General features: G+C 39.2%; 2 protein-coding genes across 3 annotated transcripts; both read right to left on the reverse strand.

Moving 5' to 3' along the window:
• Positions 1-7532: 7532 nt before the first annotated feature.
• Positions 7533-13917, reverse strand: LOC119265253 (coiled-coil domain-containing protein 106-like). The gene is made up of 7 exons (XM_037545435.1): positions 13559-13917; positions 13219-13388; positions 10595-10682; positions 10340-10408; positions 8488-8536; positions 7847-7962; positions 7533-7765 (listed from the first exon to the last, which is right to left on the reverse strand). The coding sequence occupies exons 1-7, from the start codon at positions 13827-13829 to the stop codon at positions 7596-7598; spliced, it is 933 nt and encodes a 310-aa protein (XP_037401332.1). The 5' UTR covers positions 13830-13917; the 3' UTR covers positions 7533-7595.
• Positions 13918-29392: 15475 nt separating this feature from the next.
• armh3 (armadillo like helical domain containing 3) lies at positions 29393-109752 on the reverse strand. Of its 2 annotated transcripts, none has more exons than XM_017725687.2 (26): positions 109657-109752; positions 106968-107077; positions 102307-102363; positions 101677-101823; positions 78951-79058; positions 77288-77380; positions 74011-74085; positions 71028-71114; positions 70838-70894; positions 70695-70738; positions 70552-70612; positions 70381-70427; positions 70207-70282; positions 69926-70019; positions 64179-64280; positions 63993-64051; positions 63820-63885; positions 62675-62744; positions 62247-62307; positions 61443-61531; positions 46694-46776; positions 42217-42343; positions 41788-41863; positions 39110-39188; positions 35079-35195; positions 29393-30698 (listed from the first exon to the last, which is right to left on the reverse strand). In XM_017725687.2, the coding sequence occupies exons 2-26, from the start codon at positions 107064-107066 to the stop codon at positions 30606-30608; spliced, it is 2067 nt and encodes a 688-aa protein (XP_017581176.1). In that variant the 5' UTR covers positions 107067-107077; positions 109657-109752; the 3' UTR covers positions 29393-30605. The 2 variants fall into 2 exon arrangements, with proteins under 2 accessions (XP_017581176.1, XP_017581178.1); XM_017725689.2 differs by lacking the exon at positions 109657-109752 and adding an exon at positions 103097-103176.
• Between the last annotated feature and the right edge of the window lie 28403 nt (positions 109753-138155).

The raw sequence follows: 138155 nt of genomic DNA on the forward strand, positions 1-138155 counted from the left end.
GCGTTGGGTCAAAAACACCAGTGGCAGCTGATGACAGGAAGGATCAGGACCACACTAAGAAGAAGTCAGATACAGTACAGATGCATTTTGCATAGATATCATGTTGTCTGTTTGACAGTGGCTGTTTGTTTTCAGCAGATCTACCCTCATTGATTGATATCAATAAGACTATTGATAGAATATACTGATAGAATATACCACATACTCTGTACTGAACCAAATCTCTCAGTGTTGGCTACATGAACCTGTACCATCTTGACCCTGATTTTGAATTTGCCCATAATGAAACTCACTTTACTCAGCACACACTTGCCAGATCCAAAGAGCTCTCAGTGGCCTTCAGACAGAAGGGTGTAGATGCAGGTGGGTCTGGGTAGGGATTTAAAAATATCTCAGAACAATTACAACTCAGCGATTACATCCATTATTCTTCTTGGAGAACACACAAACTCCTCACAGACATTGACCTGCAGCATGCCTTTCACCCAATGACAGCTGGGATAGGCTCCAGCACTCCCAGAAGGAGACGTGGCTTAGAAGATGTGTGAAGAAGATATGTTTGTGTACCTGCAGCATCACTGTGCCAACCTCAGCCACTCCACAGTCCTAAAAATAATTTACAAGTAAAGAACATTTAAAACAACCATCAACATGGCCAAGTCAGGCCATTGTAGCAAGTTCAGCCCACAGACCAGTAGCTTTTATCATAGTTGAGGTCAAAGTATAGCATCTACCATCAGAAACAGACCAAACACATTAGATCTTCATGGGAGGTTTTCAAAGATGAAACCACTGCTGTAAAAACAGAAAACATTCACACATTCAGCGGTCTAGGAACTTGCCAGAATGTCCTGACTTGGTTTAATTCATAAATTATTTTGCATACTGTGAAACAGCTGATTTTTCATTTCTTCTGAGATCTTTTGAAACCTTTTCCCAGACTCATCTGAATCTGCAGCTGATGTCCTGCACCTGATTTTAACTGTAGATATTTTATATAGTAAGGAATGTGGAGGTGTCCTAACTTTTTGCTTGCAAGAAAATTGCAGTTTCATTAATTACATTTTACAAATTATTTAAAAGACATTTCTTTAGTTTATTTCTTTAGTGTTTAGTCATATAAAATTCAAAACTCGCAATATTGTTAAAAAAGACCATACAATCTTTATATGTTTATAAACTCATTGTTAAAAAAGTAGCTGTACACAGAAGGAAGTTTGGGATTACAATGCTATTTGGAAGGACAATAAAGGTTACCAGGAACAATAAATGATTCATTTATTTAGTTGTAGAGGCTCCTAATGGTGTCAAAGTGCCTTTAATAAGGACACACTACTTCTGTATGTGTAGCCCAATAAATATTGCCCATATCAGTCAAAATTTTGAATCATGGTAATCATGGTAACTTTTATGTGCCTTCCCAATAGCACTGCAGTCCCACACTCCCTTTTGGGTACAGCTAGTTTTTTGACAATGAGTGTATGATCAAAAACACAAAGGTTTATATTGGGTGTTGTGGTGGAAAATCATGACAAAAAAAATGAATTTGAGCCTCTGAGTCTATATCAAAGTGAGTAACAAGTTTATTAAAAAGCAAACATGACAAAAAATGTATTCTCTCTCCCTTTCCTATATCTTTCCTAGCTGTGTGTTGTGCTTCTTATACCCTTCTGTCATTCCCCCGCCCTTACGTTCCTTTCATGGCAGTAAGCATTAGTCAGCATTATTCTCAATTGTACACCATTCTCTTACATGTTTATCTTATACGACCTGTTTACAGCGAGCAGCCAAGCAAAACATCCAGATTCGACCCGTAGCCTTGTGGCTAGGCACCACTGCCTTGCTGCATCTATCTTTAACCTCTGCTTCTGTTCTCATAGCGAGGTCACTTCCACTTATCTCCTGAGACACAAAACAATCCCGCTACCTCTCGGCCACTGTGACATTTAGAATCATCCTTAAGCATAATAGCTCAAAAGGCATATTTCAACACTATTAAATACATTTCCACAACAGTGTCATAATGTTTTCACGTGTAAGTAAATGGAAGAAAGAACTAATAAGTCAAGCTATACATTTATTAATATTACCTGATGATATGTGACTATCTAATCTATATATTCTATATAATATATATCCAGTGACATTCATGACGTCTGCACCATCCATATCTTATGAACCACCCACCTCTAAATGGATTCTGAGAGAGAAAACAAATACAAATAAAAGAAAGCTCCCAGTTCTTGTTCAGGTATTTATGTGATATTCTCATTAACTAATAATTACATGAGTGATTCTAATAATGATATTTAATAAATGATGCTGGCCTAATCAGTAAGTAACAGAAAATAATGTTAAGTATTATACTGAATATTTTGAACAAGAATACACCTTATATGCATCACTATTTTTTTTCTTTATTTAAGGTTTATCAAGTAAGATATACATCACCAAAAAAGGGAAATAAAAATAAATAAATAAAATTAAGAAACCCTTTTAAAACAAACAAATAAACAAACAAAGCTGTCAATCAGATAAATATATAAATGTAGATATATTGGAAAAAGAATGGTGAATGTGAAGTCAGGATATGACATCAACCTAAAATTATTTACAAAGGGTCCCCGGGTGTTCCACAAACATTTTTGTGATTTTAACACACTGCAGTGTAGTACATTTGTATAATAAAAAGCATATAGTTCAACCAAGCATAGAGCAGTAGGAGACTTCCATGTCAAAAGTATTTTCTTGGCTGTAACCATGCCAGCCATCAGGGCCTGCTGCTGTGTGGCAGGCAGAGAGAGGATTCTAGCAGAATGTCCACAGATAGCCAAATTATGACCTGGGGGGCAATATTTACCTTAAAAGCATCTGAGAAACAATTAAAGATACTAACCCAGAAATGATGTACCATGGGGCAAAACCATATTAAATGTGACAAAGATCCCCCATAAACCTGGAATCTATTGCAAAAAGAGGTGAAACTGAACTACATATTTTACTCAGTTTAGTTTAGTAGAAATAAAACCTGTGTAATATCTTAAACTGAATAAGCCTTTATCTGGATTTTATGGAGCATTGATGAATTCAGGAAAAGCTCTCCTCACACTTTTCATCAGACAGTGTTTCATCAAGCTCTGTAGCCCATTTTTCCTTCAGATTGTTGGTGCTAACGAGTAGCGTGAAATCAGAAACAAAGCGAGAAGCTAAATGTCTGGAGTCAGGATTAGATAGGAATAGCTCATTTATAGTACGTTGCATTGGCTTAGTTAGAAATGATGGTATATATTTGGACATCGTTTCTACATTGCAAATACTTTTGTTTTAAGCTATCATTTATAAAACTATCATTTATATAAATGACCATAATGCACTTTAGTCAAATCTCTACATATATATATATATATATATATATATATATATATGTATACATACACCCACCAGCCACTTTATTAGGTACACTCAATGCATTTAGGCATGTAGACATGGTCAGAGGAGAATAAATAGGCAGACTGGTTCAAGATGATAGAAAGGCAACAATAACTCAAATACCCAACCGAAATCTCTGAGGAATATTTCCAACACCTTGTTGAAAGTATTCCACGAATATATATATATTAGCTATTGGGGTGTAAACTGGTAGTAGAAAATGAATTCTTAATTTGATTTTAAATCAAATTAATTTAAATTGATTTTAATAAATTGTTGACAATTTTTTAAAATATAGGTCACGTATTGCCATTTGATAAGAATTCTAGCATCAGCAGCCCAGTAGTAGTGCTTAAACACAGGTAAGCCCAAGCCACCAGTTGCATTAGATTTTATAGGTCAAAATGGATGATAAAATGATTGCATTAATTTGAATAAAATGTAGCATGAAGATAGATATATTCTGAAAAAGATATAGAAAACATGAGCAGATGCAGCATACCACTCCAGTCTGCCAGTCCAAGGGTACTGTTCCCAAGGTCCATGCAATATTGCAGATGTATGTTATCCACGATAGCCCCACAATATCCAGAGCCTTAAGCATCTTTGGACAAATCTCATCCACCTGCCTTGCCACTGAGGAGTTTACCAACTACCTCAGTGACCTCCACCAGGGAAATGAAACTTGACACGTCAGGATCCTCTGGCCCTGACCTCTGGTTCTTAAGGAACTCCTCAAAGTGCTCCTTCCACTGCACGACAATATCCTATATTTGAAGTCAGAGTTTCTCCACTCTTGCCGAATACAGCTTGGGCACAGCCACCTGACCACTCCTGAGTCACCGGACAGTTGTCCAGAACCTCTTTGAGGCCGAACGAAAGTCTTTTTCCATAGCCTCACAAAACTCCTCCCACGTCCTGGATTTTGCTTCTGCCACCATTGCAGTTGCCACCTTTTTAGCCTGTCGGTAGCTATCTGCTGAATTGGGAGTCCTTCGGGCCAACCAGTACCTAAAGGCCTCTTTCTTCAGCTTGACAGCCTCCCTCACTGGTGTCCACCAGGAGGTTCTTGGGTTACCACCCCGACAGGCACCCACAAGCTTTTGGCCACAGCTATGCCTGGCAGCTTCCACAATGGAGGTTTTGAACAGGGTCCATTCAGACTCCATGTCCCCTACCTACTCCTGGACATGAGAAAAGCTCTCCCGGAGGTCGGAGTTGAAAACATTCCAAACAGGGGCCTCTGACAGTCGTTCCCAGCACACCCTCACTATTCACTTGGGCCTACCGGGTCTGACCAACATTCTTCCCTGCCATCTGATCCAACTCACCACCAGATTGGTATCAGTTGACAGATCAGCACCTCTCTTCACCCTAGTGTTCAGAACATATGGTCCCAAGTCAGATGAAATGACAAAAAAGTCGATCATTGACCTTTGACCCAAGGAGCTCTGGTACCACGTACACTTATGAACATCCTTGTGTTCGAACTTGGTGTTTGTTATGGACAATCCATGCCTGGCACAGAAGTCCAATAACAATTCACCATTCGGGTTTATATTGGGTAGGCCATTCTTCCCAATCATGCCTCTCCAGGTCTCCCAGTCATTACCAACGTGAGCATTGAAGCCTCCCAGTAAGACTATGGAGTCTATGGGTGGGACCCTTTCCAGAACCACTTGCTCCAAGAAGGCTGAATACTCTGACCTGTTGTTTGATGCATAAGCACAGACAACAGTCAAAGTTTTCCTCTCTGCAATTTTAATTTGCTTTGAGGAGACCCTCTCATCCACCAGGAGAAACTCCAACTGCATGGTCACCAGCTGGGGACTCGTGAGTATCCCCACACCTGCCCGGTGCCTCTCACCCTGTGCAACCCCTGAGTAGAAGAGAGACCAACCCCTATCCAGGACTTTGGTTCCAGAGCCGACACTGTGGGTGGAGGTGAGCTGAACTATATCTAGTTGGTACCTCTCAACCTCCTGCACATGTTCTGGCTCCTTCCCCTCTAGTGAGGTTACATTCCATGTACCAAGAGCCAGTTTCTGCTGCAGGGGCCTAGGCTACCAAGGGCCTCCCTGCAATCTCCCACTGCCAATATGGCACTGCACCGCTCCCCCATGCTGGACCTTGCAGCTGGTGGGCGCACATGGCCTCCCCACGTTGCCTCTTTGGGCTGATCCCGGTCAGGTTATGTGGGCTGCCCGTCCACCAGCCGCTCGCCGTGGAACACTAGCCCCAGGCCTGGCTCCAGGGGTAGGTCCCAGTGACCCTTTCCCAGGCACGATACATGATTTTTTGTGTATATCGTGCATGGTGTGGTTTGGATTGCGTTTATATCATTTCTATGATATATCAAGTGTGTTTTATGTCAGAAATGCCTGTTTATATTCATTGTAATGTGTTCACGTTAAGAGAAGAATGCATAGCGTTTCTAGCCTTTCTAAAGCATTTAGGCATTTCTGCAGTGCTGGAAACGCCTTTTCAGTGTTTTTGAGAGTATAGAACAAAGGTTTCATTATTGGACAGGTTTGTTCACCCAAATTAATGATTTAGTTCTCTGTGTCACAAAATGTGATTTTAATTCAGTTCTAAGACATGTCAAGTGTGTTCTATGTCAGAAATGTTTGTTCATAATCATCGAAATGTGATCACGTTAAGAGAAGGAATTGACTAGGAAGGAACTGAAGAAAGTGACATTTTTACGAGAGAGATCACTAAAGCATTTATTTGTGAGACTCGATCTGTGCAATCATTCAATATTGGTTTAAGAGGTTGGTTTTCTCTGAAAACACATTTACTGCACTCCAAGCCAAGCTCTCAAACGCTTTTTAATGGCTACAAACTATATAGGTTTCTCTTCATGCGAAAATATCACAGTAATTACAAACAGACATTTCTTCCACAAATACCACTTGTCGCTCAAAAAAACCTGACCTAAAGTCACATTTTAATGAGAAAGAGCAGTAAAACATTTACTTTGATGACTACAACTGCATCATCATAAGATTGTGAATTTACATGGTTGTTTTCTCTGAAAAGGTGTTTACTGCACTCCACATGCACTCAAATGTTTTCAGAAAGGCTAGAAACGCTCTACAGGTTACTCCTAAATCAGAAACACCACATGGATTACAAACAAACATTTTTGCGATAAAATGCAATTTTTCTTTCAAGAAACTGACCGTGTCACATTTTAATCAGAAAGAACAGTAAAGCCTTAACTTTGCTGACTACAACGGCCTGTTGTTGGGATTCTGATTTCAGGGTGTTGTTTTCTCATGACCCGCAGAAGCTTTAGCCCAAAATTTCTCAGAGTTTTCCTCCTCTGATTATCACACTTACCAAGGCGTGGTCTGCATTCGCAAACGCGTTTTATATATATAAAGGAAAGGCTAGAAATGCTATACAGGTTTCTCTTAACGAAAAATATCACAATTATTACAAACAGACATTTCTTCCACAAAATACCACTTGTCTCTCAAGAACCGAAAGTCACATTTTGACGAGCGAGAACACTAAAGCATTTACGGTAACACTTTCTATGAATCCGGTGTCTATAATGCATTGTAAGTGCATTTATAAACATCTATAAAGCATTCATAAGGCTTTATAATGTTTGACACAAGCATTTGTAACTGTACATAAGTGTTCATAATTACACACATATCATGCTATAAGAGCACATTATAAGACTTTATAGCACTATAATGCTATAAAGTGCTATAATGCTCTATAATATATACATGTTCCTGTTCTCTGGAATATTGGTGAGACCAGCATCATAAAGTTTTATAACAACTGCTTTGTTTATTCTCATAATGCTTTATAAAGATTCACAGTGAGAACCCCATTCTCACTGGCGTACTCTAATGCTCATCAGTATCTTTAAAATAAAAATGACTTTATAAGTGCACATAACAATTAATGAACATTTATAAGCGCTCCTTACAGATTGTAGGTAAAGTGATGTTACTGATCAGCTCTATATGAACGTATTACAACTTATAACTCACTATAAGCGCTCCTTACAGACTTTAAGTAAAGTAGGATTGCCATATGTAAGAATGCCTAAACAGAAGAGTAAAAAAATCACATGTTTGTACGGTGAACAGGTCATCATTTATTGATGATTTACATTAAAAATGATTTACATCAAACAGGCACTAAAGGGCCTGAAAGACACCAGGTGCTGCTATCGCAAGCTCAGGAATTGGTGATGTCCTGGAGATGGTATTGCGATGCACCCCCACTTTTTGGAAAGCCTTCTTCATCGAGCCACCTTGGTTAAAGGCATGTACAGCACGCTTGTAATGTATTATTGCAACAGTTTTTGCTAAAAAAAAAAACAAAACAATATCTTTATTCAGATATGCCACAGAACCACTGCAAAAGTATAATCACTATTAGTTATTACCTCGAGTTCGATCCAGGTCATCTTGCTTTGTTGATCTTGCTTTTTTTCCGTTTGAAGGAGGTTTCATCTCCTCATCATCTGAGTCATCAATAGTTGATGATTCTGTGGAGAGAACAAAACAAGACGTTTGGATTTACTAGTCGTCTTTAATTAGGTTATTCCAAATTCAATTTAATCCATACTCAAACTGAAATTAAATAAGACAATAATAATAATGTTAGTAAGCTGTATAATTGTTTTTGATAGTTAGAAATGTAATGGTAAAAAAAAGCAATAACACTATTTAACTGACCAAAATAATCAATTGTTATTATACTGTTAAAATCTACTGAAAATGTTTAAAAAGTACAACCAGACATACTGAAATCATTTATCCAAGTTGAACCACAGTTGAATGATCATACCAAGCATGTGTATGTCATTAGTAGAGCATAATTACTTTTTGAGAGTTTTAAAGGGTACATTTTTTTCATTCATCTCATCTGATTGACTATTTATGATAAAATTGGGACATTTCTCGGCTATTGTTTTATTACACATGAGCGCTTAAATCATTTTTCACAGAAAAAGAAAAACATTTATTGGTACTTGTGATATATTCTACATGTATTATTGAGTGAGTAATAGTTTTCATCTTACCTGCTATCTCATCCCTTGACTCTTCCTCCTCTGTTTCAATAGCCTTCTTTCCTGGGTAGAACAAATCACATTTAAGTATTATAATTAGATCAATGACACTAAAAATTGTTGCATTCAATGTACTCAATGTCAAATGTGCACATTGGTAATAGATTAATAAAGTATATACCACCAGCAAAAAAACTGTTAATCGATGACTTTTTTTTGCAATAACATTATATGGAACTTTTTCATGCTGAACCAATATATAGTGTCAGATCTGTGGCAAAACTGAATATCACATTCAAACTGATAAGTACATTTGTGTGTCTTTGTTCTGCAGTACAATGACAAACTTAAAGTCACAGGACTGCAGTGGTGTTACCTCAGGGGGACAGCTTGGGAAGACAAGTTCGATATTGTGCTGGACTCATGACATCATGTTACATACAAGTACTTTTTTTTGGTTTTATGTTTAGCTATTGTGCTTTATTATGATCATGTATACTGGGATTGTGAAGTTGCTAACTGGACCTTAGAAGAGGACTAGCAACATTTAACGATGAGACACAATACCAATTGTTTTGTGTTGACAGTATAGTGTACCAATAACCATGGACCCTAGTTGTCAACATGCCATTGTGCAAGCTGCTGGTGGTTAAATACTGGTATGCGATGTGCATTGCCTTGCCATGCATACACTGCCCAGTGTTTAGCCTCACTCACAGAATAAAACCCTATAAAGATGTGTAGTTTTCCAAACTACACCCTGAGAAAATGCTATTTCATATTCAATTTACATACTGCTATGCCATGATTTTCAGTATGTGAATGTATTATAGCTTGAACTGTACACTGCAATACATATTTGTAAATAGACATGTGATTCTTCATTACAGTTAGCATCTGTGCAGATTGTAACTGTATATTGCAATCTATCAGTTGTTGTTACAGTGGCTCTAATTACAGGGATATGCCTAGTTTTTACAGGATATCCTGTTTTGAAAATTACAACATGCTCATTTTGATAGAGCTTTAAACTCTTTCAGGGAAAGTGATTGTCCTGAAACAAATATCACTGCTATTTAGCTTTACTGTGAAGGAGGATTTAGTTTAACTTGGAAAAAATACATGATAGTGGTGCTTATAGCCAATTTTCAAAATGTTGACTGATTTTGAAATGTTTTTTTCTCTCCTTTACACATTTTTAGGATTTATAAAACAAAAACAGCAACAATTTGTAACTGGGTCTAATGCTATTACTTTAGATCTTATAAGATTAAGAAATTATTGCACACTTAATCATTTTCATTATTTTAATACAACTTTATGTGAACAAGCCATGCATTAAGCATCACTTCATCAAAGTGGTTTTACATCTGTAGCCCACATAGGTGTATTTTCATTAAGGGTGAGTTAGTTGGTAGATAAAATAAATGTATTAATAATTAATAATTAATTCTCCTACATATAGTAATGCTATAAGTCAGCAAAGCTGACTTAACACACAGATCCACCTGGCAATATGGGAAGATCTGTAAGAACTGTGTAAAAGAACTGTGTAATTTTAAGTTTTGTAAGAACAGAATATGTACCTGTAGTGACAGATCCATTAACAACATCTGATGGACTGCAGTTTGGTGTACCATCATATCGTAGATGCTAACTGTACTGCAGACACACAATTGTTTTCTGTGCACAACAAACCAATGATATCTTGTAATTAAAGTAATATCAATGCCCTCCAAATGTAATTAAGGCAAACAACTAAAGTTTTATGACTGTCACTCAAGTGACATTTGTTCAGTGTATTATACACACGTGTGAATGAAGGCAAAAGGTAAAGATTTTGGAGGAAGTGGGTTAGCTTCTTACCTTTTCCTTTTGGAGTACCTGTAGATGATCCTGAAATGCTTGATGACCTAGAATGGCTAGAAGATGAGGCTATAAATGAACAGAAATAATACATGTTTAAACAGTAAACACACATTTTATGGCAAGCAGTTAAGCATATTCAATTATGGGAACATCATGATTAAGGAAACTGATTTTGATCAAATTACAACTTTATGATCAAATGTTAAAATATTTGAAAGACCCTTAACTTGTTTAGCTAAACCTTCAATTTACCTGTCATTCGGGAAAGTTGATCTTTCAGGAATTCCTTGTCTGGCTGAAGATGTTTTATTGTTTCCTGAAGACTGACTGAATACCAGATCTTTTGCATGAAGTCACGTCAGAAGTACATGTCTTTGCATGGGATGTTTTTGGAGATAGGCTTCTTTGACTTCCGTCCACGAGTATCCATCTAGGAGAATAAAGTTAAATCATAAGCTAACACTAAACTCTGCCATTAGTAGCTAATAAAGCAGCTGTTTCTACTGTTCCATGTTTAAATACATTTCGACGAATGTTGTATTGGTCTATTTCATGGACAGCCACATTTCCATGTGTTCAACTGACCAAAGTTACGCTGTCCATTGCGATCTGCCCAGGAAAGGAGCAGGGCGTTCTGGCTAAGCAAGCTATGCTAATCGTTGACTAGCAGCGCAACGGGGTATGCTAATGATGATGTTGTTGATATGTTGGCTCAGCTACAGTTACGATTAAAGAACAAGAGTTTTTACGTTTACATAGTTTACATGGCACAATAAAATGCCAAACACCGTCGTATTCTTGACTTACCTCTTTGTAGCAGCGAAAAGGTCTCCTTCGGTCTTCGCGCCTGAAATGACGTTGTACAGTGCGTTGCTGTATCACGTGGCTGCAGGTCCTCCGTTCATGTCAAACGCGGGAACGGAGTGATTTCCGGACAGACGCAGGAAAGAAACTGAACGGAGCGATTTCAGAACAGCTCACAGCAGGCTTGGAAGATGTCGTTAATCCAAAGAAAAATTCTTGGGTTTTACAAGGTAAGGATAGTCTTCGAAATAGATGCAAAATTGTGCGATGGATGCAGAAAAAAGAGATTTTGCGCAGAGCAATGAGATGCAACTCTTGCAACAAAAAAATGAAAAACACAAACGGGTCCAGGGAGACGGATATCATTGGTGAGATTTTGATGGTTGTTTTTAAAACCTGACAGTAGAAATGTGTTGCAAAGTGTTAGATGCATTCAGTGTAAACTACTTCACTTAAGCTTTGTTGCTTTGGTTGTCCAAACAAATATTGCCAGGTGCTGTATCATATGTTACAGCTTCTGTCTGGAAGGGGTCTATGTTTTTTCGTTCCCGGTTATCTCTTCGACAGCACTTAGAGTTCATCTACAGGTAAGCAATTGTGCTTCCTTTGTATAAAATATAGAAAATATATTTTGTAATTTAAGGGTCACCAATAAATGAATTGACTATTAATACATTTTTTTTTTATTAATTTTATTGATTTCCCAAATGAAATTAAGTAAACACATTCTCTACAGAGAATATACCCACCAGCCACCTCTTGTGTACACCTCCTTGTTTCTACGCTCAATGTCTATTTTATTAGCTCTACTTATCATATAGGTGTACTTTTTATTTGTACAATTACAGACTGTAGTACATCTGATTTTCTGTATACTTTACTGTATGACCTTGTTGGACCCCCACAGGACCTAATGGAGCAGACGTATCAGTGCTGCTGGAATATTTAAAAACTGTATCCACTCACGCTGCCCACAGAATGCTGCTTGGCTGGACATTTTGGCTGGGCGATTCTCAGCAAAGGTGTCAGAAGTATTCACATTCATTACTCAGGTAGAAGTATAGATACTAGGGTTTAAAAATACTTCTGTAGAAGTTGAAGTATCAACTCAAGCTTTTTACTCAAGTAAAAGTGTAAAAGTACTGCTTTCAAAACTACTTAAAGTATAAAAGTAATGTAAGGAAAAAAAAAAAAAAGAAAAAAAAAAAAAAAAGCCATTAAGGACAAAAGCTTAGGTCGCACCACAGGGGTCTATAGTGCACTAGCCCACCTCCCCAAAAACCCCATTCTTCTAAAAGCCATAACAACTATAATGTTATATTAAAATGTTAATGTTGAAAAATGGGCACATATGCCCATTGAAAATGAATGTACTTTAGTACAATGCAAATATTAAAGAACCATATACAGTATGTATACTACTGATCATTAACATGTGTTCATGGAGCAGAACATATGATGACTAGTTGCCTATAAGTATTGCAATGATGCAGTCAAACTTCAAAGGCATGTTATCAATAACCTTTATTGGAATGTAAATGTACATCCAAGCTTCGTTGCAGGAATCTGTGAGGGCAACTGATAACAAAACTAAGACAAGAAAATTGGTGTACCCAGGGCAGGTTTAGTAAAAATTACACTTATATGGTTGTCTATATACAGTAGACGTTAGTGCTGTCAAGATGAACGATTAATCTTAGTGATTAATTAAAAAAAAAAAAAAAATATATATATATATATATATATATATATATATATATAAACCTCAATCCTGATTGATGCCTTCCTCATATGTATTATGCTCAATTCTATAGCTAATGGCAACAAGGTCCAACTTTCAACATCAGAATCTACATCAGTCAAGCACAGAATGTGCAACAAAAAGTTACCAATAGGCTTTGTTCAGCCGCAAAAGCAGCTGGTTCTCAAAAGTTCTTTGAGCCAGTGTGTGCTCTTTTTGGCCTGAAGATCAGCCCTGCAACAGTAAACAGTCTTTCACAGGCTGCTGAAGCAGGGAGTGCCGTATTAAGCTTAAGTGATAACTGGCACACAGCTGGGAAGGACTTCAGTACCTCTGCTGTGTCTCTTGGGCACCCCAGGTACGCATCCAACTGCTGGGTCGTTTCAAGAGGGCTTGTCTTCTTCAAGGAGGAAAAGAAGTCCTCTTCCTCAGATGATTGGGAGCCCTCACTGATGTGATTCTCGGCCTGACAGTCCAAGTGGCTTCTGATATAGTCAAGGCCTGTGGAATAAAAACAATCAGTACAACTTACATTATATGACAATATAATTATGTATGTAATTATGTATTGGATAGTGGGGTGTGTGAGATTAAATGACATTTCAAACTCATTTCACTGTCTCCATAGAAATTATACATATTAAGGGGAAGTCGAGAAGTGAGACACTTACCAAGTTTGAGGATATTCTCGTCACTTGTCCAGCAGGTCTTAAATTTGGGAACTAAAATGGCTGCGGCTATCAGCTCTGGATCTGTAAGCATCTCTCCGAAGCGTTTTTCTAGGCCTGAAAGAAGTGCAGCAATCAAAGGCTCACAGAACTTGGAGGCAATGTTAAGTTGCTGGAGCTTGGTCCTTAGTAGAGTTATGGTGGGGACCAACCATCCCATCTGCACACTGGTTTCACCTTGAAGTACATCAAGTGCCTTTGCAACTGGGCTCATTGTCTTCGCATATTCTGCAAGAAATGCAAGTTCCACTGGAGTAAACCTGTACAAAGAAGAAGACAAACAACATGGAATACTTAGCCTACATGACATAGCATCTTCAACTGAGGAACTCATAATTAAAAGGAAAAATATGTCATCCTGAGACATTAGAAATGTAGTTGTGTTTCTACAAATCACATCATAGTAAATAGGGGACTGCATACGTGTTCTACAGCATTCAAAGTATAAAACTGTGACTTCATCTACGTTAATCACTTCATTAACTGAAGGCAAAAAAAAAAAAAAAAAAACACACCACACTCTTACTTGGGTGTATCTAGTTCACTGCAGACAGCTGCAAGGGCTCCTTCGCCTTGTTCTCTCGTTATTCTCACTATTCTTTCTACGGCTGAGAAGAGTGGAATCCACCTTGTAGCAACAGGCCTTAAGAATTGGAGTTTGCAGGTGTCTTCAATTACTTCAGATGCAGTGGTTGATCTTGACTTTTGTTCCACAGGCTAGAGCATTTGGCAATGTGGACCTTGACACACGCTTGTACAATGGGTTGACCTCTGCTTTCAAAGCATCAACTGTGGACACTAAATTGAGAAGGTGGCAGGCGCAGCGATGGTGCTTAGGTAGCTGGTATTCCAAGTAGTCATCCTCATCCAACAGGGCTCCGGCATCAACAAATTCAACACCCTCAACGCTTTCCTCTTCATCGTCATCGTCATTTTGGCCACCATCATCCTCTTCTCCATCACTCTCTCCTACAGGTTCAGGATTGTTGTTCTCATCAGTCTGCCCATAAATTCTGAAGGCTTTCAGGAAGTTTGATCCATTGTCAGTTGTGCGAACGATCTTCTCTCTGATATTGAATTCTGTGTGAATATCATTAAGGGCACCAGCCAGGGCAGAAAAGGTATGTGATCCTTTAAGTTGCTTGCATGCCAGGGCAGCACAAGATCTCTGCAAGGTCTGGGGGTTAAACCAGTGTGCAGTGACACCAATGAAACTGCGACGGTGTGCCGTCCAGCAGTCTGTTGTTGTTGCTATGAACTCAATTTCACTAAGGGCAGCTTTCAGTTTTCTTCTCATTTCAATAGAGGCCTTTGTGACTTTGTTTACAACAGTATTGCATGTCATGACATTTGTATTTGGCCGAAGATGTTGCACAAGATCAATGAAGCCCTGTTGCTGGACAACGTGTGGCGGGTGCAAGCCTTGGACAATGAACTTGAGGACAACTTTATCCACACTTGCCTGGGACACTCTTTGAGTCTCCCACAGCTTGGTTTGTTTGGAGGGTGGGGCCAAAGAACCTTCAGTGGATGACTTCCTTTTGAGGGATGCTGAAGTAAGTTGCGTGTATCTCTCTAGACGAGTGGGGTGTTTCTTCTGCGGAGAAAACGAATGCACAGACACAGATTGAGATTCGTATTTTTTATCTCAAACTACAAGCTCAGACTATCTAGGACTTCCTCTGTATTAAATGTCATGCTTGAAGATCATGAATGAAGATCAGACTACCAAGTTAGGGAGCAGTTTCACTGGTCTATGCAATTATGTTGAGCAGACCATAATATTGCCACTAAAAGCTGTTTTAGGACTACAAGCAACTGCTGGCATGGCTGAAAAGTAGCATTATTGATTACATAGTCCAAATTTAATTCATTTTAAACTGCATTTGACTGATAGTTGGTAGTTGGGCCTATTACCTGTTTACAAGAAGCCATGGGGCCTGCCCCAAACAGGCGCACGCGCTCTCATACACAGACAGGATCATGCCTATCCTTAGTACATGCTTTATCAACCAGCTGTAGACTATAGCTTTGCACAATTAACTTACAAATATTGCAAATAGCAATAATATAAGCTCAGATAACATTTGGCTGAAGTCGAATTTCAAATCTCACAAAGAGCCCAACAAACGAACTTGCAATGTTGAATTATAGCCTACTGCTAGCAAGCAACTATAGCATGTGTTGGCATGAATCTAGCTATAGCAAAAATAGCAAACTTACCATTAGTACATCACTAGGTTACTACAATATTTTGTCAATAATCGACTGATAAACTTTCAACTTACCTCAATATGCTTTTTCAAATTAGACGGCGAGTTTTTGAAAGCCATTAGCTCGTGGTACTTGGGTGCGCAGAGCTTGCAGCGCATTCGAAAGGAGTTGTTTTTGCATCCAACCATTTCGAAAAATTCTTCCAGGTATGGCCAGGGATGTACAAGGGTTGGTTGGTCTTCCTGGCTACCAACCTCCTCGCTGGTGCTTAGTTGGGACACTTCGCTCGAATTCTCTTGAGTCTCTGCCACGGACATCTTTATACTAAGCTACGTACGTCTGTTACGTCCTCGCTGGGGTGTGACGTGACCTGTGCAGGTGCGATGGATCACGTACAAACCAATAGGATGTCGGAATATTATATGTTTATACTTCTCATCCAACCACAATCAAATTCACTCTATCCGGATGGCGCGATTAGTCAGGATAGAGTTTTTTTAAACGATGACACGCCGGAATGAAAACAAGTCCAAATGAAATGGCAGTAACGAGGCTATTTTTAAAATGTAAGGAGTAGAAAGTACAGATAATGGAGTGAAAATGTAAGGAGTAGAAGTAAAAAGTCATCTAAAAAATAATTACTCCAGTAAAGTAAAAATAACCAAAATTTCTACTTAAGTAAGGTAACAAAGTATTTGTACTTCGTTACTTGACACCTCTGATTCTCAGTCTAGCAGTGACACAGAGGACACAGAGGTGTTTAAACACTCCACCAGCACTGCTGTGTCTGATCCACTTACACACCCCACCATCATGTCAGCATCACTGCAGTGCTGAGAATGATCCACCCACATAATACTGGTCTGTGATGGTCCTGACCAATGATGAACAGGGTAATAAAGTATACAGAGAAACAGATCTACTACAGTCTGTAACTGTACAACTACAAAGGGCTCCCATATGGTACATGAAGGTGATTCCAGGACAGTGAGTGTAGAAACAAGGAGGTGGACATGAAGTGACTAGAGGGTGTAAATCTTATTTTAGTGCGCAAGTACTATTTATTTGTTGAGTCTAACATATTTGAAAAAATTCATAAACATAAAATGTGTTTTAACTTTAGGTGCTTAGAGCCCATTTTCATTTGCTTTCTAATGAAGTTACTTCAGTAACTAAATAATAATTCATTAAATTAGCACAAGTTTAACAGGATGTTTAAATAATAGTTATTATTGATAATTGAATGTGACATAAGTGTCTGCCAACTGCAAAAAAATATATATAGAAAAGCCTATTTATATTAAAATGTTTTTGTGCCACTGCCATGTGCCTATATTCTCTACATGGTCTGCATGAGACACGTCAAGTCAAATTTATTTGTATAGTGCTTTTTACAAAGCAGTTGTATATACATTAATAATAAGCAAAATCTAAATCAGAACGAAGATACATAGAGTACATAGAAATGCATAAAATACATGAAATCCTCAGTGAGCAAGCAGTAGCGACAGTGGCAAGGAAAAACCCATATTATCAGCTCCATTTATCATACTGTAGCACATTGTAGTTTTACAATTACAGAATACATGTAAATAATAGGTGTTCCTCAAAAGTTTAAGTATAAGGTAGGTGCATAATAAATAGTTAACTCAATGTATATTTATTAGGGCTGTCAACGTTAACACACACAATTAATCTGGAAACCAAATTAATCACGTCAGAACATCTCTAATACAAAGGATACCCACTTGAGATCTCTTCCGGGTTATTTTTTCAATTTATTGACACCGCTAATATTTATTTTTTGTTCAAAGTGTTGTCTTGCGTAATGCAGAATAACAATTCATAGCAGTGCATATTAAACATTTTTACAATTTATTTTCATACTTTTTATAGTATAACCGGGGACGTGTAGGCGCTGCCAGGCGACGGAGCAAGAAGTGGGTACTGGGAATTCTGGAAGTGAGTGCTACCACCCGGAAGCCCATACTGAAAATTGTCTCCAGCAGGTCAAGTGAGCAGCTGCTACCTATTGTGAGGCGCTATGTGAGAAGAGGAACCAGTATTATAACTGATGAGTGGCGAGCGTATAGAGGTCTGTCAGATTTCAGCTATGATCACCATATAGTTTGCCACGAGACATTTTGTCGTATGCTTACCAGGGCCCACACCCAGCACCTGGAGCGGGCATGGCAAAAATTCAAGGTTGATGGTTGGAGACACCGAGTAAACCGAAACACGAAACTTCTGAAAGAATACCTAAAGATTATAGAGTGGGAACACTGGTTGGCCAAAAAGCACAAATGGGGCATACTTGGAAGACTGCTCCATGATATTAGAAAACTGTATAAAAGTCAATGTTAATTAAGTAGTTTTGATCAGCATTCTGAATTTTGCGGCCCTGAACAACTGATGTCTGTCTAGCTTTTTTACCGATAAAATACAATGTAGAGAAACTGTCTATTCAGATGTATTGATATTGGCATGTAGTATGTTTTTTTAAGTTGTTTTAGAGGCTCAGTCTAACTTCATTAGATTTTTTACATTCAAAATGTATTTAAATTTGTCAAAATGTTTGTTATATCAACTGTATCTTAGAATAACTATTGAAAATATAGCTTACATGTTTATGCATACATGTTGTTTTTATTAACTATGTACATTTGACAATAAATAAACCCATGTTTAAACATACAAACTTGTGCTTCTTGTACTCTTCTTTATATCTTGTTATAAGTTCATATAGAGCTGATCAGTAACATCACTTTACCTACAGACTGTAAGGAGCGCTTATAGTGCTTTATAAGTTGTTATAAGTTCATATAGAGCTGTTTAATAACATCACTTTACCTACAATCTGTAAGGAGCGCTTATAAATGTTTATTAATTATTATGTGCACTTATAAAGTCATTTTTATTTTAAAGATACTGATGAGCATTAGAGTACCCCAGTGATAATGGGGTTCTCACTGTGAATCTTTATAAAGCATTATGAGAATAAACAAAGCTGTTGTTATAAAACTTTATGATGCTGGTCTCACCAATATTCCAGAGAACAGGAACATGTATATATTATAGGGCATTATAGCACTTTATAGCATTATAGTGCTATAAAGCCTTATAATGTGCTCTTATAGCATGTTATGTGTGTAATTATGAACACTATGTACAGTTACAAATGCTTATGTCAAACATTATAAACCTTATGAATGCTTATGAAATTTATAAATGCACTTATAATGCATTATAGATACTGGATTCATAGAAAGTGTTACCGCATGTACTTGTGTGACTCGATCTTTGCAATTATTCAGTCTTGGATAATTTAGTCACTGTTCTTAAGGCTTTTGTGATAGAGACTGAGTCTATGACCTTTGGCTCAAAGCTATGATTAAATATGTGCTCACTGCCCCTTAGTGTGTGTGTGCTCACTAGTGTGTAAGTGGTGTTTCACTTCACGGATGGGTTAAATGCGGAGTTGAAATTTCCCCATTGTGGGACTAATAAGGGTCACTTAATCTTAATCTTAATCTTTAAGCTCCTATTCTAAGAGGTTGGTCTTGGCCTTATTTAAAGGGATTTTGTGTGACTATACATGTACAATCATTAAATTGTGGTTTAGGCATTTGTTTACATTGAAACTGATCTGCACGAGTGCTCAAACACTTTAGAAAGGCTTGAATTGCTATGCAGTTTTCTCTTCACATGAAGACATCATAATGAGTATAAACACATATTTCTATCATAAAATACCCTTTGTGTCCAAATGAATAGACCTTAAATCATGCAATGATGGCATTGTAGTTTTAGGTGTTTGTTTTCACTGAGAAGGTGTTTACAGCACCTAAAGCACTCATACACTTTACATTGTCATGATTACAGATATTTCTCCCATAAAATGCCCAGATTATGTAAGCCAGCAGACTGTATATCACATTTTTATGAGAATTAACTCAAAAGCTTTAACATGGGTTACTACAATGCTGATTTTTTTGTTCTATACGCTACCTTTCACTGAAAAGGCATTCACTGCACTGCACTTACTCAAATGCTTTAGAAAGGCCCGAAACGCTAAGCAGTATTCTCTTAAGGTGATGACATTAAAATTATTATGTAAAATGATTATAAAAACACTTCTGCCATAAAATACTATTGTCTCCAAAGAAATTTATCTAAAATCGCATTTTCATGAGAAAGAGCATCTCCACATTGAGATAATATAGCATAAAATTTGTAGCCTTTATTTAAAGGCTTAAATGATCCATTACTTACATGAAGCTCACTATTTACATCTATAATAATCATGAAGAACAAAATAATTACTATTGTTATTAGGGTTCAAGCACGCAGTGCGTAGAACCCTATTGTTTTTGCTTGAGTTTTTTTCTTCTTATTATTATTCTTTTTCTCCTGAAAAAGTGGTTGTGGAGAAGAGACCGTAAGCCATCCAGACACCAAACTTGGTGGCTAGGTGTAGTTTGTGTGCATCTTGCCCCACAGCAAAAATGAGCCCGATTTGCCTGGAGGGGGGCGCTATAGAGCACCAAAACATGTTTTGCTTCGGAACTCCTAAATCCAAGATGTGCACAGACAAAATTATTTTTGTGGCTCATTCCTTGGGTTAAGACAAACAATTTTGCCACTGATACTCTTTAGATCCCCCCACAATAAATTTTAGCTAATTTGCATAATATGCAAAAGCTACTTTTAGTAGTCCTACAATTTTCACTCCTCAATTTTCTGGTATCAGAAAACTCAGGAGAGTCTCATTATCAGGATTTATCAAAAAAAATTGATATTTGCAAACATTTTGGCTGCCATATGCTAATTAGCCCTTCTGACAAAACTCAAAATTCACTTAAGACTCTATAACTCAAGAATGCTTTAGCCAAAAACATTTCAACTTTATATGCTTATTCGAGACAAGATTTTGTGGATGGCTTTCAATTTTGGTGGGCTTATGTCATTAGGGGGCGGGGCAATTGCCAATTAACTGTTTCTCAGCATCTGTGCATCCGATCAAGCTGAAACTTGGTAGGCATCATCTGCTGCACAGCAGGCCTTTGACAGGCTTACCATTGACCGATGATCATGAAACTTGACAAGTATCGATATGTAACCATTTTCTAACAATCTACCAAGTTTCAAAATATTTGGCCACTGGGTGGCGCTATTCACGAAATTCTCATGTTATTAAAATATAATTACAATTTTCACCTATAGGCACATTAAGCACATCATGGCAAACAATTTGGCCTATACATGTTTATTAAAAAAGTGCATAGTTTTTTAGTAGTCGATACCTGTTTGAAAATGCTCGTTTTCTAACTAGTCTCTGGATTTTGATCCAAACTTTTCAAATTTGGTCTAGAATGATTCTGGGGCCTCTCTAGGTAAATAATTATCAAAAAATGTTTGACTTTTCGACTCAGGGTCATGTGGATCAGTCAACTAATTACTGCGGTCATGGCATTTCTAACTTGATTTACTGTAACTCAAAAAACATTGGCCAGATCACCTCCAAACCATCATTGCACACTGAGACTGTAAGGGTGTATGCACCTTTTTGTCCAGATAGGCCTTTAGGGGGCACATCAGCACTCAAAAACACTTCAAAATCAAATAAATTGCTATTACAAGGTTGATCAACAAAGAATTGGTGCCATATGACTCAGTTCACTCACCTAAACAACATTCTAATTGCATGTCATGTCAAAAATTGTACGGCTTGTCTGGTATTCTGTCTTATTTGTTCAAAGATTTCACTATACAAAGGCTTATTATACAAAGGTCAAAAGGTAATTCTGACCAAAACCTGGTAAACGTCTATGGTTTTAGTCCTTGATCAATAATTGGTCAATAACAAATAATAAAATTGGGGGCAGTCGTGGGCTGGAGGTTAGGGATCTGGCCCTGTGACCGGAAGGTTGCCGGTTCAATCCCCAGGGACGACAGTCCATGACTGAGGTGTCCTTGAGCAAGACACCTAACCCCCAACTGCTCCCTGGGTGCCGTGGATAGGGCTGCCCACCGCTCCGGGCAAGTGTGCTCACTGCCCCCTAGTGTGTGTATTCACTAGTGTGTATGTGGTGTTTCACTTCACGGATGGGTTAAATGCGGAAGTGGAATTTCCCCGTTTGTGGGATCAAAAAAGTATCACTTGTCACTTAATGATATCATATTGAGGCTGAGCTGCTCTACACCTAAAGGGCTCCTTGTGACTGATTTAGGCCTCACTATGGCCTACATCTAGTCAACGGGTTAAATACTGAACCAGTCCACTGTGCAAGTGGTACTGTGTGAGAAATGCTGCCATTAGTCATGTAGTTCTGACATCTATGTTGAAAACCTCTTGGATGTTCAACAAACCAGTGTAGCTCAGTACATATGAATGGAAACTTATAATGTGGGTAAAGACCTCTGCTTGTTGTTTATGCAAACTAAAGGCCTTTTGATGAATTGACATCATTTTGGTTCTATTCGCTCAGCCTCTGAACAAGATTCAAACAGCTTGAGGCCTTTTTATGCCTGATGGGCTAAACTGCTGGTACAAGGGCTGGTACTGCTTGTACGTTCTTGAACCCGCTCATCGCCGCTTGCGGCTATATTTTGTCATTATTATTTATAACAATAAATGAATAAAATAAAAATGTAATTTATAATTACAATTTTGAAGTAAATAAAATTAGACAAGAATTGTCAAGACACAAATTAACATTTCTAAACTGTAAAAAATACAATCATATTAAAAACTATCAAATGACTGGCAGCAGCTGCCATACAAAAAATGCTAAATTAAAGTAAAATATCCTAATTCAAAAAAGTACAAAAACAATCATTTTACAGACATTTTATTTTACATATTTTTACTAAAATATTATGATAAAAAATGTTCAATTATATGTCAGCACAAAAGGTTCTGCAGGTAAAAACTGTTACTTTACAGGTTTTTACTAAAATATTATGATCAAACTCCTTCAATAAAAAGATTGCACAAAAATGAATGCTATGTTTGCCGTTTTGTAAAGTCTGACTGGACAGAGATAGAATATGTAATGTCTACAAAATTCCTTCATTCTATTTATTTATAGACACAAGTGAGAAAATCTGCTCCCTGTACATTTATTGGCATCAACAATAACATTCAAGCAACATTCAATTAAAAAATGTCCAACTTTGTGCCCCCACAAATAAAGCACTTTAGAAGTCAAGAACATACAGTGCAAAAACCAATTCCTTTAATATACAAATTCAAATATCAGCATGAAGACAACTAAAATTTCAAAAAACAACATAAGCATAAAGACTTAATGCAGTTTTTTAGTAAATATTTATACTGAGCTGTAAAGCCAGACCATCCAAAGAAACATATTTTCACCAACAACAAGCATCTTAATCTTGAATATTTCTGCTTAACTTGTGTCCAACCAAATTCATCAAGATATTCTGGACAAACCCCAATGTGTACAACCCCAATTCCAATGAAGTTGGGACATTGTGTTAAACATAAATAAAAACAGAATATGATGATTTGCAAATCCTTTTCAACCTGTATTCTATTGAGTACCCTACAAAGACAAGATATTTAATGTTCAAATGTTTAAACTTTATTGTTTTTTGCAAATATTCACTCATTTTGAATTTGATGCCCGCAACATGTTCCAAAGAAGTTGGGACAGGGGCATGTTTACCACTGTCACCCTACCTTTTAACAACACTCAATAAGGGTTTGGGAACTGAGGACATTAATTGTTGAAGCTTTGTAGGTGGAATTCTTTCCCATTCTTGCTTGATGTACAACTTCAGTTGTTCAACAGTCTTTGTTGTCGTATTTTGTGCTTCATAATGCACCACACATTTTCAATGGGAGACAGGTCTGGACTGCAGGCAGGCCAGTCTAGTACCCGCACTCTTTTACTACAAAGCCACGCTATTGTAACACTTGCTGAATGTGGCTTGGCATTGTCTTGCTGAAATAAGCAGGGACGTACCTGAAAAAGACGTTGCTTGGATGGCAGCATATGCTGCTCCAAAACCTGTATGTACCTTTCAGCATTAATGGTGCCTTCACAGATGTGCAAGTTACCCATGCCATGGGCACTAACACATTCCCATACCATCAGAGATGCTGGCTTTTGAACTTTGTGCTGATAACAATCCGGACAGTCCTTTTCCTCTTTGGCCTGGAGGACACGACGTCCATAAATTCTAAAAACAATTTGAAATGTGGACTTTGTGTCAGTCCATCTCAGATGAGCTCGGGCCCAGAGAAGCCGGCGGCGTTTCTGGGTGTTCTTGATATATGGCTTTTGCTTTGCATGGCAGAGTTTTAACTTGCACTTGTAGATGGAGTGATGAACTGTGTTCACTGAAAATGGTTTTCTGAAGTGTGCCGCCTGAGGGATCAAAGGTCATGGGCTTTCAATTTTGGTTTTCTACTGTTGGACTACTTGCTCACGTAGTTAGAAACCGAAACTTCACAAAGTGGTGGACCTCGCGCCATCCTTGCTTGTGAATGACTGGGCCTTTCATGCTCCCTTTATACCCAGTCATTCAAGTTTTCAATTCACGTTCAATTCAGTGACAAATGTTGTCACAAAGCAGCTATACAGAAGTTTGAAAACATACAGTTATAACATATCCTCCAGTGAGCAAGCCAGAGGCGACGGTGGCAAGGAAAAACTCCCTCAGTCTGGAGAAAGAAACCTTGGGAGGAACCAAGACTCACAAGGGGAGACCCATCCTCGTTTGGTCAAACAGTATTTACAATTTAATAAGCTAAATACCAAATAAAAGCTGAGAGGATCTCTGTTTGAACACTGGATGGTAAAGCTTTAGAAACTGCACTGGTAGAGGCAGTTTCTTATTGAGTCTTTATGAAAAGTGGGAGTGAGCTGAAACAGTCCTATCCTATCTCAATGCTGATACATCTGAATTGCACAGTGATGTAATCGAGGGTGTTGCAGTTGGCACAAATGAACAGGAGAGCGGGTTGGTGATGGTGAGGAGGAGGCCCTGATGATCAGTCTTCAGCAGGGTGGGAGGGCAGTCATTATCTCAGGAAGAGTAAAGAGACAAAATTAGTTCTGCTCAGGAGTATGACTGTAATAAATATGATTTTCCCCCAGAGAGTGGCTAGTGACTCCATCTGATCTAACTATAACAGCATAAACTAAAAGGAGAGAACCAGAAGGTAACATAAATATGAGAGTACCCTGAGACACTGGGATCTCCCCACTCCACCGTCAACAAACCTGTGTGATCGCGTGAAGTGGTGGGTCAACAGCACCAACATCTCAGTTTACCATAAGCCTCTGATGTAAATTAAAGATTCCCAAAACTAAAATGTCTTGTATTATGTAGATAAATCATAAATAAAGCACAATATGGCATAGCATATTGGAGCAAGTGCCCTAAAACAAGCTTCCTCAGTAGAGCGTAAGAGAGAAGACAGGCACTTTGTGAGTGAGTGAACTTGTGAACTGCTCAAGGCCAAACGACCAGAATGGAAAAGTACTAGTATGTGTTAGGAGGTACCTGGCACGATGGTTTAAAAAAAAAAAAAAAATCAGACTAGGCTTGGAAATAATGGTCTCCACAAAAACCCCATATGATGGACATGTGAAGGTCAATTTGGATATAATGGTGGTGTCATGACAATAGGAGACAACAAAAAAGAGGTGGGGCGAGATCACTCCACCTTCACTGAGAGTATAAAATATGTGTACATTCCCTGTATAAGTGTGAGTGTGAGTGTGTCCGAAGGCTTTTGGAAGAACATTCTTCAAAGAAGGAATAAAGGACCTGCACTTCTGAATCTTGAAGAGTCTTCTTGTATTTATATAGTTTGTTCAATTCATTTTCTTTCAACAAACTATTGAATTTGTTTTATTTTACAAACCATAAATAATACTTAGGCTTGGTGGCTAGACAAGTGTCGAGGAACGACACCTCTATGCCCATGAACCCCTGGATCTCCTGCCTTTATCTAAAGGTAAGCTAAACTAAACAAAGATGTTTTCAGTCTAGACTTAAAGGTTGAAACTGTGTCAGAGTCCTGAACATTAACTGGGAGATTATTCCACAATTTTGGGGCTTTGTAAGAAAAAGCTCTTCAGAAGACTTCAATGGGTATTGAAGTATTCTGAATTTTAGGAACCAGTAGAAAACCAGCATCCTGAGATCTGAGTAAGTGAGGTGGTTCATAATGGGAAATAAGATCTTGCAGGTACTCCGGTGAGAGACCATGCAGGGCTTTATATGTCAATAAGAGAATTTTATAATCAATAAGGAATTTGATAGGAAGCCAGTGTAATGCTGATAAAACTGGGCTGATGTGATCAAATTTTCTGGTTTTAGTGAGTACTCTAGCTGCAGCATTGATCTAATTGAAGTTTATATAGGTTCCTGTTGGAGCATCCTGATAACAATGCATTACAGTAGTCTAGCCTTGAAGTTATAAGGGCATGTACCAATTTTTCAGCGTCATCTAGGGATAATGCATTTCTTAACTTTCAAATGTTTCGGAGGTGAAAAAACACTGTCCTTGTAATATTACCTATGTGTTGATTAAACGTTAGATCTGAATCAATCATCACACCAAGATTTTTAGCTATTGAACCAGGTATTACAGAGTTGTCAGCAAGATTTAACTGCTCAGATCTGAGCGTTTATTCTGAGCAGCCTCTGAACCAAGAAGGAGAACTTCTGTTTTAGTTGGGTTTAAAAGAAGGAAATTCTGCAGCATCCAGTTTCTTATATCTTTTACACAATCTTCTATTTTATTTAATCTAGATTTATCATCTGGTTTGGCTGATATGTACAGCTGTGTATCATCAGCATAGCAGTGAAAACTAATTCCATGTCTATTTATAACTAATGGTAACATGTATAATGGGAATAACAGAGGACCTAAAACAGAACCTTGTGGAACTCCAAGTGTGTATGTTGAAGAATTTGAGGAAGATATTATTTTTTCTAGTTCTGACTGCTGAAGCGGACAAAACGTTTCCAATCTCTCTTCTATAACCACATTTTGTGTTGTTTCAGCCAAACAAGATGATGAGTAGCAGTGTTTGCTGTAGGATTGCTGTAGGTTACTTGTATCAGTTGAACTTTTTGTCTAATATTCTCGATTTTGTTATTTAAAAAGTCCATGAAATCATTGCTGAAATCATGACACTCACCTGTTTCCAATTAACCTGTTCACCTGTGGAATGTTCCAAACAGGTGTTTTTTGAGCATTCCTCAACTTTACCAGTCTTTTGTTGCCCCTGTCCCAACTTCTTTGGAACCTGTTGCAGGCATCAAATTCAGAATGAGTGAATATTTGCAAAAAACAATAACGTTTATCCATTTGAACAGTAAATATCTTGTGTTTGTAATGTATTCAATTGAATAGGTTGAAAATATAAATATGTTTATATATATATATATATATATATATATATATATATATATATATAAACATTGTTATTTTGTTTAGTCATGTATTAAAACAGAAAACAATCTCACGCAAAAAAGTGTTATTTAACTTTTCAGTGTAGGTCTACCAGTCTATCGGTCCATCTGTCTCTTAGTTTCAGTAGTGGTAGATTATTATTATTATTATTTCCTGAGCCTCAACACAAGCACAGATAAGTATAGACCCTATCTTTAGAAGTGGTCTGATAGCAAGCCTACAATCCTACAGCAAACACTGCTACAAACCACCTACAGAGCAAAAAGACATACTGTATGGCTAATGTCTGGTTTGATATTATGGAGACATTACAGTTTTAACAAATTCTTGAACTTTCCTTTAGAATCACTCATGCCAAAATGTCAACTATGCACTAGTGTTAGACAGTCGTTTAGTTTTTAATTTAAGTACATGGCTGAGTAGGTCCGTTGTGATACCATTTACTTGTCTTTATTGTACTGTATGGCTCTGCTGGCCAGATCCAAGGGGTCAACAGCAGTGGTCATGCCATTGGCCACCCTTCTCACTTAATGACTGTCTTAAGATATTGATGGAAGCAGTGTTTAGATAGTGTTTAAATATTGAACAGAATACAGTGAACGGGCGGGCCAGTCCATAGCTTCGATGCCTTCATCTTGCAGGAACTGCTGACACACTCCAGCCACATGAGGTCTAGCATTGTCCTGCATTACGAGGAACCCAGGACCAACCGCACCAGCATATGGTCTCACAAGGGGTCTGAGGATCTCATCTTGGTACCTAATGGCAGTCAGGCTACCTCTGACGAGTGCATGGAGGGCTGTGCGCCCCTCCAAAGAAATGCCACCCCACACCATTACAGACCCACTGCCAAATCGGTCATGCTGAAGGATGTTGCAGGCAGCAGATCGCTCTCCACGACGTCTCGTCATGTCATGTCATGTCTGTCACATGTGCTCAGTGTGAACCTGCTTTCATCTGTGAAGAGCACAGGGCACCAGTGGAGAATTTGCCAATCCTGTTGTTCTCTGGCAAATGCCAAGCGTCCTGCACAGTGTTGGGCTGTGAGCACAACCCCCATCTGTGGATGTCGGGCCCTCATACCATCCTCATGGAGTCGGTTTCTAACCGTTTGTGCAGACACATGTACATTTGTGGCCTGCTGGAGGTCATTTTGCAGTGCTCTGGCAGTGCTCCTCCTGTTCCTCCTTGCACAAAGGCGGAGTTAGCGGTCCTGCTGCTGGGTTGTTGCCCTCCTACAGCCTCCTCCACGATGAAGATGCACTGAAGATGCCAGATGAAGGCACTGAAGCTATGGACTGGCCCGCCCGTTCCCCAGACCTGAATCCGATTGAACACATCTGGGACATCATGTCTCGCTCCATCCACCAATGTCACGTTGCACGACAGACTGTCCAGGAGTTGGCGGATGCTTTAGTCCAGGTCTGGGAGGAGATCCCTCAGGAGACCATCCGCCACCTCGTCAGGAGCACGCCCAGGCGTAGTAGGGAGGTCATATAGGCACGTGGAGGCCACACACAATACTGAGCCTCATTTTGACTTGTTTTAAGGACATTACATCAAAGTTGGATCAGCCTGTAGTGTGTTTTTCCACTTTAATTTTGTGTGTGACTCCAAATCCAGGCCTCCATTGGTTAATAAATTTGATTTCCATTGATGATTTTTGTGTGATTTTGTTGTCAGCACATTCAACTTTGTACAGAACAGAGAAGTATTCAATGAGAATATTTCATTCATTCAGATCTAGGATGTGTTATTTGAGTGTTCCCTTTATTTTCTTGAGCAGTATATATATATATATATATATATATATATATATATATATATATATATATATACACATACATACACACACACACACACACACACACACACACACATATATATTAATTACACACTTATACCTTCAATCTTAAGTAGTATAAACAAGGATTGTACATAAATGTTGTAATGATGTGTTATGATTTCATTAGCATGTGTTGGATGAATTCTGTTGGAAGTTTTTAGTTCCTTAGGTCTGGAAATATAAATACAGTGACAGTATTGTCACTCTCATGGCCTTTCTTTTCAGAGTTTGAAACCTAATAATCAGACAAGACTGATTTCCCAGCAAAAATGAACACATTTTATGTTACTACATATGTTAATACACTCAGAACATTCACTTAAGACATTTTACTTAGTTTTTCCATATCTACAGAATGCAAAAACAGTACAGCAGTACACATTAAACTTATGGGTGTATTATATTACATAAACTTTGTATAACATTTTTTTTATAGTCCCTTAGGTTCTAGGTATTAACCAAGCCAAGGGTGAGGTATAAACTCCAAAGTACCAAGTAATTGTAACATGATGTTGAGCTCCAAGGGAGTCTCACTAATTACAGTGGTACACAAAGAGTTGAGAGCAATGACTATGGTTTTATTGGTCTTTTGCCATTTCCTTCAGTCATAACGACATATTGCTTGGAAGTGTTTCTGATTTGGTGTCCTTTTAAATTCATAACGTAACTGAAATTAAGTGCAAGTTTGTACTTACTACCTTGTTACTCAAACTATTTATGTAGTAGTTTATTATATTCTTCATGGGTTTAATAGCTAGAACCTGTTTTATTTATTTCATTTTGGTGTAATTTAGCAAGACTGTCTTGAACTTCAAGACAGCCAGGAGAACAGGGCATAGCAATTATGACTTGACTGAAGAGCATTCTGTTAACAAAAGCCATTCTAACCAGCAGCTCTGTCATGTATGACTAAGTGTTATTGTGAGTTGCTATTGATTACATCATTCTTGTAATTGCTTAGTAACTCTTAGGTTTTATCAGGTTGCCTCACCTGCAACAAATAAAACAAGAAAAAAAGCGCAGTTATTATTACCTAACATTATTTTACCCATTATTTGTACTCAGTGCTTACCCAGGTCATATCTGAAACCTGTTTGGCATTTAAGGGTAATTTAAACTGTCTTGGAATTTACCATCATGTCACCCAAAATAATGATCTAGTACTTTGGAGTTTGCATCTCACACTTACCTAGTTACTACCTAGGAACGTGGAGAAATGTAAAATAAACCATTACCTAGTTTATTTGTGGCAATTATATAATACATTGACAGAAAAACAGATGCATTAAATGCTGAATAAAAAAAATATACTGGTGAACAATAAATCAGTATGATTGAATCTGCAAACATACATAGATTGTTGGGGTCAAATCAAGTGTGATTCTGAGCAATAACGGGCAGACAATGACATTAGTACAAAAAGCAAAATAGATAATTGTTTGGTTTTATCTTAATGTGGATAAACATTCTCAAGATATAGATGAAAACTCCTTCAACAGAACATCCTGACTCAGAGTGTTCAGAGACACATTCTTCCTCACATTCAGACTGATTGAGCGTACCTGCAAAGGGAGAAAGAGAATGATAATTGATGAAAGAAGAAGGAGGCAGTGTTTCTGGACACAAATATGACATTTCATGAAGTACATGTTTCTGATCGTTAACTACTTAACCAATTTGACGAGGACTGTTGTGAGATTTCTACATATATGTAGTAATTAAATTAATAAACAAAATTTAACAGAAATTTGTGTTGTCCTATAGTTTTTTTTTAATAAAAATTAATTGCTTGGATTAACTCTTCAGCTGGCATATTCAACCAAAAAAATAAAAATAATAATATTTTGATGACCTAAACCATTATATTGCAGCTGTCCAACCACCATTTTAAATCTGAAAGCTACCCTGTGAATATGAAAAGTTCCATTTTCTGTTTAAAGGTTTTGCCATGGGGGAAAAAATGACTATGACTGGTTCAAAATACAATGGAAAGGACTGATGTTTTAGTCAAATACTAAATTTTTCCTAAAAACTATGAAACTAGATTTTATCATGAGTTATCATCATTTTTAGTTCAGTTCAAACTTCTTAGCTAAATGTGTAACAGTTTTAAACGCAGACATTGAGATAAATAATAATAAATGCTATAAAGTCCTCTCAAGTTTCAAGTGCTGCAGGCTATAACTCATTGAAGTATTTAGAGATGAATTTGGGAGAATGAAAAGCAGTCAATAAAAACAAATCAAACGGGACATCAAGCCAGATCGTCTTCTTTTGGCTGCTCCCTTTAGGGGTTGCCACAGCGGATCATCTGCCTCCATCTTGCCCTATCCATTGCCTCCTCTACTTTTACACCAACCATCTCCATGTCCACATGTTTACATCCATAAACCTTCTCTGAGTTCTACCCTTCTCCTTCTGCCCGACAGCTCCATCTCCAACATTCTCTGACCAATATATCCACTATTCCTCCTCAACACATGTCCAAACCATCTCAACCTGGCCTCTCTGGCTTTATCTCCAAACTGCTCACCTTCACTGTCCCTCTGATCTGCTCATTTCTAATCTTGTCCAGCCTTGTCTATCCCAACGAAAATCTCAGCATCTTTATCTCTGCCACCTCAGCCTCCTGTCTTTACATTTACGGCTTTTGGCTGACGCTCTTACCCAGAGAGTGACTTACAATTTGATTATTGTTACACAGGTAGGTGAAGGTGATGTTAGGAGTCCCAAGGAATAGTGTAGGGTGTTTGCCCAGGTGGGGATTGAACCCCAGTCAACAGCGTAGAAGGCAGAGATGTTACCCACTACACCAACCAACCACCTGTCTTAGACAGAGCCACAGTCTCCAAACCATAGATCATAGCAGGACGCACTACTGTCTTGTAAACCTTCCCTTTCACTCTTTGCTATCCTTTTTTGTCACATATCAGCCCTGACACCCGTCTCCACCCACTCCATCCTGCCTGCACCCTCTTCTTCACCTCTTTTCTACACTGTCCATTGCTCTGGATGGTTGACTCAAGATACTTGAAGTCATCCACCTTTACGACCTCTACTCCTTGCATCTTCACCTTTCCACCTGCCTCCCTCTCATTCACACACATGTATTCTGTCTTGTCTCTACAGACCTTCATTCCTCTCCTCTCCAGTGCAAACCTCCACCTCTCCAGATTCTCTTCCACTTGCTCTCTACTCTCACCACAGATTACAATGTCATCTGCAAACATCATGGTCCATGGAGCCTCCTGCCTGACCTCATCTATCAACCTTTCCATCACCATTGCAAACAAGAAGGGGCTCAAAGCTGATCCCTGATGTAACCCTATCTTCACCTTGAAACCATTTGTCACTCCAACTGCATACCTCACCACTGTCTCACTATCCTCATACATGTCCTGCACCACCCTAACATACTTTTCAGCTACACCTGACTTACATACATAACATACACAGTTCCTCTCTTGGCACCCTATCATATGCCTTCTCTAGATCCACAAAAACACAATGTGGCTCTTTCTGACCTTCTCTGTACTTCTCTACCAACACTCTCAATGCAAAAATTGCATCTGTGGTACTCTTTCTGGGCATTAAACCAAACTGCTGCTCACTGACCTGAACCTCTCGCCTTAGCCTTGCTTCAACAACTCTTTCCCATACCTTCATGGTGTGGCTCATCAACTTTGTAGTTACTGCAGCTCTGCACATCACCCTTGTTCTTAAAAATGGGGACCAGTACACTACTTCTCCACTCATCAGGCATCCTCTCACTCTACAGGATTTTGTTAAACAACCTGGTTAAAAAGTCCACTGCCTTCTCTCCTAAACATCTCCATACCTCCACAGGTATGTCATCTGGACCAACTGCCTTTCCATTCTTCATCCTTTTTAAAGCTGCCCTCACTTCCACCTTACTAATTCTCTGCACTTCCTGATCCACTATCCTCCTCCTTCAGCTTCCACCATCTTATCTTTGGCTCTGTCTTCACTCTCTTCCTCTTCTTTGTTTCTAATCTCATTCTACAGACAACCACCCTATGCTGCCTTGCTACACTTTCCTCTGGTACCACTTTACAATCTCCAATCTCCTTTAGGTGGCATCTCCTGCTAAGGATATAATCCACCTGTGTGTACCTCCCTGCACTCTTGTATGTCACCCTGTGTTCTTCCCTCTTCTGAAAATACGTGTTCACCACAGCCATTTCCATTCTCTTTGCAAAATCTACAACCATCTGACCTTCCACATTTCTGTCTTTCACACCATACATACCCAGCACCTCTTCATCCCCTCTGTTCCCTTCACCAACATGTCTATTGAATGCATGTGACTTTATTATGTACTCTGATTTCTATCTAATTTCTCAGTCAGCGTATGCTCAAGAATGAGGCGGTACCAGAAATAAGAAATTGAAGCAGTGCTGCCACAAGATGGCAACAAAACACTTTTGGAGCAGGACTGAAACCAAACACAAAATAAAGGAATGAAATATTCTTCATCTTCTAGATGACGCATGTTCATATTTTTTGGCAATGTTTAAAAAAAAAAAGACGCAGCATGAAGCGCGAGTTCAACATAACATTTACGTCACGTCTTGTGAGTTTATTGGCTGGTTGCAAAGCTGAAATTCAATTACTGCCTGACTGATCCACAGTCTCCCATTACCTGATTACTCTGGAGCATGTAAACCTGTTGATTGGATCACTGACAAAATCTGATTCTGACTATTAAGTGCATGTATGGTTAACAGCTGCCATGACATGTGAAACAGATAATAAACAATGTAATATAATAAACATAAAATACATTCCCAAACTGCCTTTTTTAGTGATTTATGTCAGATGGCAGATTGCTTTTGATATCATATACACCAAACGGGCATAACATTATGAGCACCTCCTTATTTCCACGCTCATTGTCAATTTTATCAGCTCCACTTACTATATAGGTGTACTTTTTAGTTTTACAGTTACAGACTGTTTCTCTGTATACTCTGCATCTCTTGTTAGCCCCCTTTTACCCTGTTCTTCAGTGGTCAAGACCCTCATGGACCCTCACACAGCATGTTAAGTGTGTGGGGCAGGGTTAAGCTAATACAAAAAAGTGTTAGTCTTAAGAGGAACATAGTGTCAGATGCACAACAAGTTTTTTCTTGCGCTGGGCCACAGTGTTCAATGCCCAAAACATGCATCCCTGCTTTGGGCTTGAACCCTGCTCACTCACAGTAAGCCACTTGTAAAAGTATGATTTTATTAAATGGCTAGTTTCAAAGCAGAGCATGCTGAACTACTGGCCTGTAAAAATGCTAAAAATGTAATGACTATTCTCACTCTCAGTGTTGTGTGTAAAATGTACAGACTGGTAAAACTAGTAGTAGTAATGGTTACTGTCACCACAAATCTGCATCATAAGGAGCTTTTTAGGGAATTAAATATAAACTTGCTTGGTATATACTAAAACTAAAAACATTTAAATCAATTAATTTTTTTTTATTTATTCTATATAATGTTCAATGACCCAGTGAACTTAGTTCCCTAAAGTAAGGACTGTGTGAGAAAGTGCCAGAAATTTTCATTTTTTTTATTACTATAGCAGTTTACATTATTATTGTAGTCTTTCACACACATACATAACCCTAACCTGAAAAAAAATGTACGGGAACACCAAATCTGCATTCTATGAATTACATCATTAAATGCAAGGAAACAGTGTGAACACCAAAGGTCACAATAATAATTTAAAAAAACACTCAAATCTTGAGGTTTATTGACTCTGTAATCTCATTCGTAGGTTGTGCGACCATATGGTTACAATCAGTTTCTTCATTCAGTTTTTTTTTCCAGAATATGAGAATACTGAATTATGAACCTAGTATCAAGTATCAAATGGTATTGTGAGCTCACTGTCTCATTACACTTCTTTTTGCTTTGCCAGGCACCCTTACCAGTTCCTTGAAGAAGGCTGTCTCTTTAGGCTGCTCTGAATATCGTTCAAACTGGTCCAACCCATCCTGTAGCTTCAAGGTAAGTGTGTCATAGTTGGAGCGCACCACTTCTAGAACCTACAGACATCACGTAGGAGAGACTGTTACTGATCTTAATTAGTGGGTAACCAAATGTAAAGCATGCTGCCAGTTGGCTTTGGTGAAACATTTAATAAATAGTCTCAAACTGTATTATTTTTCCAGTGATTCATGCCAGAGTTCCTTTACTGCTTTTGATATCATATATACAAACTGATCTGAGCACAAGAGAGGTGCTGGCCCATCATCCTTTTAAGATTATGTCTGTTTTATATACCATATGAGTTGATATGAGGGATAATTTAAGATATAAACAATGAACAACTGGTGAGGGGAGTCAGAATTGGGGTAGTTTAAGTGTTTCAGCATCAGTATTTCTGAATAAGGCATGCAAGGCATGGAATGCAAGGCATGGAATGTTATGGAGAAGAAAAAAACAATAGAGTTCAGGTGTGATCTATGGGTCTCCAATTTCAGTAAAAAAATTATATAAAAAACAAATTGTTCTAAAAAGAGTACTTTTACAGACATCCTATTCTGAAACATATTTCAATACACTCTAGCAAGGAAGCAACCAATCAGATGTTTGGACCCATCTACAGAAGAGTTTTCATTATTTTTTCCCCTTTTTTCCACAATTTAATGTAATAGTGAATGCATTTAAACTGTGAAAAAACACATAAGGAACTATACAAATACAAAAAGTGTTTAACAAATCAAACTGCTTTTGAATGATCAAGTGACACAGAGATGTCAGATACATACATGTTAAGTGTGTGGGGCAGGATAAGCTGACAGCAAAAGATGTTAACCTTAAGAGGATCTTAGACTGAAAATCTCTACTAGTGAAGCTAGTGTACATACTGTAAGACTCCCAAAGGGATGTTACTTGGCAAAAAAATTTAAGATCCACTTCATCAGCCACGTCACTTCAGGCAAGAAGATATTTTTTATCAACGTAATCAGTATAATCTACAAACTTTTGTTAGCTAGCTGTGTATGTTGACAACTGTCAAGTATTCAACCAAAAACTTAATATTTTGTTCAACTGGTTGGTATTAAAAAAAGTTAACAATAAACAGTATATGTCTGGAATAAGTAGCCAATGCATTGTCTAAACTCACTATTACACTATCACAAAGGTCAATGTTTCATTCCAATTTTGGCACAAACAGCTGCTTGTATAGTTTTACAAAAGAATGTCTACTGTCCTTAATAAAGGTACCAACAGTCACTTATACATCTCACAACAGAATGCATGTTGTTGCGCAATAATCCTTAACAGATTAACCGATAGCTTCAGGGTAAATACACAGCGTAAAGTCCTGCATGGAGGCTTTTCGATCAGGCTGGGTTGTTGCAGATGGACAGCAAGCTCTTTGAACAACGCCAACCTGCCTATCCTGAACTCTCCTCCTTGGCACAAAAAAGACAATAAAAAGGGTAGTTGGCTATGCCCGCAAGACAACAGATTTTACAATGAACTTTCGTTAACCAATCAAAACTTACAAACTGAATCAACAAAAGCTAAAAAGTTTAAACTTATATATTATAAACTTTTTCAGGTTACTGCCTCAGCAAACAACTAAATGAAAACAAAACTAAACTAGAAAAGTGCCCTTCCTGAAGGAAACGCAGGATAGTTGCGCAGCAGACTAAATCTACATATGGAAGAATAAGGCAATGGATTAGATCTTGCGGACCTGCCCTGAACATGTACTTTGTTGGTTGTCAGGCAAAGAAGAAAAAGGGTTTGAGTGGTGGCAATAATGAATGGGACTCAAAGGAAGGAACAAGAGATGGAAAAATGACAAATAGAAGAGTGTGAGTCAGTATGGCTGTGGCTTAGAGCTTGGGGACCTGTCCTGACGGATTACATGCATTTTAGTGTCTGTCGGCAAAGAAGTAATAGAGTTTGAGTGGTGGCAAAAACGAATGGGACTCAATGGGAGGAACGAAGGATGGAAAAATGACAAATAGAAGAGGGTAAGAACAGTGAATTTGTGCTTGCAGGCTGCCCTGAGATAGTGAATATGAAACTGTGTCGTTCGGGCAAGCAGAAGTACTGTAGATTATCATGCAATTTTTCATCCCATTCATTCTCAGTGTGAACTCAATGCTACCTTAAAAGAAGTTCCACCTTTAAAAAATCCATTATGTGTGGTGGTAATGCAGAGAGACAGGTTGGGAGCCAGGGAGACATTGAGCTCCGTGCGTGAGTTTGTATGTGTTGTGTAACATGCCATTGTGACATGTCTGCCAGTCTGCCAACAGTCTCCCCATTCATTTTCAAAGGGGCAAAAATTTCCACATTTTGGGCTACTGTTCGTAATCCGTGCATCCGATCAAAAAGCTTTATACAAGCACGCATCACACAACCGGGCCGGACAATCTGGAGTTGGAATGGTGTCGATATCACAAAAATAAACAAAAGAAGAAGAAGAAGAGGAAGAAGAAGAACTAGAAATGTGCCTTTCCTGAAGGAAACGCAAGATAGGATATATATATATATATATATATATATATATATATATATATATATATATATATATATGACACTATGGAAGTAGATACAAGGAACAAGGGATGAAAAAAAATCTACATTTGGAAGAGGTCAGTAACAAGGTGTATTTGATCTTGTGGACCTGCGCTGAATAAACACATGTACATTGCTCTGCCTCCTCTAATTTTGTGCTATGTCAACTGAAGTTCGGTCTTAAATTTGCATTTACATTTAGGGCATTTGGCTGAAGCTCTTATCCAGAGCGACTTACAATTTGATCATTTTACACAGGTAGGCGCCAAGGTGGTGTTAGGAGTCTTGCCCAAGGACTCTTATTGGTATAGTGTAGGGTGTTTGCCCAGGTGAGGAGTCTACATCATTGTCACTACCATATTTACCATACAACAGGAGTGGCCTTCAGTTTTCCAATATGCAGTGGTCATAAAGCATGCCATAAATATAAATCTGAATACTGGTGAAGGAAGCAAATACAGATACAGCAGTGCTGTAGTGAAGTTCACTTGGTCCACAGAATCTAATACACTAAATGTGTACAAGCACATTTAGAAAAACTGAAGTAAGCAAAAAGGAATTGTTAATTTAAGTTAAATCCTAAGGTCAATATCAGTGGTGCACAACCCTGGTTCTCGAGCACAGTTTTGTACTTTCCAACAGACTTGCATCAGATGGGTTTGAGCAGGGAAATCACCAAACTGTGCCAAACACCAGCCCTCCAAACAGTTTCTTCATTGTAAAATCATTTGTTTTTGTGAGAGTGGTACTGCCAGTCATTTACTGTGCTACTGTATCACACATCCTCAAAGATAACCTATTTTGATTTAATTTAACATTTATTTTTTAAGTATCCATACTTTCCTTTAAGAATAATTTCTCTTGACTTTTTCCAAACCTGGAAATCGCCAAACTGTGCTAAACACCAGCCCTCCAGGACTGGAGCTGGGCACTTCTTGTCTGTGTGTTCTGCACAGAGTTAACATAAAACAAACAGTGCACAGCAAACGTTAATAAAAATGAGCCTTCATGTGGTATACCAATTTATTGTGCTCAAGTTGAAGGCAAAATACAATATTGGTTTCCTTTAAATGCATTCTGCCAGCATCATGTATGTGTATAGGTGTGGGGGAAAAAAATTGAGAGAAATCATGCTTAAAGTATGGATACTTAAGCAAAGAATACATGTAAAAGTATTAAAAAAAGTTAAAATTTTTAACAAACACATTTAAAAACAATTTTACAATGAAAAAACTTTGGATGTTCCTTATCTCATGGCCTTTGAGATTTGTAAGTACTTTGGCAAGTCTCAGTGAAAAGGTAAGAAGTAAAGAGTATGTTTTTTTTTTCTCTTTCATAAACAATACTTAAGTAAAATAAAGTGCAATTACTAAAGTATTTTCCATCCCTGGATGTTTCACATTGTAAAGTAATTTACCTGATCTTCTGAAAGTTGGGAAATGTGGTTCACAGCAGCATAGGACTCAATCTTGGGGTTGAAATGGTTAATGATGGCTCTGAAAATACAACACAGTAGGTCCAAAACTATCATATGGCACATTTTCTCCAGCATAAGGTAACTCTGAAAGATGCAGTGGTCACAAAAGTACTTGCGCCGTACTTTTGATGAATTCCGTTAATTGTGATAGAAATCAAAGTCGAAACAAGTGGCACTTATAAATAAATACATTTCACTGGTTACATAGATATTGTCTTACACACAAAATTTTAGTTTAGTCAATCAGCTAAATTTTCCTTCTTTACATGAATGAATAAATTCAGAATAATTAAACTACTGGCTGGAGGAAGAAATAAAAATGTAAATAAGACATTTAATTATTATTATTATCATTATCATCATATTGAACATCCGATCATCGCTCCAGACGCAACCCTAACACAAACACACACGGACACAAAAGGCTGCCCCTTTGTGGCTTCTCAGCTTCTCTACCTCTTTGTTTACCAACATGCGCTGACTGGTGAAACAGGAAGAAGCTTCTTAAGACACTGAACTCATAACAGTCAAAGTTCAACCTTTTTTTCTTCTGCCCAGAGACTTCAGCTCAGTCAGCCTCACTGTGGTCTACATATCATCTCAGATACATTGCATACATTTGAAGTTATGTATGAAACCATCAGTGAGAACTTCAGGCATGGGAACACTCACCCAGAGGCTGTTTTTATTGTAGTTGGGTATTTTAACAGGGCAAACTTCAAACTGCCTGAATACTATCAGCATATTAAATTTACCACCTGAGGAGAACAGATTGACCACTGCTACACTCCACTCAGCCCCTCCCCCATCCTGCCTTTGGTAAAGCAGATCACACTTCCATTCTTTTCCTGCCCACATACAAAGATTTAAACAGGCTAAACCAGTTCTCAGATCAGTCTGTCAATGGACTCAGGACACTTCAGGACTACTTTGAATCTACATACTGGAAGATTTTTTTGTGTGTGTAATGAACACACTCCATCAAAAGCTATATCAATAAATGCACTGATGACATTGTACCAAGACCAAACGGACAATTTCTAAACAGGTATCTGAGGTGAGACTTGTTTTCAAGATCTGTAAAAGCAAAAAGTAGCCCTGGGTCTCCTGAAAATAACGACATATGGCATGTGTGACTATCTCATGTAAATACTTTATAATTGACTAAAATACCATAACAATTACGCTAAATCATTCAAGTTAAGAGTTAAGCCAGTATCATATTTGATTCATCTAAAAGCTTCTGGTTTGTTTTGAGATCTTTAACCATGTTGTGTTGTTCATGTACCTATAAGAATTTTTTACAAATTACTGTTATTAATGCCATGTTAGCATAGCTGATGGTTGTTACAGCGGAATTTTTTTTACTAAAACATCTTAAATCATTCGATTTTGGTACTAAATCAAAGTAATTTTGCAGTTGGGCCATTACTTGTGTTAAATATTATTTTTCTTTATTTTATTTGCTTTTATTAACTTTGTAACTTGCCATTTGGGGCATCTCATTTTGTATGTCTTTTCTTGGGTGATGTGTGGGGGCTGTGGAGAGTGGTCCTTGTCATCTATTCTTGTTATCTTGTTATCTAGACCTCCACATCTAGCAACGGGGGAGACCGTACATTCCTGGATGGACCTCAACACCTCTATTTTAATTACAAAGGTAGAGGCAGCTGGCCATCAAGTAGGGGGCCTTTTGGGGTCGTTAGGCAAAGAGACAACTAGTGGGTGTGTTTTAGCGGAGTGACTAAGTTTGATGGTTGTCTAAGCCAAGTAGACTTGCTTGGTGCGAAGATGCGCATTATTAAACTTCTTTTTCCTCAAGTCTCCACTCCTGTTTTTCTTCAAGAAAAAAACACTTGCCAGCAGAAATCAATACTTGCCAACTCATTTAGGGCCTAGAAGATCACTAACCAAGTCATGTATTCCCATAAAAAATGAAAGCAAAAACCTTTGCTTGATTCTTGAATCCAAGATTTAGTTACTGATTTTGTTGTCTTAGCCTTTTTTTTTAGTTTGCCCTATTATATACACAATGACATTTTAAATATTTTTAAGTCTGAATTACAGAATAATAACAGTGCTGACTGATTAATTAAAAATTAAATACAGCATAACTTGGGAGATACAAATGTTACTTTATCATTGGAGTATGACACCTGTGTGTGTACTTACATGTTGACACAAATTTGATATCTATGATATTAAATCGCTGTCTAATAGTTATACAATTGTTCAATTATCATAATTATTAAAATACATTGCATTTTGAAATGAGATTTGTATATTAACATGCTCTCAGAGTTTATTTTAAGTGTGTCTATTTCTGCTTTGTATAGATACTTGTCACATTAGTACTTTATCATATTTGGTTGTGTCTTGTTTTTAGGCTACATTGTACTGCAGCTGACCGTATGTTTTATTCATGAATGGTAACCAGTTTTATCAGTCTGCATTTTGTATGGAGGCAGTAAGACACAGATGAAAAGCTTATTCCTGAAGAGTATCTACAGAAGAAAAAACCTGGCAACCCTGCAGGCAAGAACAGAACATAATGTGTTCCCTGGTTAATTACCCATGTGAAAATACTCAAGACAGATCAAGAGGGCATCAGTGCCTACCTGACATTAACCAGCGCATGAGTGACTTTACTAGCAGGCTCCTTCCACTGGCCTACGTTGGTGGAAACTCTGAGAACTGAAACACCACAAAGAGGATTTAACATTCAGAAGACAAACACAAAGAATCATAAGAAGCTAAACACCACAACCATTGTGTCAGTTATGACAATGTGAAATAGCACATCACCAGATTGCAACAAGACAAAAGTGAGAATTCAGTCATAATAGAACCTTCCTAAATCAAAGATTCATTAAAGCTACATAGTCAATCTGTAGTATGTTTAATAGCTCAATAAGTTAAAGAAAGAGAATTATTATTATTATTATAAAGAAAGCTATAATGAAGCATTCATGACAACTGACCAATCAATTACTTTAATTTAGGGCCCTAAATTGATTTCTCAGGCACACAAAAACAAGGTAACTCACCCATGCAATACAGGTTGTCAAAGACCTGGTGCATACGAACAATCTCATAATACAGCTCATCATAACTGCTGGGAGTAGGTAGGAATGTGTCTCCATATGTGATGAACATGTTAAAGAGGTTTACAACCTGGATGTAAAAGACAGATACAGTTAAAGTTAGTTTAAACTCTCCAAAAAACATCAATTAAATGAGAATTATTTGTGAGGTTTTGAGAGGTATGGAAAGAATACAGCCATACAGTGTGCAAGCTTGCTGTGAAAACATGTACTGTTAACACCACTGTGGCATCATGGACCCAAAAATCAAATTTCAATTTGCCATATTACTTGAAAATGTGAGCTCCACCCACTCTCTTCTATTCTTCAGTGGAAGAGGATGGGTGGAGCTTCTGCTAATGATGAGGTAGAGTCTGAAGCTGACTTTCAGGAGCTTGTCTCTTTTATTTGAAGTGCTGTAGGTGGTTGAGACATTAACACTTCTTAGGGGAAAGTGTAGAGGATGGAAGTGGAGATGAGGCAGTAGAACAGGGTGGAGAAAAAACTGGGCAGACTTTTTGCTGTACCTGGGGCTTGGCTCAGTTGTAGCTCTGGAGTGATTAAGTTCTTAGGTGTCAGTGCTGATGGGCTTCCACCAGTGGGGGTGGATAAGTTGCACATGGAGAACATTAGGTTCTCTGTCAGAGATTTAACACCCATCTTGTTGGCGTGTAGAAAAAAAATCTCCCTTTTCAATACAACCCCAATTCCAATGAAGTTGGGACGTTGTGTAAAACATTAATAAAAACAGAATACATTGATCTGCAAATTCTTTCAACCTATATTCAATTGAATACACTACAAAGACAAGATATTTAATGTTTAAACAGATAAACTTTATTGTTTTTTGCAAATATTCACTCATTTTGAATTTGATGCCTGCAACACGTTCCAAAGAAGTTGGGAAAGGGGCATGTTTACCACTGTGTTACATCACCTTTCCTTTCAACAACACTCAATAAGGGTTTGAGAACTGAGACACTAATTGTTGAAGCTTTGTAGGTGGAATTCTTTCCTATTCTTGCTTGATGTACAACTTCAGTTGTTCAACAGTCTTTGTTGTCGTATTTTGTGCTTCATAATGCGCCACACATTTTCAATGGGAGACAGGTCTGGACTGCAGGCAGGCCAGTCTAGTACCCGCACTCTTTTACTACGAAGCCACGCTGTTGTAACACATGCAGAATGTGGCTTGACATTGTCTTGCTGAAATAAGCAGGAACGTCCCTGAAAAAGACGTTGCTTGAATGGCAGCACATGTTGCTCCAAAACCTGTATGTACCTTTCAGCATTAATGGTGCCTTCACAGATGTGCAAGTTATCCATGCCATGGGCACTAACACACCCCAGACCATCAGAGAGGCCGGCTTTTGAACTTTGCACTGATAACAATCCGGACCGTTCTTTTCCTCTTTGGCCTGGAGGACACGACGTCCATGATTTCCAAAAACAATTTAAAATGTGGACTTGTCAGCGCACAGGACACCTTTCCACTTTGCATCAGTCCATCTCAGATGAGCTCGGGCCCAGAGAAGCTGGTGGCGTTTCTGGGTGTTGTTGATAAATGGCTTTCACTTTGCATGGCAGAGTTTTAACTTGCACTTGTAGATGGAGCGACGAACTGTGTTCACTGACAATGGTTTTCTGAAGTGTTCCTGAGCCCATGTGGTAATATCCGTTACAGAATGATGTCAGTTTTTAATGCAGTTGCTTGTGAATGACTGAGCCTTTCAGGGATGCTCCCTTTATACCCAATCATGACACTCACCTGTTTCTAATTAACCTGTTCACCTGTGGAATGTTCAAAATTGGTGTTTTTTGAGCATTCCTCAACTTTCCCAGTCTTTTGTTGCCACTGTCCCAACTTCTTTGGAACGTGTTGCAGGCATCAAATTCAAAATGAGTGAATATTTGCAAAAAACAATAAAGTTTATCCATTTGAACATTAAATATCTTGTCTTTGTAGTGTATTCAATTGAATATAGGTTGAAAAGGATTTGCAAATCATCGTATTCTGTTTTTATGTTTTACACAACGTCCCAACTTCATTGGAATTGGGGTTGTATTTCAGACTACTGCTTTATATCATTCTTGCAAACATGAACAATGTATATACAGCCAGTAATAAAGGAAGTTTCTAATTCAATTTGACGTCTGACATCGAACTACAAAGTTTGGTATTTCACGCCACTAGCGGTCATCCCCAAAAGACAAGGGTGTCTGCTGCAGTGCCCTGGAGCCCTGTGGGTCTGTTGGGATGCACTGAGCAGCTGACACTTCTGCTTCTTTCTGCATCATGTTCACCGCTTTTAGAAAGCTAACAAGGTCTTGCAGTGGTTCAAAGTAGTTCTGCAAATGAAGTGACTGATATTATGATATTATGCTCTGGCATTGTGCTGTGGTCTCTGATAACACCTGATGTGCCTACAAATAAAGAGCGCAGATGCTGTAACTCTAAACATTAAAAAATAAATAAATACAAGAAAGAATATGGGAGGCAAATCCAGCAAAAAAAAGAAATAAAAAATAAAAAAATAAAAATAAAACAGTAAAATGTACTTTTCTGGGCAAATGTCCTGGCAAAACGAAAAATTAAATTAAATATCTACATCTGAAATCTGCAGAGTAATTTGTGACAAAAATAAAAATGAATTTAAAACAGCTATTTCTCATTTAATTTCAGTTTCATAGCCGTATCTAAAATAAAAAGCTAATAGAGAAAAGAAAATCCATGGCTTTCGCTTTTCTTCATGAAATGCGTAATACACATCAAAACTAAAATAAAAAAATGTTACGTATATGTTCTTATTTCTTTTTCATACCAATAGGCTGCAAATCTGACAAAATGAAAATGCAAAATGTATAAATCAATCGCAAAGTGACAGTCTGAGATTCAGTTTTCAGTGTGGATGCGCTTTAAGTATCAAAAAGGAAAAGGCAAATGCAAATGAATATTGACGCCAGCTGCTGGAGATTTACTTTCATTTCACACTTTTTAAAGTTGATCAACAAACAAACATATGTTAATTAGCACTAGGGGTACATTTTAGGACACCCTCAGACCTCAGAGTCTGAACAGCATCAGTCCTCAGACTAAACCACTTAGTCTCTAGAGAAAATCCATGGCCATGTCTCAAGTCACTCAAGTCAAGAACATCAGACCAAATGAAGCTTGAATGAAAATGAAGCTTGAATTTTCTTTTCTCCATTAGCTTTTTTTCATTTTAGATACGGGCATACCAGATTAATGACTCAAATTAAAATGACAAATAGTATCTTTACATGTATTTTTATTTTTGTCACAAATTACTTGTGCTTATGTGACAAATGTAATCGCAAATGTAGGCATTTCATTTCACTTTCAATTTTGGTAGGATATTTGCACAGATGTTTGGAAAAAGAAATGGCAAAAAGAGGTTTGCATTAACATTTTGTTTTAATAATAATTTCCTATTTGGCCAGATTTGCCTCCCATATAAAGAACAGAATAAAGAAAAATAGAATAAAGAAAAGAAGTGAAAGCTAGCAGTGCTCAGCAGAGAAGCAACTGAATGGCACGAAACCAGAAAACGTAGCACAAGGTTTGAAAACTAAAGGAAATTATTACATCATCCTAAGAATAACCTGCCTAACCAGCCCTAATGAGTCAATTAAGGATTAACAAGTTTAATTAAGGTCTCAGACTTTACTTTAAGGAAGGGTATCCAAACTTGTGCACATGAAATTGTTTTTTTTTCTTCTTAAGTTAACCATATATAAAGTCCCTTAAAAATAAATAAATGACCAAAAAAAAAAATTACAAAAAACTGCAAAAGTTACATATGCTTTTCTCTTTTTAAAAAAAAAATAAATAATAATAAAAATTCTCACATGGCTCACATACTGTGTTATGAGGTTATGAAAAGGGGTTGAGGTACGCACCACTTGCCACTCACTATGTGTAATTGGTAGATGTGTGTGCCTAACATTGTGTGAAACTAACCAATGAACACCCAGGAAAATTACCATTTTCAGAACAAACCGCATCTCTAAAATGGTAACTTTATAGGAGAAGGAAAAATGTTTTTAACCTTTTTTATTTTCTCAAGCTTTTTTCCCTATCAGTCCACTCATCATGAAATTTAAACATGTGGTAAAGAGCAGCTAGCACAAAACAAAAAAAAAATGGAGATTATATTCCAGCAGCACTGCCCAGTGAAATGTAATATGGTTTAACATGAAATTTGAAGCTTGTTGATCTCAAGTGGTTGCAAAGTTATTTAAATTTAAACCTAACATGTTAATCACATCATAAGAATTATGAACTTCATTTCAAGAGTACATGAGCATACGTAACAACTAAAAGAAGAAAGGAATTTACTCAGAAAAACTGTTAAAGGGTACTCAGAAAAGTGCTTGAAAAGTAGAACAGTTAAATTAAAATTCTATTGAAAACTCTTACCTGTAGAGCCAAGTGGAAGATATTGTGTTTGGCCAGCAAAGTGGTCTCATTTGACAGCAAAAACTTCAGCAAGTTAATGAGGGCTGGGAAAGAAACACAATCAGATCTTTCAGATAGCATGTTTTATATCAATATGTATTCCAACACATTTCGTATGGGGGTGTGCATGTAAAGTTGTTGATGTGTTTAGGCAGCACTGTTGTTCAACACATGGGATACAGACAACTGAAAAGGCAGTAAAGATTCTTTGCAGGCCAAACTTTTTAGCTATAGAATATATACACAGTGCACAGTGACTGTCAGATTAAATAGGTGAAATATACGTTCAAAATTCAATAAGTCTACTAATTAAATTAAGTTTATAAACCAACAAAGGTATACATAAATGGTTTTACCCCCACCAATTTGATGAATCAGGGTCATTTTATTCTATGGTATGCAAGTCCCCACGACCCAGGAGGATAAGGGTTGTTTTGGGCTCCATGTAAAAAACAATACATTTCAAATTTTAAGTTTATATATATATATATATATATATATGATTATTTCAAGACCAATTTTGTAAAGATCTGTGCTGTTAAACAACTAAATACAGTGAAAAAAATATTTTAAAAGCATTTATATTTATGAAATTAAAAGTGAGCAAATGAGAAAAAGAAAATTGAATAAAGACATGACAAACAATACAATAAAGAGCTTTCCTTAAAAAACAAGTTCCTTTTTTAACAGTTAGATTTTTCTTCTTTCTCTCTGAACTGAGCTCTGTTGGTGTGCTTAGTATTAAAATGACCCTTTCCCTGGGATGAGTTTAAGGCAGGGAATTTTCACTCTCTTTTTCAAATGAACATTTCATTCCTTTGTCTGGCTTATTCAAAAGAACTAGTTCAAGCACTAAAGTTTCATGAAAACAGTTTCCAAGCCTACTCAATAAACCTAACTAAAACAATCCTACTTCCAATGATATCATGATTACTAGTAAACAAAACAGAAACACGAAATTTCTTAATAAGGAATGCAAAATTCAAAGACTGTATGAACTAACATCATGAAATGACAATGATTAAATGTGAAAATAAGTTAACAAGGTAAAAAGGCTCACTCAATAATAGTAACACTGTTGACAATGAATTAGTTTTAAGAATCATAAAAAGTGTAATTTAGGAAGGCTGAATTTAACCAAAATAATAAAATTTAAATAATGTTAACTAAACATTATTTAAACATTGTTTCTGTACAGTTTGTGTTAGTTATCCTCTAATTCTTCGTCAGCAGTCACAGGACACTGTTGGCTGGGGATACAAACAAAACTTTTGGTTCAAAGTGTTTCACGCCATGAACATACCAAACATGAAGTCATTTTCCTGCAGGATTTTTTAAGTTACTACCAGACAATGTCGCCAAGTCAGTTCATAAAGGAAGTAATTTGCACACAGTCTAATTCTCATGATTCACACACAGTATTCAACAGAGTATGAAATAGCTACCTACCTAAATAATAATAATAAAAAAACAACAAAAAACAACTTGGAAAACCAACAAATTTTCCTATGCATGCAGCAAATCCAAAATCATGCTAGAATCCCTAACTGCTGCTTGAGGCTGTATGGGACAGTCGTGGGCTGAAGATTAGGGATTGTAAGGGTTTTCTTCCTATTATTATTTTTTTGCCCTAACAAGTCATGCAAACCAATTATACAGACATGAAACTTGGTCAATGAATAGTAGTCCCTCCTGCTACTCAGGCGAACAAGCTCAGCCTAATCGCCCATATAGTGGAGCTACAGCAAAGCATTAAGTGCTTTGGTCTATATCTCTAGCTCTGTATGTCAGAGAGCAATTGTGCCCAATCCTGAAGATCTACCACTCTCTACAATTCAGATGCAACACAACTGGGTCTAATTTTCTGACTATTTGGATCATGTATGCTAGATAAGGGTTAAAACTAAACTCTGCAGGGAGGCACATCTCTAGCACCATGTCAGAGACTAGATTCTGCCCTGTATATCTTAGAGAAAACATTATACCTCTGATTTCTTGTCTCACAGTCTACAAAAAAAAAAAAACATACAGACCAACTTACTTTTGAGATTTTGAGAATTTACATATTTTGCAAAATTGTATATACTTTTGAGCAAGGGCTAGTCTATTAAAAAAAGTTTGTGTGACAGAGAGGTTGTATACCCAGTGAGTCGTATGTGACCCCACCACAAGATGTCACCATATACTATATCATTAAGGTTCAGGCAGAGCACTTCATCTGGTGACACAGTAAGGTGGTGAGAAGGAGCATCTGCCATGTGTCACCAACAGCGGTTCAGCGTTTTTTGGAGCTAAAGTGAAACTCTGATGCATATCTGGTGACAAAATCCTTCCCAACACGAACAGCGAGGCTATCCAGCACACAGGAAAAGTGTATTTGTTTTTGGGGCATTTCTCACCGGTGCATCAAACGCAACCTTAGGCAGCCAAGCATGACCTTCAGCACAATTTTAACCCAGATGGATGCTGTAGATTGAGCATTGGTCTTGAATGCTGTGAAGGCAAGATGGAAAGAGGCTCCATGGAGATGGAGTGGCTAAGCACTAAGACCCCTGGCTAAGTAAAGTCATTCAGAAATTGCAAATTCTGAATTTACATGGAGATCTTGTTTAACTTCAGTCACACAGTGCCAAACTTGTTATTAAGTCATATGGATAGGTTTTAAGTCCACAGAAAATCCATCCATTTATTTAGTACAGTGGACCACTTTTTCTTACACAGCGTCTCCCTTGCTCCATTTTGAGGCTTCTTAGCTTCTATTTTCTCTTAGCCTGGCAGAGCTGGCAGCACGGCTTCACACCCAGCTTCCAGATGCACAAACCTCTACTGGAGGTGAGCTAAGACTGTCCAACACCAAGTTCGCTCAAAATGATGGGACAGCTGCAATCCTCAGTGGTCCATGCCTACACAGAGATGCCCAAGGTGTGATTGCACAAGGAGTTAAAGAAGAAAGATAAAGGAGCTCATGCAGTGGGGTTCAATTAATGTAATGTCCATGTAATTTCTACCATTTTTCTACAAATGTTAACTGTTTGAAAAACTTCAGTTTCTACCCACAGGATGTCAGGCTTCTGAACAAGCTGTGAAGCTGTGGGTCCTTCCCAAACTACCATTTTCAGTCAGTCACTTTGTAATCATATCATCACTGCAATGGACAATAGCACCTTAACACTAAGCCACTTTAAAGAACAACACAATATATGGGGGGATGGTGCCGGAGCCTATCCCAGCAGTCTTCGGGCGGAAGGCAGGATACACCCTGGACAGGTCGCCAGTCCATCGCAGTATGTATATATCAAGGGGCAGATATCTCCTATTTTGGCCATGGATATAATTACTCAGTTTGCATCTAATCTTACAATTTCATCAAATTCTGTGACATGATTATTAGCTATCATTAGTTTGTCCACCATAAAAGAACACCCTAGCTGGTCCATGATTGTGGTTTACTAAAGGTTGAACATGTCAAACTGACTGGTACTCCTCCCCCGAATACCAAGCAGTATACAATTAATGATGCAACACTGTCATGTTGCATCAACAATCTATAGTTGAGGATTTGGTTAGACAAGATTTACTGTGTCCAACCCAAAGTCCCAGCAACTCCTCGGTATGGCCAGTTCCTAAAGGGGATTCATTTCGTCTGGTTGTAGATTATCGTGAAGCTAATAAATGTATTACAAAAATTGCACCTATGGTAGCTGATCAGTCCTCTATTTTTAATGGATTATGTCCAGAACATTGTAATTTCTCTTTAATTGATATGGCAAATGGATTTTGGTCAGTACCTTTAGATGAAGATTATTAACCATGGCTAGCTTTTATTATAGGGTTCCCAACAATACCAGCACTCAAGATTGCCACAGGGCCTTAGACAGTTAGCCACAGCTTATGCTCCAACACTGACCAGTATGGTTCTGCAATATATAGATGACATTTTGATAGCTTCCTCAAATGCAAAAGAACAGGAACATGACTTGTTAGCTTTGTTAGATTACTTACATTCGGTAGGACACCAAGCCTTTTAAAAAGGCCCATATTAAACAATCCTCTGTTCAGTATTTGGGACAGCTGGTTTCACGGGCTCAGAGGTCAATTTTGCCAGACTGGTGTGCTGCAGTGCGTGCTATTACACCACCTGTCACCCTAGCACAGCTACACTCTTTTCTGGGACTGTTCAATTACTGTAGGCCTTGGACTGAAGATTGATGCAAAAGATGCAAAAACTGCTCAACCACTATATCTAACTAAAACAGAAAATCAGAAGCCTGAGTTTCAGCTAAATGATCAGTTACAAGCCTTTCATTCCCTTAAAACTGCTCTATGCAAGGCCCCAGCACTAGGCCTCGTGAACATGGAACCTTCACCTTGTATGTTTCAGAATCACTAGGATTTGTGTCTAGTTGTTTAACTCAAAATGGGGAGAGAGAGAGGGAGAGGGTGAGAGAGAGAAAGGCCTGTGCTTTATTACTCTGCTAAAAAAGACATGGAATGTCACCTTGCCTGAGAGCAATTCAGGAAACTTATCTGTCTGTTTTAGCTGTTGCTCCAATTGTTTTGGATCAGGTTCTCATTGTTAAATATCCACACTCAGTTTCCTCTTTGCTCTTAAATGGTAAGATTGTTTCAGTGACAGCACAATATAGTAATCAAAAAGGCACCTGTGAATGCTATTTCCAATCATCTGCTGGAACTGGCTTCAGATGATCATGACTGTGAAACTCTGGTGTCTAGCACAGTGTGAAATATGTATGCTGAAACACCTTTGCCAAATGCTGATGTTGTGTTATTCACAGACAGCTCTTCCCGTGTACTTGATGAGGGACGACGCACAGGGTGGGCTATTACACCACAGTATGAAGATATGGCTACAGGCAGATTGCCATATCATTATTGAGCATAACAGGCAGAACTAGTAGAACACGTGCCTGCTTACTCGCTAAAGATTTAAAAGCAAATGTATATGTATGTACACGGCATATGCCACTATTTTGGCTTGTTATGGAAGCTGAGATATTTTCTGACAGCAAATGGAACCCCAGTGAAACATGCCTAGCAGGTGGCAGACCTAATGGAAGCGCCCACACTTCCAAAAAGAGGTTGCTATTATTAAAATAAAAGCCCATTATTTTGCCACGTCTTCTGAACACCAAGGCAACTGTTTAGCTGATAATGCAGCTAAAAGGGTTTGTCTTTTGCCGAATATATCCTGGCACCCTGTGAACAAAATTTTGTTGTTAAAATTTTGGCTGATCTACTTGCTTTTCACTAGCAGGCCCTGGGTTTGGAAGTTTGGACTTGGGTTAAGCAAAGTGTGTCTCTTCGCGATGGTATCTGGGTTAAGGGGAGTAAATATGTGGCTCCTGATGCCCTGCTTCCCTATTCAGTGGCTACCATACACAGTCTAGGTCACCTTGGAGTAATCCACACGGTACATAGCCTCAAACAAGTATGGTGCAATACTGAATTCCGCAAGTATGCGGAAAGCCATTACCTAGTTTGCACTACCCATCTTAAGGTAAATCCAGCACCTGCAGTCTCCCTCCCCTACCAAACTTTAACCCCACTGAGTGGCCTGTTCCAAAAATTGCAGGCAGACTACATCACTTTGGCAAGATGCCAGGGAAAACAGGACTGTTTAATAATAATTTGCAAGTTCTCCAGGTAGACTGCGGGATTTGCAAGGAACTTACTTTACTGGGAAGGTTTGTCAAGAAGTAGCAAGGTTTTTGGAGATAAAGTGGCATCTCCACTGTCCCTATTGACCTCAAACATCAAGTCAGGTTGAAAGGATGAACAGAACTTTAAAGTCCAGACTGACCAAGTTACATCATGAAGAGGTTTCATGGATGGAAGTTTTTCCAGCTGTACTTTGCAGCATCAGAGCTTCAACTAACCATATGAGATTATTACTGGTGGTCCTATGTCACTTCCAGGAACAATGAACCTAAAAGCAGCAGACATGCATGCTATGTATGATAGTCTGTGGGTAATGGTTAAGGTGCTTAACACTCATCGTTAGGGTCAAAGTGGCAATTTTTATATCAAGTCCTCCTTACTACACCCTCTGCTCTAAAATGTCAAGGAAAACAAAAATGGATACATGTGAGCCATACCAAGGTGGTACCACCACCTGATGGTGTAGGCTAATTCAGGGATATAATGGGTGACCGTGATGTCATCTGCAAACTTAATGACGGTACTGGAACCATCGACAGGCTTGCAGTCATGGGTGAAGAGGGAGTAGAGGAAGGGACTCATCACACAGTCTTGTGGTACACCGTTGTTTATGGTGATGGTGGATGAGCAGTGGTTGTCCAACCGGACATGTTGGGGTCGGTTGGTCAAGAAGTCCAGTAACCAGTTGGAAATGAGGGAACTAATGCCCAAGTCTGCGAGTTTTGTGATGAGTTTTGAGGGGATGACTGTGTTGAATGCTGAACTGAAGTCTATGAACAGCATCCTGAGGGAGGTATTTTTATTGTCCAGGTGTGAGAGGACAGAGTGCAGTGCTATGGAGACTGCATCCTCTGTGCTCCTATTCTGGCGGTATGCAAATTGGTGGGCGTCGGGGGGGGGCAGCTGTGTCTCCTAGCTGTGCTAGGAGACAGCTGTGTCTCCTAGCTGTGCTAGGACCAGCCGCTCAAAGCACTTTGTGATGATGAGGGTGAGGGCTACCGGGTGGTAGTCATTCAATCGTGATGGTTTGGAATTTTTGGGTATCGGGATGATGGAGGTGGTTTTGAAGCAGCTTGGTACCACAGCACGGGCCAATGACAGGTTGAATATGTCCGTCAGCACTCCTGCCAGCTCTCCAGAACATGCTCTGAGAACACGTCCATGGATGCCATCAGGACCCGCAGCCTTGTGGACTTTAATCCTGCCCAGCGCCGCTCCTACATCGGTGGGAGAAAGAGTCAGTGGCTGGTGGTCTGCAGACACATCTGCCTTGGTTGCAGTTGTTGGGTTCCCTCTCTCAAAACGGGCGTAGAAATTGTTGAGCTCGTTGAGGAAGGGAACATCAGAGGAGGCAGGGGAGGGGTTGATGGTCTTGTAATCTGTGGTAATCTGGAGTCTTTGCCACATACGTCGGGGGTCGGAGTTGGAGAAGTGTTCTTCTACCTTCCCTTTGTAGTGGTGTTTGGCCTTTTTGATGCCTTTCTTCAGCTCAGCCCTGGCTGCACTGTAGGCCTGTGCATCTCCCGACCTGAAGGCGATGTTGCGGGCCTTCAGCAGGAGACGAACATCACGGTTCATCCAAGGCTTTTGGTTGGGGTACATGGTGATCTGTTTCTGGGTGGTGACACTGTCTATAGTGGTGGAGATGTGGTCCAGTACAGATGAGGCATACTGATCCAAGTCTGTGTGAGTGAACATATTCCAATCAGTGTTTTTAACACTAATCTTCCGCGAGCTACGAAAATTTTCGTAAGGGAAACCAGCCTCCCTGTAGCCCACCCCTCTGCTGTGAAGCGATTAACGCCTATTGTCTTGGTAATGAGAAGGAATGCGTTGGAAGCACCAACCCCCCCATGCCCACAGAAAGCTCCTACAGCTCCCAAGGCACCTAACATGACACAACTTGAAGGTGAACTTCAAGTTACAACCCGAGTGTATATGTTACCGATCCGACAGCGCGACGGAGAATCTGTAGAATCGTGTTTCAAAAGTTATAATTCAAGGGCGCGTAGTAGCGACGGACGGAGCAGTGGCGATTTCTCTAAGACTGCAAGGGAAGCTCAGCTTGCCCTAAAACGTCAAATATGTTCAGTTGTGTTAACATTTCATTCACTACAAATGCGTTAAAAGCTGAGTGTCTTTTCACTTCAACAGGACCGCTCATTCAAACGGGACGTTTTTTTTCATTGCTTCGAAACTCGCCGGTCATTGGATAAATGCCACGATTTTGTCCCGCCCCCGAACGCAGAGCGTCTCTGTGGTGAATGGAGCTGTGGGCGGGTCTGGACGCGGAGCTTCTGCAAAATGATTGAAGGATCAGACGAAAGGCTGAATCCTGTTTTGATTGACAGCTATTTTTACCCATTTACGTCAAAAGACAAACTGCAACCCATTTCTTGGCGTTTACTTGGTGAAATTACTTGTGCATTTCCGTTGTTCATTGTGTAAATAAAACACACTCCTAGTATTTCCTTGTTTCAGTTTAACATAATTTCAACATTTCCTTGTACGAGTTTAATTTCGTTTCGTTAGTTTGTTCAGTCAGTCGTTCATACTGTTGGCAAGGTCGAAGTGAACTAGCCAGCAAACAAGGTTCACACAATGGCAGACAATGCTAATAGTGTCAACCTGATTCTGGCAAAGCCATTTGATAGTCTTCCTTACGAGGAAAAGGTTAGAATTAAACAGCTGGGCACATCAACACCTAAGATTGATTTGGTGCAAAAAGTAGAGTACAGTTTGAAGCTACTCTAGACAGAATATACTCAATAAAGGCAATAAGAGGATGAAACAAATACATGTGGTGCTAAACAACATTATTCTGATCAAATCAGATACAAAAAAAAATAATCTGATATACAACAAACATTTAGCAGAATATTATATATTTGCAGAGGATATTAGTAGTAGTATTAGACTTTCTGTGTGCACCACAGAGCTGCTCTCTCAGTCCTCCTCTGTGAATTAACATAATAAAGGGTGATGTATGGTCCTGCTAATTGCTGGCAAGAAGGAGGGGTGATGTCCTGAGGATCTTGAAATCTCAGGAGGGCTAGTGTTAAACCGGTCCTTGAGCACAGCGTCTGTCCCCTCTGGCCACACTTTTATTGTCTTCACAGTGGGTTTCACACGTTGGATGAGTGGTGTTTATTGAGGTGTGAGGAAAAGGGAGAGATGGTCAGATTGTCCAATGTGGGGGAGGGGTGTTGCTTTGTATGCCCCAGGCAGGTTGGAATAAACATGGTCTAAAGTATTGTCCCCTCTGGTATGGCAGGAGACATGTTGGTGGAATCTGGGGAGGACTGTTTTCAGGTTGGAGTGGTTGAAGTCACCAGCAACAATAAAAGCAGCCTCAGGGTGTTTGGTCTGGTGTATGCTAATGGCTGCATAAAGTTCTTTCATAGCCAGTTTAGCATTAGCATCCGGGGGGATATACACTACAGTGAGTATGATGGAATTTATTTCTCTTGGGAGATAATAGGGTCTGCATTTGACCATTATAAACTCCACATTAGGTGAGCATTGTCTCTCGGTAGTAGCAGAGTCTGTGCACCACGCTTTGTTAATATAAATGCACAAACCTCCACCTCTGGTCTTGCCGGAGTCCTCTGCTATCCTATCAGCTCAGTGTGTGTGTCGTCCTGCTAACTCAATAGCGTTGGGCAGTAGTAGTAGTAGTCCGGGCAGCCGTTGTTTAGCCATGTTTCGGTGAAAATCATGGCGTTTGAGTCCATAATCCATCTGTCGTTGGTGATGGAGAGCCGTATTTCGTCCATTTTGTTAGCCAGAGAACGGACATTGGCGAGGAAAATGCTGGGTAAGGGCAGCCGATGTGGTATAAGCTTTAGCTTAGCTCGTAGCCCACCTACCCCGCCTTTGTTGACGTTCTCGGCGCCGTCTGCGTGCACTTCCGCCCGGCGGGGAAGAGTGTGCAGCCTCCGGTGTTCTGGAGATCTCTGGAATGAGTCGGAGATTGGCGATAAAACTGTCAGAGGTTTGAGTTCTGATGTCCAGAAGCTCCTGTCTGCTGTAGAACAGCAACGCCAAGCAATTTGGGATGAGTAGTCCAGTCAAAAGTAGATAAAAAACCGTTAAATAGCAGATTCTGGAGAGACGCTGAGCCTCGCGTTATTCACGCGGGGCCATCTTGGTCGTCAATGTCGTATGGGCTAGCTGGATGTCTGCATTGAGTGCGCAACAAACAAATTAAATTTGTCCAGACAACAGACTGAGTCCCCTGAATCAAGAGGGTTTGAAATTTTACAATGGTCATGTTTGTCACACCTGTTAAGTCTAATCTTAAAATCAGGCCAGCTATAAAACTGTGTCAGTCTTACGGCCTAGCTGGGTGTCTGGTACCTGCGCGCGCAATGAATAAACTTCTCTTGTGCAGACAAAAAAGAGTCCCCTGGTATCAAGAGGGTTTGGATTCATCAATAGTCATAAAGTTCATTGATACCAAAATTTTGATACCTACTAGTTGACGTAAGCCAAGCATACAATGCTGTTCTAATGAACAAGTTTATAAAAACATGCAAAAACTTCAACAGTAAATTATAGGAAATATAGGAGCTGCTGAGCTAAACCAGCCATTAGGGGTGTACTTTGTGTACTTCTGGTGCCGGTCCCAAGCCCAGATAAATGGTGAGGGTTGCGTCAGGAAGGGCATCCACTTGTGCCAAAACTATCACACGGATCACAAATATGATTGCCATACCGGATCGGTCAAGGCCCGGGTTAACAACGACCACCTCCGGTGCTGTTGACCAGAAGGGTGCCGGTGGAAATTGGACTACTGTAGGTCGAAGACCATCAAAGAGGAGAGGAGGAAGGCGGGTAAGAAGGCAGCGAGAGAGAAGGAAAGGCAGGAGTGTGGAGGTCAGAGTAGGGACTCTGAACAGAGGGACAATGACTGGTAAAAGCAGAGAGCTTGCAGACATGATGGAGAGAAGGAAGGTAGATATTCTGTGTCCAGGAGACCAGATGGAAAGGAAGCAAGGCCAGGAACATTGGAGGTGGATTCAAACTGTTCTATCATGGTGTAGAGAGGAAGAGAAATGAAGTAGGGATAATCCTAAAGGAACAGCTTGTGAAAAGTGTTCTGGATGTAAAGAGAGTGTCAGACAGGATCATGAGCCTGAAGTTGGAGGTTGATGGTGTAATTTTGAATGTGGTCAGTTCATAGGCATCACAGGTTGGTTGTCAGTTAGAGGAGAAAGAGGAATTTTGGAGTAAGATGGATGAAGTGGTAGATGGTGTCCATCTTAGATTAATCTCAGGAGAGATTAGTGATTGTTGCAGACTTCAATGGACATGCTGGTGAAGGGAACAGAGGGGATAAAGAGGTGCTGGGTATGTATGGTGTGAAAGACAGAAATGTGGAAGGTCAGATGGTTGTAGATTTTGCAAAGAGAATGGAAATGGCTGTGGTGAACACGTATTTTCAGAAGAGGGAAGAACACAGGGTGACATACAAGAGTGGAGGGAGGTGCACACAGATGGATTATATCCTTAGCAGGAGATGCCACCTAAAGGAGATTGGAGATTGTAAAGAGGTACCAGGGGAAAGTGTAGCAAGGCAGTATAGGGTGGTTGCCTGTAGAATGAGATTAGAAACAAAGAAGAGGAAGAGAATGAAGACAGAGCCAAAGATTAGATGGTGGAAGCTGAAGGAGGAGGATGGTTGCAGACAGTTCAGGGAAAAATTGCAAACATGCCCTTGGGGGCATTGAGGAGCTAACTGAGGACTGGGAAACTACAGCTAAGGTGGTGAGAAACTGGCAAAAATGTGTTGGGTGTTTCATCTGGTCAGAGGAAAGAAGACAAGGAAAGTTGGTGGTGGAATGAGGATATCCAGGAGAGTATTCAGAAGAAGAAGGCAGCTAAGAAAAAGTGGGATAAGGAGATGAAGGAAGTAGGCAGGAGTACTGTGAGGCTAGTCACATAGTGAAAATAATGGTGGCAAAGGCAAAGGCTCAGGCCTATGATGAGCTGTATGAGAGGCTGGACAGTAAAGAAGGAGTAAAGGACTTGTATCGTTTGGCTAAACAGAGAGATAGAGCTGGAAAGGATGTACAGCAGGTTAGGCTGATAAAGGATAGGGAGGGAAACAGAGAGTGTTGTGAACAGAGAGTGTTGAGTAGATGGAAGGAGTACTTTGAAGAACTAATGAATGAGGAAAACGAGAGAGAGAGGAGGACGACGACGGGGGGAGAGATAGTGGATCAGGAAGTGCAGAGAATTAGTAAGGTGGAAGTGAGGGCAGCTTTAAAAAGGATGAAGAATGGAAAGGCAGTTGGTCCAGATGACATACCTGTGGAGGTATGGAGATCTTTAGGAGAGAAGGCAGTGGACTTTTTAATCAGGTTGTTTAACAAAATCCTGGAGAGTGAGAGGATGCCTGATGAGTGGAGAAGCAGTGTACTGGTCCCCATTTTTAAGAACAAGGGTGATGTGCAGAGCTGCAGTAACTACAGAGGTATAAAGTTGATGAGCCACACCATGAAGGTATGGGAAAGAGTTGTTGAAGCAAGGCTAAGGCGAGAGGTTCAGATCAGTGAGCAGCAGTTTGGTTTAATGCCCAGAAAGAGTACCACAGATGCATTTTTGCGTTGAGTGTTTTGTTAGAGAAGTACAGAGAAGGTCAGAAGGAGCTACATTGTGTCTTTGTGGATATAGAGAAGGCATATGATAGGGTGCCAAGAGAGGAACTGTGGTTCTGTATGAGGAAGTCAGGTGTAGCTGAAAAGTATGTTAGGGTGGTGCAGGACATGAATGAGGATAGTGAGACAGTGGTGAGGTGTGAAGGTGAAGTGACAAATGGTTTCAAGGTGAAGGTAGGGTTACATCAGGGATCAGCTTTGAGCCCCTTCTTGTTTGCAATGGTGATGGAAAGGTTGATAGATGAGGTCAGGCAGGAGGCTCCATGGACCATGATGTTTGCAGATGACATTGTAATCTGTGGTGAGAGTAGAGAGCAGGTGGAAGAGAATCTGGAGAGGTGGAGGTTTGCACTGGAGAGGAATGAAGGTCAGTAGAGACAAGACGGAATACATGTGTGAGAATGAGAGGGAGGCAGGTGGAAAGGTGAAGATGCAAGGAGTAGAGGTCGTAAAGGTGGATGATCAACCATCCAGAGCAATGGACAGTGTAGAAAAGAGGTGAAGAAGAGGGTGCAGGCAGGATGGAGTGGGTGGAGACGGGTGTCAGGGCTGATGTGTGACAGAAGGATAGCAGCAAGAGTGAAAGGGAAAGTTTACAAGACAGTAGTGCGTCCTGCTATGATGTATGGTTTGGAGACTGTGGCTCTGTCTAAAAGACAGGAGGCTGAGCTGGAGGTGGCGGAAATGAAGATGCTGAGATTTTCGTTGGGAGTGACAAGGATGGACAAGATTAGAAATGAGCAGATCAGAGGGACAGTGAAGGTGGAGCAGTTTGGAGATAAAGCCAGAGAGGCCAGGTTGAGGTGGTTTGGACATGTGTTGAGGAGGAATAGTGGATATATTGGTCAAAGAATGTTGGAGATGGAAGGAGAAGGAGAAGAGGTAGACCTCAGAGAAGGTTTATGGATGTAGTGAAGATGGACATTGAGATGGTTGGTGTAAAAGTAGAGGAGGCAGTGGATAGGGCAAGATGGAGGCAGATGATCCGCTGCGGCGACCCCTAAAGGGAGCAGCCGAAAGAAGAAGAAGAGGAAGAAGAAGAATAGGAGCTGCTGAGCTAAAGTTAAGAGTTTATATTGGCTAAACTGCAGTTAGTGTGTTTGGTGATATGAGTGGTGTGGAACTGTGTAACATTCTGCAGAACTGAAGTGTAACCACTGTCCGGTTAATTGCTGTTGGTCTAGGAGAGCTGTAAAAAGTTTTCTTTCAAGTCATAAAAACTGTTGCTAGGTTCAACTTAATAGATCAGTATTGTTAACTATTATTTTACTTTAATTGCTTTTATTAACTTAAACATCTGTTTTCACTTGCCATTTGGGTTAATCTCATTTGCATTTTGTAGGTCTTTTCTTGGGTGATGTGTGGGAGCTGTGGAGAGAGGTCCTTTGTCATGTAATGACCCCCAATGGTTAGCCTATCTCGACATCTGGATATCTGTACCTCCAAATCTAACAATGGGGGAGACTGTAAATTCCTGGGTGGTCCTCAACACCCATTTTAATTACAAAGGAGCTAGTGGAAGTGGCTGGGGAAAGGGAGGTCTGGGCCTCATTGCTTAGGATGCTGCCCCGTGACCCGAACCCCGGAGAAGCGGAAGATAATGGATGGATGGATGGATGGATGGATGGATGGATGGATGGAGCTGGCCATTAAGGTGCGGAGGGGGGGGTCACTGAGACAAAGAAAACTGGTTTAGTGGAGAGAATATAAGAGTGATGAATGTCTTATCTAAGCAGACTCGCTTGGTGGGAACAAGTGCGTTCATTAAACTTCTTTTTCCTCGAGTTTCCACTCCTGTTTTTCTTCAAGAAACAAACGCTTGCCAGCAGAAGTCAAGAGTATAAAAAATAAATTAAAAAACCCAAACAACAAACGTTAACTCTAATACCTTAACCCTAATTCAATGAATCAATCACATCACAGCTTACTATATTTAAACAAAAAACAATGAAAATTGTTTTGAATTTTAACTGAAAAAACAAAATTCTTTTCATATTATAAAAACTGATAACAGGTGTTTTAGTTATATGAAAATTGATGATAAAACACCTATATCATTACATGAAAAAAAATCTACTGTTAACAAAAAAAAAAAAAAATACCAATCTCAATTACCAACAAGCACAAGCCTAAATAATGTTGAAAAGAAACATGCAGAGAGATTTTGGCTATGTAGCTAAAAAGATGTAGAAGAAGTAGCTAAGAAAGTGCATAGCAATGTGAGATGGTAAAACAAGATGGGTCAGTCAAAAGAAAATGAATGCAGAGAGATTCTATGTGCTGCCCTACACTTTTAGTTACAGGTGACAAGGAAGTCTAACATACAGACACATTACAGAAATATAAAGACAGTGATGTGTATGTCATACCTGACCAGAGTTCTCTCCAAGTATAGTGTAGCCTAACCCTGCACTTCTTTTGATAGCAAATCAGCTTGTGAATTATTTGTACACACCTCCTAAAAAAAACAAAAAACAAAAAACCATGACAAAAAGTCAGAGCTTGTTTAGGGTTCAACATTTTCCCCAACTCTTAAGTGGACTGACAGCTTCACTGTTCAGTTGAGCTCATGCTGTCCCAGATTGATTATTACTACTACCATAATTAAATGCATGATAAATATTTACTCTTAGGTGCAAAAGCAGATCTCTTTTCATATGTGCCTTACACTTGTAAACAACTCAGTTATTTTAACTACTATTCGTGTTTGTGTGCGAGTTATCATTTTTATTATTAATTACAACTACTGTGATATACATTCATCATACTCACGTCCATCACTCCCGTTTAGAGACCTGCATTTTCAGCTCATATACACATGAGATGACAGAACTTTTTCTTACGATCTTTCGACTTTTCTATAAAGCCAGTGCTCCTGCTTTGTCTGCTTTGTCGGAGTAAAACCTACAAACTGTCTGAAATAACTCCAGCATTATTCAAGGTCACTAATTGCTCTGTGAGAAAACAAAATTTCTTACTTTGAATAATGTCTCACACTGCAGATAATTACCAACAAAGAACACAATGACTTTCCAAACAACTTAATTAGAATATTTTCCAGTGGACAGGTGGTGAACAAAGCTAATGAATACCTGTATTTATGTGCCTGTGTTTATATGACTTAAAAGCAGGGTGGTGGGGGGGGTGTTAGCTAATGCAAGATGCAGTCTTACATGTAGAGATCCATAGGAAATTCCTTCATCATGTGAGTGACTATGAACTCAACCATCAAATCTATGAAGCAAAAAAACAAAGAAGTAAAAAAAATAAAAGGAAATAAAATTACTTGCATTTAAGTAGTAGAGTCAATCACAGCAAAGGGATTTGCATATCATAACAAATATAGAAATCCAGCCAAAAGTTATGGTACATTGCTGCAAAGTACAATTTTGAATATGGAACAAACTTTAAACCTCAAGCTTAAAACAAGCTTAATAACTCCTGTATACATACATAAACAAATCTTAACAAAATTAGAAGTGACTATAAATAAGTTAAAATGATTTAAATAAAACCACAAACAGGAATCAAGTATACAAGTATATGTTTTATTTGTTTCCTGTATTTCATAACTGTTTTAAGCATATTTAAACAACCTTACCCAAGACAGCACACACCAGGGGCCGTGAGGGGATGTTCTTGGCTGCAGCTTTCTTTCTATGTCGCATTGGCTGGTAAACACACACACACACACACACACAGGTAACTGGTCACTGAGAATTGCATATATTTTTGCTCATACACATAACACATGAACACACATAAGCATGTAAATTTCAGCATGTTTACATGAAAAGATGGACTATCGAAAAATAATTCAAGCCGTGGCAAAGGTACAATACACTGCGAAAGTCAGACAGTATCTGTAAATATTTAGTTTCTAGGCACAACAGATTAAGTACATGCTGCTCATTTTTCAGGTTCAGGCAAAAAATGCTGAAAAATACTGAAAAAAATACAATTTTTTCTATTTATTATAGCTTCCATTCTGTTTAGGAGATTTGCTTTGAATCTTAGCAGACTCAAAGCAGATTCTTAGCCTCAGATGTTGCAACTTCTGCTTCTCACAATCCAAGCAATCCGAAACATATTCAATGACATTGGGGTCTGAGCTCTAGGGTGAAATTTTCTTTCTTTGATACGTAAATGTATCGGCAACGGCTTGTTAACCGCTACACATCCATTCAGACCCATAGAACTGAGTTGTCCTCTCACAGTGGAAGGGTAGACAAACACCTGTGGATGTACTCAGATTTGAAGCAAGAGTGGAGCTCTATTTCCTCTTAAATATTAAAGCTTTATGGTGACAGATTTGGTGGCATAACACATTTTGTATAGTTGTTATAGAGGCCTAGTTTCTACACATTTTTTGCACTCCAGTTTTGGACACTCCAGTCTCCCTCTTACTGCTCCCTTTTGGATTGTTATACTTCAAATCCTCCGAAACCTCTCCTGAAATTAAACTGGAAAAGGTCACTTTTGTGTCAGCAATAGTCAGGAGGAATAACCTACAAAAAAAAAAAAACAAGAAAAAAAAACAAAGGTACAAGATCAATGCTACCGATGCAAGTCTGGCCTCCTGATCACTGTTCTGATTAAGAAAGAGTGGTCCAAAAATTCTTCAATATACATCACACTGAGGATGTGACGCTAAATTCCTTACACTTCTCACATTTGAAGTTGTATGTACTAGTTAACCAGGCTATTGTTTGCACTAATGGATTACATGACACGGTGCTTTCTCACCATTCTGTGCAAATTTACTCTGAAGTTCATGTTGTCATCATGAAGAAAGGCATCAGCATACTGGTCCTGCTCAATGAACACAAAGGTCATAGGTTAAACAAAATCCAATTTACAATACAGAGAGGAATCAATTGAACTCGAAAGGCTTAACAAAAGTCCAAAAAAGAAATTACCTCAGCTATACAGGTAAGAATGATGAGGCACAGTCGAGCACTGTTAAGTCTGTGTTCATCTGAAGAGGAAAGGTAAGTAAGTTTAACCGGTGTGAGAGGAGGTATGTCTATAAACAGAGGACAACTGACAAATGTTCAACAAATGAGAAAGCAGGCAAAGGCTTATGCAGAAAAACAATGAATTGCCTTTGGTGTCTTGCATGACAATTGAGGAGTACTTGAGGAATGTGATGAGCAGGTTACTCGTCTGCAGGTTGGGGTCTAATGGCAGCTCAGGATTGTTCAGCACTGTGGCAGGGGATAAAAAAAAAGTAAGACTCAACATAATTGCTATACATTGCATACTTTGGAGACCTAACTCACTGATGGTTAAGAACTTATTTTAGACTTCCGATCTAGAGGATGTAGCGGACAGACATGTTCGTGAGAGTCTCCCAGCGTTCTTAACCTAAAACCTTCTGACTTTCATTCCTTTACTAGAAAATAACAATAGGCTCTCATTTCACTTCTGTATTATCAGGCTCTGAGCACAAGGGCCTGTACAACACTTTGCTAACCAACTTCAGAAAAGCAGGTGAAGGCCCATGTGGGTATTCTAATTTTATAATGACTAGCATTTAAGTCTGAGAAGAGGTAGGTGCTGAAATAAAGTTGCAAGCTAACCAGTAGATAGCCAGCTGTGTCTTCAGCTACCCAGTGTATTGTACAGGAGCTGATGTGTGTGATGTGTATTGTAATTGTTTCAAAAACATGGCTGTCTGTAGTTCCGTGTTTCCAGAGTTGCAGTTCAGTCTAAATTGGTTCAGCGACAGCTAAACATAAAGGTTCTCTTCCTTACTTCACAGAGAATCATGCCAGCTAGCTTTTGCACCCACCAAGTGACATTGCATGCCACGATCAGTAAAAGTGTGTGAGAAAACTGTGTTAAGTGTGAAAGCAGCTTGACATTGACCTTCCTCTGTATCTGCTAGACAGGTCTGGGCTCCGAGGGACTCTGAAGTCTAATAATATTGTGAGAATTACTTTAATATATATAATTTTAAATACATTATTTTTATTTTAAGTCAATGTTATGTCTTATACATCCACCACTCAGTATAAACTATTATATTATAAAGTGACCCCAAAAGTCAATTTAAACCAGTGACTCTCAGCATAGGTAATTATTAGCCTACTAAGCTACAAAGTGCAAGTCTGAAAAGTCTGCCCTTTGAAGCAAATTGTTCAGTAATAACATATTTTGCCCATAGTATTTAGTACATAAAATAGACATGTTCTCTCATTCATTGACGGAGCTGTTTAAAACCTGTTGGATGATTGCAAATATTCCCAAAGTATGTAAAACACATTTTAAAAGATTTTGTTGATGGCAATAGCAACTGAGCTGTAGTACAGATAGACTTAAATATTTTGAATGGGCCATTTATTTTTTACAAAATTCCAATGTCAAATTGGACAGCACTACCATGTACTGGCTTTTCCCTGGAAAAAAAAAATCACCTAAAAACAATGTTTACACTTTAGCTTCTTTATTGCATCTTTTGTTTTGTTTAGCATATTTCAATATCAAAAAATTAAGTATAAACCAAGTGGAAGGAAAAAGTAGGCTTCCAATGAGAAATACAATGGAAAAAAAATGTACATTCAAATTTAGAAACTATCTGTGTGAATGCTTAAAGCTATTTCTTAGATGATAACATTCTAAATTATATGTGGACATCTGTAAACATCTGACAGCTTTTTAGCAATTCACTTATTCTGAACATTCAAGTTAGCTTGTTTAATTTAAGAACTAACACAAATAGACATTTCAAAACAGAAATTTGATCTTATTTAACCAAATGAATCCAAGCGGACACAGTGCGGGTGGGAGCCAGCTGCAGTAGGTCTATCTCACTTTGAACGTTTTTGTTGGCTTGTTTTTACTTTCTGTACTTTTCTCCTTTATTCATTTATTTATTTTAAGTATTTGTACTTTTTGATTGTTTGCCAAAGATTTTGTACTATGGACACTAAACTGCACGCAGCTGTGAGCAAGCTCAAGAAACAGCACTCAAAGGCCCTCGTTCTGATCTCTGGGGACTGTAACCATGTTTCTCCTTTCTCTACGCTACCACAAAGTGTTGGGCCATGTAAAATGTAAGAGTGGCGCCAGCTGATACTGAGGCACATAGTACACAGACTTCTGGAGAGTCAATTGCTACATACCTCCAAAGTTAATGTGGCCTTCAGATTAGCTCAAGAACAGTGTGTAGAGATCTTCATGGAATGGGTTTCGGTACTTGTCTGACTGCATTGTCAAGTGTAAAGTTGGGGGGGGGGGGGGTGGGGGGGGGTGGATTATGGTTGTGCTCGGCCCTTTAGTTCCAGTGAAAAGAACTCTTAATGCTTCAGCAAACTAAGAGATTTGACAATTTCTTGTTACCAACATTGTGGAAACAGTTTGGGGATGGCTCCTTCCTGTTCAAATGTGACTGCATGACAGTGCACAAAGCAAGGTGCAGAAAGACATGCATGAGCAAGTTTGGTGTGGAAGAACTTAACTGGCCAACACCTTTGGGAAGAATTAGAGTGGAGCCAGGCCTTCTCATCCAACATCAGTGCCTGACCTCACAAATGTGCTTTTGGAAGAATGGTTGCTTCCCATAAACACACTTCTAAACCTTGTGGAAAGCCTTCCCAGAAGAGTTGAAGCTGTTATAGCTGCAAAAGGTGAGACGACATCATATTAAACCCTATGGATTAAGAATGGGATGTCACTCAATTCTATATGCATGCTATGGCAGACGACTGAATCTTCTTCTTCTTTCGGCTGCTCCCTTTAGGGGTCGCCACAGCGGATCATCTGCCTACATCTTGCCCTATCCATTGCCTCCTATACTTTTACACCAACACGACTGAATACTTTTGGAAATATAGTGTAACTTATCAGCCCTCCCTCCCCTTGGAAGGCCAGGTCACATCCTGGTTCATCTTCTGTCTGTGTACAAACCACTTGTACACTCACCCACACAGTGAAGAAATGGTCTGAGGAGACTGAAGAGGCTTTGACACAACAGTGTGAGAGGAACTGTGTGATCCTTATGGAGAGGACAACAGTCTTACAAGACTGTTTGATGTTTCTCCAACAACAAACCTTGGATCAACCCTGCTATAAGGACTCTCCTGAAGGACAGGAATAGGACCTTTAGATCAGTAGACAAGGAGGATCTGAGGGCTGTGCAGAGGGAACTCAGAAGGAAGACCAGCTACAGAAAACATCAGTGGGATCTGGAAAAACCTTTTTTCTGGTCACACAAAACCAACTATCAGGTTGTAGGGGACCAAAAGTGGGTGAATGATCTACTTTTTCAATAGATTTGATCACTCATCTCTGCTACACAATTACCACTGCTCAACCCCCTCTTCTGCATTCCCAGTGTACTGCCCTGCTCCCTCTCTCCATAACTCTCACCGCACAGCCACCCCACACTTTTTTCCCCTGCTGTCAGCTCAACCCCCCTGCCTGTATACTTCAGCAGCTAATCCCCTTTTCCAGATCTGTCCCTTACTACAGCCAAGGTCAGAAAGGAGCTCAGGAAGATAAAAGTGATGATCAAGACAGCATCAGTGCCAGGCTTCTTAAGTCCTGCGCAGATCAGCTGTGTGGAATAGTTGAACACATGCTCGTCATGAGCTTGAATCTCGGAAGGTTACCACGACTGTGGAAAACCAGTGGTACCAGTGCCAAAGACACAGCACGTGAAGGACCTCAGCAGCTGTAGGTGGGTGGCACTGATGTCACACCTGAGGAAAGACACTAGAGAGGCTAGTCCTTGCCCATTTCCATCCGCTGAGGATCTCATCTATAGACCCACTCAGAGCGCCCATCAGCCTGGCATCTACCTCTCACACAGATCATTTTCTCATCTGGAAAAGCCTGAGAATTAGCAGTTTAATCAACACTGAAGGAAACTACAAGGTATACTTACTGCTGTCCTATTGGCTGTGCTCAGATTTGTCTGTAGAACATCTCAAAAAACACATTTAAACTTCTGACGACCCGAATCCACTGAGCGAACAAGCTCGGTGCAAATAAATGAAAAAAAAAAAAAAAAAAGGTCTGCTCCACATCTCATAGTAAGTAATTTGAAAGCACAAAAGTGAATTTTCCACATTGTGTGTGAAAGTAGCCTCACGCTTGCCATATAGCTACCCTAGCTCCCCAGTGTTGGAAAGCCAGAGTGACATTCATTAGTCTTTTGGTCATTTTAAATTTTTGTTCAGCCAGCTTGCTTTTCTTGGTTTGGTAGTGCCATTGTAAATAATGGCAGAACTTTGGTGACATTTTCTTTGCTACTATTTCTTAGAAGAACTGAGCAGCTGTCACACTGGGTCTTAATCAAAGCTTAGGTTTACAGCTATAGATGGGTGACAAACAAAGTTTTTTTGGATGCCGTTTAGATATATACAGTGCCCTCCATAATTATTGGCACCCCTGGTTAAGATGTGTTCTTTAGCTTCTAATAAATTGAGGGTTTTTTTAAATAATATAGGACCACGATGGAAAAAAGAGCAAAATCCAACCTTTATCTCAAGTGCATTTATTCAGTAGGAAAAAAATCCCACATTAAGAAATAATTGTTTAACATCAAATATCAATGTGTCCTGGTATTTCAAAGCATTCATGATGCCATGCACCCTAACAAGGTTCCCTGGGCCTTTGGAAGAAAAGCAGGCCCACAGCATCACTGATCCTCCCCCGTATTTCACAGTGGGCATGAGGTGCTTTTCTGCATACTCAGCTCTTGTGTTACGCCAGACCCATTTACAGCATTTGTTGCCAAAAAGCTCTATCTTTGTTTCATCTGACCAAAGCACATGGTCCCAGTTGAAGTCCCAGTACTGTTTAGCAAACTCCAAACGTTTACGTTTATGATTGTGAGTGAGAAAAGGTTTTTTCCGTGCATGCCTCCCAAACAGCTTGTTGGCGTGTAGATAGCGTCTGATGGTTGTTTTGGAGACTTCGTGACCCCAAGATGCTACCATTTGTTGCAGTTCCGTAACAGTGAGCTTTGGAGAACTTTTTATTTCTCTTATCATCCTCCTCACTGTGCGTGGTGGCAAAATAAACTTGCGTCCTCGTCCAGACTTGTTTACCACTGTTCCAGTTGTTTTAAACTTCTTAATAATTCCTCTGACAGTAGATACGGACAGGTGTAGGTGAGTGGCTATTTTCTTGTAGCCATTGCCTGACCTGTGAAGGTCAACACACATCTGCCTTACTTGAATGCTATGTTCCTTTGTCTTTCCCATGTTGAAGAGAAATGGCCTCTGTGTCACGTCATAATTATACCCCAGGGAAACAGGAAGTTGTGAATTGCTAATTAAATGTTCCTACATACTTTGATTAACTTCGTAAACTACTGTAGAAGTGACAGAAATTCTTTAATTACATTTATTTCCTAAGAATTGTTAGGGGTGCCAATAATTGTGGAACAGGTGATTTTATGAAGAAAAATTATTTCTTAGTCAATTTTATTTTCCCCCTAAAACTCTACTTGAGTTAAAGGTTACATTTTTCTACAATTTTCAGTGTGACAGTATGTTTCCACAATAAAAACTGAATTTATTTTAAGGCTTTTGACACATCTTAACCAGGGGTGCCAATAATTATGGAGGGCACTGTATTAAAAAAAACATGGTAAAATGATACCCTAAATAAAGACATTGATCCAAAAACATTAGGGACTCATAAGCTAGCAAGCTACATGGAACGAAAAAATGTTATTAACCAGGAACAGACTTCGAATAAGTATTTCTGTTCTGGAACAGTTTTTTTTGGTTGTGATATTATTCCTAGCAAAACACCATGTCTGTTTTTCGCATTTTTCTCATACCAGTTAAAAGCCTTGTCTTCATTTTCAGATTTTAATTACTGAATAACTACTTACTGTCCAGAGAAGGAGGGGTAGTGCCTAGTGGTGTAGTAGGTGTGGCTGGGAGAGTGGATACAGGGGTGGCTGCCATGTCAATTTCTGGATGACTCTGTTTCACAAGCACAAAAAGTCAAAACTATTACATGGTAAAAATGTCTCAATTCTATCACCATTCTCACTTTACTTTACATAGGAAAGGATTTGTTGACTAAAAATAAAAGTGGCGCCATGCGAATAAAACCTTATTTGATTAATACACAATCTAACATCATAACATTGACAGATGTGTTACTTACTTGTGCAAGAACAGTAATAAAGTTTCGGTTGAGATGAACTGCTTCATACAGAGCAAGAAGGATTGCCTCATTGGTCCTTAAAAAAACCCACACAAAATTATTAAATAAATTTTTTAAAACAAAAACTCAATGGTTAACTGGCCCATGCAAACTTCTAAGGATTCGGCAACTTACTGCACTGACAGCTTCTCCTCTGCATCAGCAATGAACATACTGCCTACCTACAAACAAGATTAATATTAATAATAATAAAAAAAAACATCATTTGCCTAATAAAGAATGGCTACTCTATTCACAGGACTTCGTCTATAGAAAGTGTCAAATATGTTGGAATGCAACTCTTACCATGTTGGTCAGTGTGGAAAAAAAACCTCCATGGTCCTCCTCCTCTTTGTCTTTGTACTGTCTAAGGCAGGAAAGAAATAAGAGTAATGGCAGAAAGCAAAAAAAAAATATGTGGAAGCGAAAGAGGAAACCATTCTCCTTACCTATTGTATTCTGTAAGAGCCTGATGGACAACCATACCCATACCCTAGAAATAAAATGGGAGAGCATTACATTTCTACATTGAAAAGATTTACTTTTTTTACTTTTTTAATTGCTCAAAGAGGATTTCCATTATAATACATACATCTAAAGTTGACTCGTCGTCCACTATAGACAACTTCACAATGTAAGGGTTCACAGACTAAAAGTTGACAAAGAAAGATAAACATTGACACAAAGAGAACAATCAGATTTGCTTAAATACACCCTGATCCATTTTTATCAAAAAGCTTATACATTCAAAATCACATTTCTATGATTTCACAAATTGTTACCTCATATTTCCTGTAGTTCACTAAGAGAGCTAAAAGGACCACAGCATCATACCCATGTTGCCCTCTACTGGACACATCAGACAGAATCTTCAACAGATAGACAGACAGACAGACAGACAGACAGACAGAGAGAGAGAGAGAGAATTGAACAGTTATCCCATGTCAGCTGAACTAATGAGATGAGGATTCTTTGCAACATTAGGGTTATGAAACAGATCATCAAAATGTAGTCTACTAGCCGATGCAGAAAAACACACATTTGTAAGACTAGGGTGTAGGTATGGTACTGTGTAAAGTTGTCCCTTAAGAAAAATCTTATTTTTTGTTGTCGTGGGAGTGTTGTGTCATGGGTTCGCAGTTAGTGGCAAATTTAACCTATGTATCTACACACTCAAAAGGAACATTTTAAATTGTATTTTTGTTATGGGAAGTTATAAAAAGGAGATGCTAAACACCAAACACAGTACAAATTAATAATGCACAGAAAACAAGAGAAAATTTATAATCTCCAAATCTTAATTCAATCAGCTACAGGTAGCTCAACTGATCAAGAACATAGGGTCTTATTCACCAAATGTTCTTAAGGAATTTCTTCTTAAAATCCACTTATTGGGATTATATCTTGGGTAAGAACAGAACCTAAATGCAATTTTTCCTTAGGATCCTTCTCAAGAAAAAATTGAGAAAACACTTGGGAAGATATTGGTGAATGAGGCCCATAGTGTTGGTCATTTTTAGATCTATTTCTTCGAGGAATATCTCCCTAAATGTTCAAAAGTGCTGAAGGATTAAAACAAACCTAACATAAAACTATTAAGTGGCTGTTCTCAGACATACAATGAAGAAAAAGTCTTCTCCTGGAGATCTCAGATTCACATAATTAGGGGATGGGATAGGGTATCAGCTCCCTCAGGACAATTAACAGTTATATTATTTGGGTATAACAGCATGTTTGTCATGTTTTAACTTGTTGTGAAGCAGGTCACATTGACTAATGTGATGTAACAAGTATAAACAGACACCTGGGTATACTGTATATCCATGACAGATTTTTACAGGCTATTACACTGCAGTGCCCTTTGAAAGCCTCCCCCTCAAGAAGGACACTCTAGTTCAGTACTAATTCTTCCTGATTCTTATCAGCTTTGGAGTACTTTTTCACATGGCATAAAACTAACACTGGTCTCACTGTCTAACATGGTTCTATGATAATGGGGCATTGATTTAACCGGAAGCATAGACACCAGAATAGGATGCTGAGTGTAACTAAACCAGCCTGGATTGTGTTGAATTTTAGATATGTTCTAATGCTACTTGACTTAATCCTTTATACTGCAAGTGTTCTATTTCTTTCTAGGCTAAATAATTAATTTGGTCAATGGTCTGGCTTTGTACTTTCTTAAAGGAGTCAACTGTTCACCAAGCTGTAGTTTTTGAAATTGCTTATGCCAGTCATCTACTTAGTTACTGGGTACATTTACTAATGCCCTAATTCCCTGCATTAACTAAACAGTAATTTAGCTGGCTTTCTTTAATAAAATGGTAAACCTCTGGCCAGTTTGCCTTTGCATAGTGATAACTTTTGGTATGACTTGTCTAATGCTAGCAAGCCTCTGGCCCAGGCAAAAGCTACTATTACACAGTGGCATACAAGAGTTTGGGCAATACTGGTCAAAATTTCTGTTACTGTGGATAGCTAAACAAACAAAAGATGATGTTTTGCAAAGGCAAAAAGTAAATGTTGAGAAAACTACATTTACACTGGTTTCCAGAGCCTCTAATATTGATTTTAACAACTTTAGAGAACAGACATTAAAAGTGTTAATGAATATAAATACCTTGTCATAAGGCTAGATGAGAAATGCACTTTCAAACACAATGTTAACAAGCTTTCATGTAAAGTGTGGCAAAAATTTAGAAAAGCCAAGAGCTTTTACTTAACTGGTATAAACTGCTTTCAGCTACAGTGTACCAGCGAGCGGGAAATCACTGCAGGACATTCTAAAGCTTCATTCATTGGTGTCACATGAACATTTTGAACTTTTTGTTTCTAACCATCTCAGCCTGCAATTGTTTGTTTGGATTTTAGTTAACTTTTAACATATTTTAACACAGTATATGCAGTATATTTTAGTTTTTGTTTTATAATTATTATTCATTTTATTTTTTAACTTTTACTTTTTGGCTACCACCAAGTTATTGTTTTACATATTCTATTCTTTTATTTATTTTTTTTTTTTTTATCAGTTTTTATTTTGTCCATCTTTGATCTGTTATTTAGTGAGTTATTTCATTTTTTGCCATTTTGCTGGTATTATGATTTTTTTATTTCCTTACTATTATTAAGTATTTGAAACATTTGCACAATTTTTAATTTTATCACCTGATAAAAAGGATGGAGTTTAGATACAAAAAGGTGTACTTAATGAAGTGGCTGCTCAGTGCATATCATACCCATTCATGTATATTGTTTTACTGTTATGTCTAGTTAGTGTCATGTGTATGTCATATTTATTTACTGTTCTCAGAATTTGTTATGTGCATTCATTGTTCTATATGCTTGTCCTGTGTATTTATTGTATATTCCACACTTGTTTCACATGGTTGTGTACCTGCACTTCACATAGTCCTGTGTACAATTCTGCTGTTGTGTGTTGCCCCCATGGGGCTTGAAGAATGACATTTTGTTCTAACGTATAAAATTCATATTGAGGCATCACAATAAAAACCTCTATTGACACGACTAGACAATTCTAAAATTTCGCTCATTTTGTCAGTCAACACTATTTAATCAATTTGCTAATCTAAAACAGAGTTAGCTAAAAAGCATCTACGTTATTTTTGACATTTGATTGTGCCACTAAGGGTTGGATAATTTACTAGGGTTTAGTAATTAGTGACTGCAGCCTAAATGTAAGACCGTTGTAAGTCAAGTGAACACCAACAATTATCGGTAATGAGTGTGACGCAAACACAAACATACCTGTAAAATGGCCTCAAATATGCTATTGATCATGACATATTCCAATATAGTATTCTGACTGATGTTGTCTGTGACCTGCAAAGCAGAAAATAAATTATTCTTTTGCAGTAACTGACAAAGGTCAAATAAAGTCAAAACTTGATATACTAGTTCAGAATAATGGTAGAAAAAGAACTCCAAGTACAACAAACAGTTGGAACTACCTGAATCTCAGTGTGACATACTAAAAGGCGAGCACAAAACAAAGGAAGTAATATTTCCAAGGTCACATTATTTGTGGCTACTAATTCATGATTCAGGTGAAAATTAATCTTCAGTAATTGTAAGGCCTATGCTAGGCTAAACACTGGAGCAAGAGCAACTGACCTATGTTCTGTAAGCAGAAGTTAATATCAGCTCAAAGCATTGTTGAAATAAAAAGTATAAAAGCATGTATTTTTGAGTGTGATATTTTATATGTATTTCCAGTCAAGTAATATGTTGCTGTTGGAGAGAAGCCACATTTCTTTCTGTGTACCATAGTACAGTGGTCTTCAATTTCAGTCTTGGGGACCCACTGCCCTGCACAGTTTTAATTGTCCTCTGCCCCAACATATTTGTTCCTGCTCATTAGGTAATTATCAAGTTCTTCATGAGATGGAACAGGGAGGTTGGGGCAGTGGACTTGAGTGAAAACAACTACAATGATCCACTCCCACTGGTTAAAACCAAAAATGTCTACAGCAGAACTTTCTCTTTAACAGAACAATTTACCTACCCAACTACCAGTAGCAGTTGTATTTTATCTAAAGCTGAAATGGAACAACTACACTGATCAGGCATAACATTATGACTACCTCCTTGTTTCTATGCCCATTGTCCCATTTTATCAGCTACAAAGTGCACCTATACAGGTGCACTTTGTAGCTCTACAGTTACAGACTGTAGTCCAGCTGTTTCTCTGCATACTTTGTCAGCCCCCTTTTACCCTGTTCTTTAGCACACACACACAGCAGTGCTGCTCGAGTTTTTAAGCACTGCGTCACCTCACTGTCGACTCTATTGGCGGAGTGTCTACATCTACAAGGTGGACTGACAAGGTCCATCTGATCTCCAGACGGAGAAGCGTGATTAGTCACTCCAGAGAACACGTCTCCGCTGCTCTAGAGTCCAGCGGCGGCGCTTTACACCACTGCATTCAACACTTTGCATTGCACTTGATGATGTAAGGCTTGGATGCAGCAGCTTGGCCATTGAAACCCATTCCATTAAGCTCTCTATGCACTGTTCTTGAGCTAATCTGAAGGCCACATGAAGTTTGGAGGTCTGTTAACAAGTCTGGAGCATGGACTTGTTGCACAGGTGGCATCCTATCATGGAACCAGACTGGAATCCACTGAGCTCCTGACAGCTACCCATTCTTTCATAAATGTTTGTAGACGCAGTCTGCATGCCTATGTGCTTGGTTTTATACACCTGTGGCCATGGAAGTGATTGGAACACCTGAAAATAATGATTTGGATGGGTGTGTGAATACCTTTGGAAATATAGTGTACATAAAACCCACAGATCTAGAGGATCCCATAAACATCACAGGAACCAAAATACCACTAATCTAATCTATCCCACACAGTCATCACAATCTCAGACTGGGGTGTTAAGTGGGCTCTGGAATTACCAATCCACAATTCCTGGCTTTGACAGGGACCTGGTTCACCCCCAAGTATTCAGCAACTCCAGTGGCCCTATCCTCTGCTTTTAACTTTTCTCATTCTCAGCGACAGACTGGCAGGTGTGGTGGCAGGTTTGCTTCTGTCTAGATAGTGGCATTTCATTGCACTCTCATTCTCTCGTTTTTCAGTTTCTTCTTTTGAGTACCATGCAGTTAATGTATCTATTCCAACTAAACTTCATGTCACTGTCATTTATCACCCTCTTTATCCTCTATGCAACTTGATAGATGAGTTGGAGAGTCTTTACCGCATCAATGAAACCCCACTTATTCTAACTTGATGACTTACATTTTCTGTCAGACAAACTGCAGTAGCATTTTAGACCTGATCATCAGCAGACCTACCCCAGCGTTGTATATTACAGTGAGGCCCATTCACTGCTCAGCCCATCACTTTCTATACTTTACACTTACTGCCCTGCTCTGGGTGTCCCTGTCACCCCTTCATGTTTATTCTTAACTCTGTGTAACCTGCAAACCATCCCTTTCTAGTGTCTTGCTTCAACTGTCCTAACTACCCTCCCCAACCCTGACTGCTTTTCTTCTCTCTCTCTCTCTGGATACAGCTACATATACTTTCCTTTTACTCTCATCTGCAATCAACCTTCTGTGTCCTCTCGTCCAGGCCAGCAAGATCCACCTCCCTTGCCCCGTGGCTGACAGGTGTCCCATGCTGCAACCGGAGAGACTCAAGAATGGCTCAGAGAAGTGAGAGGAAATTCCAGCTTGACTTTGATCCTTGCTCCTACCAATCACTCGTTCTCACTTGAAGTAACTGCTGCAATATCTGCTTTCTACAGAGGTACACTGGAAGCATTGGCATCTGATCCATGCAAGCATGTTCTCTTTTTTTTCCTCTTCAATCCTCCTTTATCCCCACCACCCACTTCTCAGAGGATTATGTTACCTTCTTGTCTTCCCTCCTCCCTACCAGGCACCGTCCTCTTGCTCTTAATTCCCTATCCTAATTTTGTTCTCTCTCCACTAAGAGAAAATATTCTCAATATATGTTGATTATCTTTATGTTATTTTCTTATGGGTTTTAACCATGTTTAGTGTTCAGTTTCTTATTATCTCAAGGCTTGACTACTGCAACTCATTCCTGGCTAGCCTTTCTGTGCAGAACTGCACGGAACTTGCAAATTATCCAGAACACAGCATCATGGCTCATCTTAAAGTTCACTCATGTCACCCTACTGCTGCATTCTGTTTACTGCCTTCCTGAAGCTGCCTGCATCAGGATTTAAAACAATTATTAAAGCAAATTTAATAAGAAACCACAAATATAGATTTTGGGCCCTGCATGAAACAATATATTAGCATGTTCTGCACATATTTTTTAGCTGCTCATTTGCATATTGGTACATCGGCCAATATCTGGATGACTCGTTCCACATACTGGCTTGTGGCAGAGGGAATTACTCGAAATATGATACATTACTGATAGTCATTCAAAAGTTCTAGGTCAAAAATACTTATGTGGTTAATTAAATACACAGTTTCTAACTGACTGAATTTACTGAATGTAAATGGAGTATAGTGAATTATGGAAGGGTATGTTCTTACAGTAACCAGACACAGCAGAAGCTTTAGGCACAGGCTCTTCAGGCTTTCTGAACCATCCCCACACAGCAAACCATCTAGGCTCTCCATTAGGTCCTACAAGCCAGATAAACAAAGACATGAGTCATCCAAGAGAAATACAATCTAGATAATACACAGTGTGCTCCAAAAGTATTTGTTTTGCAACTTTTTTCATTTGAGGTAAAAATTAATATAGTACACCCTGAAATGTTTCTTTTAAATGTTTTTTTTTTCAGATGAGCAAATGGTACTGAAATAAATTACAGTAAATTAAATTATGCGTTCATAATCTCATTTCAGACACTAGTGTGAGTGTCTCATACTGCAGCTGGGCTTGTATTCTCAGTCAACCACTACACTAAAGGGTGTTGCTTCAGGTAATAAAGAGAATGAACGCAATAATCCAACAACAGAAAATCCCATAATGAGAACTTGCTCTCCCCAGATATTTTCACATCACTTACTGTTTGTTGAGCAACAAATTTTGGTGCTGCGCAATTTTAAAAGACCATTAGATTAGATTAAGAAAACAAAATGGAACATATATAATTCACTTCAACATTTCTTATTTCAATAAATCTAGCTATTTGTTACTTCCATGTTAATTTTAATATCGGTCATTCTGAATTGCCTTATTTGCCTGATGATCACACAGTGCATGTAATTCCCATTGGCTTCAAAGAAAGCAACAAAACTGTCATTTTGCAACCAGGCTTGTGTAATATTGATTTTTCCCTGCTCATGATTTACAATTTAAAAAAGAAATCTAGATTAACAACGTAGATTAAAAAAAAGGGGGGGTGGGGGGTGTGGCGCTGGAGCCTATCCCAGCAGTCATCTGGCGGAAGGCAGGATATACCCTGGACAGGTCGCCAGTCCATCGCAGGGCAGACAAACAGACATAGACAGTAATAATAATAATAATAATAATAATCTAAAAACACCGCTATGCTCCATTTGCTCCATTTAGACAGTCTAAAGTTACTTCTTGTGCTGCTGTCAACTAGAGCTCTCTTTTATAGTGTCAATGCTAGGACGCTCACAGAGCAGCAGCATTTGTCACTTCTGTCTCAGATTAGATTTAGTGGATGCGCCATTTCACCAGGCTTAAATCTAAAAAGCTGCCAGAGGAGAGCATGGCATTTTTTCTTCTAAATAAGTTCCATAATTTTCCCGCCAAGAGCAGTGGCAGTGTAAGATAGGGACAATCAAATCACATCGCACAAGCCTATTTGCAGCACATCAAAAATGGACAATTAAGTTGTTCAATAGTACATTTATTGAGTGTGTGCTTTTTTTATATATCTTTCAAGTATATGCACATAAATGGTCTGTTGATGTTTTAAACTATCTGAAAGCAAAAAGTTATTTTTGCAATGAATTAAAATACATATTTTGTAAAATGTCAATTTACACCTAAAATGTATATGAATGTAAAGAAACTTGCAAATAATTTAATAGATTGTCTTTACATCCATGCCACCTTAGGTGGGTTTAAGTGTACAATAACTCTACAGGAGGTGGACAAATGCACACACATCATACCACTGAATAATAATAACAGTAACAAAAATAATAAAATTATAATGTTTTTTCAGGAGATCAAAAAAAATCTCACCACCACATACCACTCATCTCCACTCACCTTCATTCTGAGGTCAGCTTTGTCAAATCCCACCAGCATGTTTATAATGTCAAAACCTGTAGCTGATTTGTTTTTCTGGTGTACTCCTCTAAACAAGGCACAGAGAGTCTGGAGGACAGGGAGAAAAGAGATGATAGAGGAGACATGAAATAAATATTAGTTTCTTTTTCCCCTATTTAGTGGGAAAGCATCCTCAAATTATTCCAAATGCTTAATAATAATAATAATAATAATAATAATAAATTTTATTTAAAGCGCCTTTCAAACACTCAAGGACACTGTACAGATAAAATGGGAAAAAGGGTCAGATAAAGCAGAAAATAATATAAAACAATTAAGAGTTATTAAAAGCAGTCCGAAACAGGTGTGTTTTCAGTTCAGATTTAAAAGTCTTGAGTGATGTGCTGGAACGCAGGGAAATGGGGAGCGAGTTCCATAACTTTGGGCCAACAACGCTGAAGGCTCGTTCACCAAACCCTTGTAGTCGAACTGGAGGAACAACCAACAGGTGAGCATCAGCGGAACGGAGAGAGCGAGCAGGACAGTATAGTGAAACTAAAGAGGACAAGTAAGGGGGGGCCAGGTTCTGTAGTGAACGGAAGACCAAGAGTAATGTCTTGTACTGAATGCGGTATTGGATGGGTAGCCAGTGAAGGGATATCAGTTTTGGGGTGATGTGCTCAGAAAATTTAGACCGTGTCAGGACCCTGGCAGCAGAATTCTGCACATGCTGGAGCTTCTTTATTCTACTGGCAGGCAGTCCAGCCAGCAGAGCATTGCAGTAGTCCAGTTGACACGTAACAAAGGCATGAACAAGAGTTTCAGCCGCAGAGTCAGTGAGTGAAGGGCAGAGTTTAGCAAATGTTTCTTAAATGGAAGAAAGCAGTTTTAGTAATGTTACTGATATGGGCTTCCATTGTGAGAGCTGAGTCCAAGATAACACCATAATGCATTTCATCAATAAAGAACGTAATCATTGTTTTTTGATCAATTTAATTAATTTGGCAAAATGTCTGCATTTTTACTACAGAGAAGCACCACCAAAACATGCTATTGCCACCACCATGCCGTTTGTATATTTGTCTCACTGTGATGAACACTCTCCTTTGGCCTTGAACTTCTTTACTGCCAACCTTCTGAATAGTTTTACACATTTATGCATGCAAGTGATGTCGCACCAGTATCTCTTTAGGCACCTCATGATTCGATTATGATTCAGAGACGTCGATGCGATTATAAAACGATTATCAATGCATCTTTTTTTCTATGCAGGATTTCTATTTTCCTACTTGGTAGTTTTAAAGCAAAGTATTTATAATGATCCAATTTACTTCCAATATCTTCTATTAATAAATCAAATGGAAGTAATGTGGCAAAGGGTTTCCTTGTGGCAGTAAAATATTTGAGACTGGAAGCTGAATCTCCAAAGTGTGCAGCATGGCGCTAAAGCCCTGATTCTCAACAACAGAGAACTGCTGTGCAGACTACAGGTCACATAGCAACAGTCTCGCCAAGCGAGTAACTTAGCTATGAAAACACAAAGAGATTAGGACAAACATTTAGAGATGAATGGACTTATTCACATTTATTAAGCTCCGCAGTTAGTTTTCTGCTAAGTTAAATCTGCAATGAGAGACTGTCTCTCTCTAAAAAGTTGAAGATGAAGTCGCTTCTCTTTCGAATTTTAGAAAATTAGAATGAGAAGCTGGCAAATGAGAGCTTAAGAGACCTCAGCTTTGTAAAACAGCCGAATGTTGAGAGACATTTTACAAGAAACTGTTCTAGTTTTGCATGCAAACTCCACACAGAGAGGACCCCGGTCGCCCGGCCGGGGAATCGAACCCAGGCCCTCCTTGCTGTGAGGCGACAGCGCTATCCACCATGCCACCATGCCGCCCACTATACTAGGAAATTAACAAATTAACAAATTAACAGATTAACAAATACTGGACATTAAATGTTGTGGCTGCCAAGGTGGTTGGACTTTGGTGAACGGACAAATTGGCTCTTCTGAACAATTGGGTTGTGACTCCTGATCCAACCCAGATTGTAATGCAGAGAGTGCAGGTCGGATTTCTCGCTAATCCATGTCTTTTTGTTATGTGCCGCCACAGACTGTCCGGGCACTTCCCAGTTCCGCCTTTTACGATCAGTCAACATTACATTATAAATTAAATATTTAGAAAATCGATTTGACATTTATGAATTGATTCAGAATCGTTTACATCCGCAATGCAATGCATCTAAGAATAGAGTTTTTCCTACACCCCTAGTATCTCTACATTTTCTCCCATTTCTGTCCTGAAAGACTAGAATAAAATTTCTATACACCTCTTTGTGACCTCCCTTTCTGTGGCTCTTCCTGTCCATCACTCAGCTCTGAAATGCTATTAGTTTGGAGGCAAGCGACAGATCTTTACCTTTTCACCTTTTTAATGAACTTCATTATGCTTTGAGTTTGGAAATTTTCTTGCATCCTCACACGTGTTTGATCTGGCTCATTTTTTACCTTCACGTAGCAATGCATTTTTCATTGCAAATGCAGAAACATAGGTACATTTACTTGCAAAATCATGAGCTCAACTGCACTGGGCATCCCAATCACTTAATCATGTTACCTGAAAAGGTGGTTACTTAAGAAGTGCTAAAGCAAGGAGGGGGGGCTTAAGCATCTAGTTGGCAGTTTATATTTTTCCTTAAAGCTGCATGATGCCAGATGTACTTTGGGTAAAGCTCACAGCACTGGTATGAGTTGACACGTTAGTGATCTCATTATGACATTATCAACACCAGACTAAACCAGTTTGTGAGTGACCAAAATCAAAAGTGCTTGTACATCACAATTCTTAAAACACTAATTTGAATCACAGATAAAAATCATTAACAAATGCACTTCTGCTCCATGAACCAACTCAGCCACACACAGTCTTGCAATAAATGATGCACAATGGTCTTTCTTTGTCTGTCAAGACTACAAGCATACATTTTCACTTCTAAATTGTCAAATAAAATCTTTGATAAAATGAGGTTTTACTCATTTACTCATCATAATTATTTTACTTTATTTTATTTGCTTTTATTAACTTTGTAACTTCTATTCCCTTCTGTGTTCCCTTGCCATTTGGGTTAATCTCATTTGCATTTTGTATGTCTTCTTGGTTGATGTGCGGGGGCTGTAGAGAGCGGTCCTTTGTCATGTAACGACCCCCTATTTTGACATCTGGTTATCTATACTTCCAAATCGAGCAACGGGGGAGACTGTAAATTCCTGGGTGGACCTCAACACCTATTTTAATTACAAAAGGTAGAGGCAGCCGGCCATCAAGTAGGGGGGCCTTTTGGGGTTGTTTAGACAAAGACAACTAGTGGGTGTGTTTTTAGCGGAGTGACTAAGTTTAATGGTTGTCTAAGCTAAGCAGACTTGTTTGGTGGGAAGACATGCATTATTAAACTTCTTTTCCCTCACATCTCCACTCCTGTTTTTCTTCAAGAAACAAACGCTTGCCAGCAGAAGTCAAAAGATTTTATGGCGACGAAGGTGGGATCTGAGATCCGCAAACTTTTCTGGCTTTTTTTTAGATGTCTGATGCTGCAAACATCTGCTGCAGTTGAACTGAAAACAAGAATCCTGTGATGGGTCTGCTGGTGGCTGATTCTGTGCTGTAAAGACGCTCACCCTTCACCTCACACACTAACGGTGAATGAAAGAAACACCACACACACAGCCAGAGTAGGAGTGTTGTCTGTCTTATATGTAGTTTCCTCCATGTGATGTGTATGGAGAGATTGCAGGACTTATTCCTGTTTGTCGGCCGTACATCTGGTAGAAAGGCGTTTCTTACCGAGGGAGAGTTTTAGTTCTTTAATTCTGTTCTTGTAGATTTTCTCCTCCTTTATATAGGAAAGGGGCAGAAATGTATAAATATTTCCTGGTCTTTACACAAGCAACGGTGTTTGCTTTGAATTAGGTGTGTCCTAATTTCTCAGTTCCTGATCAGAGCACAAGGTAGGGTCCTGTCTCAGGAAGGAGTTCAGATCTACTTTATTGTTTTGTGTTTGTTTTTGTAAGTAATTGTGTAAGTTTAAAGAACAGCACTTAAAATGCAGAAAGGAAGCAGAGTTTGGTTTTCCAGAGGCGTGGCTGGTTCAACTCCTCACACATAATCCACATCTAACCAATATGCAGACAGAAGTGCATTTGAGGTAGACCTAACAAAGGTGCTAGACAAATTTTGTCTAAAACAAAAGGCTAAACTGTGTAAAAAGTTTGATCTTTCAGAAAGCTCAGCTTAAGTTAAACACGTTTCTAGTATAAATGGAAATATGCAATTCCATGATGTGTGTGAAGTTAAGGGTTGAATTCATGTGGTTTAAACGAAGTTAAAGACAAACATTGACACTAAGAGCTAATTTATAATGAATAAATTATACTGATAGTTTTGGACAAGAAAACATTTCATTGTACAAGAAGTTTAAAATGATAGTATAGTCTAACATTAAAGGGTATTGTGTATTGGAGTTAAAGTAAGACATTTATGCACAATTGTACTTTTATTTATTTCATTGTGTGATTTTTTATATTACAGTTCTCACAATTAGGAATAAACCCTAATCAGTGCAGTTCAGAACAGTTACATTTACATTTATGGTATTTGGTTGACGCTCTTATCCAGAGCGACTTACAATTTGATCATTTTACACAAGTAGGCCAAGGCGGTGTTAGGTCTTGCCCAAGGACTCTTATTGGTATAGTGTAGGGTGTTTGCCTAGGTGGGGATTGAACCCCAGTCTACAGCGTAGAAGGCAGAGGTGTTAAACACTACACTAACCAACCACAGTTGTGCTGTCATATCAAAGGGAGGCACAGTGAGAACTCAGTGCTCAAGAAGACAGCAACAGAGAGCAGTGATTTACAGTAACCAAAAAAGATGTCAGAGAGTGAAAAGGTGTGTGCAGATATGCATGCGCAGCAGAGCTGCGTGGGCACAAAGCCACAAGCAAGCAGCAGAGATGAGCTGCAGCCTTACACAGACATGCATTCACCAGTGACTGGCGGCACAACAGGTTATGACTTTGCACCTCTACAAGAGCCACAAAGAGACCAAAGAGTCCGTACATTAACAGAGAAGGGTCAAGAACTGCACAATGAGCAAGTAAGAAGAATTGCATGTCGTTTCAGTGTGTGCTATTAGAAGTGGAAGGAGGTAGCAAAGAAAGCCAACCAAACGTTAAGTGGACAATGCTCAACTGACCTGCTAAATTAACATGTCACTAAAGTGAACAATGCTTTAAGGAGCTTGAATGCTGCTTATGAAGAGTTGAGATGCATCAGCGTTCCTGACCATGACACATCGTACACTTGACACCTGTGAAACAGTGACAAAGAGGATCGTTAAGCAAGCAATTGACATTCTAGACACAATGAATGGTCAATGTCAAGGGCATGAAGAACAAGTTGATGGAGAGTGAAGGTCAGCCAACACGAGCTTCAGCTCTCACAGCACTAAGGCCTCCACTCATTCCCGTCTAACTTCTGCCAGCAGAAAGAGTGCAGCTGCCGAAGTTGCTGCCAACGAAGCCTGTAAGTACAGCTAGAGCAAGAAAGTCATATTGAAGAACTGCAAAGGCTGGAAGCTGAAGCTGCCCAGCTAAAGGCTAAAACAGGAAGCTAAGCGCAGAGAACTAGAACGTCTGGAAACAATTAAGAACCTGAATGCTGCCAAAGCACAACAGCAAGTATATGAACAGAGTGAATGCTCATGTTGAACATCTAAACAAAGTCAATGCTCAGATGAAATAAATGCGCTGCTCCATCAATTGCAGGATGGTGCATTTTAGAGGAGCGATATGGCAATCCGTTCCTCATAGCCAAAGCCTTCAGAGATAAGATTGGCGCATGGCCAAAGTCATAGAAGTGATGGAAGAAAATCAAACATACCCAAGCTTCAGCCAGTTTGTCACGTTCCTCAAACGTGAAGCCAAATCGCCTGCAATCCAATTACGTCTCTCCATGCACTGAAACCAAGTGAAGGAGAGAAGAGCAAGGTTTTAAAGAACAGAAGTCTTGAAGCAAAGTCCTTAGTAATGAGCTCAGATGAGAAAGCTGTCACCACAAGCTGTGTCTTCTGTGTGAACGTAGGGCACAGTCTACCAGAGAGTCGTAAGTTCATAAAGAAGGCACTCACAGAACGAGTCAGGTTCGTCCAAGAGAAAAAGTTGTGTTTCGGTTGTTTGAAGTGGGGCCATTGCTCCAAGCATAGCAGAGATAGGAACATCTGCAAGACGTGAAAAAAGACATCCAACTTGCCTCTACGATAATCGCACCAAGGACGAAAGGATGCAAGCAAAGACTGATGTAGCTAGAGACCATGACAAGTCAAAGGAAGAGAAGCCAGATCAGCTACAAAATCAAGTACCATGCACATCATGTGAAGCAACATCTCTTAGAGTCACCCAGAATGGCAGAGACACTCATAAATCCACAATAATTCCAGTGTGGGTCTCCACCACGACTGAGCCAAATTGTAAAGTTCTTGTGTATGCACTCCTTGATACCCACAGTGACACAACTTTTATCCTTGAAGAGACCGCAACCGCACTCAATACAAGGAGCGAACCAGTTCAGCTAAGGCTTTCCGCGCTGGCTTCTAGAAACACAGTCGTGTCCTGTCGGAAAATGACTGGTTTACAAGCAAGAGTGTTCTATTCAGATAAGATAATCCCACTTCCAGTGATCTACTCCAGAGAGTTTATACCTGCAAATGGAAATCATATCCCCACACCAAAGACGGCGAAGGTATGGTCTCATCTTGAGCACACTGCAGATTAGATCGCTCCTCAGCAAAGCTGTGACGTCGGCTTGCTAATCGGCTACAACTGTCCTCAAGCCCTTGTACCAAGACAAGTTGTGCCTGGTGAAGAAAATCAACCCTTCGGACAGAGAACAGACTTTGGATGGAGTGTGGTCGGCTACGGTAATCCATGCCTCAACTATGGAGATGCAATTGGAGTAAGCCACCAAGTCATAGTGAAGCAAGTGATGCTAGGTCTTCAATCTTCTTCAGACCTCACAAGTGAAGTGCATTATGTCTGTAGAACACAGATCAAGGAAGTCATCTTGCCTGCAGACGTCGACAAGGTGCTGGAATCGGACTTAGCTGAGAGAGCTTCTGAATCTAGCCATCTCTAGTGTCTCTCAAGAGGATCTCAGATTCTTATCAAAATTGAAGGAGGGCATCATACTTAAGAGTGATGGTCATTATGAAATGCTACTGCCATTCAAGACAGACAGACCGAACAAACCGGATAACAAGGTGTGTGCCATCCACCATCTCAAATGCTTGGAAAGAAAGCTGAGAAGAGATGAGCAGTACAATAAAGATTAATAAAGAATAATAAAGATGCACGAGACCATTACCCGTGGAGATGCAGAAAGGGTCCCAGAAGAAGACATCCACAAAACTCCAGCATGGTATATCCCACATCATGGGGTGTAATCATCCACAAAATACATGCGGTCTTTGATTGCTCCGCCAAGTTCCTTGAACGACCATCTCCTGACCAGTCCAGAGCTGCCAAACACTTTGGTGGGAGTTCTGGCTCGCCTTCTGAAGAGGCCAGGTTGGAATCATGTGTGACATAGAGCGCATGTTCCACCAGTTCCACGTGAAGACAGAAGACCAAGATTACCTTCGATTTCTTTGGTGGGAGAATGGAAATCTTGATGCCCAACCTTCCATCTATCGAATGAAGGTCCATCCATTTGGTGCAGCTTCATCACCTAGCTGTGCCAACTATGGACTTAAGCACATTGCAGCTGAAGCACAGGGACGCTTCAGTGACAACATCAAGTTCATTCAGCTGACCTTTTATGTTGTTGATGGCCTGTCAAGTGTAGCATCCACAAATCAAGCAATCCAGATGGTGAAAGAAGCAACACAGCTTTGCAGCACAGGCAAACTCTGACTGCACAAATTCACCTCAAACAGCAAGGAAGTTCTTGCCACTATTCCCGAGGAATGTGTTGAAGCTGCTACAGACAAAGACATGGCACTGGGTGAATTGCAGATGGAAAAAGCCCTCGATGTGCAGTGGTGTGTGACTTCTGATGAGTTCCAGTTCAGAGTGGTCATCAAAGAGAATCCAGTTACCCGAAGAGGAGCCTTATCCACAGTTGCTTTAATCTATGATCCTCTCGGATTCGTGGCACCCTTTATTGTAGTTGGAAAGCAGATCCTACAGCAGATGTGTCGAGACAAGCTCAGCTGGGATGATACTTTACCTGATGACCTGCGACCTCAGTGGGAACGTTGGATCCAAGATCTACAAAACCTGGCTGATGTTAAGATGCTATGTTCCATCAAACTTCAAGGCTATGAGCTTCACTATTTTTCCAATGCCAGTGTGTCAGGCTATGGTGCGTGTTCATACCTCAGAGCAATCAGTGAATCAGGTGACGTTCATTGTTCCTTAGTTATGGGGAAGGCAAGGGTTGCCCCTACCAAGGTCACAACCATACCAAGGCTTGAGCTGTAAGCAGCAGTGGTAGCTGTACGCAGCAGTGACATGCTCAAGAAAGAACTGGAAGTAGAGTGTCTACAAGAATTCTTCTGGACTGATTCCATGGTTGTCCTTGGGTACATCAATAATGAAGCCAGAAGATTTCACGTGTTTGTAGTAAGCCGTGTGGAACACATCAAACAAAGCACAGAATCCACACAATGGAAGTATTTGGCTTCTAAAGAAAATCCAGCAGACCACATCTCAAGAGCTCTCACAGTAGAGCAGCTTGTATCCTCTAACTGGTTCACTGGCTCATGATTTCTGTGGCAGGAGGAGTTACCAAGCGGAGAAGTCAATATGGGAGAAATCTCAAGTAGTGATCCTGAACTGAAGAAAGTCAGCGGAACTGAAAAGGTTCATAATGTCCAGGTGAAAGAGACAAGGTCATTGTTGGATCGCCTGCACAAGTTCTCTGACTGGTCCAGAATGGTAAAAGCTATCGCCAGACTCAAGCGCCATGCGAAAGAAGTCAAGGGTCTCCAGCTGAGGTCCTGCGAAGTTACCAGTCTAGAGAAAAGGAGAGAAGCAGAGCTGACCATAATCAAGATGGTTCAAGAAGCAACCTTCTCAAAGGAGATACAATGCCTCCTGAGACATAAGGAGACACAAGTCAAGATCAACAAGCTATACAGATTAAGTCCATTTCTTGACAACCAGGGTATTCTTAGAGTGGGAGGCCGCTTAACCCATGCTGCTCTACATCCACATTTTAAGCATCCAGTGATTATATATATACACACACACACACACACACACAATATATATATATATATATATATATATATATATATATATATATATATATATATATATACACACACACACACACACACACACACACACACACACACACACACACACACACACACACATCCATCCATCCATCCTTCTGAGCAATGAGGCCCAGACTTCCCTTTCCCCAGCCACTTCCACTAGCTCCCTGGGAGGGATTCCGAGGCGCTCCCAGGCCAGCTGTCCTGGGTCTTCCCCGGGGTCTCCTTCCTGGTGGACTTGCCTGTGACACCTCCCAAGGGAGGCGTCCAGGAGGCATCCTAACAAGATGCCCGAACCACCTCAACTGGCTCCTCTCGACGTGGATAAGCAGCGGCTCTACTTTGAGTCCCTCCCGGATGACCGAACTTCTCACCCTATCTCTAAGGGAGAGTCCAGCCACCCTGCGGAGGAAACTCATTTCAGCCGCTTGTATTCGCGATCTCGTTCGTTGCGGTCATTACCCAAAGCTCATGACCATAGGTGAGGGTGGGAATGTAGATCGACCGGTAAATCGAGAGCCTTGCCTTATGGCTCAGCTCTTTCTTTACCACAACAGACCGGTAAAGAGCCCGCATCACTGCTGACCCAGCACCAATCCGCCTGTCAAACTCCCGCTCCCTTGTACCATCACTCGTGAACAAGACCCCGAGATACTTAAAACTCCTCCACTTGAGGCAAGAGCTCATCCCTGACCCAGAGAGGGCTCTCCACCCTTTCCCGCGTGAGAACCATGGCCTCGGATTTGGAGGTACTGATCCTCATCCCGGCCGCTTCACACTCTGCTGCAAACCGATCCAGTGAAAGCTGAAGTTCAAGGCCTGATGTCTCCAATTAATATACATTAATATACGTGTGTATGTGTGTGTGTATGTGTGTATATATATATTCATTCCAGTCCCAGATGGTCCATTTACACACCTAATGATGGACTACATGGATATGGGGAAGCCGGTAGGCAAGTACAGATATTTGATAGTGGTGGTGGATGTGTTCAGTCGCTGGGTTGAGGCACAAGCAACAACTAGGGAAACTGCTGACGCAGCAGCCAGATTTTTGTTGAGAGAAGTCATACCAAGATTTGGCATACCCGATAAAATAAGTTCAGACAATGGCCAACATTTTGTGAATGCTGTGATAGAGACAATCGCACAAGCATTGAGAATCAAACGACGATTGGGATGTGTTTATCATCCTCAATCACAGGGCAAGGTAGAGAGGCAGAATGGGATCATACGTGCAAAAATTGCAAAAATCATGGCTGACAGTGGCCAGAAAATCAATTGGCTAGATGCACTACCGTTAGCCCTAATGAGCATGAGAATATCAACCAACAGGACCACTCACCTGACTCCTCACGAAATGCTAACGGGTCGTCCCATGCCAGTGACTTACTTGCGTGGACCTACTCGTGGTCCAAACCTTGAACAATTGCAAAATGAACTGCAGGAGTATGTCAAATGCCTGACAAAAATCCACAAAGAAATCTTCACCCAGGTGAAAGGCGCCACTGAGGGGAGAACCTCCACCATCAACAACGAGCGTCTGAAGGAAGTGCTTCCTGGCGACTATGTGTACGTCAAAACCTTTAAGAGAGGCTGGAGTGAACCAAGACGTGAAGGACCATTTGAGGTGATCCTAGTTACGCCCACAGCCGTCAAGGTAAAAGGTTGCAAGGCGTGGATACATCTTAACCACTGTTCCAGAGCTCCAGATCTGCTGAGACCTGTGGCATCAGCGGGACCAGATCAGCAGCAGTCACACATCGCTGACGACTCAGGAGCAGAGGACCAGGCCGTAGCAGGACCGAGTGGTGTTTCACGACCCATCACAAGGACCATCACCAGAGCAACGCCACCAGATGATGATGACTCTGAGTAACGTAAATTGAGAGTCTGGTTTGCGGTTGGCACACAGCCCTCCAGACCGACGTAATTTCCTGTCTCACAATTGAGGTGTGAGCCTAGCGCCGCCTCTACAGAGCAGGTATTGACACAAAACAACAAAAAAACAAACAGAGATTGAACAAGTGACATTGACTTTACACCAATCTAGACTGACAAAATGCCAGCTTGGCACCCATTCAGACAACCAGGACTATGTGGACTGAGAGGAACCACATGTGTGCTAATGCTGTTGTCTGTTATCATTGTGACAATAATTTTGTTCTCAACTGTTTCACACACTGACAATCTAGAACAGAAAATAAACTGCACAGACACACCCAAAACACAAGACATATCCGAAAGAAACAAAGACAGAATCACAAACCCAAGGCCCTTATCATACAAAAGACATAAAAGAGAAATCTCATTCCTAGAGTATTCCTTGATTCGTCAAACTTGGAATCTGTCTGATGGCATAGAGTGTGAGCGTTTCTGCCCCGTAAATAGCCAACGTTGGTGTAGGTGGAAAGACGTGATACTCACAGAGGGTCAGTATATGGTACATCATGAATGGACATTGGTCAGGGATAACGTTAATGCCTTTCATCGATCTAGGACTTGCGTGGCCTATCCAGGACTTTCCAATTGCACACAGGAACCAAACTGTATCAATCCTGCCTTAGTAACACCTGCAGGACAGACTCACATGAAAGAATGTGCCATGGCTCTAGTACTCTTGCATCACATACATTATTACAAGTTTCCATCACAGACACAAGAGGGAAGTTCCACTCTGCTGGACTCCCTAAAAACACACAGTGCAACGGCCCAATGATACTAACAGTCCGCACATACTGTGATTCACTCATGTGTTATGAGAAAATTCACCTCAATCACTCACGTATAGCCGTCATTCACAAATGACAAGCTCGAGAACTCTATGTTTTGGATATGACTAATGCGTCAGTACCCAGTATTGATTATGATGCCAAAAGTAAGGTTCTCACTGTGTATGCTACTCAAAATATGTTATATCAGTACTTACAGTTCACTGCACAAACAAGCGTCACCACAGAGTGCATAGCTTGTTATGCAAAGAAAGGAGTTCCAACTGTCATCCCATTGGGAGGACTGGCTGATTGTTTTGACTTAACCATTTCATGTCCATTGCATTGTCTACTGTGGAGCATGGAGGCTCGTTACAATACTAAACGACTCCATAATTGCTCCATGTTATACCAGCCTATTACTCCCCCTCCCCCAATGGTTCAAGATGATGGTTTGCACTATCCATACTGTTTCTGTCACCATTATGATTACACACGTGAAGGGATTGCCCATAGATGTACACGTAAGCTAAATGCTACAGGATGGGAACTAAATAATTACATACAGTTGCTAGACATAGATTTAACTGCGCAGATGGTAAACAACTGTCTCAATTTCTGGCTCCTACATGGAAGGGATGTTGTGCTCCAATCACACTTTCTGGTAAAGTTATGCTCCTATCCATGGACGGCCCTTTAACTCGAGGTAAAAGGGATGTGTCCTCGAGTTGGCTCAAAAACAAGCACACAGTTTTAGAAAAACCTACTCTTACATATGCCGGTGTTCCAACCAATGTTCCTAATGAGCATCTGGCAATGTCCCAAAGCAGTACTAGGGCTTGGCTCGTATTCTTTCCATGGGTTCAAAATTATAAGAGTGCTCAGTGGATTAACTATATCTGGTACAACCAGCAAAGATTTATGAATTTCACAATCGCTGCCATGGAAATCTTGGGACAACAACTAGATGCTACATCTAGGATGGCGATGCAAAACAGGTTCGCTATTGATTCTATGCGAGCACCAGATGATGGTGTGTGTTTCTTGTTTGGTGACGACTGTTGTACATACATTCCAATGCACACAGCAGAAGAGGGTAATTGCACAAAAATTATGAAACAATTAAGAAATTTACGAGATGAGCATGTATCCAACACAAAAGGCCAGGATTCTGGGGAAGGATGGTTTAATTGGATATTTTCAGGCCAATGGAAAGCTATTTTAATTAGGCTAGGGACTGTATTGTTGATTTTCCTTGTGATTTTGTGTGTGTTGGGTTGTTGTGTGGTACCATTTGTTCGTAGCATGGTGGGAAAAATCTTTTCCAACCTTGCTGGACAATATACTATGATTCGTGCCGAACTGCCTCTTGCACCAACTGAGACTGTTTGTTTGACCTGTCGCGTTCGACCTCTGTCGCTAGCAACCTCTCCCTTGTGCCAGCAACGTGTCCATCTACGTGGTGCAATATCACAATGGACGGAAGAGGACTGCGCCTGGACAAATCAACTATGGACAATCATTTAATCATGACCTTATCTTACTCACATGTTACTCATATGTTATTTGTATGTATTCATTTTCATGTTATTCAATATGATATCCATATGTATTCATTTTCATCCATGCATGTAATGCCATTGCCATTTTTGTTTTTTAGAAACAAGGGTTGTTAAGCTTTGCTGAAATATTTACAACATATACATATGTACTTGTAGAGATCTGTGTTGTATGATAGATGATAGGAAGCCCTATTTTGCTTTAATTGGCATATTGCTGTTTAGCACTAAAAGACTGGTTTCGGGTGTGAAGAAAAGGCTACAGGCCTGAGCAATTTGACATGAGCATGTGAGTTCAGGTGACTGACAATTCAGCTGTAGCATGCCATCTGCCCCTGAGAATGGGGATTGAGTTCTGTGTATGCTATCCTTGTGAGGAGTAGTGTAGAACGAGTGTTTGGTTAGAGCGCATGCTGTGCCGGTCACCCTCCTGACTGACTCTTTAAGTCACCCAGGACAGGATGTCCATCACCAGCTATTCCAAATTTGTTATTGCCATCCTATTTGACATATACTGACATATTACTACTCGCTTCCTATAATATCATATAATATGTTGATCTTTTTCCTTTGTAGCAGACTTGAGCTGTTAGATTTATCTGGGAGGAATGATGTGGATAGTTTTTAGTTTTGTAATAGTAGCAGTTGTAACCGTATACTACAGTATATAAACTAGTTTTTAGTTTTGTAATAGTAGCAGTTGTAACCATATACTACAGTATATAAACTATATACACTAGACAATTATTAACGACACATTTATACATTAGACAATTATTAATGACACATTTATCCAGAAACATATATCCAATAAGCACTTGACAACATATTATAATCGCATAAAGATACAGAAGATGTATGGTTCGCGACTATTTGTCGCAAAAGGGGGGAATGATGTAAATTAAAGATTCCCAAAACTAAAATGTCTTGTATTATGTAGATAAACCATAAATAAAGCACAGTATGGCCTAGCACATTGACGCAAGTGCCCTAAAACAGGCTTCCTTAGTAGAGCGTAAGAGAAAAGATAGGCCCTTTGTAGGGAGTGAGTGAACTTGTGAAGGCCAAACGGCCAGAGTGGAAAAGTACTAGCGAGCTTTAGGAGGTACCTGGCACAAAGTTTTAAAAAAAAAAATAAATCAAGCTAGGCCTGGAAATAATGGTTTCCACAAAAACCCCATATGATGGATATGTGGAGGACAATTTGGATATAAGGGTAGTGTCAGGACAATGGGAGACATCAAAAAAGAGGTGAGGCGTGATCACCCCACCTGCACTGAGAGTATAAAATATGTGAATATTCCCTGTATAATAAGAGTGTGTGTCCAGAGACTGTTGGAAGAACATTCTCCATGCTCAAAGAAAGAATAAAGGACCTGCGCTTCTGAACCTTGAAGAATCTTCTTGTATTTCTTAGCTCGTTCGATACTTTTATTTTCTTTCAACAAATTATTGAATTCGTTTTATTTTACAAACCCGAAATAATACTTAGGCTTGGTGGTCAAACAAGTGTCGAGGAACGACAACTACTAGCTGCGAGCTTTGCTCTCTTAGCAAACTGAGCTCATGTAGCTTCTGCGGCAGGTCGTCTTCAACGTTGGTTTTCTCTTCTGTAGCCCCTACTGGTGGCGGTAAACAAAAGTTATTGTGGTTTCCATGTACTTCTGTCGGAAATAACACAAAGCTTAACTAATAAATCAAAGATATATCACCATTTGTCTGGCACAGAGAAGCTGCTGCATGTGTTATGTCACTATCATGGACTTCCATCAGCCCTGCACACTGACAATTGAAGCAATCTTCGTGCCTTTATCCATGCTTTTACTTTCATGTTGGTGGGCTTTCTTGCATGTACGCCACATCTTGGGTCTTGCCCCAAGATTTCTACCGGATTAAGGTCTGGACTCAATCCAAAAGGTAACATTTCTTCTGATTCAACCATCCTTTGAAGACTAACTGGCATTTTTAGGATAGTTGTCCTTCTGTTGAGTTTCAGTTTATGGATAGATGTCCCAACATTCTTCTGTAGAATTTCTTGATACAATCCAAAGCTCCATCAAATGATAAGCTGAACAGCAAAACAGCCTCAAACCATGATCCTGTCACCACCATATTTGCAAGCTGGGATGAGGTTCTTATGCTGGAAGGCATTTCTTTGTGTAGTCCCTTAATATTCTATACCTTATTCCTGAAAAAAGTTATTTTTGTTGGATGACCACTCCCAGAAAGCATAACAATGGTGTTGAATCTACCTAACAGTGTATCGGTGAAGTTCACACTTTAGAAATTGTTTTTTAAAATTACTCTGCTGCTAATCATCACCTATATCAAAACTGACCATTCTGGAGGTTCACATACATTTGCCAGCCATCATGGTTTTCTTTTTCTATTGTTATGACTAGAATGAAGATGTGATCTGAAGATCTAATATGATGATCTGATTAATTTAGGTCAAACTTGCGCAGAAATGCACATAATGCTAAAGAGTTCACAAACTTGCACGGTATCTTTTCTACCCTTTAACTTTTAATGTCAGTAAGCTTCTACGTAAAGACTATCACTGTGTTTAATTCCACGCTTCAGAGAATTAAGTAGGTTTTACTGTAAATACGTGCAGTGTAATCAAAATCTAGCTTATTTAAATGATGTGCATTAGCTATGTATTCTACATTAATTACTTTGGCTGGAGCAGTGTTGCAATACAGAAGAGTAGGTTTTGTTCCACATTAAAAAAGCACTTCTTGTACAGCTGCAAGTTTCATATTTTTCTCACTTTTCAACTGTCTTTCAACAGTCTCTGTAGCAAAGTAAGCGTAGGAAACACATCCATGGCTAATGCATCTGAGGAGCTCTTGTTTCATGCTGTTGAAGTCTTTTTGTCTGGTTGAATGTCCTTCACCACTCAGATCACAGAGTGCTGGCTTATTAATAGTCCCCAGAATTCAGAAGGTTTCAGCTGGGGGAAGAGCTTTTTCTTATAAAGCCCCCAAACTCTGGAATGATCTTCCAGAAAGTGTTCGGGACTCAGACACAGTCTCAATCTTTAACTTTGACTAGGCTGAAAACTCACTTGTTCAGTTTAGCTTTTGGTAGCTAAATGTTCCCCCTTAGATAAAGGCAGCAGATCCAGGGGTCCATGGACACAGGGAATTATAGTAAACTATATTCCGCTGGTGCTGTCGTCCCGCTGCTCGCACGCGGTCACTCAAGTTTGTGGACGGTGGAGCGGAGGGATGCCAAACTGTTTCAGAGTGCTGCCGTGTCTGTGTGTCCTTCTGGTTCTCTCCTTTTAGTTAAGCTGTCATAGTCACACTCTGTAAATGTTTACATTCCCCTTTTATGTACAAACGGATAGAATAAAACTAATTCCATTTACCTGCTTTCTTTCCGAATATATAATCACCCATATATCCGGCTGGACACTGAAGGACGACCGACTGCTGAGCCCTCCTGTTACCCACTTCAGACCAGCTGCCCATGCCCCAGCTGCCACCACCTGCCTTAGACAAGCTGCCCACCCTACGCTGATGTTCTCATAGACTCCTAGTTATTCCTAATACCAATATTACTGCTATTAATATTAGTAATATAATCACTTGTAGGTAGTTTGACCAGAGGAGGATGGGTCCCCCCTGGTGAGCCTGGTTCCTCCCAAGGTTTCTTCCTCAGTTCTGAGGGAGTTTTTCCTTGCAACTGTTGCCCCTGGCTTGCCCACCGGGGGTTTCTGTACACTCTTACAGTCCTGTTGAAACTTTGTCTTTTCCAAAATTCTGTAAAGCTGCTTTGTGACAACATCCGTTGTAAAAAGCGCTATACAAATAAATTTGATTTGATTTGATGGTTTGGTCACTTTTGAATGTTGGTGGTGCTTTCACACTCATGGTAGAATGAGACGGACTCTATAACTCACACAAGTGCCTCAGGTAGTGCAGCTCATCCAGGATGGCACATCAATGCGAGCTGTGGCAAGGTTTGCTGTGTCCAGTCATAGTGTCTGTCAGCATAGTGTCCAGCTGCACAGCCCTCCATGTGCTCGCCATAGGTAGCCTGACTGCCATTAGGTACTGAGATGAGATCCTCAGACCCCTTGTGAGACCATATGCTGGTGTGGTTGGCCCTGGGTTCCTCCTAATGCAGGACAATGCTAGACCTCATGTGGCTGGAGTATGTCAGCAGCTCCTACAAGATGAAGGCATTGAAGCTATGGACTGGCCCGCCCATTCCCCAGACCTGAATCCGATTGAGCACATCTGGGACATCATGTCTCGCTCCATCCACCAACGCCACGTTGCACCACACTAAATTAATTCAGATCTAGGATGTGTTATTTGAGTGTTCCCTTTTTTTGAGCAGTGTACTTTGCAATTCTAGAAGTCTTTTTTTTTTTTGGTGACTGCACATTTGAACAGACCACTGTAAACAGTCAAAGCCTGCGATTTATACACTCACACCACAGTCCATGCTATGTAAAACCAAGCCCTTAAAAGTCAGCTGTGTCAATGAACAGTTTCAAATAAAGCAATTTCACTCAAAACAACATACTGCACACCAGAGAAACTGAGCAACAGCAGCGCGGCTAATTACTGAAACCAGGCAATGTACACAGGAGGACAACATACAAGACTCTATAGCCTATTTTCCAAAGACCAAAAAAAAAAAAATACACACACATTTTATATATATATATATATTATGTAAAGTAGGCATATACAGACTTTGGTAGTAAATGTTGACCTTTTCAGCCTTCATTTTGTTAGCCTACATGTCTCCACCTGTACTGTGGAAGTGGCTGTGTGTGTGTGTGTGTGTGTGTGTGTGTGTGTGTGTGTGTTTAAAAAAGGGTTAAAATACACAATGTATTCCTAGGGGAAATATACAAAGGCGAAATGTTTGAAGTGCTCAGTGGCTTTGTGCCCAGCCACACAGTGTCAGAAACACTTCTGTGTGACCACACCGTCAATCACCTCCAGTTTCAGTCATTTGCCGATTAATGTAGCAATGTACACTAACTAGGCTTATGTCACATGGTACCAAGTGATACTGAACATTGGTAACAGTACCTTTTTATGAAGTATTATTAAAATGAGCTCGGCATTGGATAGATACCTGATACCAGTATCGATTCATCCCTAATTACTATTCTCTCTCTGAGTACTTGGGTGTTACAATGTACATGTTAATATTCATGTTTTTTTATACAGGAGGTTGGAAGACTAAATGCACAGTGAATCAAATTCAGTTAGGTTTTATGCGATGAGAATGGTTTCTGTAGTTCTACTTAACACAGTCCTGCATATTCTTAAACGTGTTAACCATCAACGTTAATAAAATACTTCACAGCTCAGATTTCGGAGCTGGAAAAACTGATTTGGTTAGCCTACCATGGATGTTTGATTAGCCAAGTTTGAAACGATGAGGTTTTTCAGGCAAGTACTATAATGACAGTAAACAGAACAGCGACAATGTGTTGACAGTGGTTAACATAATAATTAAATAAGCAGGCTAATACTTGAACTATGCTAAATCATTTGTGAAGACATCACCCAAATGTGTGTCCTCAGAGCAAGGAGAAAATGCACATCTAAAATGGTAATCAGCTTCTTATTCTGATTTTCTGTTCCACCTTAAATAGAACAGCAGTTACATGAATTCTTGATACATTTAAGATGGACGATACATTTTTAAGCTGAGAAATAGGAAGTCAACTTTAGAGTCTCAGCAGCTACTTCTCCCCACAGGACTAGCAACTGCTACATGTCAATTCTGAACAGACAAAAAACCTGCTACCTCCCCACCCCCCCAGCCCAACCACTTCTGGTTTGGTGCAGGGAGAGGGTAGTTAATTTTTCTTTGATCCTAGGTAAATTAGCTTTGTTTTGTTTGTAGTAGCCATTAGCAATTTCCTTCTCTTTTTCAATCTTTATACTCTGTATCTAAATATCAGATGGCCAACATCAACAACTATTCCCCTTTTCTTCAAGGAATGGCTATTCAAGAATGTCAAACAAAAGAAATTACTTAATTTTGGCCATCTTATCTGGACTTCTAGTGATCTGGTCTGGTGGCTTTTTATGTATGATCTCTTTGTTTAACCCCTAGACCTTTGAGGTCTTCACATAAATTGGGGGCTTGTCCATTTTGGCATATTTGCTGTGTGGTTGTCTTGGGAGTTTTGTTTTTATCTCTTCTGTATTTTTTAGGGGTGGTGTTTTTTCTTGGGGGTGTGCAGTGGTTATGTATTGATGTAAATGCATTTGCTCCTTCACCCTCTGCAGCCACTCTTGAGAAATGCACTAAAGATGTTTTGTATGTCTTGTCAGACTATTATATTTTTATTCCCAAAACTATGCAAGATATAGAACAAAAACAAGCACGATAACAAGCTCTTTTGTATAATCACTTTATGGAGAGCTGGGTATTGCAAAGTGATAAGTCAATTGCAGGAGCTGCCTTAGGTGCTGGAAGAACTCAGGGACACAAGCATGGATCCTGCTAAATGTCACAATCAGTGACAAGCCCTGATCTAACTCAAGGAGTAGAAACTTAAGGTTGAGCAGGAGAAAAAAAAAAAAAACAAAAAAAAAACACACTCCTTCAGATACACTGAGAAATTCAAAGGCCACAATGACTGACTGTCATTTGCACAGACAACAAAAAATTATGTTTTTGATAATTATTTATACAGTGATACTAAAGATTATTTCAATTCCAATTTTGTAATAAAATAAAATCAGCTATAAATTTTTGGACTACTTTGAAAAGCATTGTTAAAACAATGAATGACAGTGGAAAATCACTGCATTTCTCAAAAAAAAAAAAAACTGTAAGGAATTACCCAAAACCAGTTTCACATTGTTAAAAATAGAATTGGATATACTGGATTTAACTGTTCTAAACTTAAGCAGCATGTCCTAGTTGCTAATTCTTTGGAAGATTCACAGGATGATAAAAAGTACCCTCATGGATATACCAGTAAAATTTCATTAAAATTTGGCAATATCAAATGCATGATAATATTTTAATTGCTGACGAAGGCCATAATTTTCAAGCTATCGTCCTTACAGACCCACTTTTAATTTACATCAAAGTGAACTCTGAAAAATTTCAGCATATGATATATGGATGTGGCAAAACTGAAGGGGACCTCAGTACTGACCATCACAGCAGCCTGTGAAGTCCAATTAGAATTGGATAATGCATTCGTAAGTAATTGCTGCCTGCATAAATTTTACTCCAATCTTGAAATGTCAACATGTTCTTGATAATTATTGAGGCTCATTTCCTATTGAATATTTTGATGCCAGTTGTGTGACAAGTGAAAACTGAAAAACCTAGGAGTAGTTCACAAAAGTATTCATAGATGAGCATACTTGAGCTACTAGCTCAGAAGGCAAAGGTAAAAGAGAAAATGTCGGTGAGGAAGAAAAAGGGAAAAAAAAAAGGTGACGAATAAGAAAGATAAGGCAGCAAAATAAAATGTCGAAGATGGAGAAGAAAATGGCAAAGGTGAAGAAAATGGCGGCATCCAAGAAAATGACGAAAAAGAAGTTAGGGCAAGAAGAAAGTGTGAGCAAACAAAAGGTAACAGTGAAGGAAGAAAAAGGTGGCAGAAAAGTTGGCGGTGAGGAAGAAAAAGAAAACATCTGCTTTAAAGGTTTTTCAACAGAATAATGAACCTTTTTTTTCTTCTAACAATCCATGTCAAGGGATAAATCAGTGGAGGTCTGTGTGAAAGACTAGGTTTGACCAAACAGTACCTTGAATTAATGGAAAACTAAATGAGTGACTAAACTACAACAAACTATACTTGGGTGGCTCTCTATATTGGGCATATCTGAGTGGAAAACTCAGTGTGGGAAAAAAAAAGTGGAAGTTTTAAGTTACATGCTATATTGTCTAGTACTGCATCACTAGAATGCACATAACTCGGTAGGAGTGGAAATGTGTCAAATTTATAGAGGAGGAAGATCAGTCTGATCAGCCTAATCAACTGGAATTTGACTCTAAGCCAGTCAACTCTAAGCCAGTCAAGGAGTAATGAGAAAACAACTCACAATAATAACAATAAAAAGCTGTCTCTCAAAATAAGCCAAAAAAAAACATTTTGTTTAGGGAAAAGTCCATAAAAAGCCCATGTACAACACAAAACTACTTGCATTTTTATTGCAAAATAGTTGACATACTGCAATTTTATTTTTGACATCTTGCTCAATAAACACACATTTATGTATGCTACTTTACATTATGATTAAAACCAGCACACTGCAAAGTAGTCGCGTAAACTGTGACTGGGGGGAATAAGGTAATTTATGACAATGTATTTATAAAATAGAGTCTTAGTAAATCAAAGTTAAATAAATTAAACTTTGGGGATTTAGACACCTTAGTAATACAAATCTAATCTGAGCAACTGAAAGTGCCTGTTTAAAGTAACAAATAACTCACAATTGCAACTTTCTCTAAAAACTGCAGGAGATAAAATAAAAATAAATAAATAAATATACTTTAAAAAGTTTGCATGCCACAAACTGTGCACCTTTGGTATTACTGGACTTACTAACTTACTAATAAAGGCATTTAATTGACTTAAAGTTCATGTTTCTCTACCATTTAGAAAAGCTGTAGTCTTTTCTCAACATCCAAAAAATGCTACTGAAAATTTCCATTTCCATAACATACATCAACAAACCTTTTGAAGCATTAAATAATTTTTTTCAATCTTTTGGATGGAAACTATTGATGGAAGCTATTGACAGGAGAATGCATCACTATCTTGAGTCTAACTGAAAAGTGTGGCATAATTGCCTTGACAAGGACATCTTCCATCTGCGAGATGTTATTTGTTATTGTTATTTGTTATGATTTGTAAGTCGCTTTGGATAAAAGCGTCTGCTAAATGTAATGTAATATAATATGCAATCACTATGCTGTCACGTATACAAGCACTGTGAGCCATAACATTTGGAAAGCATCCATAATATACTGTACACTCAATGACAGGAAGATAGCAGCACTATTTCCACAAAACCATTGTTACAAATTACAGCCAAGGTTAATGCTCTCCCCAAAAGCTATGGTGGTTTTAATGCAATTTCTGTGCCACATCTGAGCACATCCCTACCTGCAGAGCATTGACTACTTTGATCTGGTGCTCTTCTTCTAAAGCCTGTACACAATGGTGGAACAGACTATTGATGTTTTCCTTGATCATCACCACTTCATCGCCATCTAGAGATGTCAGCTTTGCCTCCAGATATTCCAAGTTTACCTGGTGAATATGCAAAACAGCTATTAGTGTTAAGACACTGTACAGTGCTCAGGTAAACAAAGAATGTCAAATTACTTTTCAGAATTAATAATTGATAACACTGAAAGCAACACTAACAGTAAGAGGCTTAAATCTCAGGTGGACAAGATTTGATATTGTTTAGACCAGCGTCCTCTTTGTGTGGAGTTTGTATGTTCTCCCTGTGTCTGCGTGGGTTTCCTCCAGGTTCTCCGGTTTCCTCCCACAGTCCAAAGACATGCAGTCAGGCCAATCCGACATGGTAAATTGCCCCTAGGTGTGAGTGTGTATGTGAATGTGTAGGTCTGACTGTCCACCCTGCGATGGACTTGCGACCTGCCCAGGGTGTATCCTGCCTTCCGCCCAATGACCGCTGCGATAGGCTCCAGCACCCCCTGCAACCCTGAGGGAGAAGCGGCTTAGAAAGTGTGTGTGTGTGTGTGTGTGTGTGTAGATTCAACATACCTTCATCAAAAAGAGCTCATCCCAGAAACGAGGGTTAGTCTTGGCAGGGTCATCTTTCTGAGATCACAAAGATAAGATCTTAAAAGCCTGTCCCATTTTCAGTCAATGTAATGCAATGCTAAAACAAAATGAAGCTACTCAAACTAAGGGTGGGTGACACAGCAAAAATATATATCAATTTCATATTTTGGAACAGACAAAACAGAACCTGTAGTGTCCAACATAAAAAGACTACAATACAAATAATATCACTACTAATAAAAAAATACAAAAACTACAGATTTTTAAAAACTACAATTAATTTTATTCAGTGTTTTACAACTTGCACTGCATTAAATCCAATTTTTAAAAAAATCTTTTCGTATTGAAACATAATTAGTTAATACTCTTTAAGTACTGACAATATCCAGGATCCATATACCAAGAAGAGTGAGTTTATCATGATGACAAGAAGATATTGCCCAACCCTAACTCAAAAAACGTTGCACTATATAATAGAGACAAAGTATGATCTTGGGATGTCTTGATGCAAGGCTAGCACAGGATTCCACCGCTTCTTTTCAAACTGCTGCTCACGCTCGGAGGAAAGCACCAATCGCCAGATCTGTTACATCAGATAATAGACGCCTGCGCTGACTAGCATAGCGCTGAGTAATGAGAGGAGAAGGGGGTCCATCCTACCCACACAGAGAGCAAAGCCAATTGTGCTCTCTTGGACTCCCGGATACGGATGGCTGTAGCATCACCAGATATCGAACACACAACCTCCTGATGATAGGGCAACACTTACACGGATGGCCACTCGGGAGCACATCACATCTTGATAAGCGGATGGAGCCTCCATCATTAATACCCCAGCATCCAAATGACCTTTAACCACAAACATTGTCAGAGCTAAATGACCCTTATCTATTAATACTCCCGACAACCAAAACGCCCTTAAACATTTATATCCCACAATCAAATTTCTGAAATACTCAAAACTATCCAGTCTGCCACATACAAAACAAGCTATGGCTCCCCAAAAACTCTGATTCTGTTGTGAACATTAACTGAAGCTCCTTAACCATTGTATATAGAACCTTTTTTGAAAATCAAATAGATTCTCCACATTCTCCATCAATCTGAAGATTTCACCATGGAAAAAAAAAAATTAAAAAACGAAATGGTTCTACATAGAAGTCATTATTATAGTATAACCAGTCCCTTTACTGAAGAACTCTTAACAGTGTACATGAACATTTGATGTGTTAGCTTTAAAGGGTTAAGCAAATCAGTTACTAACTTCAGAGTTAAGGCACAAGCACAAACAGTGAAAGCATAGAGGTTACTAAATAGTCGACCAGTTAACCAACAACAGTTAACCTTTGCCCTGCATGTTTTCCACATTTTGTAGTATAATATTTTATAGTAAATGTTGTTTCCTATCCTGTGTCGACCAGAGGAGGATGGGTTCCCCTTTTGGGTCTTGGTTCCTCTCAAGGTTCCTCTTGCTCTATTATTTCTATTTAAGAAATTCTTTTATGAATTTCTTTAGTGATAAAATTGAGAAAAAAAAAATAAAATAAAATTAGACAGAAAATTTAAAATGCACAGTTAAAACTCTAAAAACTTGCTGCCTTATAATGCCAGTCTAGATCTTGAGAATATTTTAACTACTGCAGAGAGACTGGAATCATTTACCTTACTTCAACAAAATTAACTAGTTAAAGTTCCTCCGCAAAATCTTCTACTTGTATGTTAGATCTGATTCCTACAGGGGTTTACTCAAAGAAATATTGCTAGAAATAACCAAGCCTTTTCTGTCACTAATATACTCTCTTATTAATAATAAACTTTCTTAACTTGGCCATGTCCCAAAAACTAATCTTGGTCCCTGCAAACTATCAAATTATATACCTATATCAAATCTCCCCTTTATATCAAAGAACTTAACTAAAAAGTTGTGGCAAAACAATTAAGCTCCTATTTGTATAGGAATCATATACATGAAAAATTTCACTCTGAACCACGCTTAACAAGTGGACTCAACTTCTTTGGTCGAGCCTGGCAAGGCCTGTTCAGAGTGGAACCTGTCCTGGGTGTTAGCAGTCTTCTTATAGCCTAGACCATCTTTGTGGAGTGCAACAATTCTATTTCATACATTCTCAGAGAGTTCTGTGCCATGAGATGCCATGTTAAATGTTCAGTGGCCAGTATGAGAGAATTGTACTCAAAACACCAAATTCAACAGCCATGCTCCCTATTCACACCTGGAACCTTGTAACTCTAACCAGTCACATGACACCACGAAGGGATGACGACACAATTTGGTACAATTTGGACATGTTCACTGTAAGATGTACACACTTATTTTGCCAGCTATTGAGACATTAATGGCTGTGTTATTTTCAGAGGAGAGTAAATCTATGTTATACAAGCTGTACACTAATTTAATTTATATATAAAATTCTTTTACAGACATATAAAGCTCAAAAAGGACTCTTCCCTCAGTTCCTAAGAGAACTTCTCTCATACTGAACTTACTATTACTACCTAGAACAGTCAGTGTTCAGGACTCGGACACAGCCTCAGTCTTTAAAACTAGACTAAAAAGTTACTTCTTTAATCAAGCCTTTGGTAATTAGTTTTCCCTGTTAGATAAAATGTGCAGATCTGGGAGATCATGGTCATAGAGCATCATGGTAAATTGGGAGTGTTGGTGCAGTCATCCCACTTTAATCACGCCCACGGTGGACAGAAGGGGCACGGACATCTCTGAGAACCTCATGTCTCAGTTACCTTCTGGTTTCTCCCTTTCAGTAAAGGACTGTAATAAGTAGACCTGCCAGAGTGTCTGCTGCTCTGTTAACACTGTAATCTGTGATCCTTCACTCTTTACAGAACCAACTCTGTGCGTTTTCCTTTCTTTGCAGATTTAAATAGCTGCCCATCCTGTGTGTCTAATGCTGTTGTTTCTTCTGCCTTGATCGGGTGCCACTGCTCGCCAGCCTTCTGGAGCGGTTTGACCACCACTGAGCTTCATGCTGTACAACACTGTGCAAACCTTGCCCTCATGAACTGACCCTCTTGATGCTGCTGCTGCATGAACTCAAAGTAATCTAATTAACAATTGCTCCACCTGTTTTCCCTGTTTTGTACTATAATATTTTATACTAATGCTTCTTGCTATCCAGTGCCGACCAGAAGACGATGAGCTCCCCTTTTGTGTCTTGGTTCCTCTCAAGGTTTCTTCTCTTTGCTCTTAGGGAGTTTTTACCACTGACTTGCTCATGGGTGCTTGGACCCATGGGTGCTTTTTACACAGTTGTTTGTTGTGTGGGAGAGCCATGCAATGACATGAGTATGAACTGGTATGCTGGTAAATGTGACGTAGAAAGCTGCCTTAAATTAGCCAGAAAACAGACTGAAATAATCACTGTTAGCAATAGCTTCTAGCAAACAGACACGCTGGAGGAGTTATATTCCATAATAACATCTCTAGAAGGAACTTCAGGAGGTAATAATAGTGGCTTTAAAGATGCTGTGCCACATTAGCCACGTTTATATGCAACCTAATAATCCATTAATAATCTGAATAATAGCTCAATCGCAATAGAATAAGTCCATGTAAACACCTCAATCAGAATAGTCTAGTCCTACTGAGACCAATCTGAATACAATTTCTATCAAACTGAACGAGGTGGGTAATCCTGTAAATAAATCCGTTAAATAGAAGAATTATAGCCAGGTAAATACCTGAATCCGATTACATTCCAATCAGAATGTGTAAGTACGTTCTGTACATGTGCGCTCGTGTCACAGCAAAAACAGAAAACTCATAAACCGGCTCTAGCAAATGTTTATACTGTTCAACATGGCAGAGCAAAAACTGGGAAGACAAAGTTTATGCTTTGAACTTTGAAGTATGTGAAGTATGTTTATCTGAGTGTGACATCATTTTAAAGCAATTAAAAACACAAGCGCACCAACTGGAAACTCATCTCACTCAGACTGAACCTCATGTGAGGTTCGTGGCCATGGTAACGTTTACTCCAAGTGGTTCTCCACGCATGCGTGTCATTTTGCATCGGATTACTTGTAGTGAGCATGTAAACTAAGATTTCCGTCAGGTTGTTGATTATTATGCATATAAACACGTATAATCGGATTGGCAAAAATCTTTGCATGTAAACACAGCCAATCACACTAGCGCTTAGAATACTCCTTCAGTTATCTTACCCATTTTGATGTGGAGCCCAGTGTTAACACATTACCAGAAACAAGTTCACATAGTCCACTAGGTTAATCTTATTAGCCATGTGCACACAGTTCTCAGACAGATCTGATTTTTAAGGTGTGTTAAGATATCTTTTTTATTCAAGCTTGGCTGGTGTTTCGTACTTCCGTGTTATATTAAACATTTTTATATTTTTTTCTGTTCCCTGGGACTAATTTTAGGCTTGTCAGTTAATGAATAATCAAACTAATGACATTATCATCATTCAAAAGAATGACAATTCCTAGAGTAAACATGAATATTTTATCCACAAACCACAAAGGCCCTCTCAAAGTAGCTAAACCCGCTATAATAATTTGGTAAAAAAATAAATAAATAAAAAAATAAATCAGGTAACATTATCTCAAGATTATTAAAAAACTGTCAAACTTTGATTTCTTACCGTAAATATTTCATCATACATCAGTACCACCTTCTCCTTAAGGGGTTTCTTAGATGAAGATGTCCTCCTAAGCAGACCTGCCTTCCTTTCCTGAGCCATGGCTTCACGGTCTGAAAAACATCCCCAATTAATTGCATTGTCAGCAAGAAACACGCAGGTCACTTTTGAGCAATTTAACGGTTTGTTAGATCTACAGTCTCTTGCTAGAATAATTACCAAATTTTTATTTCACACACACACACACACACATACAGTGAAGCCTGAAATTATTCATACTCCTGGCAAATTTCCACTTCGTTACTTTTATTCAACCAGCCATGTTTTTTGGACTGGAAATTACACAAGCATCTCCTAGAAGGTAATAAGACAACGTACAAGAGGAATCATTGGGGGAAAAAGTAGTATTATTCATACCTGTTGCAAACTTTGACAGTCTATAGGAAAATGCAAAGTTCTATACCATTCTAAATAGTCCAAGCTGTTCTAAAGCATCCTAATTTCCATGATTCATTGATAATGGCTGTTCTAATCACACACACTAATGTGTGTGTGTGTATATATATATATGCTCCAGCATCCCCCCGCGACCCTGACGGAGAAGCGGCTTAGAAAATGGATGGATGGATGGATGGAGATATATATATATATATATATATATATATATATATATATATATATATATATATATATATATATATATATATATATACACACATATATATATATATATATATATACACACACATATACACATATACACACACACACACACACACACACACACACACATATACATACACTGCTCAAAAAAAATTAAGGGAACACTTAAACAACACAATATAACTCCAAGTAAATCAAACTTCTGTGAAATCAAACTGTCCACTTAGGAAGCAACACTGACTGACAATCAATTTCACATGCTGTTGTGCAAATGGAATAGACAACAGGTGGAAATTATTAGCAATTAGCAAGACACACTCAATAAAGGAGTGGTTCTGCGGGTGAGGACCACAGACCACTTCTCAGTACCTATGCTTTCTGACTGATGTTTTGGTCAGTTTGGAATGTTGGTGGTGCTTTCACACTCATGGTAGCATGAGACGGACTCTATAACCCACAAAAGTGACTCAGGTAGCGCAGCTCATCCAGGATGGCACATCAATGCGAGCTGTGGCAAGAAGGTTTGCTGTGTCTGTCAGCGTAGTGTCCAGAGGCTGGAGACAGGCCAGTACACCAGGAGACGTGGAGGAGGCCATAGGATTGCAACAACCCAGCAGCAGGACTGCTACCTCCGCCTCACAAATGGTTAGAAACCGACTCCATGAGGATGGTATGAGGGCCCGACGTCCACAGACGGGGGTTGTGCTCACAGCCCAACACCGCGCAGGACGCTTGCCATTTGCCAGAGAACACCAGGATCGGCAAATTCGCCACTGGCGCCCTGTGCTCTTCACAGATGAAAGCAGGTTCACACTGAGCACATGTGACAAAGCCTGGAGACGCCGTGGAGAGAGATCCGCTGCCTGCAACATCCTTCAGCATGAACGGTTTGGCAGCAGGTCAGTAATGGTGTGGGGTGGCATTTCTTTGGAGGGCTGCACAGCCCTCCATGTGGGGATGGTTTAGTCCAGGTCTGGGAGGAGATCCCTCAGGAGACCATCCGCCACCTCATCAGGAGCATGTCCAGGCGTTGTGGTGAGGTCATACAGGCATGTGGAGGCCACACACAATACTGAGCCTCATTTTGACTTGTTTTAAGGACATTACATCAAAGTTGGATCAGTCTGTAATGTGTTTTTCCACTTTAATTTTGTGTGTGACTCCAAATCCAGGCCTCCATTGGTTAATAAATTTGATTTCCATTAATGATTTTTGTGTGATTTTGTTGTCAGCACATTCAACTTTGTACAGAACAAAGTATTCAATGAGAATCAGATCAGGATGTGTTTTGAGTGTTCCCTTTATTTTTTTGAGCCTGTGTGTGTATATAAAATATACACATTGTGTGTATACACACACATACTATATATATGTTCATATATAATGTCACTAGTTTAAGAGTGAGAGCCCTGTAACTTACAGCATAGATACCGTAGTACTACATGACTTCATGTACTGTCATGTAAGTTACTGTTCCTTACGTTCGCGCTTAATTATAATGTATTCCAGAACTGTTTTACGCTAGTTTATGCTGAAACTTCATGATGGTCGATCACGCAAAATGCGATATTAAAAAAAAATGAGTTGTGTGTAGGCCACTCATGCAAACACAAAGGTAACGCTACTTGCTGCCTATGCAGCTGACTGCACAACGTGTTGTGCTTGAGCTTGGTTTCGGATAACGTTGACTTACCCAGCTAACAGAGCATAATTAACGTGTACGCACGTAAAAAAACTTGACTCAACATAAGGAGTGTAGTTTAATTTAAACTATAAATCTACCACCAGTCTGTTAAAATCTGACGGAACGCTAATACCGTAACTAGTTAGCTAACTAGCTAAGCTAGGCACCTGGCTAGCTACATAACACAAACAGCTAACGTTACATTATGGGTAGTGAAAGTCTTTTCACATCAGCAGGCTTTGCCTCGTCACTTTGCCCTCTATTACCGGTCGTTTGCACTGGTGTATCTATTTAAGCAAAGTATTTCCATTAACTTTAACCATTCTGTTCTCATGTTCTCCTTACCTGATGTCGGTAACTTTCTATTTATTCCCTCTTCTTCTGAACTCCCTTAGCGACGCGCAAACTGGTGACACTTGCATTACCGCCACCTACCTCACTGGAGAAGCTGAACGTGGCTAATAGTTGAATATTTTGGACAGGGGTGCCCAATCTTATCCGCAAAGGGGCGATGTACCTGCAGGTTTTCACCCAAAACGAGTTGGAGCACATCTGCTTTCACTTCAGCCTGATTTCGGTCTTCAAACTGCTGAACATGTCAGCTCCTGCTTTGCTGAAATGAAAACATGCAGCCACACACCGGCCGTTTATGGATTAGACTTGACACTTGGTTCCGCATTTTATGCATACGTTCAATACAAAAATACACCCTGAACCACCCTGCATCATGCACAAACTGTTTCAAATTTAACCTCGGGGGTTAACATTGAGGTTTTAGCCTACATGGAGTAATTTATATGTATTAAATAAAAGTAATCATGCCATTGGAGCTGTCAGATTGTAATGAAAACTACTACATTTAAAACATACAGGCAGACCTGGTATGTGCTTCAATAGTTTTGTCATTAGTGACCATAAACAAACAATATATTGTGGCTTCAGGTATGAGTATAACCATGAATGCAAAATCTGACAGCTCTTGTGCAGCTTAACATTCTAAATAACTATCACACAAGAAGAGGCTGAATTGTCTGCAAAGTCTTCTATGCAAAATCGGGAGAATTCTGCAGTGCATGTCCCAAGCATTTGATATGAAACATACACATATTAAATTGACTCCTCATGAACATGAAATACCCCTTTCAACATTTCCTTGACTGATAGGGTAGGCTGATCATCATTATGTGAAGGTGGCAGAGATGAAGAGTGGTGAGAAGGTACCATAGAAGGTTTGTGAATGGGTAGCACATTGTCCAATCTGTTAAAGATTAAAGAAAGATTGGCAATTAAATTCTTTTGCTCTCATCAAGGTTGCCTTGATGGTCACAGGGCAGTTTTTCCATTCCATACCTCTCCCACCTAAATGATAAATCAAACCTCTGATCAAGAAATCTAACCTCAGCAAGCAGCAGAGAACTGACGAGCTGAAAAACTTAGTTTGAAAATGACTGAAAAGAGGCCAGCTTAGCTTTGGGTTTTGATTTCATTGTTGTGTTAGTTTGGTGAATGAAAATGAAATAATGTCTACTGCAACACTGAACCCTGCCTGTCTTTCTTGTGCCCAGGGTAGCACAGGGCATGTGGGACATGTCTATGGAGTTAATTTTGAGCCAAAGGCTTTTAAAATAAAATAAAATCCAGATGCAAGATGGTAAGCATCAAAATCTTATAAGTTGCTTAATAAATTGCAGGTAATTTAAATTTTGCTGATCTTTTGTGTATTTTACATTTGCTGATTTTAATGTAACAATTTTTGCTATTAAAATCACTAATTTGCTTCTGACTTTCGGCACATTTTCACAAGGGGCAGATCTTAGAATACTATGTTCCCCTGCATTTTGTATTGATCAATTGATTTTGAGTAGCATGTCTTCTGAACATAACCCACATAAACTGTCCCAACATTGGTGGAGCACATCATACTGAGTGCTGCCCTGGGTGTAAATTTATACCGGCATATCTGACATTATGAGTGATGTTTGTCAAATTCCTTTTAAGTTATTAATACAAAACCTGTTTACAGGTTCTGTGTAAAAAGATGTTATTTTAGACACTGAAGAACAAACTTGGTTAATGAAGATTTTTCAAGTCTGCAGTCTAGTATCTAGTGCCTGTTGTCTAGTACTAGCTAGGCTAGCCATGCTGGTAATGGAACTAATTGCTTAAATATATAATGTTATTTTACTACATCAACGCAAAAGAGACTGATTTAAAACAGTATAATTCAGCGGATGGGCATATTAAAGTGGAAAGCCTTTTTTAATGATGGATGGTAGAAATAAAATAACCCCCAGAACAAAATGGTCATCCATGATATGAAAACTTTATATGCTGTTTTGTTTAAAATTTAGAGTTGCAAGACATGAAAGTGTCAGTTTCAGTTTCAGAAAACATGAGACATAATGTCTGTAATAACATCACTGGCAAAGACATGTAACATACAGGATCACTAGGGGACAGGTGCATGACACTGACTTCAACACTTTTGGCATATCCTGCATTGGCACAGCTTTAGAGCCATTTTCTAGAGATGTTGCAAAATCAGCAATGGTAGCTATCAGATTTAAACATAACATTCCAAAGAATGTAATGTTAAGCAGAAAGAAATGTTTTCTTAGAACACATTTTTCCTGCATCATGCTAAAACACCACTAAATTGAGCACTATTCTCTTTTATGTAAATTTATTTATGTAAACATAAAATATTCTTTGTAAAGGAAAATGCAGTTTGGTTAATGCATGTCTGCCACTGCAGTGCAATACCATTAAATTCAAGCTCACTAAAAGGAGCCCCTGTAATACTGAGAATAGAAAAAGAAATGGGAATGTAACATCCATTTTTGTGCACGCTTTGTCCTGCATTCTTTTCTTTAGTAGCAGGAAAAATCTTTTTGAAGTTTCAGATATCCTCCATCCCTCTTGTCCTCATGTCTTCAGTACATGGGTCTTTTAATCCATCATTCATTACCTTGGTTCAGATGGTCTGTTCAGCTCCACTTTCACTCCCTTTTCTCCAGCTCCTGAGAGAGATAAACATTAACATACTACTCCACAGTAAAATCCGAACAACTTCCTAAATTAAAAAGAGTGAGCTGAGAGAGAATGACATCTAGAAATAACCACTGGCAGGGCTGGAAAAAACACAGGAAAAACTGCACTTAAGTGAGAGTATGGGTGTTAAAATATTAATACTATTAGTAAAAGTGAAAGCAGGGAGATAAAACGTAATTGAGTGAGTGTCAAAAGGTCTCATTTAATTAAATGGCCTAGAGTGTTTAGCGTCAGGGCTCTTTTAATTCTCTCTGCCAACGGGTTGTATTTAAGAGCATCATAGTAGCTAAACGCTGCTTCTTCAGGTTTAGTCTTTATCTATGTTGTCTGTCTATGTTGCGGTCTATGCAATAGTAATTTTATTATTGCTCAAACCTTTAGATGAGGGTGTGAGGTAACCTGGATTTAATAATATTTATAATATTATTAGTCCACAGACCAGGGCAAGAGAGAGAGACGCTCGCATCGAGGATGCTTCGATAAAATGGAGTTCATTGGCTAAATATTAAACTACCATGGACTACATTCAATGACAGATGAAAGAAAATAGAACCAAACACAACAAAATGGATAAAAGTTAAAAGGACAACATATCTCGCGTGAAGTGGTTCAGTTAAATGATATGAGGCAGGGTGGTTCTCGGGAAGACGTGGGAAACTTGAAAGAGTCTCTGTAAAGAACTAACCCAAGTATGGACGGGAGTAACAACATATGGCTGAGTTAGATGTACCTATTAAACGCAGTCTTATTAAATAAATTGGCGTCAGAGCCCTGACTGTCAATTGATGGAACCGGCTTACATGGGACTCGGATGACATCCAAATGGCCGTCTTTGAGGCCAGAGCTAACGCCGTTGCTTTGTGTCCTCGCTGGTCGCAGATGCTGTGTCGCGGTGCAGGCACGCACCTTCCCGTCAGTGATTAGTGAAGGTGTCACGTGGCCGTCTCAGGGCGGCGTCTTGCGGCTGTCTCAGGGCGGCACTTGGCAGCCTTTCACTGGTTAATCTGCTCACAGATTAGTGCATGGCTCTGGGTGTGCTGCTGGGTCTCTGTGGCATCCGAACCGCTTGTTATTTTCCTGTGTCCAGTTCTGAGGCTGGTGACATTAACTTAACTAACACTCTTTAGCAGACAAGAAACATCTTCCTTCTCTGAGGGTGCTCTAAACTTAAGGTCTGTAGATGGACTGATCTAAGTAGATCTGATCTTGGAGCATTCCAATTCTGGCCTGTCTCTCTGACTAAGGCCGGCACAAACTTAGAAGTTCAGTTATCTTCTGGTTGAGAACGCTGACTCCTGCTCACTCTGTCTTTTTTTCTGTGTCTCTGTCCCTTTTCTGTCTAACAAAAGTTCTGTGCCCTGGGGTTTTGCTCCAACTGCTGACCCTTCCCCTTGGGGTGGAATCAGAGTGCGGATAGGTTTTCCTAACCTAACACTTAATTAGCTATTCATTGTTTCCAACCCTGAGTGGTTGTGCATAATTTTAGGAATGCCTTCCCCTGAGTTACTGCCTTCTTTGTTCAGTTAGTTTAAACAAAGGAACATTCTTATATCATCAAATTGAAAGGACCAAAGGAAACAAAAGAAAACCACATTCAGGATACATATTGGTCACTGGTCTAACTCACTGCAATTAGATGGTTGTCGCTTTTGGTTATTAAAGTTGACACTCCGTATTTCTAGCATTTAATAGTAGAAAGGGATATAGGTATTATTTAGATAATACACATAATACTAATAAACAAGTAGTATTGCTTACAGATTATATAAATTGTTAATACTCAAAGCAGACAACATCCATTCCCTTGGATTCTTTATAATCAGTGGTGGTGTGATGTGCCTCATTTGCACCACTTGGGGTGTTGTGGTTCCATATCTACATTGTTAATGAAATCTAAAAAGGCTAGCTTTGTTATAGATTCTCATAGCAACCAATTTTTTGATATCTCTGAACTTCTTGAACCACATCCCATTGAATGGTGGAAATTCCATATTGGTGCAGTCTATAGAATGATTTCTGTTAATACATAGCTTAGTTAAAGTTTGGGAAGATCTGCAGCTGGATTCCAGGCCAGGATTTATGGCCTGGTATGGTATGCCATATGGAGCAAAGGGGGTTGCAGGCCTCCCACTGTGTCATGAAACCAATCTTTGAAGTTTTTTTTGTGGATCTGAAGCTTGGTTTTAGTCCATCTGTGTTCATCCTTCCTACTTACTACAAAACAGAACTGAATATAATTCTTCATTTACTCTGGTGCTTTCTTGGCCACATCTTACAAATGAGATTCAAGAAGCTCAGCAGGTTTGCCATTAGACAGCGGTCATATTTTAAAAAGTTTGAGCATGTGAGTTTTTCAATATCAGGTGTCACCAGTTGTGTACTTCTCTTTAGCCTGAACATGTTCATCAGCATCAAAATACCATTTCAGTATTTTCAAGTATATAATTGTTTTGCATCGTATATTAGCATCTAGACATGCAGTTGTAAGCCCCAAGACTTATGACTGTTAGAGTCCAATACACCTCTAGCTCAATGCTCTAGACAAGATTAAGTTCAGGTTGTAGCCTGCTATGCCACCAAGGATGGGGGGAGTCTAATTAGTGGCCTAAAAAGTTCCCCCATGCCGATACAGTAAACTAATGTACAAATTGTTTATTATACATGTTAAACAAAATAAAATACAATACTTTATTTAAAACCTCAAATCAAAACTGTAAAAAGCTTCTCTTAAAATACAAATAGTAATCAATAAACCTGGAAGATTAACCCAGTAATATTTAAATAAAGATAAATTTAATCATAGAAAAACTCAATCAGCCTTGAAAGCCGTGCCTTAAAACAAACAGTTCGGAAACTAGAGTGGAAATGGCAACAAACCAAGCTGGAAGTGTTCCACTCTGCCTGGAAGAGTATAGAAAGTTTAGAAATGCTCTTAGTAAAGCTCGCTCAGCATATCTGGCCTCACTGATCGAGAATAATAAATATAATCCTAGATCGAGATGCAGTTTTTTTCACAAAAAAAATCAGGCAGGTACTGAACCACAAATTCTGGCAACTCTCACAAGTGAAGTTTTTATGGACTTCTTTAATAATTATTAATTAATAATTATGTTAATTCCCTTTAGATAAGGCTGCAGATCCAGGGGTTCATGGACATAGTGAATTGTGGGTAAACTGAGATGCTGGTGCTTCTGTCACTCACTACATGCAGTCACTCAGGTTTGTGGACGGTGGAGTGGGTGAATGCCAGTGTCTCAGGGAGCCTCCGTGTCTATGTTACCTTCTGGCTCTCTCCCTTTAGTTAGGCTGTTATATTCAGACCTGCCGGAGTCATTAGTCACACTCTGATAATTTTTTACATTTTCTGTTCTTCATAAATCCAGTCTAAACTAATTCCTATATCTTTCCTTCCTCCGAGTTACTGACTGTCCACCGGTCCGGCCCAATACTGATGGATGTCCCACCCTCAAGTCCCCCTGTCCCCCTGATTGACCAGACTGATGGAAGTTTCTGGAACGCAGCTTCTCCACTACAGATCACATCCAAATCTATATGAACTCTAATTGTTTCCACTGTTGATTGTACACACCTGAATATATTAGAACTGCGTGGATGTAAAATTGACTTTTCAATGTTTAACTTATAAGTTGTCTGACCAGTGGTAGGATGGTCCCCCCTTTAGATGTGAGTCTTGGTCCTCCCGAGGTTTCTTCCTCCTCCAGCTCTGAGGGAGTTTTTCCTTGCCTCAGCGCTCACGGGGGTTCTGTATATTCTGTATATTCTGTATATTATGTTCAGTGTTTTGTCTGATTCTCTGTGCTGTGATTCCCATTTTTGTAAAGCTGCTTTGTGACAACATCAGTTGTAAAAAGCGCTATATAAATAAATTTGATTTGATTTGATTTGATAATAATAAAATCGAAAATACTAGACAACAAATTCAACCCACAGTATTGAATCCAACTTGGCTGTCATCTGACATAGCTGATATAAAACAAAAAGTTGTAGAAGAAAGGCTGGAAACTTTCTCCCACAGCTAGAACTAGAGAAGATGATCTCCTCTGCAATTCGTACAACCTGCACACTCGATGCAATTCCCTCAAAATGACTCAGAGAAGTACTACTAGTTATTATAAACCCTCTTTTAATTACAACAAAAATCATCCCTTAGCTTGGGCTATGTACCCAAAGCTTTTAAACTAGCAGTTATCAAACCCCTGATCAAGAAACCAAATCCTGACGTTAGCATATTGTCTAATTACAGGCTTATTTCTAACTTACCATTTATATCTAAGATCTTAGAAAAAGCTGTGCCCAACAACTTAGTTCATATCTACAGAAGAACCATACATGTGAAAAATTCCAATCTGGATTCAGGCCACATCATAGCACTGAGACATAGCTCTAGTTAAGATAACTAAATGATCTTGCCTCTGACCAAGGCTACGTATCCCTGTTAGTGCTACTTAACCTCAGTGCAGCTTTTGACAGCCCTATCGTGGTTCAAATCTTACTTATCAGTTAGTCCGTGTAAACAATTTATCTTCCAATTATTCAAAAGTAAGATTTGGAAGTCCGCAAGAATATTTTAGGACCGTTATAATTTACACTATACATGTTACCGTTAGGCACAGTTATAAGTAAACATGGCATTTCATTGTTACTTTCATTGTTACGCCGATGATATGCAATTGTACATATCATCCAAGCCTGATGACAAATACAGATTAAAGAAAATAGAGGACTGTTTAAAAGACGTGAAATGCTGGATGTTATGTAACTTGCTCCTACTAAACAGTAACAAAACCGAGGCAAAAAATAAATTATTAGATTTAATTTTAAATCTCACTGATTTTCCAGCTACACCTGGCTCAGCAGCAAAAAATCTTGGTGTCATAATAGAATCAGATTTATCATTTGATCAACACATAGGCAGCATCACTAGGACAGCTTTTTTACATCTTTGCAACATTGGCAAGATAAGAAATGCCCTATCCCTGCGTGACGCAGAAACACTAGTACATGCCTTTATTACTTCTAGGCTAGACTATTGTAATGCACTACTGTCAGGATGCGTGAGCAGGAATCTAAGCAAACTTCAAGTAGTCCAAAATGCTGCAGCCAGGGTCCTCACTAAAACTAAAAAATTTGATTAGATCAATCCAGTACTACCATCACTTCATGGCTGCCTTTTAAATTCCATACTGTTTATAAAATTCTTTTATTGACATATAAAGCCCCTACATGGCTTTATACTGCTCCCTACCTGAGTACCTGCAAGACCTTATTTCCTATTACAAGCCATCACAACTACTCAGATCCCAGAGTGCTGGCTTATTAATAGTTCCTAGAATTCACAAGGTTGCAGACGGGGGAAGAGCCTTTTCTTATAAGGACCCCAAACTCCGGAATGATCTTCCAGAAAATGTTCGGGGCTCAGACACAGTCTCAGTCTTTAAATCTAGGCTGATTTCAAATCAGTTCAGTTTAGCTTTTGGTAGGTAATGTTCCCCCTTAGATAAAGGCGGCAGATCCAGGGGTCCATGGTCAGCTGCTGCTGTTGTCCCGCTGCTCGCACGCGGTCACTCAGGTTTGTGGAAGGTGGAGAGGAGGGATGCCAAACTGCTTCAGAGCTTTCTTCTGGTTCTCTCCTTTTAGTTAAGCTGACATAGTCAGATCTGCCGGAGTCATTAGACACACTCTGGAAATTCACATTCCCTGTTTTACATACAAACAGAATAAAACTAATTCCATCTCCCTTCCTTTTTTCAAGTATACTACCGCCCACATGTCTGGCCGGACGACTGACTGTCAAGCCCTCCTGCTACCCACTTCAGACCAGCTGCCCACACCCCAGCTACTGCCACCTACCTTGGCCTACATTGAAGTTTTCATAGACTTCTAGCTATTACTACTCCTAATACTACTGCTATTAATATTAATAGTATAATCATTTGTAGGCAGTTTGTGAACCTGGTTCCTCCCAATGTTTCTTCCTCAGCTCTGAGGGAGTTTTTCCTTGCCACTGTTGCCCCTGGCTTGCTCACCTGGGGGTTTTTAACATACTTGTTAAAACTTTGTCTTTACTGGAATTCTGTGAAGCTGCTTTGTGACAACATCAGTTGTAAAAAGCACTATACAAATACATTTGATTTAAATAGGTTTCAGAATTAACAGGGGAAATAAAAAAAGGGGGTTACATAGACTGTGGTGGCCTATTGGTCTGCCCAGGGCAACACCAATTTACACCGCAAATCACACTACAATGAAGCACCACAAACCCAAAAAAATAAATACATGAAACTACTCCACACTCATCACTCCAAATAATAATGCCAGGACTCTTATAGCACACCCAAGTAGCATAGCCCAATTATTAATAAACCCCCAAACCCAGGCTCTGGCCCATTGGTTTGCACTGAATACTGCTAGTGGTTTTCACACATAACCATGTCTTCCAACAACACTAAAACAATAAAGAAAATAGTACAAAAAGAAAATAAAAATAGTTTAGGAGAATAAGGAAGACAATGATTGACTTTGCTTGGCAACTTGCAGGATGCTTTATCAGTGCTAGTTACTTCAATGTTCTGAAGAGTCTCAGCTGCTCTGGAACCATATGTTCAAGCCTCAAGCACTCAAACAACTGATTACAACAGGGGTGCACAACTTTTTACCAAGGGCCGATTTTACATAGACAACTGCACCAGAGAGCCACGTTTTTACATTATATTTTTATAGATTTGCCCACATTAATTTGTACTATAGATTGCTTCTATACTATTATTACACAACATCAGGTACTTAGCATCTTGGTCAGTGGGAGATATTGCAGCACTTCTCTGACACAAACGGACCAATGCCAGATTCCAGTGAAGTGGTCGCAAGTCTGAGCACCGAATGCAGGTTCTCATTAGTTAATCTTGTTCACAAGGGAGATTTATTCAGTTTCATTTAGGAAAACATTGTTTCACATATGTAAGTGCTTCCAAACATGGATATCCACTTCTGTGCAGTTGCAAAGAGACTGGGAAACTGTTTTCTGTCCAGGGCTTGATAAAACTGTAGGAGCGTCACCTCCCTGTGCTTACTTCTCATTGCTGCAGAGCACAATTATTTCAAGTTGTAATTCACCAGGTGCAGTTTCAGTATCTACAGAAAATGGATCTGTAAGTAGTCCGAGTGCAACCTGTTCATTCCTGAACTGCCCAAATCTTGTAGTGAACACCTGCACTCTTCAAGCACACAGCTGTGTCGACTCCAGTTATAGTCCTTGTGACTAAAGGCCTCTTGGCATGTTGGGAAATGTGTCAAATTCCCTTTCTTTAACTGAGTTGCAAAAAGATTCAGTTTCATTTCAAATGCCCAGAGAGCCTCAAAAAAGTGGCAAATCAATCTGTCTTTCCCTTGCAGTTTCAGATTGAGATCATTTAAGTGTCCAGTTAGGTCAGCCAAAAAAGCCAGATCAGCAATCCAGTCAGACCACACATTCACACAAAGAGTACAGGCAGATCTGTGGCTCAGTGATATTGCACGGATAAAATTGACAGCAGATACAAAAAGTCCATTACATCTTTAAATTGCAAATGTTTTCCACACAGTGCCTCTTGGTGAATTATGCAGTGGTAGTGTTTAAGCTGCACCGCGAGGTCTGGTCCTAGGTGCCTCTTCAGATATCCAGTGAAGCCATTCATCTCCCAGATCATGGAGGGAGCACCATCAGTCGTTACGGCTGATAGCTTGCTCCATGGCAAATTTAGGTCCTCCATTGCTTTTTTGAATGCATTGAAAGTCTCAAATCCAGTTGTTCTACCAGACAAGGGAACTACTGCTACAAGTTCTTGATAGATTTGATGAGTGACACCACGGATGAATATTGAGAACTGTGCTGTATCTGTATTGTCTGTGCTCTCATCCAAAGCAACAAACAAGAAAAATATGTGAGGTCATTTATTTTGCTTTTCAACTAGCAGTATGAATCGCTGGCCATGTCAAAAATGTGTCACTGAATGGTTGTTCTTGACTTATGTTTAGATTCTGGGCAAAGTACATCAGAAACCTCAATCATACAGTCTTTAACAAATTCTCTGTCGACAAAGGGGCGAGCAGATTTTTGTTTCATAAAATAAGTAATTGGATGTCAATTCTGGGTTAAATTTACTATGTTCGAGATCAACTTTCCACTTTTTACTCGTTCTTGGTTTTGACAAAGACATGCTGTTACTGAAGTAACCAGGATTAACCTATTAATAGCTGGCTGGTTTCAGTTTCATTCCCGCAGTTTTGGTGATAGCTTACCAAAATACACAATTGCGTTACGACTATGGGCGGGAGAATGAGCCAAATGTTTGAATGTAAACACAAGGGGGCAGTGTTTCGCATTTTCATGAAACTGCCTAATGAATTTTTGGTGCCAGCTGTATTTATTTAAAAACGTGTCAGTACTTTCTTTGGCGGGCCACATAGAACGTCTAACCGGGCCGTATGTTGTGCACCCCTGGATTACAAACACAACTGCCGCCTTGACTTGAATCAACTTGCTGCATGCAGACACTACAAACAGCAAAGCTCTTGGTCAGCAATACTACACAACGAATTAAAAGTAGCAAATTGCTAAACGAAGCTTTAAAAAAATTTTAAAAAGCAAGTAACTTGCATTCCACCACTAATGTCCCAGTAGATGAAAACATTCCCGTTAAAATGGAGCCATTCCAACGATTAAAAGCGTTTGTTGCGACCCAACCATTCACATGAGCACGCTCTCTATACTGGAGATCAACCGAGAGTTAAGTGAAGTCTCACGGGCCGTCCACTCGGCCGGCGCCACTTTCTTAAAGGGGCAACGCGATTTTAAAAGGGCACCGAGCTCGTACATACCAAAGCTTGGTTGTTTTTTTCTTTTAAGCCTACAGAAGAGGTCTCCAGCCTTAACTGAAACACAACACTAAAATCAAGCACATTGACCAAAAACAGCACTTTTGACTGATTCAAATAATACTTTGTCTCTATCTAGCTGTAATGTTGAGGGAGACGAAGAGGCAGAATGCAAGCGCACCTGGAACTACTGAGAAGACATGGCTACAGACTGCACATAGGTGACAGGTGTGTACTTTGCCACTATGCAGATGCCAGACATCAAAGAGCTAATTTTGGCCATAAGTAATCAAGCACAGCTTTTTGGCCAGCGTAATCAGCTATTAGATTCTTTCGCACAATCCTTAAATGACCAGCAAAGACAACTGACTCAAATCTCTGCAAATATTTAATAAATCTGAACCCATTTACAACCAGCCATCTCTGAACCATCAATCAAAATGTCTGCGGAATTTCATCCTGAGATTAGTCCATTTGTTGTGAGTAAACCAGATAAGCTTGATGGTTCACCAAACCACTTCAAAGGATTTTTGTTACAGTGCTCCACAATTTTGCTTCACCTAGCTGTGATATAGCCTGTATGTCTTTTGTAATTTCAAGATTAACTGGTAAATCTTAGGATTGGGCTACCACCAGTTGGCATAATCTACAAGATAAAAAAAATTACCATTTTTTTGTGAATTTAAAGCTGTTTTTGATCATCCTCATAATGGCCATTCTTAGAGTGAGCACCTGGCTTAAATATGTCAGGGTTATTGTTCTGTTGTGGAATATTCCCTAGAATTTCATATATTAGCAGCAGGGAGTGGTTGGCCTGAATCAGCTCTTCTTGTGATTTTTAGAAAAGGACCAAACCCTGACATTCTCACTGAATTGGCTTATAAGGATGATGGGTTGTCACTACGCAAGCTCATTGTCCTGGCTATTCACCTGGATCAGCTGAAACACCGCATCACCTCATGGAGGATGTGATGCCTTGTGTTTTTGCTTGGTTTGTGTGTTTTGTACTCATTCCAGATTCCATCCTGTAACTTCACCCTTTCTGCTACCGGACCCTGCTGCTGATCCATTACATGGCTTCATCTCCCCCCACCTGAGTCAGGCGGAGATTTCCTTATTGTATTGCTGTGATTCTGTGTACATTTTGTAACCCTTGCCCGTTTTGCTTATTACCGACCCTGCTTGTTTTCACTACAATTTAGCCTGACTCTGTATATATCTTTTATATATTTTTAAATAGTCTGTGAACCAGCTGTAGGAAGTGGCTGCCGTTTTGTTCGGGAACAAGTTTTGTCTGTGTGTATGCTTAGTAAGGAAGTAGGTTAGAATACTGTTTTATTTCTTTTTGTTTGTATGTAGGGAAGGTAGATTGGGTTATAAAGTTAGTTCGGGTTTGTTTGTTTGTTGTTTTGGCCTGGGCCATTCCTGAGATTGTTGCTGATGTGTCAATCTACTGTTTGTATTCGTATTAGTCACATAATACAGTCTGGAATTTAATAGTTGCGTTTGGTGTTTCGTCTCCTCACCCACATCACCACACCTCACTCTATTCATATTGTTACAGCCTGACATAGACCGGGTCGTAACAAGAACAACTTTGGTTCTCACCCTCCAGCATCTCATCAAGTGAATCCAGTAATTAAGTTGGTTTGAAAAAGCCAACTTGCTGTTCTTCATAATCTTATTATTATTATATACTGTTATCCAATTTATATTATAGTTACAATAACTATAACGTTATCCGATTTATATTATAGTTGCGCATTGCTTTGCAATGATTTATATTCTTCTTCTTCTCCTTTTTATTATTTTTTTTATTTTTCTGTTGCTTGTATACAGCTTTTTGATCGGATGCACGGATTCCGAACAGCGGCCCAAAATGTGGGAATTTTTGTCCCATTGAAAATGAATGGGGAGGCTGTTGGCAGACTGCTAGACATGATGTCACAATGGCCCCCTCTCTCACACAACACCTACAAACCACGCACAAAGCTCAATGTCTCACCAACTCCCAGCCTGATTCTCAGCAGCTCTGTTAAGGAGTAACTGCTTTTAAGGTGGAACTGCACCAAGATAGCACAGAATTTTAAGGTGGACCCTCAATTTAAGTTGGAAGTAGCATAACAATAAATGTAAGGTGGAACTTCAATTAACATAGCAATAAATATGTCACAGTGTTTATGGTGAAACCTTTTTAAGGAGGCCCAGATTTTAAGATGGAACTTTTTGTGAGGTGGCAGAGAACTTAAGGTGGAACATGAAATAACATTGCATTAAATTTAAGGTGGCAGTGTTTAAGGTGGAACCTTTTTAAGGAGGCACATAACTTAAGGTGGAACTTCAGTTAACATAGCAATAAAATTAACGTGGCACAGAATTTAGGATGGAACTCTCTTTAAGCTAGCACCAAATTTAAGGTGGAACTTCAGTTAACATAGCGCAATGTTTAAGGTGGAACAGTTATGAACATGTCACTCACGTTAATGTGAAACCTCAATTACAATAGCTAAAAATTTAAGGTGGAACTGCTGTTAACATAGGCCTAAATATGGCACAGTATTTAAGGTGGAACCTTTTTAAGGAGGCACAGTACTTAAGGTGGAACTTCAGTTAATACAGCACAAAATTAAAGTAGGCACAGAATTTAAAGTGGAACCTTAATTAACAGAAAAAAAATTAAGGTGGCACAGGACTTAAGGTGGAACTGCAATTAACCTAGCACTACATTTAAGGTGGCACAGAATTTAGGATGGAACTCTCTTTAAGCTAGCACTAAATTTAAGGTGGAACTTCAGTTAACATAGCGCAAAATTAAAGGAGGCACACAATTTAATGTGGAACTTTAATGAACAAAACAATGAAATTAAAGTGGCACAGACCTTAGGGTGTAACTTGAAATGACATAGCACTAAATTTAAGGTGGCGCAGTGTTTAAGGTAGAACCTTTTTAAGGTGGCACAGACCCTAAGGTTGAACTTTTTGTGAGATGCCACAAACCTTAAGGTTAAACTTGAAATAACATAACACTAAATTTAACGTGGCACAGTGTTTAACGTGGAACTTTAATTAACATAGCAATAAAATTAAGGTGGAATCTTTTTAAATTGGCACTAAATTTAAGGTGGACCTTCAGTTAACATAGCACAAAATTAGAGAAGGCAGAGTAATGTACATGTACTCATTCAGCGCAGGTCCACAAGATCAAATCCACTGCGTTACTGATCCGCACTCTTCCATATGTAGGTTTTTGATGCTATGCTAATTGAAGTTCCACCTTAAATTCTGTGCAATCTTAAAAGGCGTTTCACCTTAAAAGTTCTGTGCCACCTTAGATTTAGTGCTAGGTTAATTGCAGTTCCACCTTAAACATAGCGCTGTGTTAATTGAAATTCCACCTTAAATTTATTGTTATGCTAGTTCCACCTTAAATGAAAGTTTCAACTTAAAATTCAGTGCTCTCCTGGTGCACCCCACAATAAAATCAATTTAGCAGAGACAGTTGACACCCCACAGACACAAACAAACACTAGTAAGCACAGTAAGCACAACTACAACAGATACAGACAGTGCGATCCAAACGGAAACCTCATTCTCTACCAGTGCTAAGATCAGTGCCCAAAAAGTGAGAAAAAACTCACCGTAAAAAGCCAGCAAAGGCAGTGACCCTAGCAGGAAGCAGAAGACAGAAGAATCAGATCGCAGAACGGCCAAGTTCGTGACAGCAAAATTGTTGTTTATTCTCAGTTGTGTAGGTGGGGAGATAATCTGGATTTAAGCATGAACAACTTTATTCCAAAGTAATAAGCCCTGTTGAGAGTCGCGAAGGTCAAACTGGGATCTCCTCCAATGTGCGAGATGGCTCTGGTAAATGTGCGCACATACATTAGAGAAACACACACACACATCCATACATCCTATAAGGAAACATCTGGAAAAGCTTATTTCAACATAAACAGATACCCCTGGCAAACACTGTTCTCATAACCTAGACATGTTATTCTATACATTAACTTCCTCTCTTAAAGGAAGAAGCGGAAGAGGCCCTCAACAGAACACACACACACACACATTAACAGAGGAAAGAAAAAGCTTAGCAGTCTGTAAATATAACAGATATAAAAATATAGAGAAAAACATGATTAATACAATATAACAAATGCAAGATGAGTGTAAATACACCTCACCACCCTCCAGAGCCACAGGCTTAGAGTGCCTCAAACCGTTTGTATAGTGCTGTGGTACTTCGCCACTGGCTCTTATTGATACTCTGTGGGGGATGCTGAGCACCTAAGCAAGAACACTATGTTGGACTATATGCCGTATTTACCTTGGACTGAAAGAGCTACTAGATGTGTTTGTAGTGTTTCCAGACCATTTGCCAGTGCAAAATATATAGGAAGGTTTTTATCTGATTGCAGCTAGTTATTCCTGCTAGTGCTCATCTTTGAATAGTACACTGTCAGTAGCTGTAGGTAATGTTTGGGTCTTTCTTTCTGGGATTCCCTAGAGCAATCGTGTGTGACCCACATTTCATAATGACAGCCTTGGGAGAGCATGAGGTTGACTATGTAAACTGAAAGTCCTTCCATAGCATCAATGTGCAGGTACAAAATTAAAAACTGTGAATGCAGTTAGTAATGAAACCATATAGGCTTAGATGATTGATTCCATTATTATTGATATATTTTATTATTTACTGCCATAAAAGTATTACTGTTCATAACTATATTTGATGTTCTGGACATCAAATATAGTTATGAGGAATATATATATATATATATATATATATATATATATATATATATATATATATATATATATATATATATATATAAAATCACCTAAAACATCATGAGATTTTCATACAAGTCCTAAAAGTAGATAAAGAGAACCCAGTTGAAGAAATGACACAAAAATATTATGCTTGGTCATTTGTTTATTGAAGAAAAAAAACATTGCTGCTCATCTGCAGTTTGCTAAAGATCATGTAGACAAGCCAAAAGGCTATTGAAAGAATGTTTTGTGGACGGATGAGACCAAAATAAAACTTTTTGGCTTAAATGAAGTGTTATGTTTGGAGAAAGGAAAACACTGCATACCTACATAAGAACCTTATCCCATCTGTGAAACATGGTGGTGGTAGTATCATGATTTGGGCCTGCTTTGCTGCATCTGGGCCAGGATGGCTTACCATCATTGATGGAACAATGAAGTCTGAATTATATCTGAGAATTCTAAAGGAAAATGTCCGGACATCTGTCCATGAAATGAATCTCAAGAGAAGGTAGGTCATGCAGCAATACAATGACCCTAGGCACCCAAATCACTCTTCCAAAGAATGGTTAAAGAAGAATAAAGTTAATCCCATTGAAATGTTGTGGAAGGATCTGAAGCGAGCAGTTAATGTGAGGAAACCCACCAACATCCCAGAGTTGAAGCTGTTTTGTATGCAGGAATGGGCTAAAATTCCTCCAAGCCGGTGTGCAGGACTGATCAACTATTACCAGAAACGTTTAGTTGCAATTTTTGCTGCACAGGGGGGTGACACCAGATACTGAAAGCAAAGGTTCACATACTTTTGCCACTCACAAATATGTAAAATTGGATCATTTTCCTCAATAAACAAATGACCAAGTATAATATTTTTGTGTCATTTGTTTAACTGGGTTCTTTTTATCTACTTTTATGACTTGCATGAAAATTTGATGTATTAGATCATATTTATGCAGAAATATAGAAAAATTCTAAAGGGTTCACAAACTTTGAAGCACCACTGTAAAGACGTTACCACGTAAAATATGAGAATTAAGGAGAGTCTTTTTGAAGCGGTCAATTGCAGTAGAAAGAAGTTCAAACTGATATAAAGTATTTATACAGATGTCTGTGTGTACTTTTTGATGTTTTTTTTGTCTGAGAAGCTTGCTTTTAGAACTGCGGTGCCTCAAGATTTGGGGGCTCTTGCTGTTCACAATATACATTAATGACCTAATGTAATGTAATAATGTATTAAATGTTGATTTGCAAGTTTATGCAGACGATACTATTATCTATTGTTCTGCTTTAACAACAGCAGAGGCTCTTTCAAATTTACAGGAAAGATTTGTGACCATTCAGCACAATCTAAGCTATCCATGGCTTGTTCTTAATGATCAAAAAACAAAATATATGCTATTTTCTAAAACATTGATAGAGATCATCCTTGCTACAATTTTACACATTGCTGGCCAGACCAATATAATGTTTTTTATATATATGTATATATATATATATATATATATATATATATATATATATATATATATATATATATATATATATATAATGAGTTTTATCTTATAAATATTTGGGTTTTATATTAGATAATAACCTATCTTTTAAATTGTGGAACATCTGATGAAAAAGTTAAAGTTGAAATTTTATTTTAGGAACAGTTTTTGCTTTACTCAACAGGCATGAAAATATGAAAAAACACTGCACTGTTTATCAATCAGCATTAAGATTTATAACAGGCGCTAGCTATTCAACTCATCACTGTGAAATGGTTGAATGGCTTTCACTTTCAGCAGAAAGACAAATTCATTGGATAATTCTGTCTATAAAGCAATAATTGGTCAGCTTCCTTCATATTTGTCTGCTTTCATATCAACAAATAAGATTCGATACAATTTACATTCTTTTTTTTTAACTTTATTGCCAATAACTCACCTTGACTGGCTATTAACATATAACAAATTCACCTTGAGATTGGGGCATTATTTAACATACATTTTGCAGGGACAGTACCTGAGCACATACGTATATCCACACATTTTATAATTCCAGACACATATACTCACTAAGAAGGAAGGGAAGGGATGGATGGATAGGTAGACAGCTAGATAGATAGATAGATAGATAGATAGATAGATAGATAGATAGATAGATAGAAAGATAGATAGATCCACCTCTAGCTAAGGTAGACAATCACAGGTTCCCATCTTCTTATAAATACAGCTACTTTTAGTTGTAGCTGGGCTGTCATGTATTCCATCATATAGACATGTCTGACTTTTTGTACAATTGTTGGGTGATTAGGCATCTTCCAATTAACTGTAATCAATTTTCTTGCAATCATCAACAGAACATGCAGTATGTAGCACTGGTCACCGGTAAACATGTGTTCAGGTAACACCTCCAACAGTAAAGTGTCCATGGGAATGTGAACTTCTACAATTTTCTCCAACTCCTCTTTAATATTCTTCCAGAATGTCTTTATTTTTGGACAGTCCCAGAACACATGAGTATAATCTCCAACCATGCTACAGTTTCTCCAACATTTATCGGTAGAGTTTTTTTTGAAAACACATGCAGCCAGAGGAGTCCTGAAATACCTATTTATTACTTAAAGGCACATTTACCATAATTTTTTGCCGGATATTCATTGTTGGTGGTTGGTCTCTGTTTTTGGACTTGTTCTTGGTCGTCACGATGCCTCCTAAAGCTAGCAAAACACCGGGGCCCTCGCAGAGCCTTCTCAGGCCTGTAATCCAGTCTGTGTCCACGTCGCCCCGTGAGACAGTAGCCTCACCTGAAACTAGCGCTGCTCTGCTAGTTCAGGATATTGCGATGCTGAAATCTGAACTGATTCTGGCAGAGAAGGAGGAATTGCGGGCGGTACTGGAGGAGTTCAGATCCAGCGTGATGTTGGAGTTTCAGGCGTTGAAAGCTGAATTGTCTCGTGATAATGCAGCACTGAGATCTGAGTTTTCTGACCTAAAGCAGTCTCTCTTTCATTATGTTCGGACGACGTTGTGGGTTTACAAGCCAAGGTGAACTTTGCCAGAGGTTGCCAGATTGGACGCGAAATGTGAGGATTTGGAATCCAGGTCTCGCAGGCAAAACATCCGGATAATCGGTGTCTTTTTCTGCAACCAGTTCATCTGTTTCTCAACTGCTCAAAGACGCATTTGAACTTCAACAACTTCCCTTGATAGACAGAGCCCACCGTTCACGGGCTCCGTCTCCCAAGAGCGATGGCCCTCCGCGCGCTATTATAGCAAAAATGCACTACTTCAAAGATTGTGCCCACATTCTGCAGAGAGCCAGAGAACTGCACCAAATCACCACATCCAACATGAAGTTCTCTGTGTATCCAGATTATACTCAGAAAATTGCCAGGGCTCGGGCAGCATTTGGAGATGTACGGAGGCAGCTGCGTGATCTGGGTGATGTAAAATACACCCTTCTCTATCCGGCACGCCTCCGCATATCCTATGGGGACAAGCACTTCTTCACTTCTGTTGACGAGGCGAAGAAGTTTGTTGTCTCTATATCTAAGTAATTTGATTACTGGATTCCCATGTGAGCTAGCCCACTGGAACACCACGCTCCTCTGATTCACATGTCAAACAGGTTTGCCCCACTCAGTGAAGCACCCACTGTGAAGCCTGTTAAAAGCACTCTGTTCATAGGAGACTCGATTGTTCGACACGTGAAGTTAGCTACTCCGTTAGGGGCGCCAGCGGTTACAGTTAGATGTTTATCGGGAGCCAGATCATCCGGACATTAGTGGCAACCTTAGATTAGCTGATAAGAGATATTTGAGGATAGTCATTCATGTAGGGGCCAATGATATCCGTCTGCGGCAGTCTGAGGTAACTAAGGCTAATATTAAAGAGGTGATTAAACAGGCCCAGAAGATGTCCGATGCCGTAATCTGCTCTGGCCCCATCCCAATGCGGCGCGGCACTGAAGCCTACAGCAGGCTTACAGCGTTATACTGCTGGATGTCCAAGTGGTGTTCCGAAAATCAAGTGGGCTTTATAGACAATTATGAATATTTAGCTTTAAATGAAGCCACGCCTGTAGGCTATAATTATGCACATAGGCCAAGATTATCAGGCAAGGGAGGTGGATTATGTGTAATATACCAAAATACTCTCGATATTAGTCAGAAACAATGCTTCCTTTGAGGTCCTCTCTATTCACTTTACAAATCCGGTCACAAAAAAGAAGGCGTTTTCATTATTTAACATTTACAGACCACCAGGGCCCTACTTTGAATTTATAAAAGAATTTAGTGACTTCGCTGCAAACCTGGCTGTGTGCAACGATAAAGTAATAATTGTAGGGGATTTTAATATTCACTTTGAGAAGGTAGACGACCCATTAAAAAGGGCATTTACCTCAATCCTAGACTCTGTTGGTTTTACCCAAAATGTAATAGGGCCTACACACTACTGTAGACATTCGATTTAATTTTGACACTAGGTCTTAACATAGACAAGCTTAATATCCTACCGCAAACCACAGCGATCTCCGACCATTACTTAATTTCATATGAGCTTCGACTTAGCCAAAATATATATACGTCCCCTCGTTATTCAACAAAGCACACAATAAAACCTTCTACCGCCCTACAATTTATAGAAAATCTTCCAGACTTATCAACCCCAGTCTCCACTCCATCAGACCCAATGGAACGAGATTTACTAACCGATTATTTAGAAAATACCTTACGATCTCTTGAGAAAATGTGGCCCCACTTAAAATAAAAAGAATAAGGCAGAAAAAGCTTGCCCCGTGGTACAACGATAAAACCCGGACCTTAGAACAAACAGCTCGGAAATATGAGCGGAAATGGCGTCATACCAAACTGGAAGTGTTCCACACTGCCTGGAAGGGCAGCCTTATAGAGTATAGAAATGCTCTCACTAAAGCTCGCTCAGCATATCTGGCCTCACTGATCGAGAATAATAAATATAATCCTAGAATACTGTTTAATGTGATTTCCCAAATCACACAAAATCAGGCAGGTACTGAACCAGAAATTCCCATAAAAACTAGTGGTTTTTATGGACTTCTTTAATAATAAAATTGATAATATTAGACAACAAATTCAACCCACAGTATCAAATTCAAATCCAGCTTGGCTGTCATCTGACTTGGCTGATATAGAACAAAGCACAGCTGTAGAAAAGAGCCTGGAAACCTTTTACCCACTCCCACAGCTAGAGCTAGAGAAGATTATCTCTTCTGCAAATTGCACAACCTGCACACTCGATGCAATTCCATCAAAATTACTCAAAGAAGTACTGCCAGTCATTATAAACCCTCTCAACTATTGTAAACTCGTCCCTTAGTCTGGGCCATGTTCCCAAAGCTTTTAAACTAGCAGTTATCAAACCTCTGATCAAGAAACCAAATCTTGATGTCACCGTTTTGTCTAATTACAGGCCTGTTTCTAACTTACAGTTTATATCAAAGATCTTAGAAAAAGCTGTGGCCCAACAACTTAGTTCATATCTACATAAGAACCATATATATGAAAAATTCCAATCTAAGCTATCCATGGCTTGTTCTTAATGATCAAAAAACAAAATATATGCTACTTTCTAAAACATTGATAGAGATCATCCTTGCTACAATTTTACACATTGCTGGCCAGACCAATATAATGTGGCAACACCACAGCACTGAGACAGCTCTAGTTAAGATAACTAATGATCTTCTTCTTGTATCTTATCAAGGCTACATATCTCTCTTAGTGCTACTTGACCTTTGCGCAGCTTTTGATACAATAGACCACAATATTCTCTTAGAAAGGCTAGAAAACATGGTTGGAATCACAGGGACAGCCCTATCATGGTTCAGATCTTACCTATCAGAACGTTATCAGTTTGTTAGGGTAAACAATTTATCTTCCACTTATTCAAAAGTGAGATTTGGAATTCCGCAGGGGTCTATGTTAGGACCATTACTATTTACACTATACATGTTACCGTTAGGCACAGTTATAAGTAACCATGGCGTAAACTTTCATTGTTATGCAGAAGCTATCATCACTGCATTGGCTACCTATTAAATTCCGTATTGATTTTCAAATCATTTTATTGATTTATAAAGCCCTATATGGTCTTGCTCCTGAATACCTGCAATACCTTATTTCTCATTATGAGCCATCATGACCACTCAGATCACAGAGTGTTGGCTTATTAATAGACCCAAGAATTCAGAAGGTTTCAGCTGGGGGAAGAGCTTTTTCTTATAAAGCCCCCAAACTGGAAAGATCTTCCAGAAACTGTTCGGGACTCAGACACAGTCTCAATCTTTAAGACTAGGCTGACAACTCACTTGTTCAGTTTAGCTTTTGGTAGCTAATGTTCCCCCTTAGATAAAGGCAGCAGATCCAGGGGTCCATGGACACAGGGAATTATAGTAAACTGAGACGCTGGTGCTGTCATCCCGCTGCTTGCACGCGTCACTCAAGTTTGTGGACGGTGGAGCAGAGGGATGCCGAATTGTTTCAGAGTGCTGCCGTGTCTGTGCGTCCTTCTGGTTCTCTCTTTTTAGTTAAGCTGTCATAGTCAGATCTGCCGGAGTCATTAGCCACAGTCTGAAAATGTTTACATTCCCTGTTTATGTACAAATGGATAGAACAAAGCTAATTCCATTTACCTGCTTTCTTTCCGAGTATACAATCACCCATATGTCCGGCTGGACACTGAAGGACGACTGACTGCTGAGCCCTCCTGCTACCCACTTCAGACCAGCTGCCCATGCCCCAGCTGCCACCACCTGCCTTAGACAAGCTGCCCACCCTACGCTGATGTTCTCATAGACTCCTAGTTATTCCTAATACCAATATTACTGCTATTAATATTAGTAATATAATCACTTGTAGGTAGTTTATCCAGAGGAGGATGGGTCCCCCCTGGTGAGCCTGGTTCCTCCCAAGGTTTCTTCCTCAGTTCTGAGGGAGTTTTTCCTTGCCACTGTTGCCCCTGGCTTGCCCACCAGGGGGTTTCTGTACATTCTTACAGTCCTGTTGAAACTTTGACTTTTCCGAAATTCTGTAAAGCTGCTTTGTGACAACATCCGTCGTAAAAAGCGCTATACAAATAAGTTTGATTTGATTTACGTTTGATCTGAGGTGTGTTATTTTCATTTTTTCTTTTTGAATATTGGACTACCAGAGACTTGCGGCTACCATCATGGTTTATTCGTTATTGGGTTGTTGTTATTTGCATCTTTCTAATTCTAAGATATGTGTGCCTTTCGATTCATGTGCGTGTGTATTCATGGATACTTGAGATGGTTGAGGATCCCTATATTTCAGCGTAGACCTTGACCTTTGAGTTAAATCTGGGATAGGGGAGATTTAAAAATAAATAAATATATAAAAGAAAAAAGAAAGAAAGAAAAGGTTGTTAATGCGATCTCACACTTGTTCTCATTTGTATATATGTGTTCGCTCCTGGGGTGCTCCTCGGTTGACCATGTGGTGCTTCTGGGAGCGCTTTCTGTGTATTTGGGCTGTTTTAAGTTCTTGGTTGGGTATTCTCTGTGAGAGAGTGGATGGGTGTGTCTCAGTATATCTGTGTGCTTGTGTTGAGAGTCGTGAGTGTTTATGTGTGTGTTCGTATCCCCCCCCCCCTTTTTTTTTACCCTTTTCTCTTCCTCTTTTTTACTGTTGCTGGCATCATCCTTATTTCTCTAACTTCCGTGCTGCTCTATTAATTTAAATGGCTGACTGTACTAGTCATAATTTAAAATACGGAGCTAACTTGAGATTGGGGAGTTGGAATGTTAATGGTTTGAACAATTTGGTTAAGCGTCTGAAGGTGAATGCACATTTGAGGCGTTTAAACTTAGATATAGCTTTTCTACAAGAAACCCATTTTAGTAGGGAGGACCACTCCAAGCTGAAATTCCCCTGGGTTGAAAGCATCTTCCACTCAGCATTTCCTTCCAAATCTAGAGGAGTTGCTATTTTAATTAAAAGAGGAATTCAGTTTATCCCCAACTTCATTTCTTCTGATCCAGGAGGCAGATATTTGATTGTGCGAGGATCTTTGTTCAACACAAAAGTATTGCTGGTAAACATCTATGCCCCTAATTTGGACAACCCCAAATTTATGCAGAATCTTTTTTGTTCAATTCCCTCCTTAAACACTCATCTTTTGATTATGGGTGGAGATATTAATTGTACTATAGACTCAGCTTTGGATCACTCAAGTCCACGTACTCTTACGTCATCATTAATGTCTAAGGCAATTTCTGAATTTATAACTGAAAATTCCATTGTTGATTTTTGGAGGTTTTACAATCCACTAGCTAAGGTATTTTCCTTCTACTCTCACCCACATAATACCTTTTCTTGTTTAGATTATTTTTTTGTGGACAATTCTCTTATTCCCAAAGTTACTTCATCTGACTATCATTCAATAGTCCTTTCTGATCATGCAACTCATACTATAAATATACAATTTTCTAATAGGCATTCTTCCCCCCCCTATTTGGCGATTTAATTCACTATTACTGTCAAACAATGAATTCAATACATTAATTTCTGCTTCAATAGATGATTTTATTGCCAATAATAAAAGAAAGTCTCTCCTATTGTATGGGAATCTCTTAAGGCTTATCTGCGCGGTCAGATTATTTCCTACACTTAATATTTAAATAAGTTACTAGTGCACAGGAGCTATCGAGTAAAATTGCTGAGCTTGATAGGCTTATTGTAATTAAATCAACACCAGTTTACTTAAACAGCACCTTGAGCTGCTGACTAAATTTGACCTTTTCACAACATCTGAAGTAGAAAAACAACTATTACAGGCGCATAGCACATACTATGAATATGGCGACAAGCCCTCGAGGCTTCTAGCTCATCAGTTGAAGAGACAGGCAGCATCCCGGTTAATACCACAAATATCGGACTCAAGGGGAGAAAAAAGTTCGGACTCTTCGGTCATTAATGCTACTGTTAAATCTTTTTACTATAACCTTTACACATCCAATTTCCCATCTGATTATGCTGAAATGTACTCATTTTTAAGGGTCTTTTGTTTCCCACTGTGGATCCAAGTGTTGCAGAAGATCTGGATTTGCCTTTAACTTTGGAGGAAATTACTCACTCAATCAGAGTTATGTCAACCAATAAAGCTCCTGGTCCTGATGGATTTTCGATTGAATTCTATAAAAAATTTCAGGATAAGCTTGCCCCACTTTTCCTAGAAATATATGAAGAATCTCTCATTTCGAATTCTTTACCTCCCTCTATGACTCAAGCACATATCGCTCTGCTGTTAAAAAAAGGACAAAGGTCCTAATCTCTGTGCTTCATACAGGCCTGTTTCTTTGTTAAATGTAGATGTAAAAATTTTGTCCAAAGCTTTGGCTCTGCGCTTGGAGAATGTTCTTCCCGAAATCATTTCCCACAATCAGAATGGTTTCATCAAAAGACGACAGCTTTTTTTAAATATTCGTACACTTTTGAATACCATCTACACTGGACATTCAACCTCTGCTCCTGAGGTTGTTATTTCTTTAGATGCCGAAAAGACCTTTGACCGAGTTGAGTGGCATTATCTTTTTTTTGTTTTACAAAAATTTGGGTTTGGAGACAACTTTATATCCTGGATAAGACTTTTATACTCCCCAGGCCAGTGTCCACACCAATAATATGTACTTGATTATTTTTCTTTATCACGCAGGACGAGACAAGGCTGTAGTTTATCTCCGTTATTGTTTGCCCTTTCCATTGAGCCTTTGTCCATTGCAATTAAATCCCTTAAAACTTTTCAGGGTATGTTCTGTTCTGGTATCGAATTGAAGTTGTCATTATATGCAGATGATTTGCTGTTATATGTAACTGATCCTATTTGTAGTCTTCCTTCAATTTTGTCAATTTTGAAGAAATGTGGCTCATTTTCGGGGTACAGGCTCAACTTTCAGAAGAGTGAATGCTATCCAGTGAACACATTGGCACTGTGACTAAATCAATCAGCATTGCCCTTTAAATTCATTCCATCTGGCTTCAGATATCTGGGGATTTTAATAACTCGTACATTGCCATCTCTTTTCCATTCTAACTTCTCTTTGCTTAACAAACTTAAATCAGATTTGGAGAGATGGAGGTCTCTTCCCCTTTCCCTTGTTGGTAGGATAAATGTAATAAAGATGAATGTTTTGCCTAGATTTATTTTTTTGTTTCAAACTATTCCCTTGTATTTACCCAAAAAGTTAATTTAAAATCGCTTGACCAACTCATTTCCACATTTATATGGGATGGGAACGTACCCAGAGTGAAAAAGATTCTTTTACAAAGGTTCAGATTTGATGGTGGGCTTGCTCTTCCAAATTTTTTGTACTATTATTGGTCAGCTCATATTCACAAGATGCTTTACTGGCTTCACTCTCCTGAACTGCTGTGGTGTAGATTGGAGAATCTCTCTTGTTTTCCTTCCTCGGGTCTTGCTTTATTAACTGCCCTGATTCCTGTTAAATGTAAATCATTTACAAATAACCCACTAGTTCTTTCTTCTATTCGTATCTGGTCTCAGTTTAGGTCCCATTTTAAATTTACATTAGGCTCCACAAAGATGCCCATTCTAAATAATCATTTATTTCCTCCCGGTTTAAATGACACAACTTTTAAATTATGGCATGACAGAGGGATTAAGGCCTTTGTTGATCTTTATAAGAAAGGTACTTTCTGTAGTTTCACCCAATTGTCTGCAACCTTTAATTTACCTTCCTTGCATCTGTTTCGTTATTTTCAAATTAGGCACTGTTTGTCTTCACTGTTTTCAAACTCTACCCATATGCCACTGGGTCAGACGTGGGAAGATCTGTTGGATTTAGATCCCTTTCAAAGGTCACTATATCGAAGATATATTTCATACCTCATGGATATAAATGTACATTGCCTTACTAAAATCAAACAAACATGGGAGGCTGAACTGGGCTTCCATCTATCTGAGCAATCTTGGGAAAAGGCTATTAATAGTGTACGCTTTGTCGCATCTTGTGCCAGACTTCAGCTAATTCAGTTTAAAGTACTGCATAGAATTCATTGTTCTAAGTCTCAATTATCTAAATTCTATCCTGGGGCAGTTACTGACAAATGTGACAGGTGCTCCACTTCTCCATGTGATCTAACCCATATGTTTTTTTCGTGCCCAAGTATTTCTAAATTTTGGTCAGATTACTCTGAGATAATGTCTGAAGTTATTGGTGTCAGTATCACTATCTGTCCACTCATAGCAATATTTGGTCTTTCCTCAGGATTGCCTTCAATTTCACAGGATCAATCGGATGTTATAGGTTTTTGATCATTAATAGCGAGACGCTGTATTCTTTTGCTATGGAAGTCCTCTAAACCTCCCTCAATTTCAATGTGGCTCTGCGACATGACTCATTTCCTTAAATTGGAGAAAATTAGATTTACTCTGAGGGGACATACTTCAAAATTTTATGATAAGTGGAATCCCTTCTTGTCATATTTTGATTCACTGAAATCTTTGCCATCAGAATAATTTTCCCTCCACGACACCTTTTAATATTATTATTAATAATTATTATTATTGTTACTTATCTATTTTTCTTTTTCTCCTTTTCTTTCCTCCCTCTTCTATGTTTTTGTCCTGCTATGTGGGTATGTGTGTGTGTGTTTGTGTGAGTAAGTGAATTGGGGTTATGTTTAAAGCAAAAAGAAAAACTGAGGTTGTTTTTATTCAGTGACATTTGAATTGTGTCTTATGACATAATGCTGGTAATTTTTTATGTGAAACTCCTCAATAAAAAAATTATTAAAAAAAAAATATCCCAGTTCGTGTTTTTTGTAATATAATGTCTAATTTGTAAATATCTAAATAAGTCGCTTGATGGTAGCGCAAACCTGTCTTGGAGTTGTGAGAAAGATTTAAATATATTCCCATCAAACAGCTGATTAATTGTTTTTAGCCCCTTCTTTGCCCATCTTTTATATGCATTATCCCATATGGAAGACAGAAATTCCATATTGTCTACTATGGGCATCGCCCGAGACAAAGCTATTGCTCCCTTTAACTGTTTTTGAACTGAAGCCCACACCTTCAGTGTGAATTTAATCCATACGTTACTTATTTTAATTTTTTTCCAAGATTGTTGACTTA

This window comes from Pygocentrus nattereri, chromosome 15 (genome assembly GCF_015220715.1).
Source record: "Pygocentrus nattereri isolate fPygNat1 chromosome 15, fPygNat1.pri, whole genome shotgun sequence".
Classification (NCBI taxonomy): domain Eukaryota; kingdom Metazoa; phylum Chordata; class Actinopteri; order Characiformes; family Serrasalmidae; genus Pygocentrus; species Pygocentrus nattereri.

Bases quoted from the DNA above. Each gene is read 5' to 3' on its own strand.
- LOC119265253 (XM_037545435.1), bottom strand. From the start codon at position 13,829: ATGAGCCCAGTTGCAAAGGCACTTGATGTACTTCAAGGTGAAACCAGT. The intron at 13,389-13,558 runs GTAAGTGTCTCA...TTTATTCCACAG, and splicing joins CGAGAATATCCTCAAACTTG to GCCTTGACTATATCAGAAGC. The intron at 7,963-8,487 runs AGGTAAGATGAA...AACGTCTTGTTT, and splicing joins GAGTCAAGGGATGAGATAGC to TGTTCTCTCCACAGAATCAT.
- armh3 (XM_017725687.2), bottom strand. From the start codon at position 107,066: ATGGCTCAGGAAAGGAAGGCAGGTCTGCTTAGGAGGACATCTTCATCT. The intron at 62,308-62,674 runs GTAAGGTTGTTT...TTTGCTTCATAG, and splicing joins CCTGGTGTGTGCTGTCTTGG to ATTTGATGGTTGAGTTCATA. The intron at 41,864-42,216 runs GTGAGTTACCTT...GTGGTGTTTCAG, and splicing joins TGACAACCTGTATTGCATGG to TTCTCAGAGTTTCCACCAAC.